Here is a 142,596-nt window from a genome sequence, read left to right on the forward strand (position 1 = left end):
TTTTTTTACAAATGTCCAGCAAATTTAGGCAGATGGAATTTGAACTCGGGTTTGCATTAAGCCATTTTTGGAATTAAATAGCTGCTGTTTGTGTCCCTTGCTACCTGTTTGAAGTCTTCCACCTGCAGAACCGTTCCCTTTGCCCACTCCCAGTGCCTGCTGCTGGCCTTGGGGATACGTAGGGCTCAGAAAGTTCAGAAAATATTACCAAGGTTGATAATTCTACAATCTCTGATGCTGACCTAGAGCTGGCTGGTTCTCTGCTGGAAACTTAAATATCCTTTTAATTTTTAATATGAGCCAACTGACCCTCCCTGAGATCCAGCCAGGGAAGGTGACTGGTGTTTGCAAATACTTTGTGTAGGCAAAGCCCTTATTGGATCTAGAAACTGTTGGGGTAAAGGTTCTGCATCACTGAAAACCAAGCCCTAGGAGCTCCTGAAGCTCTTGGCACCAGGAGGAAGCTCTGCAAGGACAGCACTAAACCTCCTGGAGCGCCACAGCATTCCCTCTGTCCCTGAAAAAGTGAGTGTGTTTGGAGAGTGCTTCAAGTCCCCAAAAGTCATGCTCAGAAGTCATGTGGACACATCTCCTGGGCACTGTCACGAGCACAGATCTCATGACCTTGTGAAATCCCACGGAGCCCCCAGCACTTTGCATTTCCAGCAGGATAAGAGCAGTTACAGCAGCACCTGGAGCCAGATACCCTGGGAGTGGTTTATCCAGCTCCCGGGCTGCTGTCAGACAATCCTCTATTTCCACAGCCGTGGACCTCATTTGTTTTTGATAAATTCACATGTTGTTAGGAACATTACTCCGTGATTCTTAAGAACGTGGATACGCAGAAAGAAAAAAAAAAAACGACACTAGGTTATTTTTTTAATTTGGAAAAGCGACTTGTTGGTTTGGTTGGCCACTGGCATAAAGGATGTAAGAAAGTACAATTGATTTATGCAATGAAAGCAGTAATGAAATAACAGGCCACTAAAACCAGCAAAATTAATAAAACAGAACCAAGGTGGAAACTTTGCAGCAGGTAAGTTTCATCAAAGTGTAGTATTACACAAAAAAAACCCCTTAGAGTATTAGGAAATATTATGGTAAAATGTTAACAGACTTTATAATTAAACTATCCTAAGATGGGATAAAATTGAACGTGTTTAAAATGTTGCTGAATAAGACAGTGACACCCTTTCTCAGTTTTCACCCTCAGCTCTGGGTTTCAACAGTTTTGGTATTGAATTTTCTGCTTTCCAGGCTGAAGACACTGTGCTCATTTGTATTTTGAAACAGTCAGTTTACTTAGGCAGCAATGTGGGCAGAAGGGAATTTTGCCTTCAACCAGACGAGCTACGTAAGGGTTTTCACTCCATTATTTACCTTGTAAATTAGACTCCCGAGGGGAGAGGGGCTTTCAGACGTTTGAAATGCTGTATGCAAAAAGCCTGAACATTTGTCTCCCTTTTTTGTTTCTCCCTTTTAATATTAACCAGCCATTTTCACTGCTGGTTCTCTGCCTCAGGACACCGCAGCAACACTGCGAGAGACAAAAGCGAGGGAGAGGCAGCTGGGTGTGTCAGCTGGAAGGGTAAAGGCTGATAGACAAAATCATTTACTGTCATCAGCACAAGTAAGTGTTGCACTTCACAAAACAGGAGGGACGTGTCCTTGTCGTGGAGACGGGAAGGAATCTTCTCCCCACTTTCTGTGAACAGCCAAAGATACAAAGTTCTTGTGTCGTGTCCTCTTCCTTTTCTTCTCTTCACTTTTCTCACTGATACGAAGTTTTCTCTATCACTCGCTTCCCAGCCAAAGTGGACTTCTGTAGTTTGTATTAGGAAAAAAAAAAATGGACTAAATTAGCGATTAATTTGATGGCTTCTTGCCTGGGGGTTTCAGTATTGTTATGACTCAATCCTCTCAAAATCATGAGATTGGCTTAGTCATTCCTTTTTATTTATTTATTTTCCCTAGATACAAACCCTGAACCCATTCCCACCCTGGTTATTTGGGACAGAGTTGGGACAGCTTTGCTCTGGCATCATCTGGGCATGCAGCCTTACCTGTCACCTGCCAGAGTGACCCTTTTACAGATGGAATTAGGACATTAGGAGGAATTTCTTCACAGAAAGGGTGATTAAACATTGGAATGGACTGTCCAGGGCAGTGGTGGAATCACCATCCCTAGAGGTGTCCAAGGAATGCCTGGACGTGGCACTCAGTGACAAGGTAGGGATTGGTCACAGGTAGGACTCGATGATGGTCTTGGAAGGCTTTTCCAACTTAATCAAGGAATCACAGAATTATTTGGGTTGGAAAGGATCTCTGGAGATCACCCAGTCCAACGACCTGGCCAAGGTAAGGACATCTGGAGCAGGCGACACAGGAATGTGGGCAGGTGGGCTCAGAATGTCTCCCTCAGAGGAGACTCCACACCCTGTTTGGGTAGGTATTCCGGAGCTCTGCCGCCTTTAACGAACAGAAATTCTTCATCAAGTTGAGCTGAAACTTCTCGCGGTTTAGTTTATGGCCACTGCTGCTTGTCCTGTTGTTGAGCACCACAGAAAAAGGTCTGGCACCATCCCGGCACAGGGTGCCCAGAGAAGCTGTGGCTGCCCCATCCCTGCAAGTGTCCAAGGCCGAGCTTGGAGCAACCCGGGATAGTGGAAGGCGTCTGTGACCATGGCAGGGGGTGGAACTGGATGATCTTCAAGCTCCCTTCCAACCCAACGCATCCCGCGATCCTGTGATCCTTTCGGCGCCCGCCCTGGCGAACGAGACCCCCTCTCAGCCTTCTCTAGGCTAAACCCGCCTCGCTCCCTCAGCCTCTCGCTGGGGCGTTGAGGGAAGACGCCTTTTCGCGGCTCCCCGCCCGCCCTCCCGCCCGGGGCCGTCGCGCTGCCCTCAGGGAGGCGGAGCCGCCGCCCGCCCTTTTCCCCGGGCGCCCTCAGCTCCCGCCCCGTGCGCGCGCAGCGGGCGGGCGGGGACGGCGCATGCGCGGAGCGGCGCGCGCCCGCCCGCCCGGCCCGGCTGGTGCGTGCGAGGGAGAAGATGGCGGCGGCGGGGGCGGCGGCGTGAGGGGCCGGGACCGCCGAGCTCCCCCGGGGACGCGGGGCGCCATGGCCCTGCACGGCGCTCAGGTACCGTCCCGGCCCGAGGGCATCCCTGCGGCACCGCGCCCGGACCTCGCCGGGCTCCCGGCGGCGGGCGGGCCCCGGGGTGTGGGGGGGGGGGGGGGAGCGTGGTGGCCGGGAGTAGGCCCAGGGTGATTGTGCACGTTCATTGAATGTGCTGAGGGCGGTGGGGAGGCCTCGCCGCCCGCTGGGACGGCGGATCCGGCGGATCCCGGAGCGGAATTCCCATCCCGGAGGGGTCCGGAGAGCGGAGGGGTCGGCCCCGAGCCGGTGTCGGTGTCACCACGCCGGGGCCCGGGGTGGGGGTGTCGGTGCTGAGCCCCCGCCCGGGGCTGCCTCGGACAGAGCCCATCGCTCCGACTCTTTATTTTTTATGATTTTTTGGACAGGAGGGGTGGGGGGAGAGGCAGAAACGATTCTATAACGAGAAGGAAATAAGGAGATTTGTAAACTAATCCTCCCCCCCTCCCCCCCGCCCAAACACTCGCTAAAACCCCGGCGCATCGGGGTGCAAAGGGCTGAGTGTTGCAAGATCGCCGTGCACGGGGATGCGTGTGCGGATTCCCCGTATCCCACTGGCTCAACCAGCCGGGAGATTTGTGCACCGAGTGGAAAAAAAAAAAAAAAAAAACTGCAGTCGTGGTGGTTTTTTCGCTGGAAGTTTACAGCTCGGTTCCTGGGCTAATCCAGTGTGTGCTTAGAGCCGGGTGATTGAATGGGTTCGCTTCGCTGTTTCTTTCCCTTAAGGTTTTTCTCCCAGAGAGGTTGAAAGCAGTGATGGCAGAAAAAAGCGTGTGGAGCACTGGAGTGTTTTATTTGCGAGACTCGGAGCAACTTTGTTGTTTAGCAAATAATAAAAGTTTAGAAAACTGTGGTGGCGTTAAACGTAATTTTGTTAAGGGTCCGTGTCTTCTCTCATAGAGAGCACATTTCATAAAATGTAAGTTATTTGCAGCAGGGTGATGCTTTATTATGAGTTCTGTGGGTTTTGTCTTTTTTTTTTTTTTTTTTTTCTGAATGAAGTTAAGTTACACGTTAAATGAAGTTGTCCACTGATGACACTGACACTGATTTTTCCATTAAACAAAGTTTGTAATCGGTGAAAACTTTACCGACATTTCTTGTCCAGCTTGATTTGTTTATGTTTGAGAAAAAAAAAACAAACACGTGAGTGCTCTTGTCAATGGGGGTGTTCTTAAGGCAGCTGCAGTGTCTGAAGTTTGTTTCGAATTTAAGACTAATTTTAAAATTTTGTGTCCTTCAAGGTGTGGTGTGTCCTTTCATTTCAAAGTGAAGGAAACTCACTTAATCCTGGACCTTTTTTTTCTGTCCCAGTGAATGATTTTTGGAATGCAGATACATAAGAAGGATTCAGTGTCCAACTCCAGAGTTGTTTCACTCCCTGCTTTCCCCCCTCAGCAGTGCATGTGGTCAGTTTGATAAGTTTAGGGTTTAAAATGCAGCTTTTTTCACGATTTGGAGGAGTTAAGGACGCGTTTTGGTCTGTACATAATTATGGTGGTGTACTTTAAAATAAAAAAAAAGTGAGGCTGATGATTTAGTTCCTGGCAAAGTGAAATTAAAACTGGGCTGTAAATTCATCTTTAGTGGCAACTTGAGCACAGACTGTTTTAAATCATCTCCCTCTGTAGGTAAAGGTGGATTTTTTTAAGTCTTGTGAGGCTGCTGCTTAATTTATAATATGTTGTTCATATTAAATATTTTATATATAATGTGGAACATACATCTTTGGGAAGCACATTTGTAAGATATTGTTTAACTAATGCTTTGTTCATATTATTAAACACAACCTATTTGGGGTTTTTTTCTCAAATTTAAGCCGTTTATTGAGCTGCTGTGTGGGATTTATGTATCACATCTTCCAGAGCAGTGCTGTGGTGCTGAATTAAGGTAACACTGGTTTGGACCCTTTGGGATGAAAAGCCTGAAGATAAGTTCAGGGATGCAGTTTTAGATGTAGGTGTTCCATTTTGTTTTAGGCTGTTGGTGTTATAAATCAGTAGAAAAAATAAAGTTTTGATAAAAGTTGCCCATTTTGAGTACAAGATAAATAAGATTATTGAGTCATGATGCAGAAGCAGACAAAAGTGTGTTCTTCTATGATATCTCTAACTTGGGTGTACCATGATTGAGGAATTTCTTGTCACACAGGGGAAAAAAAAATCTTCAAGAAAATTCTGCTGCTCCTCGAGCTAAAATGCAGAGTCAGATTTGTGCCAGTGGTTGGATTCATGGCACGGTGGGCAGAAATATTCCATCAGGCAGTTTGCACATTGTGACAAATGAATCCAGAAACACCATCACAGCCAGTATTCCCAAAGGGACATTGATTTGGGGTGGCGAGCTCTGCTAGCACACGAGTGTTTGATTGCACGGTTTGGTTTGTGCCTCTTTTCCATGTCACTATTTCATAATCATCTCCTGAGAGGTTTCAGTGGTGCTGTCAGTCTGCTGGGTGTGTGCTGGCTGTATTCACAATCTCCTTTTTTTTTAAGGTGAGGTAGAGCTAAACCTGCTGTATCACTCCACCACACTAAAGATGTTAAGCTGATCTAGTTAAAACCACTTGTCATCAGGGGCATCTTAAAATCTCTTTAAAAAAACCCCAAGAAAACAAAAAAAGACAGCTCAGAAACTATTTCCCTGTTTGCAAAGAATAAAACTCTGAGGGAACTGTTCAAACAGTTGGTTTAGCCACTTTTGCTGTTGTTTTTCGTAGAAAGAATTAATACAGACACATCATTTGTAAATGCTGTGAAAACAAGCAGAAGAAAGGATACCACGGCAGAATGAATCATTTATGCTTGTTTTGTCCTTTTGCCATTACCGTGGTGGTGTCAAATGAACTCGGTGCCATTTGAAATGTACCACGTTTGCCCCCAAACCCAGCTGAAGTGAAAAAACCAGCCGAGTTTTGAGCTGAGGAAATAAAAAAAAAAAAAAAAAAGAGCTGAACAAGCTGCTGGGCTGCTCATCCTCAGCCAGGTTGTGTCTGGCCTGGCAACCAGCAGAACTGGAACTGGTAGCACGGCATGCAACCTGACTCCTGAAACACTGCACTGCAAACTGCCTCTTTTATGGCCGCCTGGGAGGGCTGCTCCCTGCCAGGCTGTAGTTTGATGTTTCCTTAAGCCAGGGCTTTTTCTAGAAGACAAAAAAAAGGCAAAAAAAAAAAAAAAAAAAAAAAGCAGCAGTCTGCAGGCATTTGTGCTGTGCTGCCTTTGCAGTGCCTTGCCTGATGTTTGTGGTGATTAGGAAATCGATGTGTCTCGAAAATAATGTCCCAAAAACGGTTGTTATGCAGCTGGATGAGTTTCTTGTGCACATATGCATGAGGCTGCAGTGTCTTCACGGGCAGACAGAAGTGTTTGGGGACGGGGCAGTTGGATTCTGTCAGGTCTGTGTACTCCACTGAAGATACAGGGGACACCCTGAACACAAGAGGGAAAGGGCTGCTGGGGAGTGGAGTTGGGGGGAGGTTTGTGAGTATCCCGTGTTGCTGCAGCTGCTCAGTTGCTGTCCCGTGTTTTAAAGGGCTGAAGAAGCTGCGTTTGTCTCTCCCCATTTCTTTTTCATTGCTCAGAAAGGCCTGGGCTCATCCTTTGCCCATGGAGTGAGGAGTTTCTCCGGGTTTCCATGATCTTGGGAATTCAGGCTGCAGCTGAAGCTGTGAGTTTGGGTAGCCAGAAGGGATCATTTGCCTTTCTAAACTGTGAATGGTGAATCCACACAGAGTAAAGTGGGTGAATGTGAGTTGGTTGACTTAAAAAAAGGAAGTCTGGGAAAACTGACATAGAACTTAAATTTGGAACTCCATGGCAGCATGCAAATAGGCTAAAACCCACAGGTTTTTGTGAATCACTGCTATTTATTCTGTGCATTCTAGACTATAGCCTTCTTAGAATGGATCCAGCCATTTACCTATTAATAAATCCAGTTTCTGTAGGCAGTTGCTCAGACATACTGGTCTTTCCATTCATGTAGCTGTTAAAATACTTGTAGAGTTAAGTGGGGCTTTGTTTATAGGTAAACTGAGCAGTCTGGTTTGTGTTCGGTGATCGACACACAACCTGCTGTGTCCTACAAAACTGCCAGATCTGTTAGAATAGAACTTGCTGGCCTTGGGCCATTGGATTATAGTCATTTGTCACCCTCATGCCATTTCAGCAATGTAGATGTTCATTTCCAAAGAATTAAACGTGCTGCAACTGCGGTTTTTCTTTCTGATGGAAGGGTTTTATGTGTGATCATTAAACATACAACTGGGGATTAGGGAACAAAGGGTTTGTGCTTCATGGTGAAAAAAATGTGTGTGTGTGTGTGTACATGTGTGTGTGTTTGTATATTCAGACATTCCATAATAGAACAGGCTGATATTTTAAAATTGGGGTTCTGAACTGTGTTTTTGTTTTATGAAATTGTAACCCAATTGTGTTTTAAGTATTTCCGATAATGGGGCTGTGTTGGTTATTTTTAAAACACTTAAAGGGATTCTGTTTTGTTAGTGCTCATGTTAATACATTCATTAATGCTTTAATAGAGTAAAACTTTGAAGTACGTCAGTCTTTTCATTTTGTATTTGACTCTCTAATACCTAATTTATTTCCAGATGTTCTTGATATTTTAAATAACGTGTAAGAACTTTTCCTCCTTGTCTGACAGCATAGGATTTATTGATCTTCAGTGTGTGCTGCAAGGTCTGTTTTTCTTCACCTGCAGTTGAGCAGGAGGAAGATTAAAATCACAGTAGCCTTAACAAAGTGTTTGTGCAAGGCTTCTTTGAATCATACACCTTGTGGAAAAAAAAAAAAAATCTGTTCTTCAAATCAAGAGAGGCTTGTTGAGATTCCGTGGTAGTCACCAGTGTCAGTGCCGTAGGAAAGAAATGTTCAGGGGCACTTTGGGGAATTCGCTGCTTGTAGTGCTGTGTGTGAATTCATATCATGGATGGAGGCTTTCAAAGAAGAGCTGTGTGTTACTTGCATTGGAGTTACAGTAGGAAAGAAAGGGATATAGATGAGCTGCCATCGAGGGTAATGGTAACACAAACTGGAAAACCACTTAAGGGATCTGAATTTTTTTTTTTTACTTTGTTAAAAAGGTAAATACCCCAAGTGAGGCTCAACTTTGAGGTTGAAGAGAAAAATGGATGATCTGTAAGAAGCTGCAAAGAAGAGCATGTCTCTAAAGGTTGTGAGAAAAGATGCATTTAAACAAACATGTAAGAAAGTGGGTTTTCTTCAAAGAATTCTGTGTGTGAAAGACTTCTGATTTTGTTTGAACTCCACTGAGCAGAGCAGCAGAAATAGCTGAGTGATTCCCTCAGTGCACTGGGCATGTTTTTTCCTAGAGCATTTTGAGCCTGCTGTAGTGATCCACAGATTTCCTGCCTCACGTTGCAGGCTGGCAGTGGATTTGCCACTGTAACTCAAAATACAGAAGTCGTGTATCATTCGTCCAGAGAACTGAAGGCTTCTGGTGTGAAGATGTTTTGTCTTGTTGGACTGGGATGCCTTTGTAGGTACTATAGCAGCCTGTTACCAATAGGTAACATACTGAGAATGCCTTGAAGTCGTGCTGCAAGTATTAGGCTGGAAAAAAAGTTCAGTTAATTTGTGTAATGGTAGGGGCAGGCAATTAGATTAGTTGTATTCAAATAATGGTTTTGGACCATGTTACTTAGGGACGGTGTTCTGTTCAAAGTGAGGCTGGGACACAGTGTGAGATGGCCTTGTCATTTTAAATATGAGGAGATGGGATAAAAACGAGAGGGAAGTCAAGCAGAAAGAAAAAGAGTCATTGTCAGCACAGGTAACAGCTGAATTGCAAAAAGAATCGAGTTGTCTTGAGTTCCAGTCTGCTTAGTCTAGCCATTAAATCTTATGGGTTCTAATAATAGCTGGCTGACCAAAGAAAGTAAGAAATAGCCCTCTGATGTCCTTAGAGCATGGAAAACCTCATTTCTGTTCTGCTGCTGCCTTTGGGGTACGAAACCCAAACCACAACTGTTTGAAAATGCCTGTGGAGCACTGTAGTTAATTGACACAAAGTTGGAAGAAAGTCAGAGATAACTTATTGAGGCAGTTTCCACTTACTTAGGCAGTACTTTCTTCTCAGCTAAGGGCTGTGACCATAGACCATTGCCCTAACAAGAAGTTTAGGCTTCCACATTGCATCACACACTGAGGACTCTCTAACAGAACTTCTAACAGCAACAAAAAGAAAGAGTTTATGCAGTTAGTGTGCTTTCAGAGCAAGCAAGAATGAAACACATGAAATTGTCATCCTGGCATTGCAAGTGACAGAAAATAGAAGTGCAGCAGAACCAGAAGTGTGAAAGAGGAGCAGTCAGCTTTCAGAGCAGCAGAAATAAAGCACTTGAGTTTGTTGCTGTCAACAGGTTCATGGTCTCAGTCTCTTGGAACTTCACCATAGTCCAAACATAGTGCTGGGCTGTGGTGGTGGTCACTGGGGCTGTGGTGGTGGTCACTGGGGCTGTGGTAGTGGTCACTGGGCTGTGATGGTCACTGGGTTGTGATGGTGGTCACTGGGCTGTGGTCACTGGGGCTGTGGTAGTGGTCACTGGGCTGTGATGGTGGTCTTGGGTCTGTGATGGTCACTGGGGCTGTGGTGGTGGTCACTGGACTCTGATGGTCACTTGGCAGTGGTGGTCACTCCTGTTGCTGTGAGCCCAGGTAGCAGATGTTGCCGTGGTGTTGCCCCAGCTGAGGCTCCTGCATTGGAGAGGATGATGGCAATGGGTGTGTTACACTTGGCACTAATGATTGTCACATTAAGGCTGATGCGATTTTGTGATTTGGTGTAAACACATCCTTGAAATAGAGATTTCCCCGAGTTCCCATTAGTGTTGAGCCCTGCAGTGCTGTGGAAGGGCAGGTGTGTGGTTTTCTCCTTTGCTTTGTGCTGCTGGCTCAGAGGCGTCCCTCCTGTGTAGCCTGTGTATTTTCGTGGTAGTGGGACTTCATAGTCACACTGTCCATAAATTCCTCATGGATTTTATAGTTAGAAAAGAGATCATCTAAGAGCAAAGGTGTTTTTTAGCCATTTGGTTTGCAGACCGATTTTTTTAAAGTGTGTGTACTCTGAATTTATTTATTTTGTTACAGCTTGAAATAGGAAGCACTTGTAATTAGTGAACATTATCAATATTGCTGCCTACTCAGTAAACACACTGGATGTGCTGGACACTCAGACCTGACCATCACTGATCAGACATCACTAGTGTGAAACTTAAATCTGTTCGTGTTTTCTAGTTCAGTTTGCGTTTCCTGCCTTATTTGCAAAACAACGATTTTGAGCAGTTGTGTGAGTAATTCATTGTTTTACCAAATGTCATTATTGTTTGCAAGATCTCCTAATTAGATCTGGGACCAAAGGAGGCAACGTACAGACCCATGAGAAGCATGTTCTCCCAAAAACTGCCTAAATTGGTGTCGTTTGAAAGAGGAAGGTCTTGCAGGTTCAGAGTGTGCAGAAGTGTGAGGGTTGAGGCTGTGGTTTCGTGGCTGTTGCTCACCCCTGCCTGCGTTGTGGGGCTGATGAGAATTTGATAGTGCCTGTGTGGGGTCCCCAAAGCCGTGGCTGAGTGAGGAGAGGAGAGGAGAGCAGGAGGTGCTGGGGCTGTGGGTGGGAGCAGGGATGCTGCCGAGCTGCTGCAGCCTCTGTCCCTGCCCTGAGGAGGCTGAAGGGCCGGTGCAGAGCTGTGTGAGCTCCTGCTGGGTGTGACACTCCCGTGCTGAGATGGGGGAGCAGGACAGGGCAGTGGTGACTCCACTCCTGCCTGCGTGGAGGGAACACTGGGAGCTGTGAGTGTGCCCTGCTGTCTGAGCATTGAGGGCTTTATCACTTTGTCAGGATATTCTGGTTTAATCACCTTTTTGCCTGCAGAAAGCAAAACAATTTCGGTATCTTTGAGGCTGTAAATGTGTTGGGGAATATCTGGAGTGCTGTGTTGTGCGTTCTGTTCATTCACATGTGCAAAAGAATTCTGAGTGCTGACGGAAGATTATGTACAAGGAAAGACATAAAGTAGCAGCATTATCAGTGTTAGTCTTTTGAAACGAGCTACTTACCTTTGACAATTTTAAGACTTTTTTCTTGCAGTATACCTACTGCCATACTCATAACCAACTCTTAGTGCTGTCACTTAAAAATCTCAGTGTCTGGTATGCTTACTGTTTGGGGTTTGGTGGTGGCAGTGTATTAATCTGTACATTTGTTTTAACAGCTCTGTTGCATCTACATCAAATTGTTTTGCAGATACTTAAGCTCTAAAACTGTCTTGGGAGGCGGTGGCATATGTGTGGTGTCCCAATTTTCAGTTTCACTTGGAAACCCCTTCAAAATACAGAGCTGCTGTCACGGGCTTTGCCAGATCCTCACGGGTTTCCACCTGCCACGTGCTGGGCTGATGGAGGAGGGAGATGGCTGAGAATTTCCTGGGAATCAAGAGCATGGGGTGGTGTCCTCACAGGACATCCCACATCCATGTGTGTCACCCAGGGAAGTCCTGGCAGGGGCTGGAGTTCCTTCAGCAGGAACCTCTGCTGAACTTTACTCTCAAACTTCAGCTGATACAGACTTTAAAATATTGGAGGCTTTATTATGTGGTAGTTGTGTTTCATTTCTGTGATCCCCATGAGGCATTTACCAGTCATTGTGTTTTTCACATATTCTCTGGTTTATTTTGGGGCATTTCTCTATGAGATAACCCATTTTTGGCAGGTCACAACTCGCAGAGGGGAAAGTCTCATTCTGCCTTGTTCCAAGCCACTTGGATCTTCTGCCTGACACTGGTTCCTCACTTCTTTAACACTCCTTCCACCAGTAGGAAAAATAAACTAAAAAATCATCTGGATCATTTTTTCTCAATTTGACAGTAATCACCTCACTGATCATTCAGCCCCTGGAGAAGAGATGAGACTGAATCCAACAAAATGTTCTGAGGCTTCAGCTCTTCAAAAATGTAGGGTTGAGATGTGAAGTTTGGCCATCAAAAGAGGCACATGAGTCCTGGGTGGGTGGGCTTAGTTGCTTTCCAAAAGTGCTTATCTGTGTTCCATGTCAGGATGGAGTGCAGATAGCTAGTTTTTGCCTCACCTAATCTTAGCCATCCTAAATCCTGCCCTGAGTAATTGCTTGTGCAAAGCATCGTGTGGGTGATTCGTTTGCTGAGGTGCTGTTAGAGGGAGATTTTAGTTCTCCACAGTGTTCAGCTGCAGTAATTCAGAGGCTGGGCATTCTTTTCCCACTTTGCTTTATATTCCAGTATATTTTCCAGCTTGCTTGACAAACAGGAACAACAATCTCCTCCCTGCCCAGGGTGCAGTTGTTCTCTGGGATGGGTTTGTATTGATCCTTTGAGATATCTGTCCTCTGTGAAGATGAGAATAGTGAAAACAAGCAAAGAAAATATCAAACATAAACAAAGTAGTGGGAATCTAATGGAGACACAAACAGTCTGAATTTTTGTGCAGCTTTGCTTTTGATTGCTGTATTTTAGAAGGATAATTATTAGTGTAATTTCTATATTTGAAATAATAGGATGCCATCCTGAATACTGGCTGCTGTACCTGCAAGTTTGGCACCTTCACCTGCATGGAAAGGACACTCAGTGTCCAGGCACACGGAGCAGGTCACAGGAGAGGGAGTGTGGGATACAAACTGCTGCAACTGAATTAAAGAGATTCCTCACAACAGCAGAAGGATTAAAAGACTCCAGAATTTTGGGTGATAGTTCAGCATTTGGAAGGGAGAGTGGTCTGGCAGGCACAAAACCCATCCTAAATTCCTTTTTTTCCCCTTTGCTGTCTCTACCAATAACTTCAGCTCTTCATCTAACTCTTGTTCCTCATCTTTGGCCTCATCAAGCCAATTGTAATATTTTTGAACTACTTACAACATGCCCATATTTAATCTTAAAACTCACATTCTTGCACTTTTTACTCCTAGAGCTCTACTTCTGTTTTGTTGTTTTTTTTTTTTTTCTTTTTTAATAACCTCATCCAAGTCTAGATCTGTTAGTTTTACTTCTTTAAACCATGGATTTGAAGGATCAAAGCAGCCTGTGAGGTAAATTCAGCTGCAGCAAGAACAGAAGAAAGGCTTTGCCGTGGCAGGGCAGTGCCAGGCAGCTCTGCAGTTTTGGGGCTGGAAGCCATTCCAGGAAAGCCGGTTTTTGTTCTGGTTTTTGTTCCTATCCTGCCTGGCCAGGGTAGGAATGTGCTGTGGACTGTGGGGATGGCAGGAAGGATGCATGTGCTGGTTTTCCACCTTGAACTGAGAGAAGCTTGTGGAGAACAATCCTGCAGGATCTCAGCTGCTGGAGGATCTGTACAGCACAGAAAAAGGTGGATTTATGGAGCGTGCCTGGAACTTGGGTGGACAGCTGTGAGGTGTTCCAAGGCAATTCACTAATTTATGTGGCCCAAGCAGTGTCCTCCAGATGCAGAACTGATTTTACCACCACGTTCTTACAACTTCATCCCACTGGAGGTGTCTGGCACTGGAGGTTGCAGCCCTAATGATTTTAGTTTAGCAGAGGAAAAAAAAAACAAAAGGGCAGACACCGAGGGTTTTCTGCTGGGAAGTATTAGATAAAATTACTAAGGGATTGTTCTGCCTGCCCCACCTGTAATAAAAGAGTAGTTAAACTGGCTGTGTTCTTGAGGAGCTTCATGTTCCAACTTCTCTCTCCTCAGAGCTTATCAGGCAGTGGGAAACCAGAATAATGCAAGTCTTAATTATTTTTGTTCTTCATTAGAGGGAGAGTTTCCAATTTGCACGTAGACTCGATAACTAGCTCAGTGCAAGAGGAGCTTGCAGAGCTTGAAGTAAATGTGTTTGCTGAGTTCTGAGCAACCAGCCTGGAGCTGGTGTTTTCAAACTTCGAGAGGGTGTGAAGAGAGAGCGCCTTGGCCAGAGGTGTTTCACCAACCACTGTGCTTGAATTCAGAGCTGAGGAAGGACCAATCTCCCCGTTTGGGAAATATTTCTTTTTCATTTGATATTTCTGAGGACTGCCAGCTTGGAGATTACGCCAGGAAAGTATTTTTGTTTGGCTTGTATTTAGATTTAACAGATAGGAAAATGTTACTACTTCTCTTTATCACAGGCAGATGTTCTGTGGGTTTGTAGTGGTGGTGGAAAGGTGTCAGAAATTCCTTCTTCTGCTCTCCAAAGAGCCAAGAGTTGATGTAATCGCCTCTCACCATTCAGTTCCCTCCCTCTCCCCTGGAATGCCCTTTCCAGGTATTCCTGCCACAGTCCCCAAATGCCACCTCTTCATTGCAGCTCTTAAAACATGTGTGTTCCTACCCTGGGAAGGTGCAGGGAAGGTTTATTCTCATCGAGAACACCTGATGGTGTGCCACAGGATGCAAATTAAGAGTTGTATATAAAACGTGAATGCAGTTTTCCTGTCAGGGGCCATTGCTTTATGATCAGGTACAAGTGCTACAGCTCACTATGCTGTGATTATTTACAGAATAAGATCGTGCCTGTTTTGGTGGGCTTTTTTCTTTGTTGTTTTGTGGAACGGACAAATATCAGCTGGGGAAAATCTGACCTGTGAAGCAGCAGAGGTTTTCTGCTGGTGCAGTCCTTGGACGTGGGGAGATAAGGAGTCTGTTTTGGAACAGCTCACTCAGAAATGCAGTGGTGTCTCTGTGAGAGGAGTTAATTTTTATTCTTCCACTCCCTTTTTCTCCCCCCTGCTAACTACAGTGACCATTTCATAGACAACTTCCTCGGGCTGGATGCACTTTGTGGCAGCTGCTGTTTGAAACAGAGGAGTGCCAACAGGCACCTCATTATTGGAAAGAGAATGAGGAGCATAAATAAACAGGACTTGTTTGGGTGTAAGAAATTGGCTCGTCTTTTGGCAGGATTTTCTCTGCTTATTGTTCAGTTTGTTGCTTTGATTTGAAGTATGTTATATAATTGATCAAAAGAGTACAACCTGCTCTGCTTTGGTGTGTGCTTTGAGTTACAATATTCAGGATAAACTGCTGAGATCCACGGTGTGCTCCCTTAATTCCATCAGGCTGTAAAGGGTCATTTGGTCATGAAACCTGTCCTTCTGTCCTTCCAGTAATGTGGCAGGCACAGCTGTGCTTCTCTCCTAGCCACACATCTGCCTTTTCCTCTGACCACAACATGACTTTTTGAGGATGATAATCATTTTTTTTTTTATTAAGGAAAAATTAATTAATGTGAAACATGTTGAAAATCTTCAGCTGTAAGAATTCTATAATAACATCTAAAAAAACCCTGAATTGGGGTGAAAAAAAAAGGGAAGGTTTGGTCATGTACTATATTTTTGAGCCTTTGATAGCTTCAGTGGTGGGCAGGCAGAGTTGCACTGACTCGTGGGCTTAGGTGACCTACATTTACCTAGCTCTGATCTTTCTCCAGGCACTGTGGAGACGTGTCAATGTTCTAGTTTGGAGCTGCAGGCTCATGATAAAGGACTGGCAGCTTCACTCAGAGTTTGCTCGTGATTTGTTGCATTTTCAGCTGTTCAAAGTTTTAATGTGCAACTGCTCCACCTTAAAGTGTGGCTTCATTTGCATAAGTTTGTGTTTATAAAAGTCGGCTTTATTTTTTTGTAAAGAAGGTGTATTGACATATGTTTTGCCTAAAATACTGTTTAAGCTGTGCTACAGCTGTAAATATGTGGCCAGTGGTTTTCATGGCTCCTGGTTATGGGAGGCTGGCTGCAAATTCCAAATCTAAAAAAAAAACCCCCAAACAGCAAACCTGTTTCTCAGTTTCACAATTTTGTCTGGGCTTTTTTTTGAGCATTTTAGTAATAAGTTTCTTGAGCTTTGTTAAGTTTGTAAAACCTTGTCTCCAGTTACATAATCATCTGTACTAGGGCTTGATGAATTTCAGCTCAGAGGAAAGGACAACCTGTGGGAAGGCTGCTTTTCCCTACATTTTCTGTAAAAAATCTGATAAACCTCGAGAAATTGGGTGAGAAGTGAAGGGTGAGGAAGCAATGCCTTGTTTGCTGGGGGGATGACTAATGGGAGAATGTTTTCTCTGCTAATAAAACCCGAGTGCAGTCAGATGCATGTGCCCTTTTTTTCCTTGCCAGAAAACACACTTCTGGCTGAATCCTTCCTTTTCCTGCTCTGCACCAGCCTATCCCAGTGCTGTGAGAGTAAATCCACTTTGTAGGAGTAACTTGGTGGGCATAATATATGAGATAATAGATTTATAATATATATATAATATCATATATTCTCATATCTATATATCTATATAAAATATAGATATATAGTAAATCTATATAAAATATATTTATAGATATAATATATTTATATGTATCTATAATAATCTATTGAGACAATATATTTATGTACAGCTTAGGATATACATCAGGTATTTCATCATTTCACTTCAAATGTGAACTGGTTTGACTTGTTCCATCTTCTGCTTAGACCTTTAGTGGTGGCAAGGAATAATTCAGCTGTAAAAGCTGGATTTTTAACTCTTTTATGGAAAAGCAGGTGAAGTGGGAGTATTTGCAGCTTAAACTAATTTGACTGAAGATCTGAGGCTGCAGGGTGGTAGATGAAAGCCACGTTAATGCATTCTGAAAGGCAAAGTTGACACTTCATTTCCCTGGCTTTCTGGTAGCACAGGTGATCCCAGGATGATGATGCAGCAGCAGTTCTATTTCTACCGATTTTTTCTAGGACAAGCAGCTGTGGAACACGTACTCATCCTCCTCCTTTTATTCCTCCAGGACAGAGTTCGTGCTGCTAGACAGGAACACCAGTGGAGATTTCATTCCAGGCAGTGGGGTAACTTTAACATTCATTTTTACAGTGGTTAGGGGGACCACAAAAACCAGTCAGCATGGGGAGAGCTTGTAGGTCAGGTATTTGAACCCTTTGGGGTCTTTTTCCCCCCTCCTTGGAATTAATTCTGTTGCTGCTGCTTTTATCTGCATAGTTCAGGTACTGCTTGGTGATCAGAGTTATTACACAAATATATGAATGCTTTTACTTTCATTCCTGAGTGCTAGAAAACAAATCTGCACAGATAAATTAGTTTGGTTAATTCATTTCATGTCATTTGTGTTCAAATCTAGCTGCAGATAGAAGATGTAAAGGGGATGTTATTGAAGAAATAACTTGTTCCAAGTGTTGTAGAATCTGCTGGAGTGCAGCTGGATGTTCCACTGCTGTAATCACATTGCAGAGATTAAGTCAGAAACCGATTCCAGTTTTGTTGTGACTGGAAGCACCAGCAGCTGACAATCAGCAGGATTTGGGATTTGCTCTAAGGAAGATGTTTAACAGGAGTATTTTTCTAAAGAGAGTTAATGTTGAGAGGCAGGGATTCAATACAGGGAACTTGATTTCTTGCAGCATGTCAGAATGAACATGGAAATTGGTGACACAGGCTCAGAAGTGTGCTGGAAGCTGTTCCAGCTTTAATAGCTCATCCATTCAATATTCCTAACTTGTATTATAGAAAAAAATATATTTCAAAAATGCTGCACTTTTAAGAATATTCTCATCTGCAGAGTATTTGTGTAATACTCTAGTCTTAAAATTTTAACTTTGAGAAGAAAGTCAAGATGCAGCTCTTTTTTTATCCTCTCCTCAGTTGCACAGGAGGCAGTTCAGAACTACAGCTTTAACTGGTTATTTTTAAGAATTTAGTTGTGTGGGGTTTTTTGTAGTCCCAAGAGTATGACAGTATTTTGCATTCAATGCCCAAACTTTACTGCAAAATCTTGAAGGGTGGAAATAAGGTAAATAAATTAAATCTGAAGTACTGGAACACCCACGTCACCAGCAGCTTCATAGAATTGCATAAAGTATGTTTAATTTTGTAGTTTTTTCTTTAATTAATGTGCTGGTTGTTAGTGTCAGTATCCAAAGGGAAAGATTTTAGTTATGTCCTGTCTAAAACGACCTGATTTTTAAGGTTTATTCAAGCATTGTTAGTTTTATTTTCATCCTTGGTCTCATACACGTGGCATCTACAAGAAGACACACATTCTCACATTTGGAAGCTCCCAGAAGTTCAGAACCTGGGTATGTTGGAACCAGGGTGGAAAACAGCCCTTGTGAATAATTTTCTGTTTAAAGTGATTGTTTATGGAAGATACCAGATGAAAAATACATAAATACTTGATTGCGCACTGTAAGCAAAGCATTTTATTCTGTTAGTGTATATTTGCTGCCATGAGTTCATTCATGGTAATTTTAGTATGTTTGTTAACACTGTACATCTCTGGTAAGTGGCGAGATTGGGTTCCTGCTGAGAACTGCAGAATGGAACAGACCCAGCAGTGTGTTTTGGGGTCGGTGGTGGTTTTCCATCCCAGAGGAGGAGTTTGGTAGCCCTGATGAGGACGTGGAAAGGTGGCAGAGGTAGAGCTGTCCTGTGTGTCCCCTTTTCCCAAGAATTCCACAAAGGCTCGTTCTTCCCACACCCCCTGCCTCCCCCCAGAGGAGGTTATGATTTTATAATAATCTAACTTTTTAATGCAGTTACAAGTGGAAGGTCACTGGGATCTGTTTGATACTGTTCTGAGACTGCTTTTAATGTGAGACAGATGGAGCTCCCCAGGCATGGAGGGGCCCTCGAGCACACTCAGTGCAGGCTCAGTGATGGCTCTGCTGAGTTAAATCACCCAGGGAGGAGAGTGAGGAGGCCAGGGTGAAATTTGTGCTCCCAAAATCACCAGAGGTTCCTTCCCAGTAGCCAGCACAGACAGATAGAGCTCTCAGAGAGCTTGTGGAGAGGGTTTGAGCAGGGAGTGAGGGCAGATGGGACTGAATTAAGCTGCTTAGGGATTAGGTGTCTTTAAAAGTAACTCTGGGGGTATCGTTACCTTTGGACCTTTTCAGAACTTTCTCCCAGTGTGATCTTTAGATTTTCTCCCGCATTCAGTCTTGGTGTGAGACTGGATCTCCTGAACTTTACCTGTGCTCTCCTGTGAGTGAGCACTGACACCACTGACTGCTGTTTAATGTGCATTTTTGTCTGAGGCTATAAATCAAAATCAATCATTCAGTCAGCAACTGAATGTTCAACACTGTTGAAGAAATACTGAATTTTTTTATTTTAAATTTTTTTATTTTATCTTAAAAGGAAATTTGTGTAGAGCTATTAATTAAACCTCAACTTTTCACAGGTAATAGTTTTTAATATTTTGGGTTTGCATGTTGCCAGACCCCCCGAGTTTCTGTGTTACTGGTGGCCAGGTGAGCTCTGTGCTCACGTGCAGTGCCCAACCTTCCCTCGGGGCTGGGCAGTTGTTGGTGCAGGTGAGAGGCTGATGCTGCCTTGGCACTGATGGAGCAGGACAAGCAGCTTATCTCCAGCACAGCACAATCTCTCACCTGCTCCAGGGCTGACCCTGAGCTGGCTGTGTCTGACTCCCACTTTTCCTTGGAGCTTGTGGAGTCTGTTATCCCTGACTGAGACCTTGAAGTGTTGTGACCTACAGGATCAGAGCTGCAGACACCTGGGGCAGGTGAGCTGGGAATTAGAGGCATCACTTTGATGGAGTTGTGATGGGTGTGTGTTTCTTACACACTTGGAAATACTAAAATTGAAATTATCTGAAAGGAGTTTGGCCAAGCTTTAACAGGTGCTGATGTATCTCTGCTGTGTGTTAAAATGTTATTTATAGAGTTAGGGGAGAAATTAATGCTGATGGTGAGTAGCATGGTGAGTTGTGTAAGTAATTTAATTAAATGTTTGGTGTTCCAAGCATTAGATTTTATTTGTCAGTTTGGAAAAGAAGGCAGCTTTGAGAATTTTGTGGTTAGGTGGAGAAATTGTGAGGGTGCAAACAAGCTAGGACCCCAAAACTCATGCTGACAATGAGATTATTCTTGCAAGGCTGTGTTACTTTTTATAAGATCTTAGTCTGCTCTTGCTTAAAATTCCTTACTACTTGGGCATTTAAGATGCAGGAAAACCTAAACTTCAATTAATGGTGCAGGTAAATACAGCAGCTAGGCTGATGCTGGTTTAGAGCTAAACAAGTATTTCCTTAGGGAACTTGTAGAGTGCCAGGTCCAGATTCCTTGGGATGGATGGATGGACAGCAGGCAGGAACATACAGTGTCTTTCGAATTGCTTAAAATACTTGGTTTTTCCCCCCTCTGAATCCTTTTTTTGGCTGGGATTGTTGTACTAGCCCAGGGATGTGATATTGCGGTTCTTTTTCACCCGAGTGCGTAGTTGTGGCTCGAAAAGGGGAGAAAATTCTGTCCAGCCTGCTGAAGTTATTTCTGGAGAGATGAGGCTGAGGAGGTTGGTTAAACTGGGCAGGTTTAATGTCATCAGTCCTGTGGCCTGAAGTTTATTTTGAAACATTATTTCTCTCAGTTTTCATGCAGGGACCTTTTAACTGGTGACTTAATGCTGGTGTAAAGCTTTGGTAAATAAAAACAAATCAGATCAAATTCTGTTTATTTCAAGCCCAGATGGGATGGGATTTTTGGGCTTCAGTCTGACTAGGATGAGATGTTAGTAAATATTTCAAGTCCTGTTTTAAATTATGCAGGAAGAGTTGCACGGACACGAATTTCTCTGTATGAATACACCATTAAAACTGTTCAGTAATATCGAATTAATGATCACTTTGTTTAATTTTTGTCTTGTGTTTCCTCATTAAAAAAGCAGCTCAGAAAGAAGTACCAGGCCTGTGATACTTTGCTTAAAACTGTTGGTTAATGAAATGACTGTATAATATTATTAGATGGAGAAATTACGGTTGGATTTATCTAACTAATAGACTGCACTTGAGGTGATTGTTTAGTTCTGTTGCACAACAGCATCAAAAATACCTCCTAAAACATAATTCTAGTGACGAGTCAGCAAGTGATTTCCTTAGGTTTGCTTTTGGAACATGACAAAATTCTAGTTCACATGTTGCTGCACAAAAATGCCTTGGTTATATTGAAAGTATAAACCAAGGCTGAGTCCTGTGCCAGGAGCTGGGAAGCCACTGGGGTACATTTTAGGGATCTGTTGGGTTTGGGTGTTGGATTCTCCCTTGGTGGGCAGCAGTTGGCTGAGGGAAGAGTTTTTTAAAGCATTAAATGTTTAACTGTTCTTCACCCTTCGAATCACAGATGTTCCAGTTTGTTTTGACTGTTGGAGTGTTTGTAGTTTAAACCAGATTACATGACTACGTTTTTAAAAACCCTGAGGGCCATTAAAATGGGCACACACTGCCACACGTACAAGTGATGTGTGTATAAATCACTTTTTGTGTAAGAAAACGATGGTCTGTGATTGCTGTGGAATTTGGCTTTCAGTTAAGCTTTGAAATTTTCTGCATGTAGATGGCTGAGAGTCGTGTAAACAGTGAGTTCCATTGGAATAAACCACCTAAAGTCTGGAAAACAATCCAGTGATTGGATTATTGTGTGTGCAGTGTGTGGCAGCAGCCTGCACTTCAGAAGAGATGATTTCCCAGATTTTAGGAATCCTTTTCTCTGGCTCAGCTCCCATTCTTAGTTTGTTGTGTCTCGATGCAGCCAAGCTAAGGATTTATTTCCCAGGAGCAAGGCTGGACACTGCTGCAAAAGCTTTTCTGGTGGGAGGCTGGAGGAGAGCAGAGAATTGTCCAGAATGACCCTGGGAGAGCAGGAGATAAATGGGAGTGGGGGCTGTGATGTACTGACCTGCTTTTATCCACATGCCAAGAGTGGTGTTTGTCAGTCCTCTTTGTCTGTTGTCACTTTATTCAGCAACTTGTTTAACTTCTTTCTGTCCCAATATCTCTGTCCTGAATGTTTGGGTGCTATTCAGTTACAGCTGGAGCTGGAAGTTTATAGAAACTTCCAGGTGCTGTGAACTGCCAGCAGCTCAGGCCTTTTTACTGAGAATCTTTTTGTTTTCTGTAAATTAAATTTCTCATTTTAGTGTCATTTTCGTTGCTGTCTTGTTAGTTCCTTTTTTTTTTTTTTCCCAGAGAGTATCCAGATGCAAAATATCTGAAAAGCTGCAGGAAGATAATGTTGGGGGAAGATGTTTTCTCTTAGGTTTGTTATGGAGAGTTTCAGGCACAGGAATAGCAGAATTGATGATTTTTGTGTCTTTCCCTACACCTGAGCCGTTTCAGTTCTTTGTGCCCTCAGGTTCACTTAGTCTGGTGTAACTCCTCAGTTTAGCAGAACTCCGGAGAAGTAATTATTGAGGTGTTTTTTTTTTCTTTTGTGAGGGGTGGGTTTGCCTGGGGCTTGTATGAATTGATGCGACTCCTCACCCCACACCATGGTTTTAAACTGCTCACAGGGTGAGGAGCAGTTTGTGTTCACCTCCAGTGGGAATTGGAAGGAAAATATTTTGTTTACAGTTTCAGAGCTTAAAATTCTTTGCTAAAGATGTAGGAAGGAACCAAGGTAGAGTTTCTGACTCCCAGCACGTGGGTCTTTTTGAATTCAAGTATATCCTAATGGATTTTAATGTGAATTTATTAATTGTATTGAATATAAATAGTTCTTTAACAAAGATCCTTCTCTTTTATTTTTAGTATATTTTTGGGGAGTTCAGCCCTGATGAGTTTAATCAGTTCTTTGTGACTCCACGATGCTCTGTTGAGGTAAGATCTACTTTCAGCTTCTTTTAGAAATAACATTTGAAAGCTCCATCTCTTTCTGTGAATTTGAAATACAACAGTACAGATATTTCTCATTCACTTGGCTTGCTAATTTACTGAAAATTACATTCAGTAGTTTTCTTTCCATGTCTGTGGCTATTCAGTCAATCTTTAGACACAAATGAATGATTCCACCTTCTGCCTGTCATCTTTCAGAGCGGGACTAGACAGTAGTGATGGGATGTTGACAATGAATTTTCCAGCCCTGTACCTCAACTTTGGTGGCCTTTTTTAAGGGGTAGATGCTGAGAACTTCCCCAGCAGAGTTCTTGGTTGTAAGGTGGGCTTCTAAGTCTTGGGAGCCTTTTGAAGCACAGGGATTGTGTTTCTGGCCAGGTGGAGCAGTGCTGACCCTCAGAGCTGTGCTCACAGGGACGGCAGTGTGTGGGCTCTGAGAAGTGCATCAATAATGAATTAATTAGTGACAGAGAGAAGCACAGAGTGGGAACAGTTGTCTTTGTGTGTTGGAGTTCATTACATACTCACAGACTATTGTGGGCTCTTATTCTCTGTAGCTCTTGGTAGAGAATGATGAAACATTTTCCTTCATGGGGGGAAGAGTTTTATCCCATTGTCCTCATCTCCAGACTTGAAAAACAATTTTCCTCTGGGTCAGTTTCCATGTATTTCCTCCAGACATTTCCATTCAAACATTTCAGTCATGCTTCCATCCTGCCCTCTCAACATAAAGGAAACGAACACTGGAGCTGTAAGATGGGGAAATCCTTTTGTCACAGTTTACAAACCATTGTTAATGTGACTTCGTTTCCTGTAGCTTAATTTTCCAAGGATAATTAGTGTAATAAACTGCTGAACAATGAAAGGGCACGAAGGGAATGGGGTGGGGTGGGGAGTGAGGGAAGTTCAGAAAGGAAAAAGAGCATTTCTGCTTTTTTGGGGGAGGGCTGTGTATGTGGGAAGCAGAAGAGATCTGCAGGTCATCCCTGTTAGCTGTGGTGATCCTGCTGTTCTCCCACCATAAATGCAGTCACAGCAGTGGGACATTTCCATCCCATGTAGTGTCACCTGAAGTGCCCCCATCAGCTGTTCCACCTCTTACACTTCGGGGGTGATGGAAATGTCATCTCTTGACTTGCGGAAAGCTGTTCTCAAAGTATGAACCTGCAGCACAAGAACCAGTGTGACTTCATTTTCTCAGTGCACCACTTACTGGTGAGCTGTCAAAATCAAGAGCTGTTGAACCATGCTCCTTAAATTTGTCCTTGATCTGGTTCAGTTCAATGTTTTAATTACCTGGCTGATGAAATAAAAAATGATACATTAATTGGTGTAAAAAATTGGTCTGAAAAAGGCAGGGTGAAATTCAAGAAGGACGAGGCAGAGATGATACCGCTGCAGTGATGTGTGACACACATCGTGCTGGGGACAGTCCCCACCTGTCCCTCTGAGGTCCCTGAACCACACACCCAAGGGGGGCTCTGGCAAGGGAGTAGTTAAAGCTAAAGGGAAATACAGGTTGGATATTAGGGGGAAGTTTTTTTACAGGAAGAGTGATAAAGTGCTGGAATTGTCTGCCCAAGGAGGTGGTGGAGTCACCATCCCTGGCTGTGTTTAAATAAAGACTGGATGTGGCATGGGGTGCTGTGGTTTAATTGAGGTGTCAGGGCTGGGTTGGACTAAATGATGTTAGAGATCTCTTCCAGCCTGATGATTCTGTGTGATTCTGTTGTCTGAAATGTCCCTTGTACATGTGACATTTTTGGCACACGTTCTGTCTCATACCTGTTGGCTGAGGTGGTTCACATGACCCAGCACTGAACAAGTCAGCTTTGCAAAGGTGCTGTTGATTGATCAGATATGTTGGGGAGCAAGAGGCTGACTACTTTTTAAAAAATCTTCATATTCTTTGAAGGTCTTTGCTTTGGATAAAAACAAAAATTGCAAGGTTTATCATAAACTGTTTGTCATAGACATTTACAGTAATGTTTTAGCTCTAACTAAAATTACATTGAACTTGTGTTCAAAATTAATATGGAGCTTGACCCACTGATTCTCATTTTTGACTTGAAAAGATGATAGATCAAGATGTATTGAGGTTCATAAATGGATTTACAGCATTTGGGGGTTTAATACACTGTTGCAGTGGAATATCAGGAATGTTTTTCTTGCCCTTTCTGATGCACTGGTGTGTGCAGTGCATTAAAAAGGCAATATATGAGTATCTGTAGCTTTAGGGAATTGAAAGCTTCAATAAAGCAATCTTTTGCTACACCATTGGAGTTACTATTTGGAATAGCATTAAATAGCTTTACTCAGTGTTGTATCTCCCACTGCAGAACCAGTTCCATGTTCCCCAGGAGCCGCAGGAATGCAGTGTGGCAGTGGCTGCCAGTTCTGCAGGCACAAGAGGAGCTTTCAGCTGCTCAGGAAGGTTTAGGTGCAGGTGAGGGGGGTTAGAAATTGCCCAGCAAGGATTCTGTCATCCAGAAAATGATGCCAGTGTTTATGTAGATGTATTTACAAACTGTGCTGTGGGTACATTTTGGTTGTGCTGATCTATGTGTCCAAGAATCCACCTTAGCTGAAACATTTCAAGGGCCACACTGAGCAGGATGAGAGTCAAAAGCTTCAGGTGTGATTGTTGGCTGTGCAAAAGTTTGTTTCATCCTTTCCCAATTTGGCCTGTCTTCAGCTTTTGGCTAAAAAGAGGGTATGTTCCTCATCCTGAAATGAGTTGATGAAGAAAGATGCTGATGCTGGGAGGTGAATTTCTTGAGGAGTTGGTGAGCCTGTAGTATGTAACCAAGATAATCTTTATCTTTTAGTACTTGTGGTAATCTGCAAGGATGCCTGAAGCTGCAGTGTGGGATTTGATAAATATAGAAGCATTGAGTTCAAGGCATCCTCTCTGAAAATCAAATCTCAATGATGATTTATTTTAAATTATTTGTAAAGGATTTGGATGTTTCATATGAAACTGATATGAAATGTTCATAGATTTGCTTTGCCTTTAAATAAGTTTCATTTCTTTTTTGTACAGCTCCCCCCATACAATGAAACAGTTTCATGTGGTATTAAATCCACAGGTAAGTTTCATGATGGTAAGAAATCAAGATTCTATTTTTTTTTTTAAACTTCAAGGTTGTGACACTTTCCTGAGATTTACTGTAACCTCTCTTTAAATACAATTGTTAGAACTTGTTCAGTACCTACATAGGCATATATTAGGCAGGTTGGTTTTTTACACTTTACTGAATGCTATCTGTGAGAGGTTTTGAAAGTCCTGCATTGAACCTCAGCTAATTACAGTGGGCATCTTATTCCTCCTTCACTGTGCTACCACACACTCAGAGTCCTGTGGAATACTGTAGGATGTAGCTGTGAAAATGAGGGGGGCTGAAGAGCCATAGCATGAGTATTTTCTAACAGCTGCAGCAAGACTGCTCTGCAGGCAGTGCTCTGTTCTGTGCTCTCTTTTGACTCTTGGTTCTGCCTGGCTTGGCTGCTTTTCTGGAGAATCCTGGGGTTTTTTTAATATCTCTTGACGAAAGCGTGACGATGTAAAAATAAACGACAGAGTTCCCCTTTAAAAGCTGTAACACTCCCAGGTCTCCTCTGCCTCAACCCATCCCTCTTACAGCCTGACCTTACTTTGGAGTTGCAAGAAGTGGACAGGTAGGTAGGAGCTGCCCTGGGATCCTCACTCTAAATCATTTTAACCAAACTTCCCCAGTATTTTAAGCAGCAGATAACTTAGTTTTTGGTTTCCTCCCTGAACCAGAGGTGGGCAAGCAAGCTGAGACTTAGATGTATATGAAAATTACTCCAGATCTCCTTAGAAAATTGTGGAAATATCTGACTGTACATTTCTCAGAAGTGCTCAGTGAGGACCAAACTACACATTAGTGTTTAAGAACACCTGATCATTGTGCTTAGAGACTTTGGCCTTCCTTTTAAAGGTAAACAAGATAGGCAGTCAGAAAGAACCACAGATCTCATCTGAGAACAGATCAGCGGCACTTGTCACAATTCTGGAGTTTTATTTAGTACAGGACCGGTTTTAGGACCCTGAGTAGTTCCAAGTAGGAGTTAGAAAGGTTCTTTAAAAAAACCCCATGGTGTGAATTGTCTGTTGGTGACAGGGGCATTCAGTCATCTGCTGCTTTGTCTAACTGGATTTAAGTTTTGTTCTTTCAGACTGAGATTTTAATGTTCACAAGCCATACAGAAAGATGGTTTGTACAAATGTCTTTCAGATCATTCCTAGACCTTGAGAGAGCCCCTCCCAGCCCTGAGATTAGGTAATGACAGTAAATTAGGTTTTGTTTGAGAAATGTCTTTAACAAGCTTGCACTGTACTGTGCATGCACATTATCACTGTGATGGCTGCATAGGAAGCTGTGCAAACTAAACTAGAATGCTTGGTTATGCAAAATATTTATATTTTTATATATATGATGCCACACATGTACCATGTTACCATTCCCCACAGGCTTCATATTTTCCTGTGCTTATCTTCAGTGTTTAACTTTGTTACGGAATCAGATATCTGTTAATGTCTACTAGGAGTAATCAAATCATGGCTTAAGCTCTAATATGCAGAATTCACACTAATTAGTACTGTGCCTTCACAGATTTTGGGGTTGTACATGTCCTTGGAGCATCTGTTGGTGCTTGTTTCAGTATGTGTGCCATGTTGTTCATGGCACAGAGATCTGTTTCAGTCCATTCAAAAAATAGAGCTGTGAACTAGATTGAAACAAAGATGCCCTGGAGCAAAGTAGAAAGTCAAAACAAATAAGAAAAAAATTACCTTTTATTTTTCTCAAATGAACTTGACACAATCTTACAGCAAATGAGCTTCTGCCAGTCATTCCATAGACTAACTGTACAGTAGCTGCTGGTATTTAGTATTCTAATCCTGCTGGAAGGTGCAAAGATTAGTTGCTCAGCTGTTTTCCTAATTTATGTGTTAAATGCTACAACATCAGTTGTGCTCTTGGCAAGGTTTCAGCCTATGATGTTCCTTGTGCTATAATGGGAAGGGATGTGTTCTGTTTTCTGCTCCCCACTAGCCCTCAGTGGGCTCTTGTGATTGTTTAGTGTACAGTAAACTGAGAAATTCACCAAAACTAGAAAAAATGCTCTCTTAGATGATGTTTTTTGCCAGGTTAGCTTTGGGTCACACGAGTGCAGGGGGGAGAGGAGCAGGACAGAGGTGATAACTTTTACCTTGGGCTTGCCCATGGAGGAAAACCACAATTCTTTGTTTTGAAACAATTACTTTTTTTTTTTTTTTTTTTTTTTTTTAACTAGTATTTTGGAAAAGAAGTCCTGGGTTATTTGAACTGGTAGGGACTTGAAATGTGCTCAGTAATTCATTTGTATCAAGGTTGGAGGAATATTGAGTGTCACCAATTGTTGCCTGTGCTTTGTGCTGTTGTAACAAAGGGTAGAAAGAACCAGCTCTTGGTTCATCCTGCACTAAGGAGTCACTCCATAAACAGATGAACTAATGAGGAATGGTTTTGTTGCGGATTTATATCCCTTAAAGCCCCCCAGATTTGTTATTTGCATGCAGATGCAGGAGGGGATGCTTTGGAGCTGTGTGTGCACAGCCAGCTCAGCCCCTGGGACAGGAGGTTCTCCCAGCCCTTCCCTCTCCAGTGCAGCTCAGGCACAGCTTCCCCGCCCCCTCGCCTCCTGAGTTTTTTAAAAAAGGAACTTCAGCCCTCTCCTCTGGGTGGTGATGGCTCATCAGTGATTGCAGGAGTGGTTGGTGAATGGCAGACAGGCTGTTAAAAATGCTTCCTCACAGGCAGAGGGGAAAAAAAAGAGAAATTTGAAATTCACTCTCTTCCTAAGAGGATTTAGAGGAACCAGATGTGTGTAGAATTTTTACCCTTTTTATTATTTTTAAAAAGTCTCCTTTGGTCTGACTGGCAGCAAGATTGATATGTGACATGTTTGCTTCTCATTTAGTCAGGTTAATAGATCAAAGCAGAAGAGCAATTAACATCTTTAGAATTCGTTCATTAAATCACAGTATGTTGGTATTGCATGGTTAAGTCAGACCTCAACACACATTGAATGTTTGTTACTCCTCATTTGATATTAAAAATGCAGATTCTTGTTCCTTTCACATTTTTTAAAGCTAAAATATTTGTTAGCAGATTTTTCTAGAAAATATCCAGAGTTGCAAAACTTTTATTTTGACAGTCATAGATCAAAATTTTCCCTACTAGATTGTTTTCCCATAGGATTATTTCCTTAGGGTGCGTGAATAATTTTTTTTCTGGGAACAGTTGTTTGCTTTTTGTTGTGTTAAAAAAAAAAATCCACCTCATTTTTAGTGGGCCTGTGATGTACTTGAAAATATGTATTTGTTGACATGTCATGCATAATGTAAGTTGCACAAAATCTTAAAGGTTTAGTGCTGCATCCACTGAATTCCTTTGGAATTAATATCTAATGCTGTTTGGTTCTGTAGTAAGTCTTAAAAATTGGAAATGTGTGTTTTAGCCCCCATCACTGAGGAAACACAAAATATTCAAATGTGATATCTTTAGTAACATACATATCATAAAGACCTGCAGAGCTTTAAAATATCAGCTCACCTTCAAAATTCCTGAAACTGTTTCAATAATTTTATATCTTTACTGGATAGTTCCAGAAATAGTTGTAGCTGAAGTGTTCAGTGTTACCAGTTAGCACACACACATTATACCAATAAATAAATTCCAGGAAATTGCAGAACTTGGTGATTGAAAATATTTTGTGATACTGCTACCTGCCATGAGAATATTTCTTAGTGTTTCTTCAAATAAATAAATCAATAAAACAAAAAAACCCTGTTCATAAGCTTTCAGTACAACCCCTATGTACAAGTTGAATGCTGCTTTATAATTTGTTGTATTTTGTGTATAAAATCCTGGACTCATATATGTCACTATTCTCTTATAGTAATAAATTTAATTGTGATAAAATTCAAGAAGTTATAAATGAGCCAGGAGGCCCAAAAGCTTTAACTGCAGTGTTCCATGCAGTTAATAAATACATTTTTTAATTATTAAGGATTATGGTAAATGATTATGATAAATCACACCAGGAAAACCAAACCCAGCCCCTCAAAAAGCAAACTTCACAGATGAGAGTGATAAAAAGGCAAAGGCTTGGATTTTGTAATTGTCAGTTGAACAGACTGGCTTGAAAAAAGCGTGGAATTAAGTATTGCCTATTTTATAGCCGATTATCCAGTAATTAATTTAATGCAGATTGTTCATATAGACATTGGACTTTAATAGTTTTTCTGCAGAGGTGAATTTAATAGAGGTTGTGTGCAGGAGCTGTGCAGTGATTTGGAAATTATGTAACTCCAGTTAAGAAAACCTGAATCATGCTCTGCTGTCTTTAAGAAAATCATCTTTTGAAAGTCGTCATGGTTGAGAATGAAGAATTGCTTTCGTTTGGGGGAGTGTACTTTGTTTTCTGACTTACAGGAAAATAGGAGAGTGTTTTTCTTGCTTTTGTAGCTTTTTGATTCAATGGGATTCTCTAACTGAGACTTGCTTTCTCTTGTCCAGGTGAAGAGTATCAGAGAATCGAATTTGGTGTTAATGAAGTTATCGAGACTCAGTCATCTGTCCTGAATAACACCGACTACAGTATTTCGAGTACTCTGAATCCTCAGGCTCCAGAATTCATTCTCAGCTGTGCACCCGCTCAGAAAACCCCAGAAGATGCTCTCAGCGACACCAACTACAACTCCATTGACTGCCAGTTCAGCGACCCCACCCTGGCTCTGGACAGCGGCTCCAACGCCGAAAACGACGGCTTGGCCGGCGGCCTCGGGCAGAGGGAGAGGAAAAAGAAGAAAAAAAGACCCCCCGGATACTACAGTTACTTGGAAGATGTCCCTGACGGCGTGGCCGCCCCGGAGGCGCTGGTGAACGGCCACGCCACGGCCGCGGGACTCAACAGCCTGAGCGCGGAGGACGCGGAGCTGGCCGGGGACCTCCCCTCGCTGGCCACGCCGAGGACTTGCGGCAGCCCCGCCAGCTCCGTGGACTTCCCGGGCGGAGCCGCGTGTGCCGAGCCCGGCCCCGGCGCCGCGGCCGCCGGCAGGACTGGCGGGCAGGCCGAGGGGTGCGGCCCGGCTCACTCGGAACAGTTCTGCCTCATCCCGGAGGCCGGCACAGAGAGCCCGCTAAGGACAGCTGGTGTCCCGCCTTACGCTGGGGCCGATACCGCGGAAACTCTGGGCGTTGCTAATGGGCAAACACTTGAATCCTCTGGGGAGGACACAGCTGCCAATGGGGTAGAATTGCACACTGTGGAAAGCACTGACTCAGACCAAGCTAAGCCTGAGGAAGCTTCACCTACTACTGAGGCAACGGTCCCGCTTGCAGGATCGGTCCCCGTTAATCAGCCTGCAAAGTCGTGGGCTAGTCTTTTTCACAATTCCAAGCCCTCTGCTTCCACATCTGTGGTCTATGTTGAGACTAAGTATACCCCTCCTGCCACATCTCCTCTGGTCCCTGAAAAACAGGTTGAAGTCAAAGAGGGCCCTGTTCCAGTTTCAGAGGATCCCGTAGCCATAAAGATTGCAGGTATAGTTAACACACACGAGTGGATGTTTCTCTGGCAGGGTATTAACTCTGCTTGTAGACAGGAGTGTGCAATATTGATAGAGAACATTCCTCTGGTAATGAGCTGGCTGTTCAAACACTGCATGGAGGATGTCATTTGAATAAGCCAGTTTGAATCCCCCTGAGTAAACATTCCAACCAGGCTTTGCCGTGTCATTATCCCAGATACAAGGAAACTATTGCTGCTTGTCAAACAGCTTGTCAAACAGTCTGTGGAAGTGATCTGTGGTTTCAGATAGGCTGTGTGCTGTTGTAAAAAGGAGAATATGTTTGGTTTGTTCAGAAAATGGTGTACTATCCAGTATTTACTACTTTGTAGTGTATTCCATTACAAGAAGAGTACTACTATATTTATACCAAAATAGTTGAAAATTTTGGGCACTAAACAGCAGTTGAAGTGTACTGACTACATAGATCTTGCTTCAGAAATTTCAATTCAGGAAATAACATATTTACTAATGTGCTTTTTGAGGAGTCTGTCCTTCCAGTTTAACCAGTACAAAGTGTTGCTTTATCCATAACCAATGCCGGCTCTTTCCAGTTCAAGAGTAACCCTAAAGAGCTGTCCAGAGGGGACAGCAGGACAGGGAATAAGTGATACAAAACCTTTGACTCCTGGTCCCGTCATATTTGTGAAATGCTGGAAGCTGCAGGAGGTTGGTTGTGCAAATTCAGCCAGAAATTGTGAAGTTCTCCCAGCTTGGGTGCATTTTGTGTCACTGACTCACCAGTGTTGGAACCAAAGTAATTATTTGAAATCTGTGAAGTGGTCCATGTGTGAGAAGGCTTTGTGCAGGGTCCTGCTGTTCATGCTACAAGGTAATTTACAGGTGCAATGCTGTTCTGAATGTGACAGCTTCAAGCCAGATTTCCACTCTGACCTGGAGGTGATATTCAGAGTGTCCAGAAGTGTGTGCTGCCTCTCCTCCCCTCCTTACTCAGCAATGGTTTCATTACTCAGAATGATCTGTTGAGAGAAAAGCTGTCAGAATAATTTATATTTCAGTGTATTTTCCACTGAGGTGTCACAAACACTGTATTAAAGCTATATATATATATAAAATCAGGTAATTACAGTCTGTATCAACTCATATGAAGAACGTCTTAAAATCTCAAGCTATCATTTGGTAATGATTTTTAACTTAAAACTATTTTGTGACCGTCATAAAGCTACGATTGCTTGCCGTAAATGGAAAAGGGTTTTTATCTTGTCCAAGTTGTTCCAGCTGTAAGTTAACTTTCTAGACTTTCACTGTTTCTGTACTATTTTTTGCCACCAGGTGGGAGCAGAGCTTTTTATTTTGTCTTCAGTGTAGTAAAACACAAATGTAACTTTTACCCAGTTTTCTTCTGCACCTTCACTATTAGCTTGCTGCTTGGGCAGAGGAATAATCTGAGTAGAGATAAGAGGAAGTAATCTCCTCATTGTAGCTGATTTAGGTAGGAGTTACTACTGCAAATTTCGTAGCACAGCAGCAATAAAATGCAAATAAGATTAAAAAACCACGTGGGCAAACATGGAGAATTCAGAGTTAATTTGTCTCGGATGATTTTGTTGGTGTGACCGTGGTTGTAAATCCAAAATTACAGAACAAATTCATAAAGAAGACAGTGATTCACAGTTCTGCCAAGACTAGTGATAAAATGAAATTAATTCTGACTGTAAGAAAGATGTTATATAGCAGAAGATTTTTTTCTCATTATAAAGGTAGATAAATGCTAGAGCAAGGAGTTGTGGAGACATCCAAGGTCTGGGAGGGTTTTATAAACTTGAGAAATGCAGCCTTTTGTACATTCAAGCTGCATTCTTAGAGAAATGTTTTTGTTCAGAGTCATCCAGCAGTGTTGTCCTGGGATTTTTTAATTGTTGCCCAGATTTGGGGAGAGATCAGTGACAGAGACAATATTCTGTAAATCAGGGCCATAGCCAAGTGTTCAGTTCCTGACTTGTAACCACCCTTATCTCTTCAGCATGGACACCATCTCCACAGGGCTTCTCTTTCATTAAACTCTGCACTTGCTTTGCTTAGGAAATCACCTTGTTTAAAAAAAAAATTTGAGAGGTAATTGTGATAACAAAACCCAATGAATGAACTTCAGTAAAGTGCTTTCTGTTTACCAGCAAAAATAGCTAAACATTTCCTCATTTCACAAATCAGTACCCTCCAAAAGAAATGAGTTTCCTGGCTGATGATATGAGCTTTCCAACAGGTTTTGAAATTCTAAGATCTTCTCACGGTTTTAAGTGTATTTTTCATCTGATACACTTGTAAAAGTTCTTTTAGTTACTGTGTGTTAGATGTAAGCTGGAAATGTGCTGTTGAATGTAATTGCTGTACACAAACCCAGGTCTTTGTTAAAAGAACCAAAACTCCCAGGAATTGTACTGGAGCCTGTTCTTTCGTGACCACAAGAGGATGCTAAAGGTCTTCTTAATATCTTTATTGAGCATGGTGCAAAAGTGGGGAGGAAAGGAGATAATGTAAAAAGTTATTGATAGACACAAAAAAATAGAAACTTTCTCTGTTACTTTCATCTTTATTTTCAACCATGATGAGTTGCGTTAACAGAAATATTGTGTGTGAACAATTCAAATGTTGCTGCTCTGACAATACCTTCTGAAGTACTTTAGCAGCAATTCAATAACATATTTTAGCCCTCAATAGAAAAGAATCTTATTCTGCAGCTGTGCTGCATCATCTCCCATTTTACTTTTCTTTGCTGTCTGCTCTTTCAGGTGGCACGTTCTTTATATAAAAGACAACTGAATTAAGCACTTTCTCTTATTTTTTTTGGTCAATTTTGCTTGCTGAAAACTGTTGTTATCTGCAGGAAATAAGATCTTACAGACAGGGAAGTAGCTTGGCAGTAGAAGGATGAGTAGAAACTCCTCTGCTTAGCTACAGCTTTGTACCTCTGTTTTTGTACCTATATCATGTTATTTTATCTTTTTTTAGTCCTGTAGTGTACAGCTTAAATTCTTTACATTTATAGCATATAAGAGCTTTAGAGCCCCTCACATTTATTATAAAAATAAATGACCCCACTGGTACACAATTACTATATTGACTTAAATTTATATTTTGTCTTGTATACACCTTATTTTGCAAGCTTAAAGTGTGTGAGCTCCAATATTTTCTTTAAACAGTTCTTACTTAGGTATCTAAATAACTGGTCAGGATTCCTGGAAAAGCTCCCTTTGTTGCTCTTGGTTTCAGAACTGGGACAGACTAATGTGCCGTGGTTTCTCAGTTTTGAACTTGGGCCATTGCTGAAGGTTTTGAAAGCAGGAAAGAGTAGGAATTCTGTTATGTAAGGCTGTTATCTCGTAGGTTTTGGAAGTGTTCAATAAAACAGCCTGTTCTGAAGATCAGGGGAACACCTGGCTGTGTGTTTGCACTGAGATGATTTTGTTGTAAGATGAAGAAACTTCTGAACCGAGACTGCTGCATTGGCTTCATCCCTCTTCAAAGCAGAAAAATGTGGGAAATGCTTCATAAAACTGGTGACAAGAGATTCCAGCTAATGGCATTTTATATCTGTGTATGTATCTGTGTAGCAATGTAAATAAAATTTCTGGATTTAGGAGAACAAACATCCAAATCAATAGGTCTTGTTTTGGAATGACAGTGCTCAGGTTTGTACCAGCATCTCCTGATCCAAATCCTGAGACGTCTTCGGAGGAAGAAAAACGTCAGCAGTGGTTACATGGAGTGGAAATCATTTGCTGAAGGTTCTGGGAATCTTGTGCATTGATTTGAATTACTTTGTACTGCTGCAGCAGATATTTGTTTAATGGTCACAGAGAATTTTGTTGATGCTCAATTTACTGTTTCTCATTCTGCAGAAATACTGGAAAATGTAAGACTAATACATAAACCAGTGTCTTTGCAACCCCGAGGGCTGATCAACAAAGGAAACTGGTGCTACATCAATGCTGTATCCTTCCCTGGGAAAAAATTAATGCTCTTAAGTTGATATTTTTATATTATATCTGTCAGTTTTTCTGGATTGTTCTGGTAAGTATTTTATGGAAGTGTTTTGTTTTCCCAGATCCTGCTCCTGTGGTTAAAATGTTGAAGTGTAGCAGCCAGAAATCCAGGAGGATTTTGGATCACTGAGCCTGGTGTGCAGGGCTCCCCTGCAATCCTGTGTGCCCTTTGTTACCTGTGTCAGAATATTTCAGAACTGTAACTTCTCCTGACTGAAACCCTTGTAATTTCTAGCAGTGTTTCCCTGTGACTCTGTGCGTCCATTTAAATGGTTATTTCTCTTCTGCACTTGAAGTAACTGTTCTTACACTTGGGCTTTGTTTTGGAGTTTAGTGGATCATTTGGGTTTGTGCTGAGCAGGTTGTCACTGTCGTATCATCTGTGTAAAGCAGCATTTAATTTAAATTAATCATACTACAATCTTACATATGGATGATGGGCTTGCCTTTAATAGAGTTGGATTGCCCTGCAAAAATAACTTGTACCCTGAGGAACAGAAAGTCCCTTCCCGAAATGCTTTATTATGATGTTAATAATAATATTAATAATTAGGAATTTTTTTTTCCCATGTCAGCAAAGTTGCTGCAAGCGACACTTGGGATACTTCTAGTGCTGGTACTGCTAGTGAAAAATGTTAACATCAATTTCAAGACTGATCATGGCAGATCCTAATAAATTATTTCTAGGCCAGTGACTGCTTTAAATAAAGCTTTTGTAGTGGATAACCAGTTCTGTACTCGTTTGGTTATATTCAATATACATCTTAGCTCCCATTTTTTCAATCTTGAAATTTTACATTGGAATTTATTACTCAGTTTTTCCACACTGTGGGGATCAAATTAATCTCTTTCTTCAGCTGTTGAGATTGATCCCTGATTTTGTAATTTCCCTTTCCCTCCAGCTTTTCAGTGCATTTTCACTGTTCCCTGCTCTCACCAAGGTGTGATGTTTTTAGAGTATTATTCTGGAGTTTTCCAGGTTGCTCCCAACTCTTTGCAGTGCAGCATCTCTCACATCTCAGCAGGTTTTGCTTTGGTTGCAGGGGTGACTCAGCACCTTTAAGTTTTAGCTGGTTTCTTCCTTTGTTCTCAGAAAATGTGTTCCAGGTTATCTCCTGTCAATTTTCAAATGGTTAATTCTCTGAAGTCTTTCCTGTGAAAGTTCTTCTCCTGCTCCTGGGTGAAATGTTTCCTTATCCATTAATTAAAGCTTTTGCCATTATTAAAATATCAGTGAAATCACTGCATGTTACAAGATGCTGGGTTTGGGGGTTTTTTTAATATAACTTTGATACATTATTGGTTAACATTGTGATAAAGCTTCATCCTCTTTTCCAGTCAAATCCTTGGATTGATCTACCTAATAAAAACACAACTGTTTTTTGTATAGTTTTGCATATATTTGAATATTTGGTTAATACACAGATGCCATTTCCTGCATATTTCCTTAATGCCACTGCATAGACCCTGCAAGCCTTGGTTGCTTGCCCTCCAATGTATCATTTAATGAAGTCCATTCCAATGTATTCCAAATCGCAGAGGCCGTGCACCTCCACACCAATGCTAGACAGTTTGTAAGTAGCTTGGGAAAAAAGGAATAAAAGTCTGGGATCTGACTGAACTCATTCAGAAATACCTAATAATGACTGTTAGAAGTTGATGTGTATCCAAGTTTTTGTGTGGTTTTGGGTGACATTTTTATAATGAGCTTGGCTTGTCAAGGAAGATAATTCCTGTTGCCTTGGGAGTGTCAGTTTTGTGTAGTGTTTAACATGCACTGATGAACTGTGAGAGGTGCAAGGACCAGCCCAACACCTGGGTTTCACTGCAGGGATCAGGTGGATTTTTATGTCTGAACTTTATCCTAATTTTGTGGTGATACTCTTTTGGTTTTGTTTTGTTTTGGCAGTCAGAATGACAGTTTCCTATTTTTATTATTTGTTCTTCTAAGTCTTAAATTGCTGCTCATGTCCAGTTGCTTCCCTTCTGTTTCAGTGTTCGTTTAATGAATGAGTTCACTAATATGCCTGTACCTCCTAAAGCAAAGCAAGGTGAGTAGGAACAGAGGCACAGAGCAGGAAATGATGGGGAGAAGCCTTTGGGGTAAAGATCTGCATGGGGGCAGGTGTTGCACTTTGGATTTTTTCCTTCTGTTTGATGGACCAAGTGTACAAGTGCAATAGGAACAGTTTTTGTTGAAGGTTCACTTACTTGTGAAGATGCCTTCTAAGAACATGCCCTTTCTAAGAAAACCATGTCCTTATGTTTTCCTCCACTTCCTTCCTTACATATTTCCAGCTGTTTGTTTATCAGATTGCTCAGTTCTGCTCCTTAAATCCTGAACACTCACGGATTTGGAACAGAATGGGGCCATAACAGGCCCCTTAAGCAGTTGAAGATTGCCTACAGGAATATTATCCTGGCTTCTAATTCCAGTGGGAAAACTTCAGATGTGTCTGATTTCTCCTAATACATATTAAAAGGCTCAGTGGTGATTATGTAGTGAGGAATAGCATATTTTTTGATGCAAATAAATTATCTCAAAGGCTTCGGTTGTTTAATCTTGACTTTACACCAAGTCTGTTTTATTGCAAACTTGTAGGAACAAGCACATTCCTGAAACTATTCTTTATGTAACATGATAAGGAAATATCAGGAGGAGCCGGTGGTTCCAGTGATTTCCAAACAGTTCAGACATTTCTGTGGTTTCTTGCTGTAAAACAAATCTTCCTGGCTTATGCAACTTATTTTACTTGTAGGTCATTGCCTTGTGTAGTTTTCAAGTATAGTCCTGAGGCCTTGTATTGCCATTAAGTGGAACATTCTGTCAAGCTGTTCTTGGGGTTTTTATTCTGCAGTGAGCAAAAGTCATCTGTTAGAATTGCAAATGCACAAAGGTTTAAGGACACGTTCTTCAAGCACAAAAGAAATGCAAAAATGCAAATAGCGCTAGAAGTGTTCTTTTATGATGGCTGTTGATATTCTTGTTAATCTTCTTAGAACTTTTCCTATCTGTTAGTTTATGCAGAGTGATATGTTTTAACAGTGTTTACAGATAAGAGTTGTGTCTTATAACTTCTGAGCTCAAGACTCCAAAACTACAATAAAACTATTAGTAAAACTAGTGATGTGTGAAGAGACTGTCCAGGTATATTGTAAAAAAAACCTTTTATTTATTAGTACTCACATCAATTCTCTTTCACCTTGCAGCTTTAGGTGATAAAATAGTGAGAGACATCCGACCAGGGGCTGCCTTTGAACCAACCTACATTTACAGGCTCTTGACGGTTATAAAGTCAAGTCTGTCAGAAAAGGTGGGGCTGCAAATCCTTGACTTGTGGGGCTGCAAATCCTTGACTTGTGGGGCTGCATTGCAGGGCAGTCACAGTCTAAACTCTGCAAAGTCAAACCTCAGGCTCTTCTCAAATGCCACTAAAATGAGCTCTTGGAGAGTTCATGGTAATAAAGCTCGACTGTCTTGAGACCTGAATTACAGGAAGATGTTAATTACAGGTTTGGCAGTTTGATATGTCAGAATAATGAAAAAAATACTGTTGGAATGGAATATCTCTTTTTGTGATGGAGTTGCCAGTTGATTTACATTTAAGAAATGAGCAGTTGTTCATTTTTATGAGCAGTTCAGCTAAGACTGATTGAAGGTCCAGAAACTTCAAAATACCTGTTCAGATTTAATTTCAATATAAAGAAAAGATAGTAATTCGAACTGTCCTTTGATTTGGCCTTGGTTTGACAGCAGCTTTCAGTAGTGCTTGTAAAAGAAATGGGGGGGGGGGAAAATTCCAACTCAGACATTAAATGGAATTTGTATTGAGAAAAATGCAGAATTCTTGTAGCCGTTGTGGAGCTGATGTGTGTATTTACTGCTTAGCACAGTTTGGGTTCAACTGGTTAAAAAAGAGTTCATTTTATAATAAAACTTAAACTTTATCTGACATAACTTTAGACTGAGTAGTTGCTAAATTAGCTGAATTAATAGGAGAAAGCTGGGTTCGTTCAGTGTCGTGAACCTTCTGTTGAAACCATGAAAATATCATAGGATTAACTGAAAAAATATTTTGTTCAGGGCAGGCAAGAGGATGCTGAGGAATACTTGGGATTTATCCTCAATGGACTACATGAAGAAATGCTGACCCTCAAGAAACTTCTCTCTCCACATAATGAAAGTTAGTAGATTTTCTTTGTATAGCAAACAATTCATTTCAAATACTGCTTTTGTGTGGTGATTCCATAATACAGAGTAATGCTTGGAGTCGATGTTGAGATAGGGATAGAACGCCATGGTTTAGAGGACTGGAACATAAGCAAATAATATTTTGTTAAAATCTGGATACAGTGAGTCCATTCTGCCCAGTTCATCAATGATCTAAAGAGTTACTAGATTTCTGAAGAGGCATTGTGGTTCTGTCGATACTCTGAAGGACAATAGGTCACATCCTGGTTCTCCTAAACAACAAAACTCAGTATTATACATTTTTACTGGGCCTAGCTAAGCATTATCTGGGGATAGCTCTACTTGATCAGTCTTGTTTGTCATTTATAAATACACAAATACAAATAAAATCCTGGAGGCCATAGCCAAGTAAGAATTGAGATCACAAGTTCCCTAGTTTCTCTTTAGTAGGGTAAATTTTTTAGGATATAAAGTCATACCATATTTTGTGCCTTAGCTGTGTTCAGTTTATAACCTCCTGACTTTGGCACTGACTGGGAAAATATTTGCTAAGCCTTGGGTTCCCTGTAAAATACCTGTGCAGAAAATGAGTTGTATTTAATAACGGCATCATTCTGTTTCTAGAATAACACTTGACTTTCTAATTTTCTACCCCATAAATTTACTACTAAAAATATATCAAACTTTGCTATTTACATACAGTCATCAGTGAGCTGCCTTCTGTTAACACATGGATGTGTCATGCAGGGAGCAAACCTGGAATATGCTTGCTCTCTTTTTTTTAATTAAAAATATGATGCATGAAAACATTTTCTCCTCAAAAAATTATTTGCATTGGAGTTTTTTTGCCTTTTGCTTTAGGTTTTTTTTTTTTTTTTTCCTTTTGCTTTGGGGTATTTTGCCTTTTGTATTGGGTTTTTTTACCTTTTGCATTGGGGTTTTAGCCTTTCCTGCTGGGATTTTTTTACCTTTCAAATCCTTTCCCTGCCTGGATATTTCATCTGTCAAAAAGCCCGCTGTGTTTTTTTTCCCCTGATCACTTGAAGAAGTGTCGGTGTCCAACGGCCCCGAGGCTCAGAGTGTCCCCAAGGAGGAGGAGCAGGAGGAGCAGGGGGAAGGCAGCGAGGACGAGTGGGAGCAGGTGGGACCTCGCAACAAATCCTCGGTCACTCGCCAGGCTGACTTTGTCCAGACTCCAATCACTGATATTTTTGGTGGTCACATAAGGTACAGTACTTCTTCCTACAAGTTCTTCACTTGCAGTGCCTGAATCTTTTTAAAATGAACAGGCTGTTCTGAGATCCCAAGCCCTGAACTGCATGTGGAAAAAGAGTTCAGGATATTTATGCTTTGAATAAAGGATTCCAAAGTGTTTTAGAGCTATCTAATTTTTATGACCTCTGAGGAGTCTCATTTCATGTTGTAAATAAGGATACTGAGAGAAAAATGAGATTTACAGAGTTAAGACAGTAAAACAATGAACTGAAACATAAAATTGTGAATTTTTGGTTATTCAGACCCTTCATGCTTCTCAGAGAAAGCTGTGTTAAACAGTAAAGAAATGTTACAGGCAAAAGGAGTCTGGAAAAATGTAAATTGCTGCAAGATGGTACTGGAATGGAAAGAATGTGGGATATCACTTATATGCAGGTCTGATACCAGACAAAGGCAGAAAGTAGAATGGGAAAGAATATTTTTTGGAAAGGAAACCTCCTGACTTGTTTGGAGAGATGTATAATTTAAAATGAAAGCTAAGTAAGCACTTGCTAAAAACATACAGCAAAACAAAACTGCTAGACTTGACGAATTATTTTTAAATTGGAGACAGACACTTAATTGCTGGTGTTTGACTCTCTGTGTTGCCAGATATTGAGTCTAGAAGTGTGAATAATGTGGGCTAGTGCCTTCTGCCTCGGAAATGCACTGAAATTATTTATTCTTCTGGGATTTGAGCCAGACAGCTGGTAAATAAAATTATATTTTCCATAGAATTTGGCAGACAGATGTGTGTAGATATTGATGGAGTCCCGCATTGGTGGTTCACGTACCCCAGGTACATTTACCAGAACTTGTCACCATTGTTTAGGTCTCTACATGATTCCATCAGTTTTTATACTAAAAATACTGATAGGATGCAGTTTTCTGTAGAACTCCACAGAAAATGATATAAAGCAAAGGTAATACTGGAAAAAGGCAAAAAACTTGCAGTGAGCAGCAGAACCACAGGATCCAATCCAACATCTGCTGGAAGCACATCCACTTTATTTAACCTTCACACCAGGGCACAGCTCACCACAGAAACTGCATCCCAGGGGAGCTTGGAAAGCTTCATCCTCAGGGGTGGAGATGGGAAGGACTGAATGTAAAACTGCCAGTAGAATTCCACTGAATGAAAGTGTCAGAAACTGGAAAAATCCAATGGGAAGAGCAGTGAGGAGAAGGTGATTGGAATTGGCATCTTTTGGCTGGGGAAAAACTTCAGGCTTGGGGATTTTTAGGCTGTCCTTGAGGGCCTTGAGTCTATGAAATGTCTATTTAGGCATAATTACATAAAAACCCCAGCCTATGAAGTCTGTCTTAGCAACAGTGAGGCTTAAGTGGGAAAGTACAAAGTTTTCCTGAGAATTCTTGCAGTGCCTGAGTAATTTTTCATTGAAAATGGTGCATTTTCCCATGTCCAGCTGAGGTTTGTAATTATCCTAATTAGGGACACTGTTACAGAAAACTCATAACTCAGCAAAGGTTTTGCTGTCATATCAATTTCTGCATATCTTGTGAAGAAAATGTCCTGAAGAGGTGTTACAATATAATTTCTGTTTTTTAAAATAAAGGTGCTGCTGTTTTTCATGCATTCTCTTCCCTCTAAAGGAATATTATGTATTTTCCCTCTCTAATATTACATATTTGCCAATATGAATCTGCACTGGCTTTCAGTGCTTTGCCAGAGTAAAAAGGACTCTTGATTATCCTCACCATGAAAATTAACCTGAACATTAACATTTCCTACCTGACCTGGAAATATTCCAGCAGGGCCAAATGGGTCAGAGCTGTGTTAATTATAATTCTGGTTTCAATATATAACAACGTAATAATTTATATGCATAAACAAATCTGGATGAAGAAAATGAGCTGCCAGTCCTCAGTGGGGCATAGTTTATATTTCCTATGGCAAGATTGAAGCAAACAATTTAAAATCACTGTGAAATTGATCTTAGAGAAGTGACTGAAAAAAATGGTGTATTTTTGTTGGAGAATCTGGAATCAGCTGTGATTTTAACAGTAGAACACAGATAAGCACTGGCACATTGCACTTGTGAAGAGCTGTTGGAAAATGAAACGAACAAAAAGAGCCAGGAGGTGAATTTTTTTTTTAAATGCTTATCAGAATTTTCAGTCTTTTTCTTTAAACTTTGGATGCTTGTCCCATAACTTTGCATAAATAAAACAAGTCAGTCACAGTCCCATTCAGAATACTTTTAAGTAGATTAAGTAGATGTGAAAATCATTTCAGTTGGGGTAAATTTTAAAACTTGATGTTTAACTTCTATATTTGTATGCGTTGCCTTGAATTAACTATAAATTGATCGACTTAAGTAACTCATTCTTCCTTGAAGATTCTGTCTGGTTGAAAAATCACACTTTATTATTTATTCCATTTTGATTTCTTTGTTTCTCCCCCAGATCTGTTGTTTACCAGCAGAGTTCCAAGGAGTCTGCCACGCTGCAGCTTTTCTTCACCCTGCAGCTGGACATCCAGTCGGACAAGATCCGCACCGTGCAGGATGCCTTGGAAAGCTTGGTGGCCAGAGAGTCTGTGCAGGGATACACCACAAAAACCAAGCAAGAGGTGTGCTCTGTTCACCCCTTATTCACAGCCAAGTGCTAAACTTGGAATTTAAAAGGGTTTTCATAGAGCTCTGGCTTTACAAAGAGTTGTTGGAACACACTTTAACAAAAGAGGTGCAGACCTTTTCAGAGTGTCTTGCAGCAGTGAAATGTCAGCTCTGAAACAGAGCCAGCCCTGTAAATAGCTGGGGTTTAAGCTGATGTAATAATTTATTAGGGATTTTAATGGAGAATGTTCTAAATTAACAGGCTGAGCTGTGGTAAAGATACACAGTATTATGTTCAATATCATAACTTACTGATTCCTGGGGATTGCCAGATGCTGTTAGTAAAGGAGCAGCTCTTCAGAGTAAATACTTTCTGATTTTACAAATAATGCATTATAGTAATAATTACAACAGAAAAGTACTTGCAAGGAGGAAAAGCATGCCTTTGGTTTGGCAGTTTGAGAACTTGTGACAGAGGATAATAATTAAACCTCCCTCACTAAGGCCTTGCCTTGTTTCCTGTGGTGGGCGGTAGTAAAGGCATCTCTGGTGTGCAAGGATTGCTCACATGGGAATTCCATGTGCACTGTTGGTAGCTCTGGAATTGGAGGTGTTCCCTCTGACATTCATGTCTGTGGTTTTCAAAATCCTCCAGGTGAGAACAGGATTGGGTAACAAAAGGATGGTTCATTCACCTTGAAAAGCTAAAGATGAATAGCAGGAATTTGTTTACCTTGGGTATTCAGAACATACAGTTGTTTTCCATGTGAAAGAAACATTAGCAGACTGATGATGATTTACCACAAAGATCTTGTTTTGCTTACCATTCTTTTTTTTTTTTTCCTTTTACTGCAAATGGTTTAAAGTTTTTGATTGACAACCCAGTGCTGGGTTGGAAGAAATGAGTGTTGAAATTAGGTGCTGCGTGGTATTTCAGAGTTTGGATGGAAATACAAGCAGGCACAGTGTCTTCCAGATCTTTTTTTCAAAAGAAACTCAAATTGAAATAGTTGGTTTTGTATTAAAAATGTAGTAAAAATTCTGAACATATTGTCTGTAGAACCTTGGAAAGAGATATTCCTTTTTCCCCATGAGTTTCTATTCAACACATAGGTTCTAGCAGAATCAAGCCGTGTATTGAAAAATAATATGCTCATGGTTACCAATAAAAAGATTTTTCTCAATTAAAAAATGAAGAAAAACCATAAGCAGTTATTTTGAGAAATATTTTTATGTCTTCATTTCTAGGAAGGCAAAACATTTTTGTTCTGAGCTTGGCTCATTTTTGTTCTGAGCTCGTCTCCTGGTTTCCAGGCAGAAATTTTGTGGATTGTTTGGTTATAATTATATAAAAATCACTATTTAGCAGAGAAAAGTGTGGTCAGAACTCATGTTTTTCTCTTTGAATATACTGAGTTCTCCTTTGAAACAACATTGAGATTGAAAATGCAGTGGGCTTTAAGTCACAAACGAGCGTTTCTCATAAATTCATACTGCAATAATAACAAATCTGGAGGATTTGCTGCTAGTGTATTTAAAATCAAACACTTCTTCCTTATTTAAGGGAGGAATTTTGAGGAGGTAACAAAAGATGACAGGTTTTCTTCCTCTGTGTTTGTGTGTCAGGTGGAGATCAGTCGAAGGCTCACCTTAGAAAAGCTGCCCCCTGTTCTCGTCCTGCACCTCAAACGCTTCGTGTACGAGAAGACCGGTGGATGTCAGAAGCTGATCAAGAATATCGAGTACACTGTTGATCTGGAAATCAGTAAAGGTGAAAGATTTATGAACACAATTCCCCTCTCAGTCATAGGAAACACAACGTTATCTTTCCTACAAGTGTCTGTGTTTTAATTTTCTCCCGCACAAGATTTTGTCTTCATCGTTGTCTGAAAATTTGGTCATTTGGGTGAATTTTTCGTGGAGGTTTTTTATGATGAAAGATCTTAAAGCCTTTGGCACTTCCTAGACAATGGGTTGGCCAGATGAGAGCTTCCTCTGGATTTATGGAGTAAGGATATAGGCTGCTGAGGGCAAATATGGGAAGTGGTCCTCTTGGATCTGTGTCCCTGTCTGTAGAAGACTGTTGCCAGTATTGGATATTTTTATCACAAATGTAATTCAGAGAAGTGTCAAATCATTTAATTAATGAGTGGCTGCTGGAAGGAAACTGGTGCTTTTTTGCAAATGCAGCCTGAAGGTAGACAATCCATAGTGCAGAGGTTAAACAAGGATCCTTTATTTAACAAGTATCCTAGGAGATAGTGACTTTAAATAGTGTGAGACTGGAAATCGTCCAGCATCTGAAGCTTGCCAAAATAATGCCTTCTGTTTAGTGCTGACAAATGGGACTATTAGCCAGCCAGTAGCTCAAACAGGAATAAATAAAATCAATGTATACTCATATCTCAACTGAGATCTGCACCTTGTCAGGCAGTGCCCTTTTGTTTTACTTAGTATTTTATTTTGCAATTTTCCTTTAGGAATGTAAGCATGACATGGAATCTGAAATTGATTCTGTTGTTGTCTGAAGGCAGGAATGAAAGGGGAAAAATGAAATAGTCTGGTCTTTTACTCTGTCTTTTTTTTCCCTTCCTTTTTTGGTGGTTTTTTTAGACCTCTTATAAACCACAGCATCCAGCAAAACTGCAAATTCACTCCCTTGATTACCAGTTCTTAGAACCTTGACCAGTCTTTAAAGGCTGCAGAAGAAATTTCAGTTAAACATTCTCCTTTGTGATAGTGTTGGTTTCTCTGAAAAAGAATTGGTCCTCTTGATACAAAATTTCTAATGTGTGACTCTTTTTCCTCCTCCAGAACTACTGTCTCCTGGTGTGAAAAGTAAAATTTCAAAAGGCCAAAGAACCTACCGGCTCTTTGCAGGTATTTTATCTCTCTGGTCCCTCTATTGCAAGTGCAGATTCTGCATATGGAATTACAGAAACACCGGGTTATATGAAGTGTGTTCTTTTAAATTGCACTGAGGTAGCTTATGGGTGTGAAATTTTGTGTTTAGTGGGGTTTGTTTAGAATTGGGAGATTCAGTGTGCTGGAGAAACACTGATTTGGCCAAGGGCTGGGAGTGCCAGAGGGCAGGGTTAGATGGGACATTGAAGAAATCCTTCCCTTGGAGGGTGGGAAGCTGCCTGCCATAAGGATGGGGCCGGGCATAGGGACCTAAAGCAACTTCTTGGTTTTACAGCCAAATCCCAGGTCCCTGTCCCAGTTTTCTTCACTTTTTCCAGACCTGAAGATTATTTGGGCCATACAAAGCCCAGATGTTCATCCTACCCACACCTCTGGATGTCACCCCATTGGGATTGATATGGGCATCGACCACAGGCAGCTGGAAAATCCCATTTCCTACTTCCCCTTGGGCAAACCAGTTTCAGTAACCGTCAGAAATACCACCAGGGGAATATCTGGGAGGGAGATTTGTCTCCTAGGACACGTGGAGAGTGGGGAGACCCTGGCACAGGCTGCCAGAGCAGCTGTGGCTGCCCCTGGATCCCTGGAAGTGTCCAAGGCCTTGTTGGACATTGTGGCTTGGAGCAACCTGGGATAGTGGAAGGTGTCCCATTGTGGGCCTGAGAGATTTTTAGCCCGCTAGCAGGTGCTATCTTTTCCTCAAGGAAAAATTCCTCAAGAAAGTTGTTTGCCAAGATTGTTTTGAGAAAAACCTATCCTTTCTCAAAAAGGTGGTCTTTTGGTGGTTTTCTCTCTTCGGGAATCGAACCCGTGCCGCAGCGGTGAGAGTGCCGAGTTTTAACCACTACTGCTTGTTTTGAGAAAAATCTTCTTGAGAAATTTTTCCTTGGGGAAAAAGTTAGCAGCTGCTAGCAGGCTAAAAACCTCTCAGGCCCACATCCCATGGCAGGGGGTGGAATGGGATGAGCTTTCAGATCCCTTCCAATCCCAAACCATTCCATGATTCGATATCCACCTGTGGACTCTCCATGACCCAGAGCTGGAGGTGTCCCAGGCAGGGCATGGAACAAGCCGACATCCTATAACCCACACGCCCCAAAGCAAGGCAAACCCCAACCCCTGAGCTTGTGTGGATACTCCCTGAGCCCCAGTGACCCCCCGTGTGTCCCCACAGTGGTGTACCACCACGGCAACAGCGCGACGGGCGGGCACTACACGACGGACGTGTTCCAGATCGGGCTGAACGGGTGGCTGCGCATCGACGACCAGGCCGTCAGGGTCATCCACCACTCGCAGGTGGTCAAGGCGGCCCTGGAGCGCACAGCCTACCTCCTCTACTACCGCCAGGTGGACCTGCTCTGACCCGCCCCTACCGCGCCAACATCACTAACTTCTTCTCCTGTAAATGCTCTTCTGAGTGAATCTTTTCCCCCCTCCTCTCCCCTTTTTATTTTATTTTTTTCTTTTTTTTTTCCCCCCACCCCCGTTTTTATTCTTTTTTTTTTTTTTTCTCCCCTTTTGCAACTATGAGATAGAGTGATAAAGGAAGCTGCCGTTTGTGCACAACATAGTTTGTGTTGACTTCTTTTGACTTTTGCGGAATGGAAGCCTCGTGAATCACACACACACACACACAAAAATAGAAAAAAGGAAAAAAAAATATTGAAAAGAAATAAAGTTCATCCGAGTTAATGCTGAATCCTAAGAGAATAAAAAAAAGGGGATTTGCATTAAATTCCCACTTTCTAATTGCGTAGTAGAAGAAAACCCTGCACCAGCAACAGAACTTGTAGATTTCTGTGAAAATGTTTTATCTTTACTTCAGTAAAAAAAAGAAAAAAATTAAAAAAAAATAAATAAAAAAGCTCTCTCTGCTTCCCCAATAGTTTTTTGATAAGTGGTAAAAATATGAGCCGATGTGTATGAGATGGAAATGGTCCTTTGTGCTTCAAAACATGTACAAACTGCAGAGTTGCTGGTTCCTGATAGGAAGACACATTTTAATAATTGTGCGATGAGAAACTGCTTAAGTACACATTGCAGATCAAATATTTGGAGTTAAGATGTTAGTCTATATAGATGGGTGATTGTAACTTTATTGCTATTAAGAAATTTCAAACTGCATTTATGCTTCTGTGTACATGAAATTAAGAAAATGGGCAAAATAATTAAGATTGATATTTCTTTAAGTCTGCTTTGTTTAATTTTGCTGTCTGCTCTCCTATAATGTTGAGTTCCTAATTGTACACAGTTTAGTGATACCTAGAAGTATAAAGTTGTCGCCCATCAATAAAAGTCACAAAGTTGGTTTAAGGTGTGTTGTGTGGGTTTTGTTTTTCCTCAGGTGTCAATCTTACCCTTGGAAACTCCGAAGGTTTCTGTATAGCACTTCTCAAGGTGTAGGGAGCCTTCCCCAGATGAAGTGGAGATGATTTTTCTTTGCTTTTACAACTTTTTGAAACTTGAGAACTCTCTGTTCTGTACTGGTTATTATTCATCCTGTTTCTGGAACCTGGTTGAAGTGGTTTTCTGTACAGCAGAAATCCTGTTTTTAATTAGTCCTCCGCCTGTGTTGGGTATTTAATTAGCTCTGTCTCCAGTGCATTGTGAAAAAGTGCATTGCTGATAGTGCAGGTTAACCTGAATAGTCCAGAGAAAACTTCGGGTGATGAGTAATTAATATATTACTTAATAGAGGTTACATGTGTTACTATTTTAGTGAGTCATTGCCAGTTTAAAAATCAAGTGTTGAAATTCTCTCAGTATGATTTAGAATTGTCTCAGTATCACTTAAAAGTGATTTTTTGCATTTTTTACTGAGGATATTACAAATGTATTTGTCACTAAAGTCCTTCTGCAGTGTATTATAAGGGTAATAAAAGTATGTGGCAACAGTGATGTGGACACACAGCCACAATTTTTATTTTCTGTATTAACTCCTCCCATTGTTGCAAAACAAGGGGTTTGCAACTTTTGATCATTTGCTCTGTGTGCGATTATGTAAAAGAAAAACCCCAACACCCACAATGATACACCGTGAATCTGGTGGTTGTTTACTGAACTTTAAACCAGATTTGAGATTTTTTTTTTCATTTTTTTTTTTTTTTTTTAAATGCACATTAAGACCTGAAGTTTTAGAAATGAGAAGCTGGACGTGCAGGTCCAAAGGGCTGTGGGGAGAAAACCTTGTGCCATGAGCCAGATGTGCAGGGGAAGGGCTGGATGGACTGGGGTAGGAGGATTGTGAAAGCCTTTTGGGGGAAGGTGTTCTAAGGAGGAAACTTCTGTTATCCTCTGGAGCTGATGTCCCTTGGGGCTGGGCTGGGCCAGGTCTGGGGGGGTGGGGTGCAGCTCCAAGGATGGATCCTGAGCTGTCAGCAGAGGGTTTATCTTCATAAATGTGCTCTAAATCTGCTGCTTTTCACTAGGAATGAAGAGCAAGCCTTGGATGTGCAGGGGATGTTCCCAGCATGGGAAGATTTGTGCAACTGGAGCGTTTATTTTGAGCTGTCTTAACGACCCAAAGGATTTTTTGGAAATGATTTATATTGGTAAATAACCAGATGTGGTGGCTGCAGAGCTTGTGATAGGAGTTCACCTTCTGCTCTGGGGTGAAACCTCCAAAGATGGGTGCTGTGCCTCACCACCTTCATAGAGAAGGATTTTGTGGATTTCAGTTCACATTTGACTTGTACTTAGTGCAGTCAGTGATGCCCTCTAAATTTTCTGGAATTACTGCAGCTTGTGTCCTTGTTTAATTGTTTTGCATCAGCTTATTCCTCGTCACAGATGTAACAGGACAGATTTGTGGGGAGTTGTTTTCTTGCTCATCACCAGCTGATGAAGCATTTGAGGGAATGTTTAGAATGAGAAGGTGGAGAAGCTGCAGATGACCAGTCCAGGCTACCCCAAAACAGGAGAGCAGCAAGAAAGAACAGATAGGGGCTCACAGTGCTAAGTAATAATTGTGTTTGGGAATGAATCCATCAATGCCTGGCTTTTCCTCCTGTGATCTGGATCCCCATTTTTCCCTCTTATGATTTGGATCCCATTGTTACCATGAATGTTAATTCATCTGCTGGTGTAGCCTCTGGACTGCATTGTGGTCAGGAGAGGGGCATCTCCACCCTCCTGGAGTGATGGATGTGGCTGGGATTTCAGGTGAAAACAGCCCAGGCAGGAGGAGGATGTCAGCAGGCAGCAAACGGGAGTTGATTCCCCAAACCTGAACGTGGCTGTGCCCGTGAGGAGCAGCTCAAGGGCTGCTGCTCCCCCCTGTGCTCTCGCTGTTGGTGAGCACAGACAAGTTCCTGCAGGTTCCCTCCTGCCCCTGGGTTCTCTTCATCCCCTTGTGCTCCCTCTGCTCCAGAGCAGGAGTCAGACCAGGGAATCCCCTGCAGCTCTGTGCCTCTCACCCTGCCCTGCTCTGGGGCCATTCCTGCCGAGCTGTGTTTGAGGAGGAAATAAAGGGGCATTAATTCCAGGGGAGATCAAGACTTGCTGTCTGCCTGCTCAATTAGGAGGGCACAGGGAAATCTGTGTCTCTTCCCCTTCATTGGCTAGTCCATTAAAAGCCTCTCTGCTAATATATACTTATACATGCAGCCTGCTTTATGTGGCTTTTACCACATATGAAATGGAGACGTTATAATCAGGGCAGTAATAACGAGGAATGATTAAAAGTAACTTCTGATTGTTTTGGCTTTGGTGGAACATATGACCCCAAGCTGCTGACTCAAGACAAAATGAGGTGGGTAAAAATTCTTGTTCCAGGCTGTGCTCATCCCTGAGCACAACCAGGCCCTGTGTATGTCTTGTACAGTGAAACCAGCCTGGTGTATATTTAAAAAAAAAATAAATTAAAAAAAATCAAATCTTTGTAAAGCAGCCAGGTTGATGGAGCAATCAGACAGCCCAAACCATCCTACAGGGATTCATTTCCCATCGGGATATTTGCGGAGATTACAAAATACCAAGTTCCTCTGAGGTCTGGAAATTACTTGTATGTCGGTATGTGAGATTTAAAATGAGTTAATTCAGCTTTATGGTAATTGGAGTGAGCAGCACCTTCTGAGGGCTGTGAGTCAGGGCTGGGGAGCTGCGTGGTTTCGGGGTGGCAGCCTGTGTGGGGGCACGAGGGTTCACTGTGTTGGGGTGAAATTCACTGTGTTTTGGGGAAATGAGGAATTGGGGGGGGGCTGCAACATCTTTCAGCTGATTAAATAAACCTACAGCAAACTCACTGATCCAGAGGGAACCATAAGAGCAAGGAAAAAAAAAGCATAGAGTGATTTTACAGTAAAGCAGTGCAGAACCTTCTGTCAGCCCAGTTCCGGGTGGTCTTTGAGTTGCCTGTGTTGGTGTCAAAGTCGGAGCTTTTTTTGGGAGCAAACTGCCCGAAGTGCACTGAATGGCTCCTGGCAGGGCAGAAGTGCCAGGTCCAACTGCTGGACCGCGTGTTGCTGGTTCCCGTACCCAGTTTGTTTGGAAGTCAATAGAAACTCTGTGAATCCAGCTGGGAGAATGTGGGCAGCGGGGAGAGGAGCCGGAGGGGCTGGTGTGGCTGCACCAGGCTGTGGGGCTGACTGGTGAGGACTGGCTGCCCATCTCAGCTTCAAATGGGCTGCAAGATGCAACCTCAGTGATGACAGGCTGTTCTTTCTTGAAAAATTCTCAGGAGGGTGGTGTCAGAGATGGAATCAGCCTTGGTGCTAACCCCAGAGGGTTTTTTCTTTGCTCGTTCCAGCTGCCAATATTTGCTCCTCTGCTCCTGCTCTGTTGAACGAGTTTGATAAATGTCCCTCTGCTTTCTGAGCGCCTCTGAGTTTATACAAACCTCTGGGAATATCTTGTAAACTCCCTCCGGTAAACAGTAAATAAAAGTGGTCAGTGTTTTGCCTGAAGAAATAAATATTGACTGGTTAGAAGAATGGAAGGACTTTTTTTTTTTTTTTTTCTTTTTTTTTTTTTTTTTTTTTTTCCCCCCCAAGAACTTTGGAAAGAGGACAAGGTAGTGGATTTGGAAAAATCACAGCTGCTTTTCTTGGCTGTGCCAGCTCCCGGGAGATGGATGCTCCCCTGGCTCCGTGCTGGGTGTGGCCGGTGTCCCTCCTCCAGGGGACATCCCGGGGGATGTGCTGACCCTGTGGGGCTGCGGGATGGGGATCCCACGGGAATCCCGTGGATGCTGGTGCCGACGGCAGCGCGGAGGTGCCGTGACACGCTCACGTCGTTACTCACGATAGCGTTTTGGGTTTTCCCTGCGTGTTTACTTGAAGAAAAGGGAAGGAACTTTTCGCTTGTCTTTTGCTCAATCGCTTCCTTTCACAGTGAGTAAAACCACGGAGCTGGATGCCAAAGCTGCAGCTGTTGGGACATCGGCAGAGAGGTGAGTCCTGCCTGCGTGTTTCACCAACTTTCTGCATTCCCTGTTCCCTGTAGCTCCCGCTCTCGCGGCGGAGCAGCGGCGGAGCTTGGGGAATGTCAGCGCTGGGAGAGCTTTGGCAGCAGCTCCAGAGCGCGATTAATCTCCTGTTCCCAGCAAAAGTCCAGCTCTGGGGAAAAGGGGATGCCGTGGGGTTTACTTTGGGGGGCTGGAGCTGGGAAATCAATTCCCTGCGAGGAGCAGGAATGGCTGAGCCGGCAGCCGGGGGGACACAGCTGGCTTTAGTCCCTTACAGAGAAAATTCCTTTCTGGAATTCCCTCTCCCTTGTCACCGGAGCCTCTCACCGGGGCGTCGCTGTCCCCCCTCTGCGGGGAGGATTCCCCTTGCCCGTGGAATTCCTGGCTGCGAGTCCCAGAGCCGACTGCTGGGGACAGCACAGCCAACACTTTTATAGGATCAGGGGCTGCCCCCCTCCTTCCTCCTCCTCCTCCCGCCTCAGGGAGGATGGTCCCGCTCCTCTGAGCCCCAATGACTGTCCTTGAGCTGCTGTGATCCCAACCAACACCCCTCTCCTCGTGGCTTCCCCCCCCCCTCTTTCCCCCTCCCTCTCCTTTTCGTTCTTGCTCCACGCCCGTTGTCACAGGGGTTGATCCAGGGTTCTCCCCTCTGCCTGGAGAGGATAAATACCACTGGGGAGCTCTCTGAGACTGCACTTGGTCCGAGTTGCAGAGCCCAGATCTTGCACATCTCGCACCTCCTGAGGCTTATTCCATCCTTTTCCACCCCCCTCCTCCTCGTTTAAATATTTCAGATACATTAATTTATTTTCCACAAGCAGGCTTGGAGGAGTTGTAATTACCTGGAGACTTGGAAGTACTTCAGCAAGGTAAGTGTAAAGTTCTGTCCTGGCTTCTGAAATGCAGTTTTGGGGCTGGTGGAAGTGCAAGAAACAACTCTTTAAGAAGGCACAGTTTTAGTAACTTCTCCAAAAAGTTGCCTGGAAGGTATAAAATAACAATACTGTCTGAGCTTCCCTCGTGTGTGCCTGCAGAATTGCATGCAAGATTAACAAGCATTAATGTGGAATGAATGGGAGGAGCTTACAAGTCCAGGAGTGGATTTCTATGCAAACAGAAACTATCCAAGGGATGCTGTTGCAGCCCCCAGGAGCTGATACCTGTGGGCACATTTGTGTGCCCCTGGCTGCCTGTGTTTGTGCAGCTCTGCTCTCGAGCCCTGTAGGAAAGGAATTTCAGCGTTACCACGTGTGGTGTCTGTTAGCAGTGGGTTTTCCACGTGATTTTACATAGAAACTCACCCACTTGGGAGTTGGAGTGGGACTGAAATGGAAGATCCAGATGTTTTGGACCATGAAGATGCTGAACCTGTGGTGTGTTCAGTGCAATGTGGCACTGTTCCATGTGTAGGAACTTGTCATCCTGCTTGTCTTCGGAAGCCACCACAGTTCTGCACAGCCTGGACTGTGTGCAGCCCAGGGAAAGAGATAACCTGGGGTTTAGTGCACCATGTTGTAGCTTTATCCCTGGATCTCTTTGCACAGGTTAAAGTTGATCCCAGGCTAACCCAGGCTAAAAGCTGATCCCAGGCTAAGTCATCCTAGATCCAAGGCTAACTCAGGCCAGAAGCTGATCCCAGGCTCAGTTTAGAAACTGATCCCAGGCTAACTCCCCTCTGCTTTGCTGTTTTAAATGCTCTCCTGACATCCTGAGCTAACTTTGCATTTTCCTTCCCTGTCAGCTGGTGCCATGTGTAACTCCACAGGCCCTGGGATGTTTTGGCTGTGAATGTCACCCACAACCCAGGAGCAGGCACCTACTCGTGTGCTTCACCAGGGGAGCACTCAAAGCTCAGCGTCCCTAAGGAGTAGGGTGACATGGGGACATGAAGGCAGGATCAGCCTGCATGTGGCTTTAGCAGAGTCTCTGCCAGGCTTCAGCTGTGACCAGCTCTCCTGCTTTAGTGAGAAGCAGACACCATCCATTAGCTGGGGAAATAGCTTTCTAAAAATAATCTTTCCCAAAGTCCAGTGCTGCACTTTAACTCCCTCAGACCCCAGGAGCTGGCCTCCCGTTTCTCCCCACTTTGGACAGGCTTTACAGCATACTCAGGAGTCCTTTTCTGCTGACTCAGTGGTTTCTGATGGCTCCCAGATGTTCACCTGGCACCAGTGTCCAGGGCCTGATGTGTTTAAAGGGAGGTTGTGCTCCTCTTGAACCCTTGAAATCAACAGCAGAGGCTTCCTCAGCTGACTGTCAGCTGATGGTTTTCTGTGGATAATGTCAAGCCCCAGCTCAAAGGCAATGTGATTTCAGCCTTCCTGGATGAGGCACTGCCCCAGCCCTGCAGGGCACACATCTGAGTCTTCCTCTGCACCTGGGCACGAGGCTATTGAGAGGCAGATGGATGGACATCTGAAATCCGTGAGAGCTTTCTGAAACGTGAGCATCTTCCAGCTGCTTCCAATTAATCTGGCCAGGGAACTGTGCTCCCTGTCCCTCTCTGATCCCTTTATCCCATTCCTTGGGATGCTCACCCCGAGCCGAAGCAGAGGAAGGGACTAGCAGAAGATAAAGCCAAAGCGACCTAATTTTAAAGAGGTGCCCGTATCCTCCTGCTGACGAGTGGGAGCCGGGGCAGCACATCCCGAGGAATAATGCACCATCTGTTGTGAGGTTTTGGCTGCCTGGCCGCGCCAGACGCGCTGGCTTCGCCGCGGAGCCCCGAGCGGGGCAGCTCCTCTGGCTCTCAGATGCTGCTGCTGATTTTTTTTTTTTCAATCTGCCCTTTCTGAAAGTTCAATGTTTGCCTTAGATGGGTGGTGGATTTGGGCTCCTGTTTAGCAAAGGGCAGCCGGCCAAACGAGGGGTGCAACGGGCGCCTCTGAGAGCCGGCTGTTCCTGCAGGGAGAGCTGCCGGGGCTAAATGGCCACATTGTCAGTGGCCCCGGCACTGCGGCTATTTTTAAACCCTCAGGGAAGTGCCTCAAAGTAGGAATTGTTCCCTGAATTTGGGTCAGACAGTCTACAAAAGCAACTGCTCTCCATTTGCCTCCCCCTACCCCTGCGCAGCCGGGTTAGAAAGTCGGGCTCCTGCCTGGGGGGAAGCGAACGCCGCAAGCCGGGCTGAGAAGAGGATGAGGTTAAAGGAGGGTTTGTCCCCGTGCCACCGAACGTCCCGTCTGTCCAGGTGTGCCCGGAGCTGGGGACAAGGCTCGTGTGTTCGCCTTGCTCTGCGGAGCAGGAAATGATGAGGAGCTATTACCTAAACCGAGCAAATTACATCCTGCATTGTTGTACCCAGGCAAAGGCTTAATGCGCTGCCTGGAGAGCGGCTGAGGGCAGCTGGTTTTCATCTGCCTGAACGTTCAGTCCAGGAAAGAAGCCTCAAAGAGGGGCTCTGTGTCTTCTGTGCAGCCAGCCAACAAGTTTTCGGGAGTTCTCAGTGTTCTCAGAGTGTTTTGGGGGTCCCTGCCTGTGCAAATCACCTCGTGCTTGGCACCGTTCTCCTCGGATGCTGCTGTTGTGGGCTGGGGGAGCACGGGTTTGGGGCTCTGTGCTCAAGCATCGCTTTTCCAGCTGGGAGTTAGACGGCTCTTCCCTGCTCTGGTTGGCTTCCAAATCATCTGGCCTCAGAGTGTCCAAATCCCGTGTCACTGGAGGAAACTTCTCGAATAATTCCTGCAAATCTGGGGTTTGTTTCCTGCCGCGGCAGAGGAATGCTTTCAGCATGGCTTTCAGCTGTGCTGTCAAAACCAGATCTCCACCTCGTGTTGGAGACAGGGATGGGGAAGCTTTCTTCCAAAAATTAGCCCCAAGGAGGGGAGATCCTGTGCTTGCACTGTCTGTACAGACGCTTCTTGCCCCGGATGGATTGATCGTGCTCCAGGGGCTCCACTGGAGAGCTGTGTGTGCTGCACAGCCCTGCAGCAGCACACCTCTCCCCCTGTGAACAGCTCCTGATCCCAATAAAACCAGCCAAGCCGCTCGAGGATCCCTAGATGGATAAATTGGAGCACGGGGGTGGGGTGGAAGCGCTTGGGAATGACAGGTGGAGCAGGAGCACTGGGGAGCAAAGGACAGGGATTAAACGAAATTCAAAAGCCAAAGCGAGACCCTCTCTCGGTGCTGACGGCATCCGAGTGCCTGGGAACACCTAATCTGGCCGGGGGAGGGCGGCTGCTCCTGCTGCTCCATAACTCACATCCCTGGCGCCGCTCCCGCCCGCCGGGAAGCGTCAGCGAGAGCCCCGGTGCGTCACTGCCAGCGGGGATCGGGGCTGCTCGGCCCGGCGCTGACATTTCCCAGAAGAGAAATGTCCACAGAGCCCGGCAGCTGCTCTGCTGCAGCCCCAGGAGCAGCTCTTGCTGCTGCCCGACCTCTTCATCCGGCCCGCTGGGGGTTTTACTTTGCCTTTAATTCAGAATATAAAAGCGTTCTCGGCTTTACCGGCTGCTCTTTGGTGGGGGGATAACCCCAAATGTCCCCCTGCCTGTGAAGGGCTGGAGCTGGGGTTACTCAGAGCTGCTGGGCATTGCAGGGTGGCAGCTCCAGCAGGGATTGCCAGGGGTGCAGAAGGCATCCTGCTGCATGCCTGGGGAGTGTTCGCTCCCAAATCAGCATCAGTGGAATTCCCAGGTGTAATAAACTGAGTCCACACCTCTTGTGGTGCTGGTCTTGTCTTCGGGGTGAGCAATCATTTTAAGCACCACTCTTTTCCAAGCTCAGCTCCGGGCTGTGTGACCTCATTGTTTGGGGGACAAATGCACTGAGAGCTGCTGTGACACTGCTCTGACTGCCTGTTTCTCCCCAGATTCCAGACCTGCACTGAACCACGGGAGCCCCTGCACGAAAGCCCACCAGCACCTTCATCTCTGCTTCTGCTGGCAGCATGAATCCTGCCCTGCCTTGGATCATTCCTCTGGGATGTGTGCTGCTGCTGACCAGGACAGCTGAGTGCTTTATCTTGCCCAACTCCAGTCACCTGGAGAGCATCTTGAGTAAATATCAGGATGGGGAAGCTCACTCCAGGTCCAAGAGAGCCATTTTATTCTCAGACAGACAGGAGATACTGATGCTCCACAATAAATTGAGGGGTCAGGTGTATCCAGTGGCCTCCAACATGGAATACATGGTGAGTCTAGAGCCTGATACATCACTTTGTTACTACTTTGTTTTCTTCTTCCTAACTGTATTCTAATTTTCCTTGTGGTGCAAGAGGTGTAGTGAATTTCCTCTGAAGTAAGTTTTTTTCTCAAGAGGTTTCCTGAAGCTTTTCATTCCAGAGTGCAGGATGCTTTAGATCAGTGGCCTGTTTTGGTTGGAAGGGGCTGCTGATGGGTCATGGAGTCCATCCTCTGCACAGTTTCAGGACTGGTTCCATTATTCATACAGGAGCGTCTGGCCCAGCCCTGGATGCATCTCTGGTGATGGCAATTCCCCAGCCTGCCTCAGCAGGTTCTTCCATTACCTTCAAGTCATAAAAGCAGCAAAATTTCCCCAGTGTTTAACCCCTGCTCTCCCTGTGAAAGCTTTCAGGCTGTTGTGGGGACACCACAGTCTGCTCAGAGCGTCTTCTGGTGGTTTTTTGGTTGCCAGCTCAATGCTGGAGGTGGCACCTGCCCTCAGTCACACACTGGCCACCTGAGCTTAGCAATGTGAGCCAAACCTGCACGATGCTCCTGGGAATCTGCTCAGGGCCATAGGGAAACGGGACCTGAGGAATGTGGCTCCACCTCCAAAGAATTTCAGTCACTGGAAATAGCTGGAAAGACTTTGGGAGTTCCTGGGTGGATGGGTCAGTGCTGTTGAGTTTTGTAGGTCAGGAAATCAAAATAAAAGCTTGGTCAATGGATTCTCCCACTTCAGAGGGAGAACTTAGAAGCTGGAGGAGTATGAAATACAACTTTGCCATCAACAATTCACATGAAAATGTTTTTTTTCACCTGATGCCAGAGACCCTACTTTGAGCTATTTTTGCCGTGCCATCAAAATCTTATGGGGCCACAGAATGATGTAGGCAAATAATTACTTTTTGTGTGCCTTTTCCCAGTGTGCAAATACAGTTCTGACCAAAAATTAGTCTGACTTCAGCCGTGCGCTCCTGCTGACGGATCAAATGACGGATGACTTGTTAAGACCGTGTTTAAAAGGGTAAAAGAAAAAAATACACTTAAATGCAATATAAAATCCTTTGCCAGCTGTGCTGAAGCGAGGGCTGCAAATGGAAAACGCTGCCTTTTGTGACTGCAGGGAGAAGGGAAGGAGAAGAAAGGGCAGGGGATGGTGAGGAAGGATAGCTGTCCCTCGGGCCGTCCACACCAGCTGGGTCTTGGTCCCGTTTTGGCCAGAAATGCTGTGCCTTTCTAAGAACCGGGGATTGTATCCCTTTCTCAGCATTATCCTGCAGGGAAGTGCTGCCAGAAGAGGCAACTTGATGGATTTCCAGAGGGTAAACACAAAGCATGAGCAAGTCCGAGGTGTTTTGGTTGGCCGTGGGGCTGGCAGGGCAGCTGAGCATCCACAGCCCGGCCGCTGTTTGCGCTTCTGTGTTTGCCTTTGCTCAGGGAGCTTTTCTAGTGGTTTTTATGGGTGATCGAGGGCAAATGAAAGGGCCTTATGTGCTCTGGAGAAAGGAGCCGAGTATGAGATGGTGCTGCTTGGAAGGGCTATAATCAGCCTTTCATGTGCTGGTGTTTACCCAGTATGACTTGGAAATGCCATGCATGTGCTGAACTGGGAATTTCTCTTTAATCCTTTGTCCTGCAGAGGACATTTCTCATTTGGACTCGTTTAAGAGGATGGTCTGTCTTTAGAGCCATAGATAAACTTTCCTCCTTCCCTTTGGTGCCGGTGTGGAGCGTCACTGGAGATGTGCTGGGATAATTTGTGGATGAGTAGGTTGAGCTTGTTCTTGCCCATCAACCTCCAAACACTCCCTTGTGAAAAATCTCTTCTCCCACCTCCATATCTGGTGTATTTAAGTGGTCTAAAAGAGAAAGAGGACCTAGTATAACCCAGGAAAGGGACATATTTAACTGCTACTGGATGAACTTCAGTTGTTGGACACTGTTAATAAGAAAGCAAGAACACAGTGAGTCCAATGACTTACCTGGAGATCAAAAGAATTGTTACATACATGTGGGACAAAGGCAAAGTGGACTGAAAACCGAAGAAAGAAACGGTTTAGCTGCTGGGTCTGTGTAATTAATTGAAAGCTGGCACAGGTATTCAGTGCTAATGGAAAATGAGTGAGCAGGGCACAACTTCCTGACAAAGCTGGGCCAGTTCAGAATTACCTTAACCCCTCTGCCAGCTGCATGATCGACACTTCCAGAGTGCACTTGGACTGTTTACCAGAGGTGGACGGGTGCCAAGGCCAAAACAAACTCCTTGTTAACAGACCCAGAGTAAAAAGGACATAACGGACTCAGAGGAAAAAGGACATAATAGATCCTAAGGCACGGTGACCTTTTAAATGGCTTAGTCAGATGCTTTCAGCAGTGATGAAAGGCAGAAATCTTTCCTCTTGCGGCGGCCTCAGAGACAGCTGGATAAAGCAAAATTGTTCTCCGTGCAGATTGCTGGAAGGAAAATAGATTGTTTTCACGTATAAGGTATGCATCCTTCCTCTCAACTGTAGGGTGGTGGCTTTCCCCTGTCAGGATGGGATAGTGTTTCAGTGGGGGTGAGCAAAAAGAACCTCCACACCTCTGCCAGGACATGTCAGTCCTGCTAGTTTGATGCCACTTTTAAAAAGGAGCTGCCGGTATTGCAGAAAGTCTGAGCTGGGGAGGAAAATGAGCCAGTAACCTGATCACTGCAATTCAGGTGTCTGGCTTTGAGTTTGCAGACTCCTTGTGGGAAGCATTATTAAATCTGGACCTACAAGTTGTGGTATGATGTGTGCATGCCATGCATATATTTTACATATACACTGTCCACTCCATTCTGAAAGGCCCTTAGAAATTTGCAGGAGTAAAAAAAAAAAAAAAAAAAAGAAAAAAAAAAAAAAAAAGAAAAGAGAGTCCATGTGCTAAATCACTTGGAATCACACACACACAAAAATTTTTCAACCTCTGCTTCTGAAGGAAGCTGAGCACAGGCTCGTTGCCTCTCTGGCTTCAGTCATCTTCCTAGATACTGCTTTGAATATTGGCATAAAGAATTCTTGCAAGTATAGCTGGGAAAGTCTGAAATCTCTTTTTTTTTTTTTTTCCCCCGCTATGTTTATTGCTCTGAAATAATTCCAGCCTCCTGACCGCATTCGTGTCTGAGAAGCAAGAGGCAAATAACTGCTCTAATTTAGATGGGATGGCTTTGTAATCTGACGCCTGCAGAAACGAGCTTCTCTCCCCATGCAGCAAAAAGCCGTGCAGAGATGGAGCTCCTTCCCAATTACCTGTTAAGTGTCTTTTGTCCGAGTTCATTCATTTTATCCGCGGGCATGAAAGGAAGACGTAACCTGTATGCTCACTTTAATTCCCATTTAATAGCTTATTGCTCCGGACGTCTTTGCATTAAATTAGGAGAATTTGGAACATCTCCGCCCCCGGGGCTGCAGGGAATAAAGCTGGGTAGAAAAGTCTGAGGAGCTCGGAGTGCAGAACATCTTGGGAGAGTTTCTGTGGCTTTGGTGCTGGATGGGAGGGCAGCTGTGGCCAGGCACTGCCGAGCCCACAAAGTGGGAAACCACAAAAAGCTGTGTCTGGGCACAGCCTGAGCAGAGGGCTGGGGATGTGCGGTGGGTCTGATCCCACGCCGTTCAAGGAGCTGGAGGGCTGAGAATGAAAATGGTTTTGTTCCCTGTGTCGGAGCTGTGTCCACACAGGGTTTTGCAGACTGACGTGAATTTATTTGCTCGGTCAGTGCTCAGCCCAAAGCTGAGCTGGGGCAGCTCCGGGGTGCTGCTGGAATCTGGGTTGCTGAGAGTGCTCCACGATAAGCCGTTCTGGGAGGCCTGGGCTGTGAGCTCAGTGAGATGAGGTCATGTTTGCCTCACTGAGATAGTGGAGACACACCAAGTTCCAGGAGACACTGCGTTTTCCTGTCGTCTTATCCAGGGATGCACAGTCCTTCCCCATGCCGGCTATAACTGCCCAAAACTGTGTCCAGGTATGCTCACAATGAACACTTGATGGTTTTTAAATGTGTTTGAGAGCCTGGATTCCCTGCAGCCTTCCAGGCTCTGACAGGTCCTTTGAAATGTTTGAGATCAGAAGTTGCATTTCTTCTGGAGGAGACAGGACTTGGAAAGAGCAGTTGGTTGTGATGGTAAATGTCCAAAGAGGACAGTCTCGTGCTGGCACGTGGATGGGCTGGATGCACGTTACAAGACCTCTCTTCTCTTTGGTTTTATTTGTAGGAATGTGCGGTAATATTTTAATCCCAACGAATTATCCTCCGAGGGCTGCTCTGAATAGAGCAGCTGTCAGTAATTACACAATGAATTCAGGGCACTGGCTGCTGGGCCCAGCGAGTCTGGCCTCTCGAACAAATCCTCTCCTGGGCAGCAGAGCCAGCAGAGCTGCTTTCCTGTTTGCCTTTGTGTCATGTTGGAGCTCTCCTCTGGCTCACAACGGTGTGATATTCAATGAGGAGTGATCTCACCCCAGCATCCTGCCCTCAGTGGGAACAGAAATGGGATTTGTCACTTCTAACGTGATGCCTGCTTCACTGAGAGTGGAAAAAGCTTAAAAAAACCCTGGGACTTTGCCACCTCTGATGTATTTGACTGGATCCACTGGTGGACTCTCATTTGTTCTGGAAGGTGAAGGGGATCTGAGGCTGAGAGACTCAGGCCCACACTCCTTGATTCAGAGGTTGGATGAAAGATCTCCAGCTGTGTGGTGGTGGAGGTAGTGGAGCTCTCCACTGCTGGAGTTCTCCTTGGTGGGAAAGCCTGGAGATATCCCAGCAGAAAGGACAATGGGTGAAAAATCTTGCTGAAATACATCAAAGCACTGAGTGTATGTCAGAACTCTTGCAGGACTCAGAAATATGTGTCATGCTGGAGATCATGGGATCTCCAACCTCGAATTTAATTTTTTATTTTTTAAAGCACATTAGAAAAACAACTGCCAAGAATATCTTGTGGTTTAGGGTGGGATGGTCTGGATGTGTTCTTGAGGTGTTCTCACATGGGTTTGTGTGTTTTCTGATGACCTGAGTGAAGCATTTCCTCAGAAGCATGGCATCAGCTGGGGGAAATCATGGACCCTTTAGTGCCCTGGACTTTCATGGCAGGGGAACACGCTGAGAAATGTGATTTTAGCACAGAAATGTGGTGGCTTCACCAGGACAGGCCAGACAGGGGGGGTGATCTGTACCTCAGTCTTTCTCTACTGCCTACTGTTGGTTTAATCTCTTGATCTAGCGAGTTTGAGATGAAAACCTGACCTGTTCTTTTCTCTCTGCCCACGCCCTGAAGACCTGGGATGAGGAGCTGGAACGGTCAGCACACGCTTGGGCTCAGCAGTGCATCTGGGACCACGGCCCCAGCGACCTCATCAGGTCAATTGGGCAGAACTTGGCAGTCCACTGGGGCAGGTAAGGCTTGGGGTGCTGCAGGGTCATTGCAAAGGGTGGTTTATGGGGTCCTCCTTCAGAGACAGCTGGAAAAGTTTGCTCTGATGCTTGGCAGAGCACTGTGGAGATGGGAAACAGCTGGGGGTCATTAATTGTGGTGGTTTCAGTGGGATGGTTATTGTGGTTAACGCCTGCAGCCGCCTTCTGCTTCCCAGGAAACCAGTATTGATTTGGGCTCCTCCATCCCTCTGGATCTTGGGGTAGCACCTCAGTAACGCACTCAAAGTCACTCCTTCTCCTTGAGGAGGACAGGTACAGGAGTCTGAACCCTTGCTCCTAAATCTTCTGTTTCAGGGGGGGTTCTGGCATCCTGCAGCTGAAGGCTGAAGTTTCTCAGGAGCTATGTCCGCATTCAGCTCAAAATTTGTGTCCGGATTCAGTTTGGAGTTTAATTATCTCTGCTGTGTTTTCCATAAATATTTATCTGGCTCCTGATTTTTCTTTACTGAAAACACTTTGCAGGGTTTTCTTTTCAATTCCTGGGACAAATTGTTAAACTAGGGTCATTAACTCAGTTAGGAAAGCTGACATGAAGGCTTCCAATGAGATTTTCCTCTCCATCTCAAGGTGAAATTTGTTTATTGTCAGGCCCCTGTTTTTAAGCTTGTTAAAGGTTTAACCTGCTCTGCACAGCAAACATTTTGCACTTGCTCAGGAGCCCTGAGCATTTCCCCCCCATTTCCTGGGTGGAAGTCCAGTTATCTTTGCTGTAAATCAGGTGGAACTCGGTGGAAAGCAAAGGAAATTTGCTGGTGTGGAATTAGCCTGATGTAAAAATTTGGCCCATTTCAATGTTTGGAAAGCAGAGTGGTTAATTAATTGGAAACAAAGTCAAGAGATCGTGCTGTTCTTGGCTGTCCTACAAGTGCTGAGGATGGCCATGGGTTCCCGATGGAGGAAGATCCAATCTTGCTCCCTTTGAGGTCCCTGAGAGGAAAGAAAAATCAGATTTATCTCAGCTTTTTCAGGAACGGGCCATGACTTGATTGCCTCCATTTCCTCTCCCATAAAATGGGATTCGGAAAGTATTCGCTTCATGACATCACGAGGTGGATGTTTTTAAAATACTTCTAATGAACGACTTTTAATGAAAAGTTGGCTGAAAGGATAAGCTCCAGTTGGTAATGATATCATTTGGATTGCTGGCAGCTTGCTCCGTGTGAGCTGTTGAAAGCAATCAAAGAGCAGAGGGTTTGGTACAGTTTGCAGATCACTCTGTTTGCTCGCTGTGCACTCAGTGTGTAAAATGTGTATGAGTTTTCTACGGGTAGTTTTGACACCGTTTTTGCTCCCCAAACAGCACAAACAGCATCAGCACTGCCTCAGACCGTGGTGTGAGATTACACACAGGGTACGGGGGGTTTGGTGAGGGGAAAATTGCTGCCAAAAAAAGGTGGGATAGGAGTGCAGTGCACCAACTACTCCACACCAACTCCTGGTGGGATGTGAGTGAGGAAAAGCCCACTCACTTCCAAAGGCTGTGAGTTAATTTCCAGGTTGAGCAAATCGCACTGTGGTCAAATAGGTACATGATGGCTTCTGGTTTAAGATGTTTGGCAAAGCCTAACTTCTGTTTACTTTCAAAACACATCCTTCCACCAAACTAGAAGTTATTTTGTAGTTGGGTGGAAAAGTGAGAGGGCATTTCAGGTCAGCAGCACTTGAGGATCGTGTCAAACCTATAAATCATACAGAGTCAGGTCAGGCTGTGAATCTGAGGGAAAAGAAAATCATAGAAACACACAACAGTTTGGGTTGGAAGGGACCTCAAAGACCTTCCAGTTCCAGCTACACTGCCATGGGCAGGGACACCTTCCACTGTCCCAGGGTGCTCCAAGCCCTGCCCAACCTGGCCTTGGACACTTCCAGGGATCCAGGGGCAGCCACAGCTTCTCTGGGCACCTGTGCCAGGGCCTCCCCACCCTCCAGGAACAATTCCTTCCCAATATCCCATCTAACCCTTCATTTTAATTCTTTTTTTTAATTATTTTTTTTTAATTTGAAAACTTCTACCAGAACATCCTGACTCCAACTGCCTTTCCCCCCCCCCATCAGGTATCGATCTCCAGCATTCCACGTGCAGTCCTGGTATGATGAAGTGAAAGATTACACGTTCCCATACCCCCACGAGTGCAACCCGTGGTGCCCAGAGAGGTGCACAGGTGCCATGTGCACACACTACACCCAGGTAAAGGACTCCAAGGGGGTCTGTGCCCACATTCCCACATCCCCCCTGTGTCTAGATTGGGGTAATTTTGCTTATTTTCAAAAATCTCCTTTACAGATAGTCTGGGCCACGACCAACAGGATTGGCTGTGCTGTGAATGTCTGCAAGCAGATGAATGTGTGGGGAGAGATCTGGGAGAACGCTGTCTACCTGGTCTGCAACTACTCCCCCAAGTAAGGCAGAGCAGCTGGGCTCTCTCCAGCTCTCCCCAAAACTGGCAGCTTGCTTCACTAGCTCAGGATCTGGGGAAGAGATTTCAGGCAGTCTAGACTGGTGGTTGTGGCTTTAAATTTTTACTTTAGGCAGCAGCAGCAGCACAGGGCTGGTTCAAAACTACTGGAAAACTGAATGAGAGGCTGGGGCCAGGCTGGAGCTTTGATGTTCCTGCCACGGGAAGGGAAAGGAGGAGCAGGAGATGAGGAGATGGCCAGGATGGAGCTGGCGTGTGCTGCTGAGCAAGGCTTGCTCTCTGCTGTCACAGGGTGGGAAGGGATGGGGTGGTGCTTAATGCCAAAAAAACCCTGAAATAACTGCAGCAGTCAAGATCTCACTAGCTCGACGGTTTGATTAAATTTCAAAATGAAAATCATACTTCTTGCCTACTACATCCAGGAGAAGTTTACTACCTGGCAAAGGCAGTTAATATTTTCTGGTTTAATGGCTAATAGGAGAAACATTCCCGCTCCGAGCCCTTGGCAATTTAAAACTTCAAAACAAAATGAAATGGGGAAATCGCTCCGTGCAAACAGAGCGGCCTGGGGAGCATCTGACTTCAGGGGATCATAGTGCAGAATAATGCAAAGGAAAAAGAAGTGTGGGGCTGCAGCTGTCATGTCCCAAGCAGAGCTCTCTGGGTGGGTTCTCTAAGCCCCTCTCCCTGTGTCAGATGAGCACAATTTGCTCATGGTTTGGTGGGATTTAACAACCTGCTCCTCCTGAGGGATCACAGCATCTCCCACAGAGCCCCCACAGCAGGCTGGGCGATTTACACGTCATCCATTCAGGGCTGCTGGATGGAAAAACGCTCTGTTTCTGCAGTTTCTGCTTAATCTTTTCTCTCTGGCGTCAGTGCACATTGTCCTCATGTAGCCTTATAGGTGGAGACAGCTGAAAGAGCATAACCCAGGAGTTTGTAGCCACAGCTTAACTCCGGCTCCTTCAACTCCTCATCCCCTAAAACCTGCAGGACAGAAGGCCAAAATGGGCTGTTGTTTCTGGGGAGTTTCTTCAGCAAAATGCAGTAATGCACTGATTTACTCCCGTTTACATACAATCCTGGTGTTTATATTGGAATGTAACGTAAAAGCGACATGGCACACGGTTTAAGTAAACCCCTAAAAAATGTCATTTTAGGGATGGAATGAGGAGGAACATCTTTCCTACAAGGCTGGCTGTTTAGTCTTCTCTTAGCTCCTCTAGGCCAGGATGATGTTCCTGGATTTGGAGGCTTAGAAGGGTCTTTGGGTGGTCTGGTGGGTGCTCATTCCTGCTGTGCTCCCAGGGGGAACTGGATCGGAGAAGCTCCGTACAAGACCGGCCGTCCCTGCTCCGAGTGCCCACCGAGCTACGGGGGGAGCTGCCAGAACAACCTCTGCTACAAAGGTACTGCTGGGGGCCTGGGGCTCCCCTGGGGTGGGGGACAAGGCTGGAGAAAACGTCTGGAAGCTTCTAATTAGAACCAGCCACGGCTTCACACCCCTTTTAATTAGCCACCCTCAATATTCTGATGTCAGGACACACGGGAAATCGCCAGCCACTGAAAAGCAAGAATCCCTGAGCTGCTGAAAACCTGGAGCTGGGATTCAGCAGGTTTTCCTGGTGGAAACAGAGAGCTTGGATGGGGAGAAGCAGCTCTGAGCTTCCCTGGGTTTGGGATGGGAGTTGCAGGGGATGTTGAAAGCTGGCAGGGTGCAGGCAGGAGTGATCCCATCCCGGTGGGGTTTGTTGGGAAGGGAATGTTCTCCAGGGTTTGACGAGGCACCGTGGGTGGGCAGAGCTTGGCTGCCTGCCCCGCTCCTTCAGGGGCCACAGATGGAGCCTTTGCCTCTCTCCCCACCTTGGTTCTCAGGGATGCAAAATGAACGTAGAGATTCGTGTCCCTTGGAGGAGAGGAGGGGGATTCTGAAGGGTTTTTCCTGACCTGTGGAATATTTTTGGAAAGGAAGTCAATAGAGTAAAACATATTATTAGGGTGAGCCCTTCAGTGTAGCAATGGATCTCCTGGGGTCGTTTCTCTCCTCCCAAGTGTTTTGTTTCCCAGAGAACTGGGCTCTTTGAAAACAGGGAGATTCCCTGGAGGCTTGCCCAAAGCAGAGGCTTTTTTTGCTGCCACCATGCATTTCTCATTTTTTTATCTTGTGGGGTTTGAAGGAGGACCCCAGGGTGCAGGTGGGCTGCAGCAGGGAGAAGGAGGGGGATGCCCCGATGGAGTATGAGCCCTTCAGCAAACTGGTGTTTTCCTCCAGAGGGAAGAGCTCAGTGGGAAACAGAGGAAGGAATATCAGCACTTTTTTTCACTAATTAGTGGGAATCCCTTCAAATCTCTTTTGTGAGATGCTGTAACTGCTGCTTCATGTGCAGAGGAGCAGGAGAGGAGTGTCCTGGCAGTAGCTCTGTGCTGCATCCAATGGGTATTTTCGATCTCCCAGCTGTTTAAAAGCAAATTCTTGTCCAACAAAATCATCCCCACAAAACACGACCCTGCCTGACCTGCCCACCAAGTGTGAGTAATTATTTTGAATCCTCTTTTTCACCAAGACCACCGTTATGAGGATCCCATCATTGCTGAGACAGAGGAGACCAACGAGGTGGAGATCCCGCAGGTGGCGGAGCAGAAGCCGGTGCAGTTCCACCTGCCAGAAAACAAACCCAGCAAAACCACCAAGGCCAAGAAAGTCACCCCAGAATCCTACATGAGTAAGACACAGCCTTCCTCTTTTTCAGCTCCTTTGAGCTTTGAAACCCCTCTGTGGGAAAAGGTGTGGGAAGTGAGGGGGAGACTCAGGGATAAATAAGGTGGGAGGATGTTTGAGAGGAGGAAGAGGTGATCTGTGTGAAAATTCACTGCTAACTGTGCAGAAAGCTGCTAGAAGTGGTGAGCAAATCTCTCAAAAACAGCTTGCACCTTCTGCAGATCAGTCTGCAGAAGTTACGTGTTGGTTTCAGCCATTTCACAGAATCCTAGAATGGTTTGGGTTGGAAGGGACATTAAAGCTCATCCAGTGCCACCGGTGCCATGGGCAGGGACAACTTCCACCAACCCAGAGTGCTCCAAACCCCAATGTCCAGCCTGACCTTGGACAGTCCCAGGGATCCAGGGGAAGCCACAGCTTCTCTGGACACCTGTGCCAGGGCCTGCCCACCCTCACAGGGAACAATTCCTGCCCAATATCCCATCCATCCCTGCCCTCTGGCAGTGGGAAGCCATTCCCTGTGTCCTGTCCCTCCATCCCTTGTCCCCAGTCCCTCTCCAGCTCTCCTGGAGCCCCTTTAGGCCCTGGAAGGGGCTCTGAGCTCTCCCTGGAGCTTCTCCTCTCCAGGTGAACACCCCCAGCTCTCCCAGCCTGGCTCCATCTCTCAGACCATTTCTGTGACCTCCTCTGTCTGACTCCAGCTGTCCATGCCCTTCTTATCTGAGTAAAACATCAGTGTACCAAAAGTCCCCTCGATCAGTGATAAATTTAGGAAATACTGGGTTTATTTCTCCTTTAAAAAACTGCACACAAAGCACTTCCCCTTCTTTGTAACTTTTCTGGGGTTTATAGCTTGTTTGCCCTTTATTTCTTGCTTGGGAATATTCCTGAATTTATTTGTGGAGCTGCTGGTGCTTCCTGAGTTGTTTTCCAACCGCTGTTAATTAAAAGACACTGATTGAGAAAACAAGGTGGGGCAAGCCAGTGGGTCCTTTTCAAGTTTATCTGCCAGCATCTGGAGAGTCTGTAATTAAAAGGAGAATGAGAGCTCTGACTGCAGACCTCGGGCTGTAAATCAAAGCCTTTCAGCTGTCAGCTGCATCTTCCTTGCTAATGTTCCAAAGACACCTGTCTCAGGTGAAGGGCGAAAGAGGCACCAGCAGCTCCAGGCTGGATAAAATCAGATTTTATCTTGCTGCACCAAAGACCTCCAGGGAAGATCTGTGGAGGTTGCTCATTTCTGTAGCTCAGGAGCAGGCTGAGCAATTTCCTTTCTTAAAAAAATGTATTTAAATGTATTTATTGGATTTCTTTTTCTTCTCCCCAGCACAAGTCATTACCTGCGAAACCAAGATGAGAGACAAGTGCAGAGGCTCAACGTGCAACAGGTAGAGTTTTGTTGCTACTCCTTAGAGTGCTAAGGGAAAAAGTAAAGAAATATTCGCTTTTTGTTACTAAATATTTTTAATTAAAAATTAATAAATATTTCCTTTTTTATTACTAAATATTACTCATGTGGATACAAAGGATAGGTTTATAGGATAGGTTGCACTATGTATTTTTTGTGACTGTCTAGGTAGATCCCTTTAGGAAAACCCCTAAAACCCAACAAAAAAAAAATCCCCTAAATTTCGCTTAATCCAAACCTTCAGCCAAGCCTGGCAATAAGGTGATTTGGTTGATTTCATTCAGCCATGATGACCCACAGTTTCAGGTGTCCAAAAACAATTTAATAAATTTGGGCAGAGTCATTTTTTTCGAGCCTATTTCATGCATTCCACTGCTGGCCGAGCCAGACCAATAATTCATGGCTTGTCCCCTCCCAGCCAGTCAAGAACTTCTGGTTAAGGTTTCTGCAGAGAAACAGGACAGTTTATCTCTTGGAGAATAACCAAATCCACAGAACCTAAATATTGGTCGGGCTCTTGAGGAGGGTGGAGCAACTGTTTTAAAAAGTGGCTATTTTGCAATCCTGGTTTTTTCAAAAAACGGGAGAGCTACGTGAAATGAATGGAATGACTATTAAATGAAATAGAGTCAAACTCTTGTTTCTCTTGAATTGTTTTTCGCCACCCTCATAGATATATATCTTTTTCTAGGTACTTGTGCCCAGCTGGCTGCTTGTACAGTAAGGGAAAGATCTTTGGAACATTTTATTACGAAAGTGTAAGTACCTTTTAATAGCTGCTGGAGGTAATTTTGTGGGAGCCGGTGGTAATGGCAGAAGTGGGAAATGCCAGCCGACCTGGCGTAATTTGGCTTTTTTGTATCCTCCGGTAGTGGTGCTGTAAAACGGTGCTAATAAAGATTATCTGTATTTTCCTCAGCTTGGTGTTGAAAAAAGGGGCAGGCTCTGGGAAGGCAAAGTGGTTCCAGACGTGATTTTGTCAGGAATTGTCCTTAATGTGGACACCCATGGAAAGTGAGGGATGAGGATCAATAGGCAGCTCCTACAAGGATCTCTTTGTTTGTGTGGGCAGCTGTCATCTGAACATAAACTTTGTATTAAAAACACTGTTAAATTTTGTAATTAAATAATGTTTTGGGCTGATTCGCCTTGCTGATTTTTTGATCTTAAATTAATAAGAATTTATAAATAGAGCATGGCACCATTTTCCCATCAAAACTACTTTTAGGGTGAAGATAAAAAGGCTTTTTTTGGGTAAAATCTGGTTTTTTTTTCCGTATTCCAACTGTTTGGTGCGTGACTGCACCACCCCTGATGTGTCTTTGCCCTGCAACTTCTGTGATTGCAGACACCCAACCCCTCCAAGTGGCGTCAGCAGAAATATTTTGGGTTTGAATATTTTGTTGAGAACTGGAAATTCTTCAGGCTGCTCACTCACTTCCAACGCTGCCTTTCCTCTAAATTGTATTTAAATGTATGGTTTTGTTATTTAAAAAGAAAAAAAAAGGGAAAAAAAGAGCAGTGCTTAAAATAATAGTAATAAAAGAATCAGGCCGTGTTGGGAGAGGAGGATTTAACAACCAGATTCCAAAGGAGCGTACTCAGCTTGTTTTCCACTCGGTGCTTTGGTGGTGGTTTCATTTCTCCTCCGTTTTTCACGTAGCAGTTGGGCAGCGTTGCTCCGTGGATGAGATTTTATTTGATTTCCCCCTTTATTTATCTCCTGCCAGTCCTCCAGCATTTGTCGTGCTGCAATCCACTACGGGATCCTGGACAACAAAGGAGGGCTGGTGGATATCACCAGGAAAGGGAGGACACCTGCTTTTGTGAAGTCCACCAGGAATGGTGTGGAGTCATTCAGGTACTGCCTGCACCCAAAACCTGTTGGTATTTGCTTTAAAAACAAGCAGATGTTCTGTCGTCTTTGTTGCTCTCATGTATACACAGGGATCCAAGCAATTCTACTCTGCTTATTTATTTTAATTTTTGTTTGTTTGTTTGCTTGTTTTACAGGAAAAGCAAACCTTCAAATGCATTCATGGTTTCCAAAGTCACAAGTAAGTTTTAAAAGCTATGGGGGAAAAATATTGTTGCTGGAGTTTTATCGGGTACTTGGAAACATCATTCCTTTCAGGGTTCTTTTTCATTTCCAGTGGTTGTGTCAAATGGTTCCGTGCCACAACCCAACCCTGGGGTGGTGGTCCAGGGTGATCTAGAACCCTGGAGTGACTGTCCACCCACCTTGGGCAATTCCACCACCACCCACCTCATTTTCCTGGGGGAATCTAAGAGGAAGGGAGAGAAATAGGTGATAATGGGCCAACTCCAGCAGCATCTCCTGCTGATGGATCATGGTGGGGTCCAGACTTCAGCTGCTGATGCTAAAGGCATGGAAGTTGAACCACCCAACTTTAAAAGCCTCAGTCAAGTGTCAGCACTTAAAAGAACTGAAAAAAAAAAAAAAAAGGCTAATGTCCTAGTGCAGTAATGTAATGAAAAACACAATACATGTGAAATTAGTTTTTAACAGTGAGTCATCACATTTCTGATGGGCATATAAATAAATCCTGCTCTACTTTTTAAACAATTCCCACTTTCTGAATATCTTTGAAAACTTCCTCCAATGCAGAATCATCCTTTTGATGAGATCCACCTGAGCCCCTTTCAGGGAGAACTGTTGGTGTCGGGATATTTGGGCTCCACATCTGGAGCTGTAACAAACCCACGTGCTGTGGATCAGCTGCTTGTCTCTTTTGAAAGCTGTGACTTTTTTAAGGCCACGTGTGGTTGTAGAATTCCTGCTGGAGAGCTGGTCAGCCCTGTCCTGGGATCCTGCTGCTGGGGCAGCTTTCCTTCTGCTGCTCTCAGCTCGACAGGGGCCTCACCAAATTCATTGTGTGTCTCTGACCTGTGTTTTCTGCAGCAAGCCTGAGCTTTTGGGTCTAATAAGCTGCCTTTCCACATTTATCTTGGCAGCACAGACTCTGGACTGTTACACCACAGTAGCTGAACTGTGCCACTTCAAAAAGCCAGCGAGCCACTGCCCAAGGTAACACAATTCTGTTTGGTTTAAACCCTCTGTCCTAAGGAGGGGCAGCTTACCAGAGGTGCTGAAGGCCCTGGATTTGAGGGCTGGGGGGAGAAGAGCTGATCACACTGGCTGAACTGGAGAAGGGGGTTTGGAATGGTGTGTTTCCTCCTGCCACCATGCTTTTCTTGGCATCCCGGTAGAAAATTCACTTTGTGTTTTTGGATGGCTTCAAGTAACGTCCCAGCCAGGCTGCACAGTCCTGTCCCAGCACACTCTCATAACTGCACACTCTTTGTCTTATTGCTTCTGCATTTGCCGGGGTTTGGATGTGGTTTTCCTTTCCACCTTAAAACATGGAAGAAGTTTGTTCTGGAAACTGTGCAGGATTAAGTGACAGGGCAGGGGGGCACAAACACACGCAGAGGTTTAGGTGCACAGAACTGAGCAAAAATACAGCTACTCCCCCTTGAGAGGGTCATAAAAGACCAATTCTTCTTCTAGTGGCCCAAATCCCTCTGTTTGCAGTTCTGCAGCAGCGACCAAATGTCATCTGAGGGGAGCAAATAATCAAATTCACTGTTGCCACCTGCAGACCAGATGCAGGCACTTGAAATCTCCCAGGAATGCAGCTCGCCTTCCTGTCCAGCAGTTCCATGGAGAATGAATCTGAATCCATTGTTTTCTAGGATTTATTGCCCAGCCCACTGCAAGGACGAGCCGTCGTACTGGGCGCCGGTGTTCGGCACCAACGTTTACGCCGATGTGAGTACAAACCTTTCCCTGCAAGTCCTGACAGTCCTGTCCCAGTGCTGGGGCCACACCGGGGTTTTGGGGAGAAATTCTCACTCTCTTGTGGTTATTCCATGTGGGGTTGGGCAAATTTGGGGTGAAATATGGAGTCGACAGGCTTGGGGAGCCCTTCTGTTCTCCAACGCTGATTTATTCTGAACGATTTGGGTGTGTCACTCCACAGCTCCTTGAGTTGTGGCCACCGGGTTTGGTGAGTCCTTCTGCTCTCCAGCACTGACTCCTTCCTGGAGATTTGGTCATGTCCCTTAACCTCCCCAAGCCTTTGGGCTCTGGCTGTGAAATCATGGTTACACTTGTTTACCTTTGTAAAGCATTTTGGGATTTACAGATGAGCACCAAAGGGATTTTGTTTCACCCTATCACACTATAGAGCTGACAGGAAAAGACCTCTCTCCCCTCTCCTCCTCCTTCTGGGAGATGAGCAGTTTCTGAGCAGCCAGGACAGAGCTCAGAGCAGTGGAAAGAAAGTGTGTGAGCTGGTTTTATGGGTTTGTTTTTCTGAGCTCTGCTCGTGGGGATGAGCAGAGACTTGATGCTAAAACTAGGCAGAGTTATTTTCTTGAAATCTCTTAATATTAGGCCTCTAAAAACTGGGTCTCAATGTTTTTCCATTTGCGGGTGCCTGGTTATTTTGGCTTTTTTTTCCCTCATTTTCTTTTTTCCATCGGGGACTGTGCTCAGCAATGCCAGCTCCCTGCCTGCCCTGTAGCCTGTAGGGTTTTTGAAAGCCTGGGGGAAGCAGTCAGCAGATTGTGGACCCCCATCTTTGGCTCACCCTGGAGCTTTGCAGACTGCTGAGAAAATCCATCCTGCAGGAATCATAAAGTAATTTGGAGAAGCAATTTTGAAAGCGATTAAAAAAAAATTCAACACACCATTTTTAATTTTCCTCAAGACCATTTTTTTTTTTTGAAGGTAGAGCTGCACAAACAGGTTATCCTGGACTAGCTCACAGGCAAATCCACAGAGCAGCTGCCTCCCTGCTGTACCTGCCTCCTGCATGCTCCCACCTGCAGGAAATGGGAAATAGTTTTCTCTTTTTTTACAGAGGGCAAACCTCCCTCAGATCAGCCCCAAACGGGGCCAGTGATTACAAAGGAATTAGGTGAGGAGCAGCATCCCAGGCTGGCATTGCACTGACGCAAAAGGATTAGTGTCCTTTAACGAACCCATTTCCTACCGTCCCTCCTGGGTATTGTTTCATAAACGGGGGCATGGATGGTGGCTTGGGAGAAAAACAAAAAGCAGTAATAATAATAATAATAATAAACTACTTGGCCACTTCCTCGAGGGTTGAGTTAACCTTTTTCTTTGGACTACTGTGCTAGCAGGGTGATGTGGAGGGTGCCAGGAAAGCTTTGAGGTTGGTGGCAGAGCAGGTGAAACCAGCTGGGACAAAGAGTTTGAGGTGACTCTCAATGGTGCTGCAAAGGGAGAGGTGGACGTGCTGGGGATGCTCAGAATGGCAAGTCAGGAAGAGAAATAACCACACCACGCAAGGAGAATTTGGGGAAAGGCTTTTCCCAGGGAGAAAGGCCTGTGCAGGATGCTGGGAATTAGCCCAAGCCCACTGTTGAGGAATAATGAAAGCAAGCAATGAGCTGGATGAGACAAGTGCTGGTCTTCTGGGAGGGCTTTGGGAAGCCAACTTCACATCTAGTGGGGCACCTTCATGGCCCTGGGGGCACTTGGGCTCCAACTGAGTCTTCTTGAATAAGCTGTCTAAAAGAAAATTAAGCATTTAGCCCCATTTCCAGTCTGCATTTTGCTTTAAAAAGCAGTTCAGGGAATTGTCCGTGGGGAAATCAGTAAGACTGTGGAATAGGGATGTAGGGGAGACTTGAATTTTGGGGTAAATGAATAAAATGCAAGAAATATGCAGTGGTAAAAGTGGACAGGCCTGGTTCTGGGATGATCATAGAACCATGGAATGGTTTGTGTTGGAAGGGGCTTCAAAGCTCATCCAGTTCCACCGACTGCCATGGGAAGGGACACTTCCCATAGATTGCTCCAAGCCCTGTCCAACCTGGCCTTGAGCTGTTGGAACAGCCAGGGATCTTTATGAAGGCTGTAAAAGAGCTTTTGAGTTCCGTGAGACTCTGCCATTTGTCACTCTGCCTGGCTCCTGGTTTCCTGCAGGGGAAACCCATCCCTGTCCCTGCCCAGGAGCGCCGTGGAGCCAGGAAAGAGAACAACACCCCCACTTCTGAGATAAGGTTTTATCCCCAGCTGTGCAGTGATTGCTTAGAGGAGGATTGGATGGATGGATGGATGGATGGATGGATGGATGGATGGATGGATGGATGGATGATTGCCTCCACAGAGGCAGGAGTTTGTCATCAGAGCAAACTGAGTTGGGAGTCAGCTCTCAGGAGATATGAATGATTAAATGATGACTCAATGATTAAACCAGTCACACTAGTGAGGAAACTGGGTGATTAAGCTCATAGTCAGAGAATCTTGTTGATGACCCACTATAAAGTGTGTTGTCATTTTATGGTGTGTGCCCCGGGGCTCATTTCATCAGGAATCGGTCTCAGAGCATCCCAAGGGGTTTCACCACGGAAAACTGTTGTCTTGTCCATACTGCCGTACTCCTGAACCTGGAAGGGAAGGCATTTTTCTTGTAATATCTCATCTTCCAAAAGTTCTGCAATCAATTCATCAAAGCACAGCCTGTCCTGGGACATGAGAGGGTTGTGATCCAACAGAGTGATAACGGGAGGTTTGGGGTGAGTCTGCTGGTCAAAGCTTTGAGTGAGCGGTGGAACAGCAAGTCCTGGAAAAAAAAACAAAAAACAAAAAACAAAAAAACCAGGAATGCTTTGAAAAGAACATTGTTCAGGATGTCTCCCAGTGGAGAGTGTTGCAAATTGATCCAGGAGAGTTTAATTTTACGAGCCAGTTTTAGATTTATAGATTTCCCACCGCATATTAGGGCGAATTCACTGCATATCTTCCAAACACAGCATTCCCTCGCTCCCTTGACCATATATAGAAGCAAAAAACCAAACTGGCACTCAAAACTCCGAGGGCTGCCAAGAGATAGGCCATCCAAAGTGATAAATATATAGGGGACACGGCAAAGCTGCCATATATGGCTGTGAGAGGGCAGCATGGGCTGTACTCTATGTATGCAATGGGAACAGTTGCACTTGGCACTGGCTTTGTGGTACTTGGATTTTCAGCAATCAGGGCATTTCTGGGATTAGGGTTTTCACCTGCTGCAGTTCTCTGTGCAAAGTTGGTTTTCTTTTTTTTTTTCCTTTCTGTTCTTCCAGCTTGCTGTGTGTAAGCCCCGCAGAGAGCTGAGGGCCAAGTTTGCACAATCCCTCAGCCTTCTCTGCTTTTGCTCCCTTTTCCTGGATTCTTTGAGGGCTTAGTCATCATTTGTTACTGGTTTGTGTTCCTCCAGCTCTTCTGACTCTGCACATCTGGGATGTGCAACAGAGGAACTTTACTCTTTCCAGAACCATAATCTCCCTCCACATTTGGTGTTGTTTTATGGGGTAATGCCTGTCCAAAAAGTACACCAGTCAACGGGGGCAGCCCTTCTGTCTTTCCTAGAAAGAAGGATGTGAACTGTCCCAGATAATTGGTGGTCATTTGCCTTAATTCAGGAGCAGCATTTCCTTTTCAAGCAGCCATGTGAATAACCTTTGCTGAGGTCAGTAGCAGAGTTTCACCTCAGAGGTTTCTCTGGTGCAGTGCCAACAGGCACTGGCTGGGAACTTGTCCTCAGTTCAGTCTTGGCCCTGGATAAGATGAAGAATTCATGCTTAGACTCGATATTGGGAAGGAATTGTTCCCTGGGAGGGTGTGGAGGCCCTGGCACAGGGTGCCCAGAGAAACTGTGGCTGCCCCTGGATCCCTGAAGTGTCCAAGGCCAGGTTGGGCAGGGCTTGGAGCACCCTGGAACAGTAGAAGGTGTCCCTGCCCACGGCTGGGGTGGAACTGGAAGATTTTTAAGGTCCCTTCCAACCCAAACCATTCCCTGATGATCTCACAGATGCCGCTTCATCTCAGAATGACGGAAAATCTGCTTGCCCTCTGCAGTGACGGTGGCTCTTCCTTCACCCAGGGATTATGACATGCCTGCAAGATCTAGTCCCTAGTTTGTCCAAAAGAGTGACAAAATAGTTTCATTACTGTTTCTTTTTCCATTCCGTTTTTCTTGGCGTTTACAGAATTGATAAGTCTTGGTATATAAAATATAAACAGTGCATAAGTCAAAGCAATTAAATATTTTTTCAGAGCTCCAGCATCTGCAAGGCTGCAGTGCATGCAGGGGTCATTTCAGATGAAAGGGGCGGCTTTGTGGACGTGATGCCTGTAGAAAAGAAGAAAACCTACGTTGGCTCCCTAAAGAACGGCGTCCAGTCAGAAAGGTGGGATTTTTTTTCCTTTGTATTTTCCTCTTCTTTTCCACAGAGAGTTCAGCTGCCTGTGAAAGTCAGCAGGTATCAGCTCGACAGGCCGGTGGCTTGGAAGGATGTGACTTCCCATTGTCACTGTGAGTTGTGACACCCAAGCAAATGGAGCGTGGTGTCCTGCTCTTACCTTTCCCCAGCCAGGAGCTGCATTCAGGCTGCTAGGAAAAGGTGGGAGATGCTGTTAAGCCCTGTTAGATTCTGTTACCGCACAAGTCCAGGTGAATACACTTTGCTGAGTGTTTTACACATCAGGAGATGAGCACAGGTATTTTCAGTTTTCAGCCCAGGTCATGGTTTGGGTTTTATAATTTGGATTTCCATTCAGTTCTGGGGTGTGGGATTCATTTGTATTTGTTGATTCACATCCTCTGTTCTCTTTGAAAGAAGTATGAGTAAATTAACCTCTTGAGACATCATCAAACACTTTTTGAAGATGAATTTTCCACCTTTGTGGGTTGGGTTTTTTTTTTTTTTTGTAGTTTCTGTTGGGCCAACCACGCTGGTTTCAGTGACCAATTGCAAATCTGTGCTCTCAAAATCCCTCACCTCCTCATAATCACAACAATCCAGCCACTGCTCATCCAATCCTTTCTAAATGGAGAGTTCACTTTCAATCTCTAATGTATTTTTTCAGATATTGGTGTGATGGCACTGATTTCTCAGGGCTATCCTCTCAGGTATAGAATTTCCCACGGTTAGGGGGATTTTGGTCACTGCTAACTCTGTCTGTTCTGTGCAGTTCTTCTTTTATGAAGACCATAAGAAATTCTATCAGGTTTGCTGGTTTTATTCTAACAATGGATTTTCCAGAATGCTTTAGAGCATCTCAAGAAATAAAAACAGGCTAAGACAGGAAAGCTATAGCTGTTAAATATGGAGGTTTTAATATAGATTACCAGGGTCAGCATTTTCCAATTCGATAAATTTGATTTAGGTGAAAAACCTCATGTTCCTTTGATTTTTTTTTTTAATCACAGTCTTGCTTTCACCAATCTTTTACACTAAAAGACAACTTTTTACTGTGCCCTAGCTGAGAATAAATCCCACCACTCTCAGGGATGTGCAATGTGAGCAGCCAGTGCTGGTCTGAGAGGTGAGGGAAACCAGAGACCTCCTCACAGCGGGGATGAAGATTTGGAAAGTGTTATTTACACTCAGCAATAAGGAGCAGCTTCATGCTGTGAGATTCACCAGACGGTGAAATAGCTTTTCCAAAACTACGGTGAACCTTTACCCTTTAGGACATTGGAAATAACCTTGAGGTAAAGATACACACCCAAACAGGTGCGGGAAAAGATTCCCTTGAGGATTTACTGGGTCCTTACCCTCGTTGCAATGGTTATTTTGTGGGAATATGGAATTTTGTATTTTTCCTGGGTTTTTTTCAGTGCAGTAGGACCTGGGAATAAAAACATCCCCTTTCCCCATGCACACAGCCACCCCAGGCAGGTTGGAGTCAGAGCATCTGGGGACACGCCTGCAGATTAAAAATGAATATCCCTATTTATTGTCATTTAACGTGAGCTGACCTGGCCATTCCCACTGCCAGCACCAGGAGCCAAGCCAGGCAGGCCCTGGGAACCTGCCAGCCTCTTTGACACCTGTTTTTTTTTAGGAAAACATATTCCTCTTTATGCCTGAACCTCTGCACAAGGGAGCACAGTGTTCCTTGGTAAAAGCTAGGGCTGTAGGAGAGTCTGTTGTCTTCCAGCTCCTTTTGTTGGCATTAGCAGTGCAGATTTGGATTGAAAACACAAAGAAAAGGTGAAACCATGGATTTGTGCGACTTCTTTTTCATCCTTTACCTTTCTCCTGCTCCTGGTGGGAAAGAGAGAGGAGAAATTCAGAGTTGCCCATTTGGGTTCTGCAGTGCCTTCATTTTCTTCTTTTCCTCTTTCCTTTGTCTCCAGCCTGAAGAATCCTTCGGATGGGAACGCTTTCCGAATCTTTGCTGTGAAGCAGTAAATCCCCCAGGGAAGGTGCAGGTTTCTTTGGGAGAGCTCTCTGTGGATCTCCAGAGACACCAAAGCTCCTCTGAACGGCATCAGCTCTGCCCGTACCCTCCTTGCCGACCTCCTTCAGGGATTTCCAAAAGAAAAAGTGGAGGGGAAAAAACCAAAAATAACCCCCTCAAGAAAAGACCCCAGGTTCTGACTCAGCTGTTGGCATCTCATCGCACCCGTGCAGCGTTGTATCTCCTTGTCTCGTGTTTTTTTTGTTTCTCTAGGGGCATTCAGCGACCATAAACTGTTCTAAGCTTCATTTTACCAGAGGTGTTGCTACACAGGACGGCGGCGGCTCCACGTGCAGCAGATTCAGGGATCTCAGCCTGGGCCCGGATGGTGTTTTTAGGGTGTGAAGCTTCTCCTGGGATGGGTGTGAGGATGAGCAGACTCGGGAGGGGGCGGCTGTCCAGGAGCTGGACACTTTGAAATGAGAAACTCGTTGAAAAATTGCATGGTTTGAGGAGAGGATGGGCTTTGACAGAGTGTTTTTTGGTATGTTGGATGTTTTTTTCTGTACAAAGGAGGATAAAAAGTGGTGTTTTCCCACTGAGGTGGCGTACAGCAGCCCTGCTGTGTGAGGCTGCTGGGTACCTCCAACGATGGGGTTTGGGGATGTTCTTGGCAGCCAAAATTGAGGTTTTGTGGGCCTGGAGCAGGGTGTAAAATGGTGGCAGAGATCCTCACTGCAGAAAATGAGGCCACCAGGTGATCCAAAGAGCAGGTTTGGTGTTTGCTGGTCAAACACTCCCAGGTATTTTGCGAGTCTGGCAACCTCTGAGCAGTCAGAGAATTGAGGCTCCTGTGCTGGCACATCTCATCCTATACTCCACGCCATAACTTCAGTTAAATGCAGTTTATTGGTTTATACAGCAGTGCTGGTTGTTTTATTGTAGTTAGGTAGTGATAAAGTTAATCTTATTTCTGCTAGGAATGGTTGCATCTGTAGGAAGCGCGTTCACTTTCCCTTTGTGAAGCTCCTTGTGGTGTGTGCAGTTCTGAGACTTTAAAATGAGACATATATTAATTTTTCCTCTCCAATTTGTGAAGCCAACAGACCTTCACCTTCTTTGCAAGTGCTGTACCTGTGAGCATTTGATATCCAGGATGGTGGGTCTTGCAAAACTCACTAAGGTGTTGCAATGATGTTATTCCTTATTTTGATATTTTTGATTGACGTGCACCCAAATGCATTTCAAAGCCAAGAGAAGGGCTCAGCATGAGTTCTTTCTTTAAGGCAGAAGAATATTCTCTGCTGCATAATGGAAATGGATTTTTATGATTGGTCTAAACACAAATCTGGTGGGTTTTTGATACACATCCAGTGACTCCATCAGTCATGAGAAGGCAAATTCAAGAGTGGTTCTTCAGTTCTTGTAAATGCTCAGTCCTTCTGCTCAATAACTGAATTGCAATATTGGATAACAAATGGGAAAAATATTTCCCTGCATTTGGCAGATGTCTCACAGCTGCTCTTATGCCCAGAACATGTTTGGTTTAATCTAGACAGACATAAGAGCCATCTCATCAAGGTCTTTCAAAACACAGACCAAAAGCATTTATGTGATTAAACGCTTCTTTAATTCTGTAAACACCATGAAATCAGCAAGGAAATGGCATTTAAATGACATTTATCACTCAGCTTGTCCCACCACTGGGATTCATTTCTCCATAAAATCTGAATTTGGGAAAAAACCTTTTGCAAAACCTGAAATTGGAGCTGCTTTGCACTGTCTCCAAAAATACTGCACAGAAAAGCTGCATTTGGGGTGGATAGAGAGAAGTGACCCTTCGTGTCATCTTTGTTTATGTAGTATTGTCGTCCAAGGTGTACAGTATTGACTTTAGATAGGAAAACTGAACTATTTCTTTTCCTTACTATGTAAATTGATGTTGAAAACAGCTGGAACACATCCTAGAAAAGCTGCTGGTTGGGAGCATTTGAGATGTTGGCAGTGAGGAAAAGCTTCCCCGTTTCTGCCCCCTGTGAAGCCTCGGGGTGTGCCTGGTCTGGTTCCAGCCCATCCAACACTGCAGCAGGAACCTGGGACACCCTGGGCCAAAGGGGCTGGGAATTGGATTGGAGAGAGTGAGGGGTGCAGTCAGGTTCATGGGGACTGCAAGAGCACATAAAACACCTCGTCTCTGGTGTAGGATCCATGAAAATTTACAGATGGAAGGCGCTGGAAAGGAACGTGAAGGGCTCTTGGAGTAAAACCCAGGAGATTACTGTGAGCACATAAAAATCCAAACAGCTGGGCATGTACCTAGGCGATGGAGAGGGGACAGGGGAAGGGTTATTATTCCAACAGAAATATCCTACCGCTTAATTCAAGTTACAATTGCGTATTTTTATCTTCAGCCAACTGGTTTGGATTTTTAGAAACCGATGTTAATTTAAGTCTGTATCTGTTTATTTTTGTATTTGTTGTACAAAAGAGAAATTGTGACTTTGCTACACAAATATTTTTCGAGGTCCTGGGTGCTATTAATTTAAACATACCTCCACCAGAATTAGGGGCGATCAGGTCCTCCAAGGCAGTCATGACCTATCAGTGACTTGCAATCATGTGTGCTAGCTATTCATAAACAGGTGGGACAGTACCAGTTTTTCGGCCAAATATTGACAGATTTTATTTCTGATGCCATGACATTTCCTCAGCCTGCTATATTTCAGTGCAGCTTGAAGATGCATCACGTCTGTATCTCACCAGGCCTGTTCCTCCTCAGCACCAGCTCAGCACACCTGTAGGCACCTGAGGCATCCAGGTGCAGCCAAAGCTGATGCTGCCTGGTTGTTCTTTTCCGATAATTTGGGATTTGGAGGCCATGGCGTGGTCATTGCAGGACACCTGGCTCAGCCAAATCTCCAGGAAACACAACCAGGGTGAAATCCAGAGCCTGTGCTGGTGGGGCCTTGGCTCCACTCATTCCTTCTTTTTCAGGCTTTCAGCCAACAGCTGGTTGAGGAGGCTCCAGTTGGTTACTTGTGCAGTCTAAATATTTAGGGCCAGTTCATAGAGTTGCTTTTTTTTTTTTTTTTTTCTATGAAAAATGGTGTATTTTACTTCCTATGTATAAAAGTTACTTGTAAATTTTTGTTTGCCTTTGCATGTTTTCCAAGGGGCTGTGGTTGTTTATAAAGTAGATTTTTTTTTTTTGTTCTAAATACAGAATTGTAAAATATCTTTTCCTCCCTACCCTTCCATTTTCTTTTGATTTCTGAATTATTTGTGAAATAAAACCTTCCCAGAATGAATGCTTCCCTTGTCTTTAATGCTCAGCCAGAGTTGGGTTTGTGTATAGAAGAGCTATTTGGGATTAATCCTGGGGACTAGAGTGTCCCCTGGAGACTCCAAATGAGATTGGGATGTGCAAAGCCTGTTCCGCAAACAAATAAACTGCCCAGTACCCAGGCATTAAAACTCAGTCTTTACCCCATCAAAAATAAGAGGTATCCTTAGTGAAACATAATGAAAATAAGGGAAAATCACTGCCTGTATTTGAATCCCTGCAACATAAGGGCTAATTAGATTAATGGGTTGGAAATAGTGTTCAGTGATTTAGAGATGCAAAATACAAGTGAGGCAAACTCCTCCTCCCCTGTGCAGGCTGGTGTGAATTGCACCCTCAGTTTTTGAAAGGAAAAGTATTCAGCTTTTGCAATTCCCTTGGAAATTTTCTCCAGGCTGATCCTTGCTGACAGCACCACAAATCAAACCAAGATTTTTCCAGGTAGTCCAACCCCATTTGGTTAAAGGAGCAACACAGGGAGGTTCAAAACTCATCCTCCAGACAATAAGCCCCAGATGGGTTTTGACCAAAAATGTGGGCTGGGCCATGGGCTGGTGTCCTGATTGACCAGGCCATGAAATTTGAATTTTTTTCATTAGCTATACAAGAGGATTAATGTTAAATCCTGAGATGTTTGCTTTATTTCAGGGCTGGGCTGATGCAGCTGTGGTTGAACAGTATTTCCCTGTACACCCCAACCTAGGAACGATGAGATAACATCATTATTGCCCTGCCAGTGATTTCTGTAGAAGGGAAGTTTCATGGCTCTGCAATTCCAAGCTGCCCATTTGAATTTCCTCTGTGTTTCCATTCCCCCATTCTCACTGCTGCAAAAAGATCTCCTTTGCTGGAACTTTTTGGGAAGATTTTCCTAAGCAGATCTTAAAGGTAAGCAGAGAGGGGAATTCAGGGTAATGGTTATTGTGGAGCTGCCTAGAGCATCCTGTTAATGGCAAGAGTTGTTGGATATTCTATTTGTTGGTGCTACAAAATGCCCCGCTCTGTGATTTGGAACCAGATGATATTTAAGGTCCCTTCCAACTAAATCCATTCTGTGAATTCCGTGGTAAAATTTAGGTCCTGGTTGGCCTAGAGAGCAAAACAGCTTAGCACTCGAAATTCAGGGCTGAACCTAACCCATCCTTTGTGTTGGTTATCTTTTGACATTGTCTCTGGTTTTGTCTCCTGCTCAAGCCCTGGGCTTTGTCCTCTGCTCGTGCACCAGAAATTGGTGTTATTACAAGTTGTGTGCGAGAGCAACGTGACAAACAAAGCTGTGCCTTCCGCCTGTACCACGGGTGTGAAAGCCAGGTAAGGGAAGGCTTGGGGCAAAACACACAGGCAGGAGAAAAAGTCATTCTTTTTTCCCAGCTGGGGTGGGGTTCGGATTCTGCTTTAGCTGAGAAGGATAAAGATTGGAAGGCTGAAGGAAAGCAGAGGGGAAAGGAAAGAGAAAACCCACGTGGGAGCCGAGCGAGGGTGGCAGATCTGATATTCCCACATCGCTGGGAATCCTCGGGGATCAACAAGCAGCCGGGCTCTCTCTGCTTGCTGCTTCAGGCACAAATATCTCGTGGCCGGTTGTTTTGCCTTCTGCTGGCTGCTCCTCAGCCCGTGCTGAGCTCATTAGAGCCTATGTATAGCTCGGGCATGCCTTGGGGTGGGTGTCCTTCCAAAAACCCACAGTCATTTATAGGATGCGCCCCGGGCCCGTGTTTTCAAAGCCGCTTTCCAAACGACGGGGTTGGCTCTCATTTACACTAAGGACCTACTTTAAGGCACTTAGGAGGCATTTATGCCACTTTAGGGTGTGGAGAGAGCAGCGTAAAGAAGCCTCAGTGTGAGCAGAAACCACCCCTCTATCTTGTTGACAGTGGTTAAAATTGGGTTAGGGAGTTAAGTCAACAGACAAGGTCTGCCTTCTGCAGCTCCCTGTGCTCCTCACCCCGGGGAGGGCTGTCCACAGTGTCCCTCAGGCACTGCACTCAACCCAGCACATGCCAAGGAGATTCAGTGTCAAAAGGAATACAGGGATATTTATAGCGGGGGGGGAAGGCAGGAGGCGCAGGTGGAATGTGAGAGCTGAAAGCAGAAGGGAGCGAAATAAACCCGGAGCTTCGGGATGTCTCACAAGGGCTGATTCTGTGAGGTGTGGGCTCCTGTGGTTTAGGGGTTGTGGGTGACTGCGAGCAGGGGGGGACCTGCCAACACAGACAGCTGGCCTGAGGAGTGCTTGACTGATATCTGAAGTTTTTATTTCAGTAGCTGCCTCAAGGCTTGTTGCTGCACAGCTCTCTTTTGCACATGTGGAAGCTGAGAAAATACCACCTACGAACTAAGCCCAGGGGCCAGAGGACAAGTTTGTTAGACATAAATCTCAAAAGCAGCCTAATTTCCCTCTCCACCAGCTGAGCCGGCTTTGTAAGTTTGAAGAAAAGAGAGTAAAACCCAATAGAGGTTGACTGTAGGAGGTAGGGGTACTCATTCCATCTTACTTGATGTGCTTTTAATGAAAATATGGTTTATATCAATGCAGGGAGCTTCAAAACTGCATCAGTACCTGTGCTGGAAGAAACAGGCTGAAAAATCAGATGACACTTGGGAGGGAAGAGTACAAGGAATAATAAAGGATTGAGACGAAGCAGCAAGGAACAGCTCAGCCCAACTGAGATACAGAGTCAAAAGCAATCACATTATGGCCAAGGAGATAAAAGTCACATCAGGTGTGAAAGGATCAGCAAGGCAGGTGAGAAACCTTTCAGCTTTGTTTCTTCCTCTGTTCAGGTCTCTGGTGCAATATGACAATGCCTGCGGTTGTGGGAAGTCCAGGAGGAAAGAAAGAGAGGCCAGAGAGCTAAAACAAGTCCTGAGAAAGCAGGAGAGATCTCTGAGGATGAAAAAGGTGAGGAAGAGGACGCCTGAAGAGTTTAAAGGTAAAGGGAGAGAGGGTTCTTCATGCCCAAAGGGGCCCCACTGGGGAGGGATGGGCTCAAAATGTAGCAGGACACTCCAAGACCATTGGTAAAGGTTCTGACTGAAGCAGATTCTGTGTGGTCTTTTCAAGCCACCATTCCAAGTTCTTAAGATTATTCTGAATGGCAGCTCCTAAAAACTCCTGCTTTGAGTGGAGGATGGACTTGAAAATGTCTTGATGGTCCTCCCAGGTGAGTTTTTTTCTGTAATTTTCAAAGTTAAAGGAAGCATTCCATCATGTGGGAATGGCTATCCCCTGTTTGGACCGGGATGGTGCACAAGCAGGGACTGTCATCTTCCTGCGGGTGACACAGAAAGAGATGACCTGGCAGAAGAAGCCTAGGTAAAGGTGTGCAGTGTCACGGCAGTCATGATGAAAAGCAGTCATTGTTCTTTTAAATCTTTGTTGTTCAGGGGTTTTTTGGTCGGTGTTTTGGGGCTTTTCTTTCAGGTCTTTTGGCAGACGGATGAATCCTGTGGTGCAGTTGCAGGTGGACCTGTGGCCATTGTGTCTGAGATAAAATAGTGGGGACAACCCTGCAGAAATGCTGGCAAGGACGGGGTGATTTAGGGTATCCCTGGTGGTGTCACTGAGCCAGCCCTGGCAAGGACGGGGTGATTTTGGGTATCCCTGGTGGTGTCCTTGAGTCAGATCTGGTGAGGAAGGGGTGATTTAGGGCATGCCCTGGGGGTCACTGAGGCAGACCTGGTGATGAAGGGGTGATTTAGGGCATCCCCTGCAGGTGTCCCTGAGCCAGCCTGAGCAGCACAGCCAGAGGAGCCATTTCCTCCAGGTGCCAGCCATGCAGCACCATCTGAGGACAGGCTTTGGGTGGGGAGAGGGAGACCATGGAAATTTTCTCATCTGCAGAGTCATGAAACCAATCTCAGTTGTCTGAGGGGCAGCTGGCCAGCTCAGCAGGCTGTGTGAGCCTTTCCAAAGACACCGGGCAAGCCAGGCTGTCTCAAACCCTTACAGCAAAACAGATGCAGGGAGCTGAGTAGCCCAGTGCTGGACAATGCTCTCCTTGGGAACAGCTTCATTATCAGCAAACAATGATCTCTGGGAATCCAAAGCACTAAAACGGGGATTGATTTGGACACCGACCATTTTAACGAGAGCCATAAAATTAAGGAAAACACCCAAAGCTTTCACGAGCTCCAAAGTTACTTGTCTGGACCAAGAAAAGGATTTTAAGAAGCCAACTCTAGCTGATACTGTGGACAACTCTGGATGCAGGTCCAGAAAATGCTTGTGATCCTACTTTTAAGGAGAGTTACTGGAAAAGTGGCCAAGCCCTGTCCCTTTGGCATGGTGTGGGGACAACAGGGGGGCTTGGAGTGGAGGGTCCCCCCCGCCCTGGGTGTCCTGCACTGACGCAGGAGAGACTTGTGTGAGGTCTCTGCTCTCCTCTTATATAATCCATGACTTCAGATAAAATTGATGCCAAGTACCCAAAAAAGGGATTTGTGTGCGCGCTCCCCTTGCAGCCTCTTCCCGTAATCTGAACACGGCCTTCGACTGTGACAGTTTTGCCAGTAAAATCAGAGTTTTTTTCCCCTTTGCCATGGGATCCAGATTTAAAATTAGCTGTGTCTCAGCAGGGCCATCCCTGCCAGCCTCAGTGCTCAGCGCTGGAGGGTCAGGACCTCAAAAAGAGCCCAGCAGCCCAGTTTAAACAGTGACCAGGAAAGTTTGTTCAAGGAGGGCTCCCTGGTCGTTGACAACAGGAGCCTCCGTCAGCTCCCACGTCGAGAAAACACTCAAACTTTATAAAAATACCTCCTAAAGTAAATATCAGTGAGTCACAGATACTAAATACTAATAATTCATACATTGGGAGCAGAAATATCAGCAGGACCTGTAAGGCAGGCCTTTTCCATGTGCAATATTACAGAATTGGGCATGTGTTCCTCTATTTTTTTTTTCTTTTTTTTGCCTGTGCCAACCTTTCCCATTTGAGACAAGGCTTGGAGCTGCTCCGAGGCCTCGGGTCAGTGAAGCTGGTTGGAGTCTCAGTCCCACGAGGGGAGCAATTTCCCTGGAAGGGACCCAAGCAGGGAGGGCACGGAGCAGCACTCCTCATCCAAAGGTCAATAGTGGGGCATTCCCAGGGAATTGGAGGGTCTGACTCCATAATTGCAAATTACAGATTAATAAGGCGTTTGTTTTTTTTTTTTTTTTTGATTGACTGACCTTTAGGAAAAAAAAAATCAACCCCACACCAACCACATTACGTAAAATGTGTGCAACTACCCAATCCCCCAAAGCATTTTTACCTCATTAAGGATCAAAATGGAGTGAAAGCCAATCCTCACTTCTGTAGCAGGCAGTTTTAAGTAAAAAGTGGTTTTGTTGACCAAAATATATTAAAAAGGAATTAAAAAAATACGCTGAGTTTTGAAAAGTGAAATTGCAGTTATTTCAGTAATTTCTTTTCATGTTTGAAAGTGTGGCTTCTTAAAAGCTTGTTGGAGTTGAAAAGCATTAATGAAAACTTTTAATTCATTTGGGTTTGTTTTTTTATTATTATTATTTTCCCATGGTGTTTCACTGGCGTTTGCTGGCTCATGTGGAGGCTGAGATGCTGTCAGGGTGAAGAGAGCAGAATCTTTTCTTGTTGAAATTGAGAAGGAGTGTTAGCTGACAAAACTGAAGAAGTTCCAGACAGAACTGTAAAGGAGAAAGGCTTTTCTTGAGGAACGGAGCTAAAGGAGAGTGAAGAGCAAGGGGTCATGACAAGGACTCAAACTGGGGCCTACCACCCTTTTTTTGTGACATCTGAAGGAAGTTTTGCCGTGCACTTCGAATGAAAGCCAGCCCCCAAAATCCAGAAGGTGAGTGGAAGTCAGGATGGGAGGTGACCCTTGTGCTTTGAGCCCCCTCAAACTTATTTTCCTTTTCTTCCCCAACAGAGAAGTGTTTTATTCTGCCAGTTATGAAAGGCCCAGTTCCATCATCAGTAATTCCACGACGCTGTATCCTGGCTCTGCAGCCCATCCCGCCAAGCCTTCTGCCACTTAGGCGGTCCCAAATTACTTCTTGCCTCCAGCTCCTCCTTTAAGCCAAACCCTGGATTTGGAAGGACTCTGTGAGAGCTTTTAGCTCTGAGCACTTGATTCATTAATTAACACATGCATCGGCTTGAAAGGTAAGAGCTTTTTGGTCCCACGTGGCTGTGCATGTGAAGGTTCTTTTTTAGGAGCAGGGGAATGGATGCTCCTCCTCACATTTGCTTTTTGAGTTGATCCAATGGGAGGAGAAAAGGGACACCGTGGGGGCTGTAGGGACAGGTCTTCCCACAGAGCTGTGGTGGCACTGAGATGCCAAGCAAGGACACATGGAGCCAGTCTTCCTTTCCTTTTGACCTGAGGGCCTCAGGGCTGCAGGACATGAGTGCATGTCCTGAAATCTTCTCTAGGCAGATTCTCACATGGTGCTGAAATTATCCAGAAATGCTGAGGACATGTTTATCCCTTCCCCTGAAAGCACCTGGCAGAGTCTGACTACAGGCTCTGCCTTCCTCCAGGAAAGCCCCCTTCTGTGGGGTACTAGAGGGTGTCATTCTTCCAGCTAAATGCAATGTGAAGGGAATTTTCTCCCTAGGAAAAGACAGCCACAAGCAGCCTCGCTTTTTCCTGAGCTAACATTTGGGTTTTCTGGAAATTGTGGGCACCATCCCAGCTCGGTGGCTGGGCAGACTGCACAGCCCTTGTCTCTTCCTCTTCGTATCAACGGCTTCCCAGTGGACTTTCCTCAGGGAAAATTAATGGAACAGCTCACTCAGCTGGTCAAACAGCACAGGCAGCCTGGAAAACTGCCAAGGATGACAAGGCTGGGGGAAAGCTCAACTCCTGCTGTTACAGCAGCCATGGACACTGTTGGTTTTGTGCTTGGTCACTGGCTATAGGTGGTCCCCCTTGCAGCTGCCCCATTTGTAGGCCCAGTTTAACCAGCCCTGAGCTGAGGGCTGCAGTGAGATTTTGTGCCTTCATCAACTGCATCCCACCCGTGGGAGCATCTCTGGGCTGGTGGATGAGCAAAGGAGTCATTCCCAGAGCTGGGGCTGTGCAGAGCAGAGGGAATTCCTGTTCCCACCCACATCTCTGACCCACCAGCCCTCTGGGCACTGTGGTTTTGGCAGATGTGAGTTTCTCATCAAAGCCCCACTTCGGGCTGAGCTCTCCTGTACCTTCTCATTATCTTCTGTGATCTCTGCCTTTAATTAAAGACCCCTGGGACTTGCACACCCACCCCTCTTTACGTTTCCCCTCCCTTCCCTGGTAGGCAAGGCCCTGCTGGGCATAGGGGACAGTGGTGGCAGCAGCTGTGGGCACAGACTGAGCTCAGGGAACCCCCTCGTGCTGGTGGTGGGGGAGGTTTTTTCCTGGGAGAGGAAGGAGACAAGAAAATTATTGGAAGAGGAAGCAAAAATGAACCACAGACTCATTTTTCATGAGTGTACTGAGAATTACTGTAGATTTCAACATGTTTTGACTGGACTGGAAGTGAGTATTGCATGGGGTGTAAGGATGCAGATCCCTTTGGAAAAGAAAGGCTCACCAAACCCTGTCAGGATCTCATTTATGGATCTCATAAACCAGGACCTGTGCTGGTCATTGCTGGTCTGCTCCCAGTTTGCACAAGAACCCCAGTTCTGCACAAATCAGAGGCTCCAAACCAGCCATGCAGGAGAATGTAGATTTTCCGGAGTGGTGGCATCTTTGAGAGGGTGTCTTTAGAGGTGAATGGTTTCCTCCATGGCAGAAGCAGGGCAGGAGATGGCATCAGACCATGGTTCTGGCTGTCCATGGCCTTGCTGTCCCCTCTGGCACTGAGAAAAATGTGTGGCAATACCTGCTGTGGGAACCCACAGGGCTGTGGTCAAGGACTTGTAACCCCGGCTCACCAATTTTCTAATTAAAGGCCGTGATTTGTTAAAGGATATTGCACAGAAATTAAAAAATAGGCAGGCGTGTCACAGGAAGGCCAAAGGCTGGAACCACAGCTGCGTAATTCCTTCTCTGGAAACTGCACTGTGGATTTTCAGGTCGTGATGCAGCACTTGGTCACAGCAGCTCGCTGAACTGAAACTGCCCCACTGCTTGTTTCCTCCCTGGTTTTATTGAGCTCTGCTTCAGGCCCTTTGTTGAATTCACAGAACCACAGAATCACCAGGTTGGAAGAGACCTTCAGGATCCTCGAGTCCAACCCAGCCCTAACCCCTCAACTAAACCACAGCACTGAGTGCCACATCCAGTCTTTATTTAAGCAGTCAGGGATGGTGACTCCACCACCTCCCCGGGCAGACAATTCCAGTACTTTATCACTCTTTCCATAATTTTTTTCCCCCTAATATCCAACCTGTATTTGCCTTGGTGCAGCTTGAGGCTGTGTCCTCTGGTTCTGTCAGTTGCTGCCTGGACTTTGGGGAACAGGATATGACAGTGATGGGGCTGGTGGGATGATCTTCAGTCACTCTTCTGCCTCACGACTGGGACAGCGGTGCACATATTTGTCATTGTGACAGGTCTTGGAATGCTAATACTTTAGGGACATGAGAATAGATTACTCAGTATTGGGTAGCAGGTAACAAGACAGGAGGGAATAAAATGAACTTTCACGAAGAGAGATCATGTTTTTCATAAAATATATATATTAGAAAAGCGAGAAAGGCTCGAGGGAACATAACGGAGCTACTGCTGTTCTTGACTGTGTCTAGAGCAGAGATGAAAGCCTTCATGGTCTGCCAGGAGGTGAAATCAGCCACCAAGAAATGCCTGTCAGCAGGACAGTGCTGCTCCAGGTCAGTGAGTTATGGGTTCTGGACAGGAGGGGAGGGAAGGAGGAAGGTTGTGGAACATCTTTCCAATAACGTCAGGGATGTTGCTGCATTGTTTGGCTGATTCAAGATTTCCAGGGCTTGTGCCTCATCACAATAAAAGCAGGAGCTGCTCACATCCTCGTCCACCCAGAGGAACCAACCTTAACCAGGAGCTTACAGAGCCAAAGGAAGGAGCTGGAGCCACGTCCTGAGCCTCAGGAAAGCCAGCCACGTGTTGGAGCTTGCTGGATTTTCCTTCATTGTGCTTTTTTGCTCATGTTGGATCCCTGCGCACAGCCTGACTCATGGCTTTGGGAAAGAGAGGAGTCAGTGTTGCCTGCTCAGAAATCCAACTGCTTTCAATTCACCCAAACCACCATGCTGGACTCTGAAGTTCCCTTTGTGGATGATTTTCAGCTAAGATTTCTCATCAGTAGTCATCAAAGGATGCAAACAGCAAGCAGTTCCACATTTCCCTCTGCTGCTCTTGCACTCTGCTTTACCCCTGTCTTGTCCTCTTTGGCACAATGTCCACTTGCATCAATCTGAGGTTTATTTTTGGAATGAACATGAGATTGTCTGGAACCTCTCCAAACACTTCACTCGGGCCACTCTTTTGATCATGGAGCAGATAAACATCATTCTGTGCTTGCCTTTACAAATTATTTACCCTGAGAAAGCAACTGAGATTTTGGCCATGGCCAGCAGAGCTTGCAGTGTTTCTTTGGATGGCCTGGGACAGGGATGCCCAGGACATTTGAAGGGTTTTGGTGCCTGCTTTAGCAATATTGGTCTGAGGTGTGGCTGCTTTATGATCAAATCTTTTTTTGGTGGGAAAGCTGAACTTCTGAATTCCGTGGTGTTTTAAGCTGGGAGTTGACTTTTCCTATGGAAAGTTTTAGTTCTCTCGTGGGAAAATGAGAGCACGGCCAATCTAAATACTAAATAAAGTCACATATTGCTTGAAACAATTTTTCTGTGCTCGGTGAAGTGGCCAGTTACTCTGTGTGGCTCTGGTACAGAAAACCCCTCCACACTGTCCTGTAGTTGTGTCATCCTGAGTTCTGACATATCATGGTCTGGATTTGGACAGCAGGAACTAAAGATCTTGGATTGTGTTCTGTACTTCTGATTTTAGAAGAATGTTGTTACAGACACAGTTTCTCTGCCGTGTGGTAAATTTTTTAATCTTTCTTGATGTCTCAGAGAATCTTGTCCCAGGTATCAGGGAAATACAATTTGTAATCTTACTTCTTAAGCTTTTTGGCCAAATGAATGAACATCTTGAGGAAAGTCTCATCCCAGAAATCCATTTTTCCCTAATGAAAGCAAACTGGTATTCTGGGCTGGGTTTGCAGCAGGGGAGCACAGGCTGGGTTATCCACGGGGCTGAAACTGCAAATGGCTTTTTCAGGGTGTGAATGGCACACTCAGTTTTTCAGGCCCTCAGCAGCAATATCCAGGGGCTGAAAATTGGCACAACCTCACTGCTGCTGCTGCTGCTGCTGCTGTACCTGCTTCCCACCTTGGCTGCAGCCTCCAAACCCCCACACTGGGGATACCAACAGAGTGGGATGGGGAAAGCCAAACATGCTCGACCCACCCCAAAATTCAGGGGCAGCTGGCCTGGAGACAGCCCCAGCCCTGCCCAAGCTCCAGAACAGCTCCTGGAGGGTCGCAGGTCCCAGCTGTGAATTGTGACATTGCTGAGGGTGATTTCCTCTTACAGTTGGGATGACTGCATGGATTTGGGCAGTGCTGCCCTCTTCCCAGGGAGTCACATGGGGCTGGAAACAGAAATAAATTTCCCATGGCATTTTTTTTACGTGCCTGCTTGCTCCTCTGAGGTGTGTGGTGTGTGCAGAGGCCAAAGGCATCACCCCTCCCTTACCGCAGGGTTATTTCTAGACCCTTCCTTGCTTTACAAAAACCTGATCGAGTGCCTGGATGAAGCACAGGATAAATCCAGCTGCTCTACAGATGTGAAAGGACAAGGGAGCCTTTTCGGTCCTGCCTCTTTTTAAAACAAACCAGCTCCCTCCACTTCTTCAGCCTCTTAAGCACTGTCACAGCCTGTCCCCCCTCAGGGGAAAGAATAAATATCTTCCCCATCCTTCACGGCTGGAAACCCCTCTGCCAGAGACGTGTTTGAGACTCTGCACATGGAATTATTTTTCACAGTCTCAGGCCTCTCTTGTGGGTAAAAGGATGTGAGCAAAGCAATTATGACAAGCATCACAGCTGTCAATAAAAAGAGGAGCAATGTTTAATAAGAACAGTTTAATGGTGAACTTGACTCTGTTGCTGTTTTCTCCAAAATTGCTGAATTACTGTGGAGGGATTGTCAAAGAAGTTCAAGGTTTTCCTACATGCATTTGTCCGTTGGGTGAACTCAACTCTTCTCTTGGTCTTCAGAATTCTTCACTTTTCCCAACTGGAAGTGCAGGTAAATTGCACAAGAGGCATTCTTCAGCTGTTCTGATGGAAAATTGGTACCCATCTCGTGTTTTCTGTGCATTTAAAGCTGAAACACGTTGTCCTTTACCCTTTTTTCCTGTCACAAGGCTTTTTGGAAATGCTCTCTATTTTCTCCTCTGTTCTGCTCGCCACGTTGTGATATGCTGGAAGACATTAAACAACAAAACAGCAAAGAGGATATGTTTTGTATTATTTTGTTTATAAGAACACTCTGGACTGGTAAATAGCTACACCCTTCATAAGTGTTTTCAATTTTCCCTTTGAAATAAGAAACAAGCTTCTTTCAACCAGCAGCTCTTCCTGGTCAAGGATTTTTCTCATTTTAGGGTACACGCATAATTTGAAAATCAAAATGTTTCCAGAAAACGTGTTTGGGGCACGTGGGGGTTTTTTTGTTGTTATTTTGTTGTTGTTGTTGTTGGTTTTGGTTTGTTTTTTGGGTTTGTTTTTTTTTTTTAGAGCCATGTGAAATCCAAGCTGTGACTATAAGAACATGACTGTTCATGATGCTGAGTGCCTCGTGCTGAGCAGAATATCTTTCAATTGAGGGAACATACAAGGAATCTGTAAAAAGACACAGCAACCCCATAAAGTCACTTGCAGGAGAAACTTGATTTATTTCTCATTAATTCTTCAAAAAAGTTTCTTGTATAACAAACCAATAGCTTGAGCTGTGTAGGGAGGAGTTGAACCTTCAGACACAAGTCAGTCTGGATTATTTCTTGGAAACAAATGACTGGGCCATGGCATTTCAGTTCTCCTGCTTTGTTGCCCCCAACAGTGTGGAATGATCACAAAAATATCTTTTTTTTCCAAGGCCACGTGTTTTTTCCTGGAGAATTCCTGAGGGCATTCCAGATACTTGGTCCCTTTTCCCAAGCTGGGCACAGACGTGGGATTCACCTTGACTTCACCATGAGAAAACTTGAAAAATTAGGTCCCAAAGTGAGATGACCCAGACCCAGCTTATTCTAGGCTGGCCTTGCATGCTCACAGAGGATTTTTGGTGTTGCTGAGTCTGGGCTGGTTTTCTCTATGTGTGCTGTATTGTTCTGGACTTCCAGAGAGTGTTTTCCCAACCCAGTTTAAGGTCACCTTGAGAGTGGCTGGGCTTGGCAGAGCTGATTTCTGGGCTCAGGCCTTGCTGTTGATCTCGAGCTTTTGACTGATTACACAAAACATTTTATAGATGAAGCCCGAATAAACCCTTCAATTAAGGTCATAGCAAATAAGATTCTAAGGCTAAAGCACTTTATGGCAAGCAGAATTTTAGGAACTGGTTGTATTAAGAGGAATCATTTGATCAGAGAATGAGAAGCAGAGCTGGGGAGACAGGAACCTGACCTTAGCAATAAAATGCACAGCGTTGCTGTTCTTCCCCCTTCCTGGAATCCGGTGTACAATGGTACAGTTAAACAACATGGCCAACGCTTCAGCAGGCCAAGGCAAACCATTTGTGCTGCTCCTGGCTCTGGGCATCTGCACAGGGCTTTGCTTTAAAATTTTGGGCCAAATCTGCGTCCTTGCAAGGTGGGAGCTGGGCTGGGACTTTGGGAGGCTGGAGGTGACCCTGGACTCGGGGCTCAGAATCAGCTCCTGGGCACCACCAGTAGAATTTAAGGATATCTGCAGGTGAGGTGTAATTTGGAAGAGCAACCAGAGCAGATAGTCTGGGTCATATTGCTGGAGTCAGCTGAAGCTGGAATAGCAGGGAGGAGGAGGGGGGAACACAGGAGCAGCCAAACACCCACACGACCCCAGTGCCAACCTTCATTGCTTTTGCAGCCTTTGATTTGTTGTTTCCTTAGAAAACCAGGCTGAGCTCCCAGCAGCAGATCATTTTCAACCTCTCTGTCTGAGAAAGAAAAGGGCTTTGTCCCAAAAAGTGGCTATTTCCAGTGTCACTGGAAGTGCTGAGTGGTGTTTGAATTCTTCTTGTTCTTCCTTATCTTTCTGCAGGAGGAAGCCTGTCCAGGAGCAGGGCTGGGACACTTGGATGTGCTGCTGAGGTGGGAATGGGATGGGCTCTGGTTTGCTGGTGAGGGTGCAGCTCAAAGGGATGGGTAGAGGGAGGATAAATCAACATCTTTAACCTAATTTGGATATTCTGCTCTACAGGACAAGTGTGATTGTCCCAACCCACGTGGTGGAGCTGCAAGGTGAGACCCTCTGAGCCAGCAAATATTTCCATTTACCTCACTCAGCTCCTTCGTCCAAGTATTGAAGCCCCACGCTGGAGGTAACACAAGCTGAGGAGACTCAGACAAAATTTAAACATCTGCTTTTTTTCACAGGCAAACACTGAGTAATGATTGCACTGGCTTGGGAGAAATGCCCTGGTCTGAGGGCAGCACTTCTCAGCTCCAAATCAGCCGGTGTTTGTGGAAGTTTGATGCCGTTTTGCAAAGTTTGCTTTCTCAAATGAGAAAGAAACAGCCAAAAATGTTACGATTTCTGCAAAAAAACAAGTTGGAATAGGCCAAACAAAACGACAGTCTCCACTTGGCTGGGAGAATAGGTGATGCAATTAGCTGATTTTTATTAAGAAATTAGTAGAAAGGTGTGAATTTGATACATAATCCATTTCTGGCCAGAAATACCGCGGCATGGAGAACAGAAAAGTTAAACAGCTAAATATTTTAGCAAAAATGACCTGTGTCTCTAGTCAGATAATGCTCAAATATAAGACTTAAGAAACGAAATCATAGGCTAAAATAAATTTCCTTAATTTATTTTTCCTTCTCTTTTCTGCCAGCTTCAAGTTTCCTTCAAATCTCTCCCATTTGCTGAATTTTTCTGTGGCAGAAACCTGGCCTGCTCTTTTGCAAACCAGAACAAAGGGAATGCTTTCAACTATCCCAGACAGATCATTTTCTCTTTGCTGTTCTCTTGATGATGTTAGAAAACAGCTGCCTGTGTGAGACCTCTGCTACTGTGACCATGCAGAAAGAACCATGGTGTTCTCCAGGAGATGACATATAAAATTCAAAATGAGTAAAAAATTAAAAAAAAAAAATACAATCTGCTGGTGCTTTGAGAACACCCCGTGTCTCTACATCAGCCTCTGGATTTGGGGTTTGTTTTTGTTTTCCCCAGGGGGATCCGTGAGATCACAGATACCTTAAAGCTCCTCATGAGAAGCAAGAGCATCTTGGGCTGCCTCTGCATCCCTGGAGAACAACAAAACATCCCTGGGGACCCCACAAATCTTCTGTTGATGGCTGAGAGAGGAGAGAATGAGCTCAGCCCTTAACTGAGGTGAGGAAATTCTGTATTATGGGAGGGACAAGGAGGCTAACCCAGTTTGAACTGGTGCTGAGAGCAGCCACCCCTGGGGCTATGCTGTTGGGCTTGGCTGTGTGAGCAGCACAGAGGGTTTGGAGGGATCCCACAAACCTCTCCAGGTCCTGTCATCCCCTCTGAAATGTGGGATTTGATATCTCCAGGTGTCAACATCGCTGCTCTTTCTCACTCTCCAAACTCAAGGGCTGTCCTGCATTTATTGGAGAGGTGTGGGTTTAATTTCGTGCCTTTATGCCCATTTTTCAGGCCGTGGTTGACAAATCATCGTGTGTGGCTGACCCAGCCAGGCTCCACCTCTCTCCACAGCCGTCTTTTCCACGGGACCACATCTGCTCTGGCTACTCCACCTCTTTTTTGAAGGTATATCAACAACCTCCCCCTGGCTCTGACCTCCCAGCAGGCCAGCTCACCCCTTTCATTAATCAGCCTTACGTCATTAGCTCCATTTAGTGGCAGTTTTGTCCTTTTCCTCTCTTTCCTTGGTGGAGGAATGTCTGCAAAATATTTGGGTTACCTGCAGCAAGGCATGAAATGTCACTCAGGACGGAGCCCAGGCTGGCAGTGCTTTGCTGCTCCAGAGCACTTTGGAATGCAATTCCTTGTGTAAAAACCCAGAGTTGTCTGAGGTCACGTCACCAGAGCTGACCCTGAGAGTTATCTTATGTTGAGGCAGCTTTTTGCTTTCATTTTGGGTTTTTGGGGTGTCCCTGGGACTATTTCTGGTGGCGTGGCACTGAAGTCTCCTCAGAGCAGAGGTGCTGGATGCAGAGCTGGCCCTGGTGGCCCTGCTGGGGCTGAGTGTGTGGCTGCAGGGCTCAGCTGACAAAGGAACTTTCAGAGAGTTTGCCTGGAAGTCTTTTTCCCACCTTGCAGCTGAACAGATGAAACACACACAAAGCATCCTTCTCCTGAAGGTTAGAGCTGATCCATCCACCATGAGCTGTGAGAAGTGAGAATAAACCCCTAGTCCTGAATGTTTCTCTGCCTTAAGCCTGGAGAACTGATAGAATTTAATTCCCACATTGTTTCTTGACCAAACCACGCTCTGCACTAGAGATTTTATCATTTCCTCAATACAATAATAACCAAATCTTTTCAATTAGAGGACATTCCTCTACCAGCACAGCCGACATCCTGTTTTGCCTTCCGTGCTGCAGCTGCACGTGGAGTATAAAAGCTTGGGGAATATTTCCTACAATCTCCTAAATCTCCACTGTAATTTTCTAGCTGCAGCCCCCTGTCAGCTGTCACAGCACCTCCTGTTTGGGGTGGATTGCTCCAGGAAACATTGCCCCAGCATGTCACAGAGCAAAGCCAGGATTATTTGCATCCTATCTAGGACAGCAGAGCTTGGAATGTCCCCCTCAGGTCTGCCTGGCACTGCAGGAGTGCAGGTGCTGCAGGAATTCTGATTCCACAAAGATCAAGCAGAGCAGGAGAGAAAAAGTGAGTGGTTTGGGGTGAGATTTGTGCCTTGCACAAAGGATCCATTGGAGGAGGTTGAGGTCACTGGTGGGGTTTTGGGGGGAATTTCAGCTCGTGCCTCAGTGATTTGTTTTGCTGCCAAATGCAGTCATTGAGGGTGCAAATGTCACCCTGATGCCACTGTGCTCCTCAAGGGCAGCAGCAACTGTCAAGGAAAGGACAGTGGGCAACCGTTGAAGTTAATTCTGCTGGGTCCTCCTCCTTTTCTTTTAATTGTCTTAAATCCTAGAGGCAAATTAAACCCGTATTTTAACAAAAAATCCGATTGTGAAATACAGTTTCATGCTTCTTGGTGCGTTTGGGCCTCATGTTCTGCATAACAACAACCTTGCATGTTGATGGCAGAAAACCCAACGTGTGGCTCTCTGCTCCTGCTGCTCCCAGGGCTCGGGTGTCATGGTTTTACGTGTTTAATGCAAAAACTGCACTGAAAACAGAGTCCTTGTGGCAGAATCAACCGCGTTGGTGTGCCAAATTGAAATTTTCCCAGGGTTTCTCTGACTAAGATGTGTTGTTAATATATATTTGCTGCATATATTAAATTTATTTTATAGATATTTATTTACTGCTGCCTTCAGGATGTTTCATGCCGAGGAAGGAGAAAGAAATCCTAACAAATAACATGGAGTGCTTTAAGCTGAAAACATGTTCAAGGTATTTGTTGCAAATAAAGCCAAAGGCCTCATGTGCTCCTTGGAGCATTCCTGGAGAGCTGCTGGCTGCCTTTGCCTTGATAATGATCTTTATGTGTTTAGCTGTGAACACACATTTCCCATCTCCCGTTGCTGCTTTTCTAGGTTGGACAAAAAATTCTTGTTCATGCACTGTGTTTTCCAAAATTGGTTTGGTTTTTTCCCCCCCCAGCTGTTCTCTTCTGCCTCCCTTTGAGTCTATTCCCATTTTCACATCCCGTCCAGCCCCTGTTCCCAGCCCCTCACTCACAATTGGTTTCCCCTTTCTACGTACAACCCTTTGCTCTTCTTTGTGCAGTTTGATGATTTCCATCTCAGCAGTTTTCCAAGAACATTTGGAATTCGATCCTGTCCTGTAAAACCCTTCCCACTGCAATACAAGCTCAGCCTTTTGCAAGTTCTCTCCTTGTTCCTTTATCCCAGCCCTGAGCACAAACACCACCCAGAACAGACTCAGTGTTCTCTCCAAAGACCTGACTGAACTGATAGAGCCGAGCAGGATTATAATAATAATTATAATTATATAATATATAATTAATAATATAATCTATAATTATTATAATCATAATTAGTTCCGCATTCATGTTAAAGGGTTTTTTTTCTCCACCACACTCACCCCTGTCACTGCTCTCACACCATGCAGAGTCACAGTCAGATTCCCAGGATAGAAATCTCCTAAATTTTGTCTCTGCTTCAGGCTGGCTGGTGCCCTGCTATGAGCATTATCCAGATCTCAGCTGAGGAATAGCACATTTTTTCACCCCTCTTGATAAAAAGAATGTTCTCAGTCCAGCCCTTTTGCCTTCACAATGCTGATGTTGTGCTTCTCCCTGTGCCCCTTTTCCCAAAAAAACCCTGGTTTTGCTGTGCTCAACACAGGGCTCTGCAGGGGGAATGAATCCCTTTGCTTTTGTCAGGGAGGGAGAGATGAGGAGCCTCAGCAAGACAGGAAGAGATGACGAGATGTGGGTTTATTGCGTTATCAGCCCTGGGGCGCAAAAACTGCATGGGATGGTATTTTTAAAGCAGCAGCATCCAAAGGTCACCAAGAGTGTCAGGCTGGGGATTCCTTGAAGTTCAGGTGCCTGGTCACAGGTTTTATTGAGAGCCAAATTGTTGGAACCCTGAGCACTGCGAATTTCAGACTCTCTGTGCTGACAGGCACTGACCGCCAAGCAAACACTGCATTGGACCTGAGGCCATGGAACAGCCTCCCAAAATTGAGTGATAACACTGGGATTGTGGGTGTGTGGTTTGAATAGAAGTGTGTGATATCACAGGGTGCAAAACTTCAAGTTTAAGGGTCTAGAATACAGTAATATATATATAAAGCAAGATGGAGGTTTTAGGGCATAGGCCAAATCCTTCTTTTTCACTTTCTTCTTCATGGGTCTGGGTGGGGTTTTGTGATTGGATGGAAAAGTCCTCATTTTGGGCCACGGGTGGTTGGTTACTGGGTTAAAAGTAAAAATAATTTAGGTGTCATTTCTTAATTGGACAGTTTTTTTTTAAAAGGCCTTGTAGAGGGAGAGAGATGGGGCTCCATTTTTGGTTTGTCAGCTAGAAGTGCTGTAGAACTCTCAGTTTGTGAGACTGTAACATCGATAAGAATTAATAAACATCTGAGTCCAAACAAGGAATACTGTCTTCAGCATTTAATCCAGACTCTGGCAAAAAAAGAAGATAAAAGCAACACCAATTGTTGGGTTATCCACGTGGGTTATGGTGGCCTGAACTGGAGGGGTTTGGTGGAGAGTTTGTTCTTGTTATACAGAATTTATTGTGCAGTCTTCTTTGGTAGTTCAGCACCCTGCCGGCAGTCTGTGAACTTCTATGCAGAGAAAAGTTACGGGCACGGATTGTAAAGGGTTTGACTTATATTTTCTGAGGTAGAAAGCTCTACCTGGGCAAGAATTGTTGAAATGGGATCTGCCCTTGAGGTTCTGTGCAATTAAACAGGATCAGAGCTCACGCAGAGAGAGGTTCAGCTGCAGCACTTCAAACTCTGGATGAGGGGAATTAATTTTCTGGTCCGCAGATGTAGCAGTTAGAGAAGATATTCTCTTTATTCTGATAATTGAGGCTTGTGTTCCCTCTTATCATGGGAATAAGCTCTCAGAAATACTTGACATATATGAATTCTACTCATTATGGGCTCGAAATTTCTTGAATAAGTCGCAAAAACGAAAGAACTCCCAATTTATGCTTCCATTTCTTAATTATGTTTTATTATATAAATGGGATTGCACTTCATAGCAATGGAACACAACGTCCCAAACATCCAGGGGAAAAAAAATGAGGCTGGAAAGAAAACAGGCTTCATCCTTGAGTTGAATTTGGACCTTTTACCTTTTAAATAAAACCATCTGTATTTATATTTTAAAAGTTTGTCAGGGCCAGATGTTGACAAACCCCACTATTTCCTAATCAGTAACCTGGAGGGTGACCCCTTTGTGCAGCCAGGCATGTCCTGAGCCTTTCTATACAAAATAGGGCGTAAGAAGCCAGAGATGGAAATTATTTGCCAAAAATCTTTAGGAAAAAGGAAGAAAAATGAAAGGCTGCATACTACTGGGATTGGAGCCTTGGGAAAAACAATCATTCATCCTTCTTGCAATCAGGTAGGCTCAGATAAAATAAAAATGGGATAAAATAGTATTGTGTAGACTAAGAAACTCAACTCACCAAACTGAAATATTTTTTTCCTTGATTTCAAGCACAAAATTTAGATTGGAGCTTGGGCTTTCCTTAAGCCTGGGGTGTGTTTGGATCCTTGGCTTAGTTCGTGCCTACATCCTGATTCTGTTTTACTTCAAAGCAGAAAGAGGAGAATATGTTTTTAATGCCAGTTAACCAATCCATATTAATTATCCCTAATGAAAATAAGGATGAAGAGAAAGAAGGAAAACCAACATAGGCTCTCCCTAAATTCAGCACTTTTAATTCAACCCCAACCTAAACCCAAATCACCTCTGGGCTGTTGCTTTGACCTTTGAGCTGGGGTGCCCACAGGGCAGGTTTGTGTCAGCTGAGGAGCAGAAATTCATCCCACAGCCCATTCTGCAGCCCAGGAACCCATTTCTGTGGGATATTGTGGGGGCTCAGCTGTCCTGGGAAGGCTTGGGCCACGGGAGGCTCACAAACATGGCCAGGTTTGGGACCTGTGACTCCAAACCTTCCTGAACCTGTGGGTTTCTGAGGGCTGGACACGGTGTGGGAATTAGTCAGAGCTTCCCTTGCTTGGGTGTTCCTCCCCGAGCACATGAGAGCCTTTGATCTGACCCAGTCCATCCCTCTCCTGTTCCTGGAGTGTGTTCACCTCTGTTTTAGCCCAGGTGAGCTCATGAGGCTTGAACAAACTGAAATGGAAACTTTTTTTTACTTTTCAGCCTAGACATAACATCAGGAAGCCTCGTTCAAACAAAATCCTCTTGGAGTGACTGCAATTAAACCAAGAAAGGACGTGGGGCTTGTCTTTATTTTCCAGCTCTTGCCTCTACAGTGATTCAGGCTGGCTTGGATAATAAAAATAAATCCCTCCTCCTCTTGCCATAAATCAGGAGATTCTGGCTTTTGTCCCCAGGATGAGCTTGTCTGTTCTATTGCCAGTGTTATTCCCAGTTCTTTGTCCCAGTTCTGGGGCTGGATTATCTTCAGGGACAGGCTGTTGCCTCATGGTCCTTCTTACAGCTTTCAGGAGACTGAGGAGACCTTTGTGAGTCATCTCCTTCCTGTCTCTTCTCTGAGCAAACTGTCCTCCACGTGAGCTGAGCTGCAGAGGGGTTTGTGTTCTGGACATTTGGCGCTTTTTTGCCTAAATTTGGGATGGATGGGACACGTGGAGCAGAAGGTGGGGCAGGTGATGTCCTTTGGTGCAGAACACTGTCAGTGCTGTGTGTGCATTCATGCCCAGACCACCCAAATTCCCCCCTCTGGTTCCCATTTCCCTCTCCAAACCCTTCTCCATGTCCATGTTCCCTTTCCCTCAGCCTCCATCCCAGCACCCAATGTCTGGTTTAAGGTTTTATCCATCTTAAAGCCCTTCTTTTGCTAAGGATACAACAGGCAATATTTTTCCTCTGCAAACTCAGTGCCGGGACACCAAGGATGCTCATTCCAAATTCCTGTCAAAATCATGCATATTAGAATATGCAAATCTGGGGCCTGCTGTTGCCAAAAATTGCAAGCCAGGTGTAGGAGACTTCAGGTTCTTCCCCTCTGAGAAGGGTGTTTTTCTTTTGGCTTTTTTTTTTCCCCCCTGTTGGATGTCGTCTGTCTGAAGGCTTTAGAAAGAATCCCCAGGAGTTGCACAATTTCAGCAATTGGTGCAATAAATTAAATAAAGAAGGTGTGTGGTTTTGATAGGAACAAAACAAGTATGAGCATAACAGCCCCACTGGTAAACAGAGGACTTAAGGAGCTCATGCAGAGAAATCCATAAAAAAAATATTAAATTAATTTCCAGACCAGGCTTGGAGTTGCATCAAATATAATTGAAAAACTTCTCTGTTTTATTCCATGGCTTTATCATCAAGTTCCCCACTAATGCTACGTTTCAGGAATGCACATAAATGCACGTTTCAACGCAGTTAAATTCAAATCAATGTGAAAAATAATTAATGTCCCACCAAAATCACCCAGGATATTTGAGTTTGGAGGGAATCTCTGCTCAAAGCAGGGTTTACAAGAGCAGGCTCCTCAGGAGCAATTTAGCTGCTGATTTTATTCAATAATTTTTATTTCCTGAACTGTGACTTCAGTTTTTCTGTTGTATTTCTGAGGGGTAATGGGACACCAAGGAAATTGTGTTTTGCTCCTTTCATTTTGAGTTGCCAGGTCTGTGTCTAATGCAGTTACAGTTCTGATGATTTTCTGCCTTATTTTGAGATGACAGCCACCCTGACACTGCAATGATATTGGAGAATGAATCACCATGAAAAGAGTCCCCATGAAAAAACCAGCATCTTCCTGACTTCTGAATATTTTGAGTGCGCCGATGAAGGCTTCATTTCAAATTTCAGTTAATTCTGTTCCCCTAGGAACAGTGACCTGTGCTGATGCTTCTATGGAATGCAACTGCCCAGTGGGAATAAGAACCTGCAGGAACTGGTGATGCTGTGACCATGCAGGAGCCAGCACTGAGAGCAGGCACTCAACTGTGCTCAGATGCTGGAACAAAACCATAGGGAGGCTGTGAAATCCCCCTTTTTTTTGAGATTTTCAAAGTTTGGCTGGACGAGGTCATGAATAACCTGATGTAATTCCTTCTCGTGGAAGGTATCCCTGCCCATGGAAGGAGGTTGGACCTAGGTGATCTCCTTCCAGCCTAAATCATTCTGTGATCCCATGGATTTAGAAGATTCCGTGAGTTTAGAAGGTTCCGTGAGTTTAGAAGGTTCCATGAGTTTAGAAGATTCCACGAGTTTAAAAGGTTCCATGAGTTTAGAAGATTCCCCAAGTTTAGAAGATTCCATGAGTTTAGAAGGTTCCATGAGTTTAGAAGATTCCATGAGTTTAGAAGGTTCCGTTAGTTTAGAAGATTCCACGAGTTTAGAAGATTCCACGAGTTTAGAAGATTCCATGAGTTTAGAAGGTTCCATGAATTTAGAAGGTCCCATGAGTTTAGAAGCCCTGTTTCAGCCAGAGTTGGTTCCACCAGAGCCTCATTAGAGCCCACACTGCCCTCTCGAACTCTTCCAGCTGGGGCTTGGAGGATCTTCTCACCCACATGGTCTCACACCTCCTCATCAGTCTAAAATTGCCTAAAACCTGATTCTATTTTATTTTTTTCCCCCCAGGATTCCTTTTCTTTTTGGAAAGATCTGCTGGCATTTATCTCCTGACTGAAGGCAGGCAGGCTGGCAGCTGGACAGGGTTGAAGGAGCAGAGCATAAACTCCAGACTTGTGTCTGGACTGGCTCAAGGGGCCATCAGGTGTGAGGCTTGGATGGAGACTTGTGGAGTTTGACGCCTTGCCCAGACAGAGCTGCAGTTCAATCCCTCAAAGGCACGTCTGGCCAGACACAGCCATTGTGTCGGGCCCTGGAACAGGAATATCCTGAGATTTCTCCTGGAGCCACAGAAGGTTTGGCTTCACAGGTCGCTTCACTTCTTCCTGGCCCCTGCTGATGATAAACAGCTCCAGCTCCTGTGCCTGCAGACCTGTTTGCTCGGTGCCTGTAGGAGTTCAGCTCCACCTGAGGTGATTTTTGCCTTTTGGCTGGGTGGTCCAGCCCCTGGGATGGAAAGATGTGCTCCATGAGCTTGGCATGAGCCAGATTTATTTGAGTCTGCACTCCTGCTTGTTAGAAAAAGGCTGAGGTGGAGAGGGTACATCTTAGTAATGGCATTGAGGGTATTTATTTGGTTGAGACTGAGAGTGTCACTTTGGATTGTTATAAATTGAGCTGTTTTCTGCTTGCCCAGTTATTTATGCTGGGATGGTGTTGCAGCAGTAAAATCCACTGCTCTGGCAGGATCAGCCTCGATCCCACTGGTGTAGGGCCAAAAGCTCCTCCACCACAGATGCTTCGTGCCCAGAGCTGTCACTGCAGTGTCTCTTCTTTAATCTTCAGAGCAGCAGCAGCGACCAGACAGCCCAGGGTGACTCCCAGAACGGTGATGGCAAAAATATTCAGATTATTTTATCTCTGCCAGATCCCAGACTGATCCATCATCCTCCAGAGAGCAGTGAGAGCTGAGGGACAGCACCCACCCTCTTCCTGCAGCACATCTGAGCCTGCTGCAGAGCTGCTTCTACCAGGAAAGCGGGGTAGGTAGCAAAATATCTGTTTTTAAAGGCCTGGAGAGGCTAGAATAATCCAAACTCGGGCTTGGCAAGGCACAGCATTGCAGCGCATTCCTTCACCACTGTAACTCCAGGCTGGGGCTGTACAGACAGACGATGCTGGCAAGGCAGCAGGAGTTGAGTTTGTGCTGTTTGGGGATGGGGTGGGGGTGGAATAAAGATTAATGCACCAACTGTAAACTCAGGGTGGGGGAATTTCAGGAGAGCAAAAAAAAAAAAATGTCCTGAGTTGTGCCAGGAATTAATATCCCAGTTCTTGTAAGAAGTACAGTATTGTCTTTCCAGTATAGCCAGGGCAGAATAGCTCCTTCTCATCTGAACAGAATAATCTCTCTCAGGCAGCACATCCAACCAGACTTGGATGGCTTTGCTTTTAGGTACAGGTGTCCTGACTCTGTTCCTGAATCCACAGGGTGGAAGCAGTCCAGGGCTGGATGGAGCATCATTCCCCAGCAGCTCAGAGCAGCTGTTTTAGAAAGGATCAGAAATGAGAGTCAGCCTGGGACAACGGCATCGAGGTATTTCCTAGGATTTCGTTTCATTGCTGGAAAGCTTGAGTGTGTCCTGTGTGTTGGTTTTTCAATGGATTTTCACTTCAGTCTGAGGGGAATAGGCTGGCTCTGATTAATTAAAATGAGGGGCATGGGAACTTTAAAGCCAAGAAGTGTGAATGCAGGGCCAGGAAAGGAGGGGTGGATAACGCCGAGTTCTCTGTTTTCTCCACGTCAGTGACTGATCAGTCACAGCTGTGTCTGTGCAGGCTTTGACAGTGATTGCAGGGGGACAGTTCTGGCAGTTCTCCCTCCCTCTCTCCCTCCTTTTCACCACCACCGTCATATTTTCACATAAATCCTTAGTTTTGTGAAGCCGTCTTGCTTCCCATGATCCTCCCAAAATAATTTTTTGCTGCTGATCTTCAGCTGGTTGTTGGAACCTCGAGGTGGCTTTTTGCGGGCTCAGAGTTGCAAGGTGCCCCTGGTCCCATTCAAACCAACCAAAAATGTTTGGGAGAATCTTGGCTGGAATTTGCTAAGGTCTGGACAAATGTGCCATGGCTAGCCTTAAAAATAACTGGTTTAAGTGTCTCCAAACCAGAATTATCCTGGCTGCAGAACCTACCCAGGATCTGGAGGAGGAATGTATCGACTGTGAGTTAAGAACCCAAAAATGTCCTATTGAATTCTCTCTGGCGATTCAGTTACCATAAACAGTAATTAAAATAGTTATTGGGCTCCCCACTGGCACAAGGAACGTTACAGACTGTGATGTTTTCCACAGGCAGACAGCCAAGCTCGGGCCACAGTCGGTCTTGGTGCCTTTTATTTCGTGCGAAGGGAATCACAAAGCTGGGGCTTTCCCTCAGAGCCTTGCAGTGAGCTCTCCCAAGTAATTCCTCACCTAAAACTGGGATGCCTCCGGTTCTGGAGCATTCAGGAGGATCCAGGTGTGGTGGGGCAGAGTGAAGCCGACAGGTGACAGCCCACCCAGTCCTTGGGATGTATCTCTTCAGCCTCGTTCATTCCCAGCAAAGCCTACTTAAACGTTTGCTTAAATATTTCTTACTTTAAAAGTGGACTGAAGTTTTCCTTACTTCAATAATTTACTCAAATTTTTCTCTTCTCTTACCTGTGCAGGGAGGGCTGTTCCTATGCAATGTCCCAGCTCAGTCAGACCTGCTGAAGTGACCTCAGGAGCTTTGGGTTGAGAAAGAAGAAGGAAAAACATGATCAAACTCTGCAATGCCCCTTTGGGAGAAGGGAGCTGAGGTCAATAATCCCCTACTCTGAATTTTCTGAGCCTCATGCTTCCACCTTTAAGGGTACCAAGGGCATCACCACCCCCCAAATGAATGGTTTAAAATGCAATGATTTTTAAAATCTAACAACTTTTATGTTCTAACTAGATAGTGGGGGTTTTTTGTTTGTTTGTTTGTTTGTTTGTTTGTTTGTTTGTTTTCCCCTGGGCATCTGTTATTTTCCCTTCTTTCATACTTCTGTTTTAAATTCAAGAAAGAACTTTGCAAAGGATTAAAGCCCCAAAATCAAAACAGCAAAAGACAACTGACTTGTTCCCAGAATTTGGGGGTGCACCAATGGGGAGAGATCCTGAAGTACCTGGAAAGCTCATGAGAAGTGGTGCCAGAGTGAACTTCTTGCTCCTCCTTTTCTCCAGGGGACTGTCTTCCTTGTGGCAGATGAAGGGCTCTGGGAAGCTCCCTGTGGTGCAGCCACTGGGTTTATAGGACTGTGAAAGGTGAGGAAGGGCTGGACTGAAATGATTTTGCTCTCATTTGAACACCTGAAAAATTATTTTGGATCTCAACCTTTCCAAAGTCTGGTGTGAAGTGCTGAGACATCTCCCACCCCTTAGCCAGGCCTCGTCCAGAGCAGATCCAACATTTGCAGAAGTGGTGGGGAGTCCTGAATCCAGCAAAATCCAGCCTTGAGAGTATTCAGGGACCTTGCAGGGAAACTGAGGCCCTGGGTTTGGCCAGTAGTGGCAGACAGCTCAAGGACAAACTCATCTCCTGGTGCTGCATCTGTTGGTGAGCACATCTACAAGGTTTGCATGCAAAGGTTCCTAGAGATTGTGTAAAATCACCCACCAGGCTCTGCTGGGCAAGAGTTTCCACCCTCCTGAACAACTGTCTGAGCATTCAGCTCACATAAATCCATGCTCAGCTCCATCCCAGCTGAGGCAGGCTGGTGGTTCATTCCAGCAGATTGCTAGGGGAAAGCTTGCTGGAAAAAAAAAAAAAATAGGCATGAGGACAAAAAGAAAACAAAGGGGAAAAAGCAGAAGATGCAGCCAAGACTTCAGTGATAAAATGGAGCAGAGAAGACTTGGAATGTGGTGTAGAACATGGTGTGCTGGAATCAGGGGCTGCTCCTCAGAGATCAGTGTTTGCTGCCCTGATGGTCCAAATGTCAAAGCACCGTGTCACTGAGGGCAGAAATCCGTCCTGGAGAGTGAGGGATGGGATGGGACGTGCAGGGGATAGTGCAGTGAGTCTGGAAAAGGAGATCCACTGACCTTGTACACAGATACTTGATGGCTGTTGTTTCTGCCTTTGCCTCTGCCTTCTGTCTGTGTTCCTGCCCTTTCCTTCCACGTTTCACCCTCACTTTATCCCGGGATTTCCTGGGCCTTGCAAACAGAATTGTTGTCACTCTGGGTGATCATCCCAGCTTCTTTCTTGGGCCTGCTGAGAGTCACCTTTTGTACCAAGCAAAGGATCACACACAGACCCATTTGTCTCTTCTCTACCCAGGCTTTTTCAGCACTGTGGGGAGCAGTCACTGGGAAACTCCTTTGCTTTCTCCCGTGTGCAGCCAGAGGCGGATGAAGGCTGGGAAATCTTTGTCTCCAAATCCAGGCTGAGAAGCCCATCAGTGCAGCTGAGCAAGGTATGAAGGTAAGATCTACTCCTCCTCCCCTTGTCCAGGAGAGACCTCAGGCACCAGTCAGTGAGCTTTAGGGTCACACAGCTATCCCTGCTCACTCAGGGATCACAAAAGCCTTATTGCCCATCCAAGAATTCCTAATTTCTGCTCTACTTATTGTACCTCTCATTAACACTAAACTGGGCTGCCCAGTGGCAGCAGTGTCTGGCTTAATCTGGAGATACTCAGCAAAATTTATTTCATGTGTCACGTGTTCATAGGTCAGGCTTTAGCAGCTTTGGGGCTGCCTAAACACCAACATGGGTGTTTGGTTTTGGCCTCTGAGTTTACTCACAGTTTTTGTGTTGTCTGGTGAAGGTTTCTGTGCTGCTCCCCGGCCTGTGAGCCTGGCTTTGGCAGTGATGATGAGGTGGCAGAAAAGGTTTCTGTTTGCTTGGACAATGCTGGCAGTGGGAGCATAAACTCCTGGCTGGGAAAGCAGCAGGCTGCAAGCTACAAATCAGAGTTTGGAGTAAGGAAAAGCTAAAACCCAGCCCAGGCTGCACTCACAGTCTGCAGGGAGCAGAGGCAAACACAGGGTTCCCCTGCAAAGCAGCACCCAGCAGGATGGATGGAGGTGTCAGCAGCCTGCTGCAAATCCAGGCCACATCGGCTCTTGCTAGCCATGAAAGCTGAGCCTGAGCAAAACCCTGACTTTCATTTTGAAGAGTGTCTTTGGTGTCCAGCCAAGGAGCTTTTTTTCTCCCTCAAACTTTTCCACTACAACTGGCAGAGCTGCAGCAGTGGGGGATTGCACAATGCTGCATCCCAGGGCTCAAAAAAAAACCCCAAAATAAACCAGGGAAAAGGCCCAGAGCATCCCAGACTGCAATAAGAATTAAGATGAAACAGTTCAATAATATAAATATATGGCATGAATTAATGCAGATGCAAGGTTTGTGGTTCAGTACTTCATCTTCAAGAGTTACCAGAAAAACCAAGAAGCTGCAGGAGATACCAGGGAAAAGACGAGCCTTGGTTTGTTTTAGAAACTGCTCTTATTTTTTGTTTCTTCAGTGGGCAGGAGAATCTTTCCCCCATTGCTCTCTGCAGCCTTTTCTTGATGAAAGATTAGAGATTAAGAGACCTCCTGTAGGTTTGTGCTGGGCAATTTGTTGGCTGGTTTGCAGTGCAGAGAAATTTAGGTGAGATAAACCTCTGGCCCCTTGTAATTTGGAAGGACCACGACTGTAACTCCCTTGGCACAACAGTAAAACCAAAAGAGCAATTTTTATTAGGCTTTAGAGAGTAATTTAATGATTTAATTTCCATCATGCTTACCCATACTCGTCAGGCACAGCAAAAATTCAGGTAGACACACAAAAATCTTCATTTCTCCCCTTTATCCTCCCCAGCTGGTTTTCATCTGGCTGCAGAAAGACAATAACAGTCTTCTGGGAGATGAAGAAAGAGAAACTAACACCAAGAAGATAATTACAGCAGGGTTATGGAGGTCAGAAGAACATCTTAAAGCAGTAAGGAGAATGGGGAGCTGCATTAGTTGAGTCAACAAAAACATTTGCAGGAGAGGACGAATTCTCCGCTTCATTATTGAGCTTTGTTTTCCCCCAAAGTTTAAAGCAGTGATGCTGCCGCTGTAACTTACTCACTGTGGCAGGGTTTGGATTGACTTTCAGATTGCAGAGTTTTCATTGCTGCATTTGCAGAAAATGGCGTGGGGATTTTACTGCTGAGAGCTGGTGCAGGGAGAGAGAAATAAGAGGAAGGAGTTCGGTGCAAAACTTGCAGGAATATACAGCTGGAGAGCATTTGATTGAAGGTTCAGACATGTGATGCTCTCCCCAGGTTACCTAGCATAGATTTCAAGCTGATCTTATAGTTTTGATGATATACTTTTTATGATGTATTTCATGCCTCATTTCCAGGCAGATTTACAGCCCTTACACAATGCTGGATGAGTGACTCCACAGAATTCATGTCAACAACTTCTTGTCCTTTTTTTTTTAATCCCCCTGAAACTCCTGCTGGTTAAAATGGAGCCGTATAGCAATTCAGAGCGCATTTACTCTTGTCATTTTTGAGCTGCTTTTGGTCATCATTTGGTGAAAATGGCCCCAAGCGCTTTGACTTTACAGATTGATGGCAAAAAACAAGGGCTGGCATCCCTAGAAATTCCAAAATTGAAACTAGGTCTTTCTTATATATGTATGTATATATACTTATTTTTTTAACCGCCTGGGTTTTGACGTGATTAAAGGGCGAGGTGAAGCCTATCCTACACCTACAAGGTGCCTTTTCCAAAATAACCTCACCCACAGAAACGGGGAGAGATCAGTGTCACCTTTTACAGGCTTACAGATGTGAAAATATCTGTAAATGCAGAGTAGCCAACAATAACTTAGCACAAATCATGGGCTTGTTGGAAAGAAAAATACCCTTATGCTGGGCTTGGAATAAAAGCTGGGGCTTGGAGATGAGCATGGATTTAGCCCAAATGTCCTGGCTGATGCTTTGCCTCTGATGGGTTCCATCATCCCATCACTAACTTTGTACCACCCCAAAGCCTTAACACCTGTCAAAGCCAGCAACAAAAAGCAAAACATCATGTTTATTTCTATTTATTTCTGAGTAAACACAAGTATATTTATATTTTTCTTTATATTTTTCTTTACTTTTAGTTATATTTTCTTCATGTTTTTCTTTATATTTTTCTCTATTTTTCTTTATATATTTATATTTTATACTTTTATATTTACATTTATATTTATATCTATTTTACTTTTATTTATATTCTTATTTATACTTTTATCTATTTCTATTTCTATTTCTATATATAATATTTTTATTTACTTACATTTATATTTGTTTATTTATTATTTTTGTTTAGAATTTTATTTAGAGTTTTATTTAGAATTTTATTTATATTTATATTTTATATATTTTTATTTATATTTATATATATATATATATTTATATATATTTATTTCCAAAACCCTCAAGAACTCAGAGCTTTGACTAAGGCTGCTAGAACAGAGTTGCCTTGACAGATACACAGATGTGGGGCGGGAGGGATCTGCAGAAGGAGGAAGAATCTGCCCAGGATGTCACATCACAGCAGGATGGAACCACAAGGCCATTGTACCTGACTCACACAGGATGTGGCTTTTTTTTTGCCAGCTTGCCCTGAAATACGGGAATTTAGGCCGATAATCCCTAAAGGGGAATAAGCGTGGGGTGTTGCAAGGCTGAGAGCTGTGCCCACGGCACCAGGAAAGGAGAGGCTGAATCAGAGGAGGAAGGGATGGTGCTGGCATCATCCAGGCAGGTTATCCCACAGGGATTTCACAGCCTGGAGGCACCGGGACCCATCTCCTGTCCCTCATCCTGCAAGGGCAGACACGGGGACACTGCTGAGGTCATGAATCCCTGCAGGGCCCAGCAGGAGATGGTGGTTGCAGGGACACGACCTGGATCCCGTCTAGATTTGGCCTCTATAATATTTATTTATATTTTATCTATTTACGGTATTTACAAGCTCACGAGCTGTGAGCTTTACTAGCAAGCCAGGGAAACGAGGTAAAAATGGGCAGCAGTTCCTCACTGCTGCCCCCAGCAATGGCTTTGGACCCCAGCACCTCTGCTCTGCTTTGTCCTCTCACCTCTCCTCACATGGGATTTGCCAAAACCTTTTCCACAAAAGGTTGTCAAAACCTGGGAAAGTTCTCTGGACACAGCTTGAAAACAAAAGTTACTTTGTTTTAATTTCTGTTTTCCAGCAAAGGTCCAACATCCTTTTCCACAGCGGGAAGAAATGTTTTCAGTTCATTTCCCTGCCAGCTGTTATACCTTGTACGTTCTCCTTGCCTTCCAATCCTCTCTTAACACCATGAACAAATCTTAATAGTTGTGTTCTCCCCAGGAAGTGTTCGTATTTGTTTGTGCATTGGCAATTCTCTTGTCTTTTTTTCCTAATCTAGGAAACATTCTAATTCCTACTTCTAATTTTAAAGCTGTAAATTCTTCGGGGTGAAGAAAAGAGTTACATTTTGAGTTTCCCTTTGAAATAATTGACTTTCACTGGGTTAAATCACCAAGAAAAAGGGCAGCAGAGGTACTGTCTGCTCCCTGCAAGCTCACATTTGGAGAAATCTTGGGTTTCAATATTTTGCATTTTGCAACATTTGCATTTTAAAGCAGAGGATGGTTAAAGGACAGGATTGTCTGGAGTTCCTCTGCCTCTCAGCTGTCCATCACCTCCAGATGTTTTCTTGGCATTATTCCTTTGCAGCAAACAGTTCTCCCTCCCCAGCTGCCCAGAACCAACTAAAAGCCTGAATGTGCTGAGACTCCTGTGGTTTGTCCCTCATCCAAGACGCCTTTCTGAGGCACCTGAGCGAGCTGAAAATGCAAATGCAACGTTGACTTGGCAGCAGCCTGCTCTGGACAGGGATGAGATCTCCATAACAGACCCACCTCTTTTCCTGCTGATCTCACTGAGTCTGTCACAGCTTGTTACCCAGAGGTGATGCTCCAGAGAGCTGCTGTGGCTGCAGCCCCTGAGATGTGCAGAGAAAATGGTCAAATTTGTGCGGAAAATGTGTGTGTGAGTGGAGGCGAAGCCAAGAGGTATGGAAACAGGCAGGTATTTATAAAACAATGGTCTTTGCAGTGTCTGCTTCCCTGCAGAGATGGGGCTTGGCCATGGCAGTGGCAGCTCTGTGAATGTTTATCAGGGTCCAAGAGTTCTCATGGTCCTTAAGTGCTCTTAAATCCTAAGGACTTCAGAATTTGTGAAAATGTTTACATTGTCCCTGTTTTCTGTTAGCTACACTGACAGAAAAATCAGTAGAGAGGTCCAGCAGTAATGAAAGCAAAGGTGGTGTTGGTATCTACTTCAGCTAAGATAAATTTATTAAATTTATTTAGTTTTGTTTTTCCAGTGGTGTTCTAGGTAAAGTGGCAGCAACGACAGACATAAAGATAATTTTTTGCCTGCTACTATGTGATGACGATCCTATTCCTTTCCTAACACATCACTTACGTTTCAAGCCTGCTTTTCCACACAGCTCTAGTGAGGTTTGATTATTTCCAACTGGAGGAACACATGAAATAACAAGAGAGCTGCTACACTCGAGAGTGCCTCATGGCTGGTGGTCTGGCAGATGATCCATAGGAATACTTAGAGGAAAAAACATCTTGGAGAGCTTTAAAAGCCTTTCTTAGGGATGGATATATGTGTGATTCCATTCACTCCTCTGCCCCAGCCATGACAAATAAACCCTGCCAGTGTCAGGAAGAGCAGTCCTGGGGAAGGGCAGCAGCAGCTCGTTCAAAAAAGGGATTACAGCTGAAACCTGGATGCAAAACTCTGCCTGCCCTGCCCAGGGAAGAGGGCAAACGTTCCCAGGGAGAGGGATGTCACAGGAAAAGAAAACCCAAAGTGTTTCCTGCCCTCGAGCCAAGTTTTTTCTTTCCCTCCTGGGGAAAGGTTGACCTCTTTTTCCTTGGGGGATGATGTGCAAGCCCATAAAGAAGCAACAGACCCCTCATCCCTCAGCCACGTCAGAGCAGACAAAGCCTTTGCTTTGTCTCTGCAGCTTTTGTCCAGGAGCAGAGGAACTAACGAGCAGCGTAATTAACTTCATGTTTGAATTTTTCCAATCAGCCAACGAAGACTGTAAGTAACGATTGCATGAGTAAGTGCAGAAGAGAAGAGATACATTGTGGTGTCTGCTGCAGGCTGTGTTTCTCTGGAAACAGTGACTAATCCCTCTTTTCCAGCGGAGGATTTGATGTACATCCAGGCTGCGCGCGTGAATCAGCGCTGACAACCAGAAAACTGCAACTTCTCCTCTCGTTCCTGGAGCCCCCTGATTTTGCTCCTGGGCTTGGAGGATGTGATTTGCTTCCTCTGGTGTCCTTTGAGTTACTGCTGCTGCTGGGGGAGATGACACCAGCGTGCTGGTCAGTGGTCAGGGTTCTCCCATGGTGTCACCCCCCAAAAGTGTGGCACTGTCTGTCACTGTAGGACACAAAAGAAAGACTCAAAATACTTCAAAAGGCAAAGAGCAGAGAAAAAGAAGGCTTTATTTTCTAATTCTTACTACCTTTTATAAGGTGTTCCCATACAGACTTAACATGGTTGGTGAATAGGAACGACACCTCTCTAATGCCACTGGTTAAACCAGAGAAACAGCAAAACACCAGCTGGAGAAAGATGGTTTTGAGAAAGGAGAGTTGTTTGCCAAAATTATTTTGAGAAGAATTCTCTTGAGAAATTTTTCCTTGGGGGAAAGTTAGCAGCTGCTAGCAGGCTAAAATCTCTCAGGCCCACAAGTGTCACCTGAGCTCCACGTTCATCTGATGGCTCTGCTTGCTCAGCTGCTGTGGTGGGACTGGGAAACATCCTGGGCCCCAAACCCAGGGTGAGCACTGTCCCTGTGATGCGCTGCTGGTGCTGATCACACCCCAGGGCTGCACACTGGAATTGTGTTGCAATTCCGGGGAAATCATCGCCCTCTGTGCCCATAATCCGGCGGATTTAAAAGGAAGGTTAAGGCTGGAGTAACAAGGGTTGCTCATGCAACAGCAATCCCATGTCCTAAACAACTCCAGGAGCAGCTGTGTTTAATAGAATGGACCTTGACTCAACAGCCTCCTCAGCTGGAAGAGTCTGAGACTACCCAGAAAAATAAAAAATGACCACAGAAAAAGTGGGTCATGTCCAACAGCTGCAATTCAGCACCATGTTTCCACAGGGAGCAAATGGGGGAGACTGGAGCTGCAGGAGGATGGACACAACCAGGAGCTGCTTTGGAAAGAGACTTGCCAGAAAAAAGCCACAGATTTTCACCATTATTAATGTCAATTCATGTGCCTTTATGTTTTCCTAAATTCTGTTTTCCAGTGTGGTGCGAAAATCTATCAAGGACTTCATTTTCCAGTGGTTTGTCCGTATAAAAAAGTGCCATTCCCACCCAGCCTGTTGTTCCCAGAGTAAATATGTTTTTAGGCACAGAGCAATACAATCCTACAGATTTGCAGAGAAGCTGCAAACCCTCCTGGCAGTGCCTGAGGCAACATAAAGGCTCTGTTTCCATCTCTCCTATTTATGGAAAACCAAAGGGCATTTATCTCCTCGATTCCCCCGAGATTTTCTATAGCTTAGTCAATAACCATGAATTACTGCTTGGTCGAGTTATTTTAGGGAAAATAGGAGAGGATGGGAAGAGGATGTGCCTCAGCAAACAACCAGTGTGTCTAGCCTGGCTTCCAAATGGGGCCGTGGTGAGGCTCTCTCCCCTTCCCTCTTTCCCTTCTTCTTCCCTAAGAACCAGTATTTCATTGCAAAAATTGGATTTTCATTTAAAACTTCTCTGATTAGAAGTGAGTTTAGAGTTTGCACTGCTGATCTCTGGCTCCTGGAAGGATTCCATCCACATCCCTCCTAAACCGGCTGCTCCTGGAAAGTGCTGGATTGTGGCCACAGGGAATTTCAGCCAGAGGGGAAAGAATTTCCTGGGTCCCCAAATGGGAATGTTCAGAGTCGTGGGACAGGGAGAAGATGCAGGAAGCCCCCAACCACGGTGGCTGCTCAGTGTCCCTCTGTTGTGCCAGGGACAGGCACAATTATTGGTTTTTTTCCCATAGACATTCTGTCCCTGCAAAACTTTAATGGAGCAATTCCAGCCATAAAGAAATAAATACATAAAATAAAATTAAAAAAAAAAAAAAAGAGAAAATAAAAGAGGAATATTTAAATCTTCCTGATTGGAGCAAGAGAAATTCCTTGTGGTTGAACTGGTTAGACATCAGCTATGTGCTGGCAGAGGGCCCAGCTGGGGGAGTGCCGGGGGATGCATCCCTGGCACTGAGACTTTCTGGAGTGTCCTGGATGTCCCTCAAAGTGCTCCAGGATCCCCCAGGGAACCCCTCCTGCTTTTATAGCCCTCAGCTGACGGTGGCTGCTGCCGTTGTCACCAGATTTGCCCATCACCAGTGACACTCTGGCAACCCCAGGGCTGTCACTTGATATTGATGTTTACAGGGCAATAAACACCCTCCTGTTTATTTCTGCCCTCAGCACCTCGCCTCGGTGTGTGGGGAGCTTTATGTTTCTGAAGTGCTTTGGCAAAAGTGGAGGGCGAAGTGGAGTTATTTCTGGTTCTGTTTTAAAAAGAAGCACCCTGAAAGGAGGATTATTTATTTGTTTTGTTTTATTCCTAGGAGAAGATGCTGAGGGGTGCGTAAACCACTCTGCAAGATCATCCCAGGAAAGGAACTAAAGGAGCCAGAAATTAAGTACAATTCTTCCCTTATTATTTTTTGGCAATAATTATTTGCAGAAAATCAAGCTTCTAGATAAAATACTCTAGCTTTTGAGATGATATTTTAAAACTAAGGAAAAAAAAAAAAGAAATTCCCTTCATTGGAAAGTTCTAAAAAGCATGAAATGATAGGAAGTTCCTGATCTATTTCTTATGGAAGATTTTCCCCTGCTACATATCTGAACAGATGTTTTAAATTAAATGATTACTTTGAAAATGTAGTAATTTCTGCTGGGAGTTCAGTAGTTCCTGGGTTTGCTGTCAAGAAGAGCTGTCTCCTCTCCCTGGGGCTTCTCTAATTAGGATGTAAGTTTGCAAGAAAGGATGTCAGTCTCAGATTTTTCTGCTCCATTGGGTGATTTCCCATTTTATCAGGGTAGCAGGGCCTGCACTATGGAGCTCGTGGGAGGTTTTTTCCTATTTTTGCAAGTTTAGCTGGCATCTTCATGAAATCATACTGCCAGACTCAGCTTTTCTTCATTTGATCTTTTCTCATCTCAGTAGCTCAGTGAGTTGTTTCAGCTTTAGGATGTCTGAAATCTTTATGACAATTGTTTTGTTAAACACGGCCTGGGTTGAGACAGGGTGACATGATTTGGGACAATTCTTTGTTTCCGTAGCACCAAACTGGATTTGTAGGGGATTCACCAGGACGAAGGGTGTGCTGGCCAGAGGTGAGATGATATTTGGTTGGACAGATGCTCTTTAATTGCTTTTTTGAAGGTACAAGTGTGGATCATCCTCTAGGGAAATTATCTGTAAATAGGATATCTACTGTGCCTTGAAGGTTTTGTCCTTTTAGAAACGTTTGTAATTGAAAGCAGATAAACTGAAGTCCACCTTTTGTGTCTAACACAAAAGAAGTAGAAATCATCTCCCTGAGTACAATTACTGATGTAATTATAATAAATATTAATGACATTGTAATGCCCCCTTGCTCAAGACTTACACTGGCTCAGAGCCTTTGCCCTCCAGCTCTCCCTTGCACACAATTTCTCAGATTCATTAAACCATTCCCATGTGTTCCAGGGGAGTAACTGATGTTTGGGGGACTTATTTTGGGCAGCTGGTTTCTGCATGGATCTTCCTCGGTGACTCCTGTTGCTGCTGGGTGTCACTGCTGCCCTCATGAAGAGCAGAGGGCCAGGTTAATCAGGTTACTCCAATTGAAACTAAAGCCAGTTTGTACCTTTCAAAAGGGGGTTAAATTGCTGGTCTGGCCAGGAAGGAACTGGAAGGGAGTCATTTGTGATAATGTTGGCTCATGAAAGATGGAGTAGACAGAAAGAGATTCGTGTTTGGGTTTTAATCCTCTGCAGCAAGACAGGAACTCAAGACTTGTGTGCTGTGATAAAATCCCACACAGGTCATAAATGTGCACCAAATCACTCTAAAAAAGCCTAAAGAGTTCAGAGGGGGTTTTTTTTTCTGCTGCTCTGAGCAGTGTTAACAATCTGTCGTGTCGTCTCAGCCCCAGAGACAGAAGAAATCCTGGCAATAAAAACTCTTCCTCCAGCAACACCTTCACCACTGGCACTGCTGAAGGGGCTGTGAGCTCTCATGAAAGCAGCTGCCTCTCACCATTACAGAGGACACGTCTCCCAGGCAGTTTTAGCACATGGAAACCACAAAATAAGAAGAAAAAATAAAAAGGCAAATCGGGGTTGAAGCATGACATTTCCACCTCCACATACAGGAAATCAGAATGGTTCAAGTAGTGCTGGCACAAAGGGGACTGAGCTCAGCTTTATGGTCTTGGGAAAGCAATAAACACCCATCTCTGAGCAGAGCTGGAGGTCACCTCGCTCTTCCTGCACTCCCACTGTGGTTCTCTGGATCCTGTCTCCTGCCATCCCACGGAGGAGCTGGGATAACAAAGATGTCCTGCAGTGGATGGGAGGTTGCTGAGGCGTGGGGCTCGTTTTTGTCCAGAGCACAGCAAAAAGAGCCACTCCGTGCTCCAAAAAGCTCCTTAAACTCCCAGAGAAAATTTCAGAATAAGGGAATAGAGGTGGTCTGCTAGATGGGCTCCAAGCACAGTCAGGGCAGTTGAAGGGGAAGGATTGCATGGAGACTTTTGGTTTTTCTGCACCTGGAAGAGGGAAGGTTGCCTGCAGAACATGGGCTAAATTTTGCTTGCAACTTGAAATTTTCATATTTCAGAGAATCATAGAACGATTTGGGTTGTAAGGGATCTTAAAGGTCATCTAGCTTCAACCTTCCTATTGCCCAGATATTTCATATTTCATAGATGAATAAATAAAGAGCAGGTACAGAGCAGAGTTTTTGTTGTGGCATTCAAGATACCAGGGTCCCAAGAGCTCAGATTTCAGCCTTAAATTTTGTTGCTAAAAGGAAACATTCAGTGCAAGCTGTGGCAATGCTGGCATGGGTCATGTGGACCTTTCAGAAGGGACCTCACCCCCTGGGAATGCTCCTGCCTTTCCAACCCTCCTTCTTTTTGCCATCCCTGGAACAAACCTGTGAGCAAATCTGCTCTTATGTTTTCACTCCTGGAAGACAGGAGTCTTGGAGAAATGTCTTCCTTGGCTCCTCGAAGGGCTGTGGTAGAGGAGATGAATCCTGGTGTGTCCTGTGGCTGGGAATGTCAGAAAGAGGCACCTCTCTGGAGACAGAAATCACAAAATCCCAAATTTCCTTCTGCTGAATCCAGAGATGCTGTGTGGGATGGGATCGTGGGTTTGTTGTTCAACAGGGCTGGTTAACAGCAGTTCAGATTTCAGGAAAGGAAAGGCAAGAAATTCCTCCTCCTTATTGTTTGTTCTCCAGGATGGAATTCAGTGTCTGAGTGTCCTGCCTAACTCCATGGGTAGCTTGTTTCCTGGACGTCTTGAAACATATGACCTGGAACAGACAGAACTTGGCTTTTTCCTCCTGCAGCTGTGAGGGACAGGAATACTGATCTCCCATTGTTATTTGCTGGAATTCACACCCCTTTCTGAATTAGGTCGATTTTTAATTTTGAACGGGTTTAGCTTGATGCTGCCATTTCCAAGTGCTGGTCAGCACATTCCCTTCAGAGGTGAAATAACTTCAGGGGTGGCATTCCATGAGCTGCCAGAAACTCTCCACACACTTCGTGGCCAAAGACCTGATGGGATTTTTGGGAATTCTCTTGCCTGATGTTCCTTCAAAAAGAGGAGCCATGGCAGTGCCAGTCTCTGTTGGTGTCACCTGAGTGTAGTTTAATTCCCTGAGCTTCTGAGCAACACAAATTCCTAATTCAGGTCTTACTCTCGGCACAGCAGGTCCCATGTGCAGCATCTCCCTGCCCAGTCCAGCTTCTGATTTTGCTGGAGAACTCGTTTGTTCCACAGGTGTTTGAGGTCAGGTTTTTACAGCAGGATGCTTCTGTCAGTAGTGACCTTTCAGGAATGCTGCTTGAAGAAAATCCTGATAAAACACCACGGAGTGGAGAGGTGTGGGTGTTAACAGCCCTCACTGCTCACTGGAGTGGACTGGAGGAGCTGGGAGTGGGTCTTGGCTAAATGATTTATCCTCCCTCCCACCACTTCCTCCATATCTGCCTCTCTTGGACCATACCTGGTGGCAGGCATGTCAGACACAGTTAGTTTGATGTGGGATTATTTTATGTCTATCCATCTGAAAACAATTGCCATGAGACACCAAAACCTTAGTATTTCCTAGTGTTTATTTTATATTTTCCTCTTGGCTTCTTGTCCTTAAAGCAGCAACGGAAAACAAAAGAAATATCTTGCACTTAGCTTGCACTTTCTTCTCCTCCTGCTGTCTCTCCTGTTTTATTTCAATTCCGGGGGCTTTCTCTAGAAAACAAGTATGAATAAAGTACTTCATGACAGCTCACACGGTAGTTTAACTTTTCAGGGTCCAGCACTGCTGTAGTTTATTTACTTGCCAAGTAATTGCCAGTTTGAAATTGCAGCTCTGCTCCCAAGTTTTAGGGCAGTCAAATTAAACAGGAAAGATCATCCTCAAGGTCAGACAGGTCTGGGAGACTTTGATGTCCTTGTCCCTGGTGTGGAGAGGGCACAGACTCATCCAGGTCAGTGGGGAGTTTGTCTTTCCTTGCACCAAAGTCTCCAGCCAGGTGTGGGAGGTGTGTGGAGCTCCCTGGTTTTCTGTTTGCTGCCCAGTTGATGTCAGCCAAGTTATTTTTAGCTGGGGCACAACAATTAGTCCCATTTTATCCCTCCTTAAGTGGTTTAATTAAATTTTACAGCTTCAAACCCCACACTCAACCACCCGGGAAATCTAAATTTCCATCACTAAATGTTCTTAAACAGCTAAAAAACACCTGTGCCCTTAAATTTACTTAAAATGTGGCAGCGATGAGGAGATGGAGGTTTTAAACACGGAAATAGGATAATAAGAGAAGTCTGTGTCACCTATAGACCATCTTGGGGCAGGCCTGGAGGAGGTGGGAATGCAGAGGTGAGGTCATCTGGGAGAAGATCCCATCTGAGCCTTTACTCAGGTGTGAAGCCTTTGCTTTTTATGAAGTATTTATTGAAACAGACACCAATTCCACGCCTCTGCCTTTCCCACGGTGGGTCCTTTCGTCACCATGATGTGAGACCTGGCTGGTGGGAGATAAGAGGTTTATCCAGGCAGCCTCAGTTTCCTGAGGTTATAGAGGAATACCCTCAGTTCTCAGACACTGGGAATGACATGGAATCACAGAGCAATTTGGGCTGGAAGAGACCTTAAAGCTCATGTTCTGCCCCCTGAAATGGCCAGGGACACCTTTTCCTCTGAACAACCCCCATCCAACCTGGCCTTGAACACTTCCAGGTCTGAGGAAATCTGCAGATAAAGTCATAAAAGATGTCACGGATCAGGCACGTGAAAGTATCACATTGCTTATGGCTACTGGTGTGACCAGATATGAAATACTGATTTACAGCTCTTTTATGGCTGGCTGATATCTCCTGGAGTTGCAAATGTTCACTCTTTAATCAGTGGATTTCCATTCCATTCACCTTTTCTGTGGTGATCTGCCCAAAAAGGCCCAAAGACTAAGAGGTACTTTTTGAACCAAAAATGTCAAGGAGGCACCAAAACTTCACAATAACCTGGATGTGCTCCATGTTTTAACCAGTCCAGCAAAATCATAACCTCTTACCTGCCAGATCTGGTGTTTTCTTTCCTCTGTTTTATTCTCTCTTTTAGGAGTTCTGTGCTGTGTTTTCACAGCCTTAGAAGCAGGCAACGGTTACGGGGAGAGGATTTCTTTCCAGGCTAAATCCCCCTGATATAAATCTGTTCCATTGGCACTGCGTTTTTTCAGATCAGCGTGGCAGGCAAAGCACAAGAAGGGACAACAAAGCAGGTAAGAGATCCCCACTGGTTGTGTGCCCAAATATTGCCATCAAATACGTCAGCCATGTGTTCTTTTTCAGGGAGGAGGAGGACATCAGGAAGTCTCCTAAAATCCTTGCTGTGTTGCCAAATGATGGAAATGTGAAAGCTGCCAGAAAGAACAGGCATCAAAAGTGCAAGTATTCAATTTTTGGGGGGGATAAAATTAACTATCTCATGGGGAAAAAAAAAAAAAAGAAAGAAAGGAAGTATCTGTCTCTGAAAGGTATTTGAGTTGACTTGTTAAAATACTTCTTAAAATACTCTCTCAGTCAGTTCATGGTGGTGGTTTCTGAGTTCTTTCAAATGTCTCCTTTGAAGTTGTATTGGGATGTCTGACACAATTCACACCAAAGGAGCCCAGGCTGAGAAGCCAGAGAACATAACTCAGATGGGGCTTTCCTGACCACTCTGAAGATTTTTTTTTAATAGGTACATTTCAAATCAGTCTGGGAAATGATGCAAAAAGATGACCACGGCACATACTTACAGGTATGTACTTTGAAGAACTCCTTGTGCTGAAGTGTTTTATTTTCACTGCAAACTGCTTTGAAATGGAGCTTCAGAGGGTCTCAGGTGGCACCCGCTTCCTCACAGGGGCTTGGGGTGATGGGTTGGATCTCCCAAGTGGGCAGTTTAAGCACTTTGGGCTGAAGTCACAAATTGATAATGTTGTTTGATAGTGGTTTAGCTCAGCGTGTCTCAGTCCAAAGTATAGACCCTTAATCTTCCCCTCTTTGGCTTGCTGCCCAGGTAGAAAGCCCCTGAAAATCCACCTCCATTTCCACCAGGAGATCCCTGAGGCATCAGAATGTCCCTTCTGCTGATGTTTCTGGGCAAACTTGCCCTCAGGGAAGGTGGGGACAGAGACACAGATGTCCATCTCTTCATTCCCACCCTGGGACCATGAGCGTCCCTCCATTTGTCCTGTCCCGTCCAGAGGCCTCTGGCTACGAGGCGAGGGTGTTCCCAAAGCATTTTTAGTGATGGAGATCAGGCTGGAGAGTTGCCTGAGAGCTGAGCCAGAGCGTGGCCATCAACAGAGGCAAGGGCTGGCAGCAGGGCATGGGGTACTGGAGGAATTCTTGGCCCAGGGATGAGGGAGAGGCCCCACACCTCAAACGTGACTCCTCTAGCACTGAATGAGTAGGTGAGGGCTGTCATTCTCCTCAGGGCTCTGCCTCAGGGTGTTTATCCAGCCCTGGATGGACAGCACTGAGACTGGGAGCCAGCACCCAATTCCCTGCAGGGCTGTGGCTGCAGGCATGCCTCTTCCCTTGGCATTTTCTCTCGGCCAGCAGCTCCCTGATTCCCGTGCCAGCTATTTTGGAGCCCGGGCCAAGGTGTCTTGCTGTCTCCACGGGCTGGAAAAGGAGCCTTGGCAGCAGTGCCTGCTTTGCACTCAGGGTGTCCTGGCTGCCTGGTCTCCTCAGGGGTTTCACCCTGATTTGCCTGAAGCCACGGGCAAGCTCTTGTTCTCAGCTGACCACAGCAGCTCAGATCACTATTAATTCATGAGTAAATCGTCCTTGCCAGCCTTTTCAGCATCACAGAAATCCATAAAGACAAGTCTTGCTATTTTTCTCCCCACTCCTTTATCCTACTTGAAAGTGTGTTTTTGTTTAGTTTTACCCTTGTTCTAAAGCGTGAGAGAAAAGGCTGGTTTAATTACCTTTCTCTTGCTGATGAACTTCATCAAGCACAATAAGCTTAATAGAAAACAAAATCCACCCTGAGTCTGAGTGATGTGTCCACGGCATCTTAAGAGATCTACAAACCCAAGCAACCGTATGACTAATTTGCCTCGTTTCACTAATTATGTCTTATCTCAGTGGAGAGAACGGGATTGACATTCCTCCAGTGAGTTTTCCTAATAGCTTGTGCTAATTAAGGAGCGATTCTGGAATAAGGAAGTCAAGCAAAGAGCAAGGCCAGCAGCAGAGGAGGCAGAGGGCGTGCCTTGGGATCACACTCAGTGGAGGCAGTAAATCCCTGTGGGTTGTGCAAGGGCTCTGGGGAGCGTGGAAATTTCCTGGGGCTCTCCACACATCATGCCTTCAGAGGCTGGGGTGTGTGATAAGGAGGAAAGGCATGACTTCAACCAGTGGGCAGGTGGGTGCCGTTTCTCCAAGTTGGATGTCCATGACCTAGCTTCTCTTGAAGGTCTGCATTTATTCCCAAATCCTTCTTAACCCACCCCTCTGGGTTGTGTTGAGCAGTTTGCCATCCTGATGCCAAAGCAGCAGGGGAGGAAAGAAACTGATATTTAACCTTCCCACCTTTCCCACTAGGGAGAGGAAAAGGTCTGGAGAGGGTCAGTGCAGAGGGGCAGGATCCCGTCCTCTGAGCCATGGGAACGTTGCTCTTGGGGTTTGTTGGTACGGCTGAAAGCTCCAAAGCCTGTGAGGACCCTTGCAGGGCATGTGACCCAAGTGTTGCTGATTTATTGAATTCACTGCTCATGGGAGAGCTGGGGGATGTCCCCAAATCACTGAGCAGTGGCCTCTGGGATGGTGTGCTGGGCAAAGACCTTGCCCATCCCACTCCTTCCCCACCAGGAGCCTGGGCCGTGAGCAGAGTGAACCCTCTGCTCCGGAGATGGAAGGCAGTTCCCACAAGCAAGGACCCAACATCTGTTGGACCCTTCAGCTGCAGCTCATAATACTTTTATTTTTCCCTTTGTTCTCTGCCTTTTATCCTTTGATGACTTACCAGGCCACCCAAACCAGATGAGATCCTTGGGACAGCGTCTCACACAGCGGAACAATATCAGGGCAAAGAAATGCTCCCCCAATTTCTAGGGAAAAGGGCAGTAGCCCTTCTCAGAAGGTTTATTTAAACATGGCTGTTTATTTTTGCTGGAGATTGAGTTACCTTCCCTTATAGGAGTAATGTTTTTGGAATCCTCCTTGTTTCGCCTGTAATAAATCACAGTTGTCTGAAAGAAACGAGCGGGGCCCTTTGTCATTTCTCTTTGCTTTCCCTCCATTGGCAAGCGAAGGAAGTGCCCCAAAAAGAATAATTTATTGCGAACTTGCTTTTGACATCGTTGGCAAGTCCCTGGCATGCTGGCTACATAAATTACTGCCCTATCTCTGGGCAGACAGAGCACAAAGGCACAGTTCTTGTTTCTAATTGTAGGTTGGCAGGGTCTCTGCTATCAGGCAACACAGACAACAAAGGGAACGAGAAGAAAGGCTCCCAGCTGGCTCTCAGCGAGGGTGGCAGGGCTGCAGGGAGGGGACCCCAGGTCCTCTTATGACTCCAAGCCGTGTTTTGTCCCAGCAGTTGCCAACAACCACAGGGACAAAACTGGCTGGCTGGTTTTGTGGATCGCGGGCTCCACTCCTCCGTGTGGACAGGCAACAATGCAAAGCTGCACCCAGGGCTCTTTAATTCCTTAATTCTCTGTCAGGGGATGGCATTTGGGCTGAGGCACAGCACACTGACCTCGGGGAACAGCAGAGTGATGGCGAGGATTAAGGCTTCAAAGAAGTTCTGAAGTGTCTCTGATTCTTCTCACCCTCTCTCTTTTTTTTTTTTTTTTTTTTTTTAAATTGAGATTTGCAGCTCTGGGCTAAATTGTTTGGAAGTGTTTGGCTGATAGAATGGCTGGAACTGGTAATGTCCAGCATCTAACAGGCTCTGTTGTGATGTTGTTCTACTTGTGTTTCCCCACGAAATTCTGAAGAACTTTTACCAAGGATAGCAATTTTTTTTGGTGTAACCGTGAACATGAACATCCAGAGAAACTGAGGTTGTGTAAGTAGGACAGGAACAGACCATACATCAGAGAGTGAGCAATGGGAAAGGGAAAAAAACAGGGTGAAAATCATGGAACTTCCATAATTTTAAATGCCCTTTTCCTAGGGAATTGCAGTCCTCATCTCTCTATCCCTGATCATTTCTTTATGGCTTGAGACAGAAAAGTGCTGGGCAATGAGACGCAGATATCTCATATCTCATATTCACAAATATCTGTCAGGTGGCAGAAGTGGAGATGGTTTTTAGGAAGAGAAGGTGCTTTCCCAGCACTGACCACCATTACTGTGGTAGAAATGTCTTTATTTGGGATCCTGGTGGAACACTCTTTTATCCTTTTGAGGTTAAAAAATGGTGAGTGTTCAGTTCTTTCTGCTGGGTAGTTTTGTTTCAGTTGCCTCTTTCTGAGCCCTCAGTATTATTGGATTTTTCTGAGTATCTTGGTGTAAAGGTGGTGTTCTTTGATTGACATTAATCTGTCATTTATGAGACTGATATACATTCTGCTTTATCTGTTGCAACCTTTGAATGCAGCCATACTGCAGAGCTGCCAATACGTACTCAAGAAAATAAGAAAGGTGCAGTTATTTTAGGCTTTACGAGGCTGGAAACAGGGAAAATTGTTTTGATTTCCAGTCTCCATCACTCTTTAGTTAAGATTTAGATTTTAGGGATTTAGATTTTACAAGGACTTGGAGTGTGTGTGGTTCAGCAAAAACATTTCCCCAGATTAGGTGATGCTCATTCCTTGGTCTCCTTTAAAAACATTAAAAGAAATTTCATCAGATCCTGGAGCTTGGAACGTCAAGTCAGAGTCTTACACAAATAATCCAGGTTTTGGGGAGCTTGTCATGCTAAGTGGGTTCTTTGGCATTGACTGGTTTTATTATGGATGGAGCCACAGCAGAACCACATTAGAAAAGGATATTGTTACAACACTTTCAGTATCAACAATGCTACTTGGAGAGGCATAATCTGTTCCAGATGACTGTTAAGAACGTCTGTCCTTTTCAGAAGGGATTATTTTTTTGTTTAGTTGATTTATTCTGATAAAATTTGGGATCATTTAGGCTCCTGTCAAAGAGTCAGTAAACATGAGGATAATGTGATTCACAGAAAGGGCAGTCTGAGAGGCTACTTTCATTTAATTCAATTAGATGGGCTTTTATATTGGATTTATTTGTTTTATCTTGAGTATTGTAGCAAATTTTTCTCTTCATGAAAGAGGAGGCAGAGTACAATTACTGCAGACATTAAAACTGCTGGGTTAATTCCAGGGCTTTTCCATGCCACCGGCAAGCAGTGGGACTGCAGTTACCTGCATAAATAACTGGGTGTAACAGCAGCCACTGATAAAACAGATGAGATTTTGAGAGGCTTGAAGGAAAAACGCTGTTTGTGATATACATCACACCAACATTTCCCACCAGTGCCATGTGCCAGGCAGGCATCAGACTCAACTGTTTGAAACGAAAGCAAAAGGATATTTTAAATTTGGCTTTACTGCACATGACTGAGGGGAGTCTGGTAAACTAAAACTGAACTGAACTAACCACTGTAAATCTACAGGTTTCTTCAGTCCCTCTGTGCCCTTCCTTTGTCCTGCTCCTGGGATAACACCCATGGTGTTTATAGCACCGATGGGGACACATTCAGGATCTCCTTTCCATCACTGGTATCCCTCTGTCCCAAATCATCCTGAACAGACAAACAGGAGGCAAGGCAAGGCTGGGAACACCCCTGCAGCAGTGCAGGAAAATATTCCATGGCCACCAGTCTGGCAAGGGGCAATGTCTTTAATCTCCCTCTGGATTTCTGGTTTGCCAGGGATTTCAGCTCATGGGTTTGTGCCTGTCCCCCGGCACAAGGGTGTGAGCAAATGCTGTTGTGGTGTGCCTCAGCTTTTCATTGCCTGTTCTTTTCAAAACCTGCTCTATCTGGGCTCCCTCCCAGCTTCTCCCTAGGCCATTGCTCAGGCCCCTTGGATCAGGTATTCCCAGGAGCCATGGGGAGAGCAGTGGGGGCTGCCTGGCTGCACCTGGATGCCTTTTCCATGGAGCAAAGCCCTTGGTGACCACCCTGACAAAGCTCAATGCCCTTCCCTGCTCTCTGAATTCCCAGCACATCCAGTTCCATCTCCCCAACCACTGGGTTTTCCCTCTGAGGACTCCAGTTTGGTTCTGAGTGTTGCTGCAGCAGGCATTAGTTAAGCCTGAAAGGCTTTTGAAGATGTTCCCCAGAGCTGAGGGCTGCTGAGCATCCAGCGGGGAAGAGTTTGGGGAGCTTTGTTAGTCCTGGATGAGCGGATTCCTGTTTTGTATTTGAAATAGATCTGCACCCACTTGGTTAACAAAATATTATGCTGAGGGTAACTACCTGAGCCACCTCGCCAAGCCAAAGAGCCCTAGGAGGGTTCCAGAAAAGCCAATATTAAATCCAGAGACATCAACATTAGTGAAGTAGGACTAAATTATCTCCAGCTGGTGCTGGCTCTGGCCTTGGGCTCTGAAATAAGTAGCTCCCTGGAAAAGAGGGAAAGATGAAGGTTGTGCTAACGAGGAGCAGAACCAAGCTTGGAGCTCAGGTCGCATTCTGTTTCCAGCCCTATCGAGTCCAGTCAGGGACAATTTCTCACCTCCCATCACTTGTGCCCCAGCCACTCCATCAAAGACAAATTCCTCTGGCAGTGAGGAAGGATCCAGTCCCACTGCTGGAGCACTGGAGACATTGGCTGCCCCTTCCTCCAAGGTCTGGGTGAGAAGCACAAATCCCTTGGAACTTCTGTTTTATTTCATTCAGTTAACTGTAACTGTTCAATGCATGTTAACCATGATCAGAACTCAGTACCAAGGGCTTCTCTCCTCACTGAGCAGCACCTTCGAGTGCAAGTCTTGAAATATTTGGGGAAATTGATGGGTAAACATCAACCATTGCTCCGTGCTGACTTAGAATAGCAATGTATGAGCAAATTAAAAACCAGCACTAACATCACCTGGATATTCAGAAGCTTTCACTGTGTGTTTCTGATCAGTTCCTATGACAAAGGGGTTCTTAGAAGAAACAGGGATTTCAGGCATGAATTGTTTACTGCTGTGATTGGTGAGCTCCCCTCTCACATATACCATACTAATATTTTTAATTAACATCTCCAGATTCTCAGGAAAACCCTCTTTGCCATGTGAATCTCTGTATCTAAGCAACGCTGAAAATACCCCTACTCCTAACAGTACCTTGAGCTGCAGAATCACAGAATGGTTTGGGTTGGAAGGGACCTTAAAACTCCTCTTGTTCCATTCCACATTCCACTATCCCAGATTGCTCCAAACCCTGGTCTTGGACACTTCCAGGGATCCAGGGGCTGCCACAGCTTCTCTGGGAAAGAAGGAGACGGGTATTTGTACGAGTGTGGCACTTGTGCAGCACTTTGGGGCACGTTGTTGGGCAGAGATGGATATAATGAGGCATGGAAAACGTAAATTCAGCTGGCTCGCAGCACGGGGTGAGTAATTATCCCTGTGGGAACACAGCAGGTGGATTAGCTACTGGGCTGCCTCTGCAAGAAGCAATTAAGGGAACAAAAACATCTGTTTCACATCACCCGTTTCTCCTTTTCCAGGATACTCCTCCGGTTTGTCTCTCTGATGCTGCAGCCTGGAGACAAGTCACTCCTGCAGCAGGGCTGTGCAAACATCATGTGTTCCTGCGTGGAAAGCAGGGGAGATGGCCAGGAGCAACAGGACACGGTAAGGAACATCCGGAGTCAACTCCTGACTCCCTCGTTTTGTTTTCTCCCGGCTCTGCCCCGCTCCATTCCTGAAGGAAGCCGTTTCCAGGGACTGGAACAGCCCACTTAGAGGTGCGGAAAATAAACCCCGCAGGCAGCTCGGGGACTCGGTATCTCTGCTGCCATCTGGAGTGAGAGGAAAGCCTGAGCATCTGATCGCTATCGCTGCTTCGCCGAGGTTTTTAAAGTGGGTTCTGTTCATTCGGCCAAGCCAAACTGATTATCTGGTGTTCAAAGTGTTGGAAAGGCTCTGGAGAGGTTTCCATGCTCACCAGGGTATCCACGACTGATGCTGAGTGTCCTCGTGCTGATGAAAATTACGAACAAATGAAGCAAAAATGGGTTTTGTATTACCAGCAGGATTTCTTTATGCTCTGGGTAGATTTAATTGGGAGAGATTCTGTTCAGAGTGACGGGAAATCCGGATTAACTCTGCTTTAGCTGAGCTGGTTTCAATGCTGCTGCTGAAAATCGACATGCATAAAACTAAGAGAAGGGATTTCTCCCCTAAATTGTGGGTATTTCTCACTGGGATAAGTTATCCAGCAGCTAAATCAGATTGTCTATAGATTATCACACTATCTATGGACCTGCCTGCTAAGAGAACACAGAAAAATCAATTTTGAAGGTGTGGATTTCAATATTTAATTTATCCATCTCGCCTAAGCAAGTACTGCTTTCTCTGAAAGCCCCTTATCCTTATTGCTCTTGTCTGGGATTTATTTTTCAAGCAAGGATTAGATTAAATTTCTGTAAAAAGTGTTTAATACACTTGATCAGCAGTGTGGGGTTTAGCAATGCATTGGTGTGTCACCTGCTGTGCTCACAGCAAATATTGGTTGTTTTCTTAATATCTTGATCTAAACTCATGAATATACAACTGGAACATACATTTGGGGAAGAAATGTGTCCACCCTCCTTTAGAACGACATGGAAATCACATGTTTAATTTAAAGTACAATGGAATTGTTCCTTGGCTTGAAGTGCTTAAGCAATATTAGAAAGTTTTGCCTAATCTCTGTTTTACAGATCAAAATACAAATATTTCCAGTGCAACCACAATTTATTAAAGCAGGCTACTGCCTAGGGAAATACGACTTTAGATGTGTTTCTATCAACTCTCCTGGGGAAAAAAAATGTAATTAGCATTGCATAATCTTCTAGAGAGAAAAATGGGCCAAAATCTAAGTGCATAAAGAGAGTATTGCAGCTGTGGGGTGTAAATTGTTTGTGGCTGCCTGGCTGGTTGTTATTCCTGGGGGCCAATGCCAGTTAGAAAATCCTAACTGGAAGAAAGCAGCAAAGCTGGAGATGTCCAGGAGGAAGATGAGATGAGCTGTTGTGCAAAATTGGGAAAACAGAGTTCCAGAGTGACTCCAGAGTAATTTGTTTTATATAAACCTTGTATGCCCACCAATGAAATTCAGGCCAAAAAAAAATTGTTCCAGTCCTTGGGGATGGTATTTCTCTCTGAGTTCACGGAGACTCCATTGGCTCATGAGATATTGCTAAATAATTTTCAGCAATTGTTCCATTCTTTCTCCTTTTCACGATGAAATCAGTTCTGTGGATCAGCTCCTCTTTCAATTAAAACAATTAACTGATTAAACTCTCTCCGTTGAGATCAGATCTGGGTGATTCTCACAATGCAGTGACTTTATTTGGTGGGGACAATGTGCATGTGGCACTCAGCTGCTCTGGTTTCCTTCTTCACTTCTCCTCCTCCTCCTCACCTCTTGTCTGCTGCAGTTATTATCAGCAGCGGTGTTTCTCTGCAGCATTTCTGAGCAGCACCTGGGCTGGGATCTTCCATCCCCTAAGTGCTGCAGAAGTATAAATAAGAGCAATAGACTTTTCCCTCTGCTAATAATTCATCGGTGTCTTTATGCAGAATTCTGGCCTGGAGCAAAATATAATTGGCTTTTAACAGGGGAGGCCACAGTGACCCATTTCAGCAAGGGACTAACAACGCCATGCAATACTCTGAACATCACTGAAATCAGAAAGGAAGCTTGGCTTGGAGAGCTCCTCCAGGATTTAAGACTGTTTACCCCCCGAAATATCTGGGGGAAAAAAAACCCCAAACAAACAGGAGGACAGAGATTAGGTTGTCCCATGTGTCAGTGGAAAAATAGCTGTAGTAAATAGGTACGTGGTGTAAAAATGCAGGTCTGATCTGTCCCCGAGCCTGTGACACTCACCACACATTTGGGTTCACCAGATTTGCTGAAACCTCTGCCCTGAGGGAATTTTTGACCCTGGCAATTCATGAATGAAGAAAACAGAGGAGTGTATAATTTGCTGGTTGACTCCGATTTCTAAACGATCCATTTGATGTCACATATCCCTGAAGGTATGAAATAATTCTAATTAAAGGCAGATGTGCAAAATACAGCCTATAGGATGGATCTAGGGAAAGCATGCTTTTCCATGTGAGTGGCAAAGCCCACAGCCACAAATACCTCCCCAGCATGGCAGCCTCAAAAATGCATCCACAAACATGATTCATCCCAGTGGTCTGCAAAAGATTTATCAGGGGTTACAGCAACTTCCTGAAAATATCTGTGAGACTCAGGGGTTTGGAGAAGTGTGTTTGTCACTTGGCAAACAGTCACTTGCTTTTGCTCTACCCACTGAGAGAGCAGCAATTATGAAGTCTGGAAGAGACTGAAGTGTTCAAAAATGGATATTACAGGGAAAATATAGCTGGATGTTTACAATAGTTTCTCCAGCTGAAAGTCATGAAAAGCATTTTTCCACATGTCAGTATGACTGCTTACCACCCTTTTTTTTTTTTTTTTTTTTTTTTTTTTTTTTTTTTTTTTTTTGAGGGGGAAAATCTTTTAGAAAGGAAAATCTGTCTGAATTTGCCCCAAATACTTTAAAAATAACTTGTCGTTTTGGATTATGAAGGGTGGTTTGGGTTGGAAGGGATTTTAAGGATCATCCCATTCCCTCCCCAGCCATGCCAGAGACATCTTCCACTGTCCCAGGCTACTCCAAACCTCAATGTCCAACCTGGCCTTGGACACTTCCAGGAATCCAGAGGCAGCCACAGCTTCTCTGGGCACCTGTGCCAGGGCCTGCCCACCCTCACAGGGAAGAATTTTTTCTTAGTATCCCGTCTAAACCTAAATTTTTGTAGTTTAAAGCCATCACCCCTTTGAGCTATCACCAAATGCCCTCTCCAACAGATGAACACATAATCCTGGAACTCCAGGGGTTGAGTAAGAGGTTACTTATCGTTATTATAGTTATCATCATCTTATAGATGAGCAACCACAGCTTTCCTTATGGACGTTGTCCAATCCTTGTGTTGTGTCTGTAATTCTGTGTTTTCTCCATGGTCCCTAAGGATGGCAAAGATAGAAAATCTGGGGCACAGAAACAGAAATCAAAACTACCCCCCAAAAATGCTGCATCATTTCCCTGGAAGGAACATTGTTCAGTTTACTGTAAATCTGCTGATGGTTCCTGTGATCACAGTCAAAGGTCAACCCATCCCTGGTGATTCTCCAAGATACAACCTGTTGGTTCATCTCATAAAAGAAAAGTACAGTGCGAAGACACTGAGGAGAATGGTTCACAAAAAATCTTACAACCGGAAAAGGTGAATTTTGGTGGCATTTGGATCTTCATTGTGAGAAAATTGGATTCTGATTTCACCCCAGAAATCTTAAAATACAAAAGAAAAACAAAGTAAATGCTTTTAAATCCAGAACTAAGAACTTGCAAGATACAAGTCAAAACCCAAGTCCTGGGTTAACTTTTGGGAATGTGGGAGATTACAGTTTGAAATAAATGTGTATAGCTGTGACAGAAGAACCCCTAAAAATGGTGCTTTATGTGCTAGGAAAGGGCTTGTAACACAACAAAGGCATTCCCTAAAATAGAAAGCCCAACACCAACATAAAACACTCATCACATTTTCAGTGCAAGGCAAGGATTTGCACTGCTAACCTCCCACGTTGGAGCTGGGGCTTGAATAGCATTTCTGTTCTCTCCTCAGCTGAGCTAATGACAGATCGGAAGAAGTGTCAACACCGCAGCCCAAAAAGCTCGAGGTGGCAGGAATGCTGTTCACAGGGGACACGGGAGTCACAGCAAATACTCTCCTCGAGGCTGGTTGCTCCTGACTAAACAGTGTTTTCAGCAGGAAAAGCCAAAAGCTTGCCCAGAGGCAGTGGAGTGCTCCAGATCAGTCCCCTGCCTACTCCGGCAACAGCGGGTGAGGTAATGCTCTCCCTGGCTCCTCTCTCCTCTCCTGCTGCCAGCCCTGTCTCAGGCTGGGATATTTGCTATTTATTTGTTAATTTTTTATTTATTTGCCATTTACTCTTTGTTGTTGATTTATTTCGCATTTGTTATTTGCTTTAGTCAGGGGCTGGTGACACCTGTGGTGGAAGAATCCAACCTAATTCCTGATGGCTCTGTGTGTCCTCTTCATTCTTGGCAGGGGGAGTTTGTCCTCTGTTGTTGGAGTCCTAGAAACGTAGAATTTGGGGTTTTAGTATACAGTAATATATATGAGTCAAGATGGAGGATTTGGGGTGTTGTCTTCTTCCTTCTTCCTTCTTCCTTCTTCCTTCTTCTTCCTTCTTCCTTCTTCTTCCTTCTTCCTTCTTCTTCCTTCTTCCTTCTTCTTCCTTCTTCCTTCTTCTTCCTTCTTCTTCCTTCTTCCTTCTTCCTTCTTCCTTCTTCCTTCTTCCTTCTTCCTTCTTCCTTCTTCCTTCTTCCTTCTTCCTTCTTCCTTCTTCCTTCTTCCTTCTTCCTTCTTCTTCCTTCTTCTTCCTTCTTCTTCCTTCTTCTTCCTTCTTCTTCCTTCTTCTTCCTTCTTCTTCCTTCTTCTTCCTTCTTCTTCCTTCTTCTTCCTTCTTCTTCCTTCTTCTTCCTTCTTCTTCCTTCTTCTTCCTTCTTCTTCCTTCTTCTTCCTTCTTCTTCCTTCTTCTTCCTTTTCCTTCTTTCTTCTTCCTTCTTCTACTTCTTCCTTCTTCTTCTTCCTTCTTCTTCTTCCTTCTTCTTCTTCCTTCTTCTTATTCCTTCTTCTTATTCCTTCTTCTTCTTCCTTCTTCTTCCTTCTTCTTCCTGGGTTTGGGTGGTTTTCTGTAACTGGGTGAAAAAGGTTCACATTGCGGGCCTTGTGTGGTCATTATTAGGTCAAAAATATAAATAATATAGGTGTCACCTCATTTTTGGGTAATTAGCACTTAAATAGCCTTGGAAAGAGTTAGTAGCTCTCCATTTTCACCTCGTTTCCTTAGCTTGCTAGTTAAGCCTGTAAATAGATAAAACGTAACAAACATTCCAAGTCCGAACTCGGCATCTTCGTTTCCCGTGTTATTCGTCCTGACTTTGGCATGGGAAAAAAAGGAAACCTAAACTGCCACACTCTGTGACTTCACCTCCCATAAAACTTGCAGGTTGAGTGGAACCCCCCGTGAGCCCTGTGGAGGGCGGTTGGCATTGCCGTGCAGTTCCTCTGAGGTCTCTTGGACACCTGTCTGGGTTTGGGATGAATCACCCTCTGGACACAGCAGGAGAGGAAATGGCCTCAGGCTGAGCCAGGGGAGGTTGAGATTGGATAGTAGGAAAAATCTCTTCATGGGAAGGGTTATCAAGTGCTGGGACTGGCTGCCCAGGGAAGGGGTGAAGTCACCATCCCTGCAGAGATTTAAAAAGCGTGTGGATGTGGCACGTCGATCCGTGGTGGGATTGGCTGTGCTGGGGGAATGGATGGACTCCATGGTCTTGGAGGTCCTTTCCAGCCTGAATAATTCCATGACATGCAGATTTTTCTCCAGGGATTGCAGAGACACTGATTTTCCAATCTATATGTGAAATCTTACTCAGGAGAACTGAGTGATGGTTTGGATGCAACCTTGTAGTTCTCTGACTGACAAAATCTGGATGAGCAAGTGGGAACAACTCATCCCGAGGGCAGTGAGGGGATAATGAGGGAAAAAATGGAAGTTTGAGTCTTTTATGATTTCTTCTCCATGTTTTGGTTCTCTGCACAGCATATTCCAAAGCTGTTTTCCAGTTTCTATTCAGTGTTGGATTTATCAACGGTTTGGAGGAATTTGGGATGGATTGTTCTAAGATGGAGCAGAGCTCAGCCCAAACTCTTGCAATTATTTGAGTTTGGATCTTCCCATGTAAGCCCAGCCTAGGAAAAACTTGCTGTTTTTCTTAGGACATAACTGCAAAAAGATCATTTCCCTGCCTTAGAGAGAAACACAATATAAATTCATTGCAGTAAGTCCCATCTTAATTTTGGTGAGTGAGGTGGAGTTTCACGAACAAGTTGATGTTTTCATGAGTGGATTGTGCCAGATATGATCTCTATTGAAATTGTTGAATTTTGAGACAGAAGGTGATGTTCCCACAAATTTGTCAGTTTTGTTACCTGGGACATAACTTTAATTTTAGTTTCAAAAGGTTGCCAACGGTCCCAAACTTGATTCAGAAACTGGTATCATGCCTAACATTTGTAAACAAATGTAAGAACCAAAATGTTTTGTTTCTGTCCTTTTAGCACTTTTAATTTTGTTCATTATTAAATGTTTTAATTGCCTTCCCTTCTGTGAACTTCAAAATTCAATTACAAATGAAATCAACAATTTTTTTCCACAAAAATGTATTAAATGAAGCTTGTTCCTGTTTTTCCATAACTATTTCAAGTGTTGGTCAGCTGATCTCTTTCCAGAAGGGAAAATAGACAAGAAGTCCTCTGAAATATCCTCAAGGAATACCCACTGATAGAAGTGTTTGTTAATGTGAGGAAAAAAAAATTTTTTTTTTTCAAAAATACTTCAGGCATTTCTTATTTCTGGGAATTTACTTCTGCTTATGGAAAACAAATTCCATAAGCAAAACAATTCCAACTGGTGCATGGAGGCATCGCGTGTTGGCTATGAGGCGTCTGCCAGGCAAGGACAGGTTTGGAAAAGGTCTTGGACCCCACGTAGGGGAAATGAGTTTTTAATCAGATTTCCCTCAGGTGTCCAAAAAAGTGGGTTTGTTTCTAAATCACCAGTGACCTGTGGCTGCATCTTTGCAAATCCAGTTGTTATTCCCAGCGGGAGCTCCCATTTCTCAACAGAGCTGAAATTCAGGCTGCTTCACATTTGGAAATCAAAAGGAGCCCTTTGTGCTTCTGAAATTCCGGCCTTGGCCAAGGGCTCTGCAGCCAAGAACAAAAGTTAAGTGAACTCAGAAAGAACAACTCATCAGCCTGACCTTTGGTCATCAGAAAAATTTAAAACATCTTAGATTAATTCCCCAAACCCAAGTAAGGTTTCATCTGTGCTGAACATTCGGTGGAATTACTGGGAATTTCACAAATTGGCTAACCTGAAGTCACTGCTGGCAATGGGGTCTCTGGGTCATCTGTACTTGACTGTTTGTAAAGACCAGAATCCGTCATTTCAACCAGGTGGAAAGAGTTTTTAAAAGTTTTTTATTTATTTATTTGCTTTGGGTTTGATCTTTTGTTGTTGTGGGGTTTTTTTGGGGGGGTGTTGTGGTTTGGGTTTTGTTTGTTTGCTTGTTTGCTTAAGTTGTTGTAAAGGATTTTTTTTTCCAGCATACTGACTGGAGCTTGTTTAAGTTTCTATTTACTCCAAAGGGTTGTTATGGAAGAGCAAACCTCATTGTTCTAAAGCAAAAAGAGTAAATGATAAATGAATGTGTTTGGCAGCAGTAAAGCAAAATAAGTTTGTCTGGAGAGAAAGGAGGTGAAGGTCCTGATTTTTTTTGTTTTTGTTTTGTTTTGTTTTTTCTCTTCTCCATCCTCCTGCATGATGGGTTATGCTCTCCCATGTCCATGAGAAATTTCTTAAATTATTTTTATTTATGAATAATCACAGACAAAATCCTTTTGGGAGATAACACCTGGAAGAACAAGGAGACCCTCTCAGTGGAAATCACAACAGGTAGAAATGTAATGTTCATTGTAATAAGAGATACACAAAACAACAAAATGTTTCTTTACATTTTCAGGTATCAGAGATATCAAACTGCACCCAGGAAAGGAGGGAGCTGATTTAATAACATCTGGTCTAGATAACTTTGAAATATCTGCCATGGTAATTATATGTTAAGGATATGATTTCACACTGATTATAATGTCAGAGGCACACTGTTTCTATTTATACATTACCCTAAAAAGAGGCTTGCTGCCTTCTGTCTTTAAATTATTATTTTTTATCCAGACACCACCTGTCCAGGTAGGTAATATTATTGCTACTGTTGCTTCTGAGAACCACCTGATCATTGACAGATTTATGCTCATTGCATAAACATCCTTTTCCTGTACCCTGCAAGTTCACAAAAATGTGATTAATGCTGCATTTCAGTAAGAGAAAATTTCAAAACAGTGGTAGAGGATTTTAAATGGCTTTCTATGAATAAAAGAAGAAAACTTCTGTTCCAAAAATACACTTAGTGACTTCTGCCTCACCATTTTGCATAGCAACAAGTCCTTCATTAAGTTTTAGTCTCTCAGACACCTCTCCCCATATGCAGAATTGAGTTACTTTCCATTAAAATCAGCCTCCAGAGACAGATGTGCAGCTTCCATGGCTTGCAAACACCTTCCCCCAACACTTACCTTGCCAAAGAAATGTTATTTCTGACGCCCTGCCCACAGTACTTTGTGTTCTCTCTTAATCAATCAAAGTGTCCTTATCTTTGCGGCACTTCATCTTGTCTTAACAAGCGTCCCCAAAAGCACCTGAATTTTATTTCTAGGAATAAGTGTGTTGTCTTATTGGTACCATGTGTTCCTCAGAGCCTGCCCTGTGCCCTCACACAGGAGAATCCACACTGATTCATTCCCAGAGCTCGAACTTTGAACGCTCATATTATTTTTATTAAACTTCACTCTGCTTCTTTTCTCCCTTCTCCCCTTTCCCCTGCACCCTCCAGCTATATCCAGCCCTCAGAGTCAAAACAGGAATAAATGGAAAACACATTGAAAAGAGGATTATGTCCATATGGAGGAGGACTGGCATCCATTTCCAAACTGGGAAGACTGAGTTGTACCAGCCAGTTTTGCCTTTGGTTATCCACCTAAGATGCCTGTGCAGGTGAGTCAACACCTGAGCACCCCAGGAAAGCACCCTGGGAAGTGTCAGCAGAAAGTGTTGATCACAAATCTCCACTCAAATCCATCCTTTCTGTGGCCACAGTCTGGGGAAGGATCTGAGTTCTCTTCCCATCTCCCTGACGGCTCTGTCAGGTTGGATCATGGTAAGGGATAAGAAACCAGCTTGAGATTTCTGGCTCTTGGCTGGGCCATTGTCACTTCACTGTGACAGTGAGCAGCGCTCAGGAGATGTGAGGCCACCTCTGAGTGAGTTTGATTTCTCCTGATATTGATAAAATTTAGCCCTGGCCTGGAGTAGGTCCTGGTTGAATAGCAGCTGTGACTCAGAAAGTGATGTAAGAAACCAGGGAGAGGAAAAAGAAGAAACTTCCCAAACCTCAGCAAGGTTTTGTCCATCTTCAGGGCTGCTTTTGTGCTGGAGTGGTTTGGAATGGGCTGTTGACATCTGTTTGGAAAAAATGCCATGTTCTGTCCCTCCAGCACCACCTTCCACGAGTCAGTCCTGATTATCAGTGTGGATGCGGTGCTGAAATCTGGTCCCGAATGATGAAATTTGCCCTATAACCTTTTGTCATTCCCAGAATGAAAATTGTCCAAGCACATCCTCATCCCACAATTTTCCTTGGAAACTGCCCTCAACCCTCACATCATACTGAGGGATGGAAAACATTGAGAGATCTCTAAAGCCAACAAGATCAGGGCAGGAACCCAGATTTCTCCTGTCTGAGCCACAGCTGCCCAAAATCTTGGTAAATACCAAAATGGCTATTTTAATGGTGATAAATCCATTTTTAAAAAACCCTAGAATTGTGGAAATGTGAAAAACCTTTGCTGTAATAGTAGCAGAGTGCTGAGAATCAGGAAGGATTGTGCCCACAGCTCAGTTAAAAAGAAAAAAAAGCCAGATCAATGGGCATAATCAAGCCTGACATTGAGTAAGAGGCAAGACCGAGTAATCAGATCCCAACTTAGCTGATGCTGGCATTACTAGGAGCCTGGGGCACAGTCCAAGGATAAAAACATAACGTCTTATCTGAGCGCAGAGTCATTTGTGCACCACTGGTTACAACACGTCCTTAAAAAGGGAAAGACGGAGAAGGAAAATATGGCACATGAAATTATTTTATTTCCCAGAAACGATAAGAAAGTAAAGCTGAAAGTTTCTACACCCAATCTTTATAGAGGAAAAGCCTGTCTAGAGTTAACCCCTTGCAATATCCACTGTAAAACCCCAGGATGTGAAAGAAGGATAATAAAACAAAAAGTGAAATGGGGATTAAATCAAATTAGTATAATGAAGACAGTTAAAAAGTCAGATTTTGGAAAATTTCTTGCTGTTTGGAGATTGCTGGGATCCATGAGGCCAGCCTGCTCCTCGGTTCAGTGAGAGTTCAGGCAGTCTGGCAACCCCATCCTTTTGGCCAAGACTCCTTTTCTGGCAACACGTCTCCCTGTTTCTCAAGACTCTTCTTTTCCTCCAGATTCAACAGGATGTTGACCTGGATCTCTCAGAACAGCTGATGGAGAGGAAAGACCCTCTGACACAAACCCACGTCACTGGAGAGGGAACTGTAGTGTCAGGGAGGGCATCTGGAAGATCGAAGTGGGAATAAACCAATCACTCCAAGCTGTATGGCTTTGCATGGCTGAGTTTTATTTCCGGCCTTTTGAAGCACGGCTCACGAGCCTTAACAAGGAAAGAACTTTCGTGTAAAAGTCAGTAAATCGAAAAAGCTGGTTTGTGTAAAATTCAGTAAATTAAAAAAAAAAAATAGCCAGACCAAACACGCCACGGGCTTGTGG

General features: G+C 44.5%; 2 protein-coding genes across 2 annotated transcripts; both read left to right on the forward strand.

The window, feature by feature from the left end:
- The first annotated feature begins 2,980 nt into the window (after positions 1-2,980).
- On the forward strand, positions 2,981-48,687 carry USP10 (ubiquitin specific peptidase 10). The gene is made up of 14 exons (XM_066194713.1): positions 2,981-3,140; positions 22,699-22,767; positions 25,826-25,871; positions 30,369-31,394; positions 35,281-35,372; positions 36,889-36,998; positions 37,420-37,475; positions 38,635-38,738; positions 39,509-39,608; positions 40,663-40,843; positions 43,298-43,463; positions 45,076-45,220; positions 46,264-46,329; positions 47,549-48,687. Exons 1-14 carry the CDS (start codon positions 2,994-2,996, stop codon positions 47,734-47,736), a joined length of 2,496 nt encoding a protein of 831 aa, XP_066050810.1. The 5' UTR covers positions 2,981-2,993; the 3' UTR covers positions 47,737-48,687.
- Positions 48,688-53,428: 4,741 nt separating this feature from the next.
- Positions 53,429-83,443, forward strand: CRISPLD2 (cysteine rich secretory protein LCCL domain containing 2). Its single transcript, XM_066194714.1, has 15 exons — positions 53,429-53,646; positions 57,591-57,911; positions 63,207-63,325; positions 65,420-65,552; positions 65,649-65,764; positions 67,093-67,193; positions 68,349-68,507; positions 69,831-69,891; positions 70,603-70,669; positions 71,642-71,772; positions 71,925-71,968; positions 72,888-72,960; positions 73,629-73,704; positions 78,007-78,140; positions 80,096-83,443. The coding sequence occupies exons 2-15, from the start codon at positions 57,669-57,671 to the stop codon at positions 80,148-80,150; spliced, it is 1,512 nt and encodes a 503-aa protein (XP_066050811.1). The 5' UTR covers positions 53,429-53,646; positions 57,591-57,668; the 3' UTR covers positions 80,151-83,443.
- The last annotated feature ends 59,153 nt before the right edge of the window (positions 83,444-142,596 follow it).

Source organism: Chamaea fasciata, unplaced genomic scaffold, assembly GCF_029207755.1.
Source record: "Chamaea fasciata isolate MVZ Bird 193981 ecotype frontalis unplaced genomic scaffold, bChaFas1.0.hap1 SCAF_12, whole genome shotgun sequence".
NCBI classification, from domain to species: Eukaryota; Metazoa; Chordata; class Aves; order Passeriformes; family Sylviidae; genus Chamaea; species Chamaea fasciata.

What these genes read in the sequence shown, in the direction of transcription:
- USP10 (XM_066194713.1), top strand. Translation starts at nt 2,994, where the DNA reads ATGCGCGGAGCGGCGCGCGCCCGCCCGCCCGGCCCGGCTGGTGCGTGC. An exon ending in ACCTCCTAAAGCAAAGCAAG is followed by an intron (nt 37,476 to 38,634) that starts GTGAGTAGGAAC and finishes TTCACCTTGCAG; the next exon opens with CTTTAGGTGATAAAATAGTG. An exon ending in TCTCTCTCCACATAATGAAA is followed by an intron (nt 39,609 to 40,662) that starts GTTAGTAGATTT and finishes GATCACTTGAAG; the next exon opens with AAGTGTCGGTGTCCAACGGC.
- CRISPLD2 (XM_066194714.1), top strand. Translation starts at nt 57,669, where the DNA reads ATGAATCCTGCCCTGCCTTGGATCATTCCTCTGGGATGTGTGCTGCTG. An exon ending in TGTGCACACACTACACCCAG is followed by an intron (nt 65,553 to 65,648) that starts GTAAAGGACTCC and finishes TCTCCTTTACAG; the next exon opens with ATAGTCTGGGCCACGACCAA. An exon ending in CACCCCAGAATCCTACATGA is followed by an intron (nt 68,508 to 69,830) that starts GTAAGACACAGC and finishes TCTTCTCCCCAG; the next exon opens with CACAAGTCATTACCTGCGAA.